Genomic DNA, 130,634 nt, shown 5'->3' on the forward strand with positions numbered 1-130,634 from the left:
TGTGTGTGTGTGTGTGTGTGTATCTCTAGCTGCCTGCTGGACATCCCTGCTTGGATACCTCATGGACACTTCCAGCTTGCTACATCCAAAATTAAGCTCCTGGTTCCCTGATGCAAGCCTCTCCCCTACCACAGCAAAACTACTTCTGCTAAGTCTTCCCCACCTCCATAAATGGCCTCCTCTGCTTTTCCAGTTCCATCAACCAAAAAGCTTAGATTCATCCCTGCCTGATTCCTTTCTCTCTCATGTCCTTCATCCCATCCATCAGGAAATCTTGTTGACTCCACTCAGCAGAGATCCCCAATCCAGCAACTTCTCACCCCTTCCGTTGCTGCCACCCTGGTGCAAGCCACCATCACTCTCTCACCTAGATGTTAGAGGGACTCTTAATGGATAAATCAGATCACACCACTCTCTGTACAAAAGCCTCCAGTGGCGTCCAGTCCTGTGTCGAGCAAACAAAGGCCTCTGTAATCACCCATGAGGCCCTGCACCGCACGTCCCTACTCCCTGTCCGGCCCACTTCCTCCCACACCCGCCTCATGCTCTGCCCCAGGCACACTGGCCACCAGCCAAGTTTCTGCCTCAGGACCTTTGCACTTGGTGTCCTTTCTGTCAGGAATGTGCTTCCTGAACCACAGAACTTGCTCCCTAACTTCCTGTAAATCTCCAACCACTCTGTGCTAAGGAACAAGCCCCCGCTGGTCTCCCTTACTGTACTCTAGTTTCTGCATAACACCTGCCAGTACGGACATCCTCTAGATTTACTTGTTTATTTGCTTATTTGTCCTGATGAAAACATGATTGACCATGAGCGGATACAGAGCAGAGGAGATCTCTGAAATGTGTCCTCTCCACCATAGAATGTAAGCTCCACGAAAGCAGGAATTTTGTTTTTTGATCACTGCTTTGTCCCCTCAAAGGAGATGAGAATCCTTAGCAAGCTTTAACTTCTCTCCAAAAGGCTCCCCAGCTACCATGCTGTTGTTGCTAGTATATTATTTCCAGCTTTCCTTGCGTACACATTTTAAGGGAGACCCTCCAGCATGCCATGTTGTTCTCCAGCTACACTCAGCTGCTCAACTGCCAGCATGGAGAAGGGGCAAGTTGCATTTAACCAGGGTTGGAGCTTGCTAGACAAATTTAATAAAGGGAGAGGGGAACGAGGCAAAGGTGGTACAGGTGGAGCATGAAATCTAAGCTAAGTCCAAGGTGGATGTGATGTGGGTGAAAGACATGGGAGGAAAGGACTTATTTTATTTTATTTTTATTTTTTTAGACGGAGTCTTGCTCTGTTACCCAGACTGCGGCACAATTTAAGCTCACTGTAACCTCCGCCTCCCAGGTTCAAGCGATTCTCCTGCCTCAGCCTCCTTAATAGCTGGGATTACAGGTGCCCAACACTACGCCCAGCTAATTTTTGTATTTTTAGTAAAGACAGGGTTTCTCCATGTTGGCCAGGCTGGTCTTGAACTCCTGATACCAGGTGATCCACCTGCCTGGGCCTCCCAAAGTGCTGGGATTACAGGCATGAGCCACTGCGCCCGGCTGGGAAGGACTTTTAAAATGTACTTTCACCTGGGTGTGGTGGTATGCACTTGTAGTCCCCCAGCTATTTGGAAGGCCAAGGTGGGAGGATCACTTGAGGCCAGGAGTTCAAGACTAGCCTGGACAACATAACAAGACCCCCATTTCTTTTTTTAAAAAAATGTGTTTTTATAGTCAGTGGAGAGAGACAGATGTACATACATATAGATGAAGTTTATGTATATATAGTTGTATAGTTTTATATACACAGTATGTATTACATAACCCCCCCCCTTTTTTTTTTTTTTTTTGTGAGGCGGAGTCTCGCTCTGTTGCCCAGGCTAGAGTGCAGTGGCTCAATCTTGGCTCACTGCAAACTCTGCCTCCTGGGTTCAAGAAATTCTGCCTCAGCCTCCCAAATAGCTGAGATTACAGGCCCCCGCCACCACTCACGGCTAATTTTTATATTCTTAGTAGAGACAGGGTTTCACCATGTTGGCCAGGCTGGTCTTGAACTCCTCATATCAGGTGATCTGCCCGCCTTGGCCTCCCAAAGTGCTGGGATTACAGGCGTGAGCCACCATTGCCACCATGCCCGGCTCGTAACACTTTTTAAAGTCACCCCGGTCTTGTGCATCTTCTGTTGCTGACAGGAAGTCTACTCTCAAGCTGGTCGTTGTTCCTTTGTAGGTTGTCTGGCTTTCCCTCTCATGGCTTTTAGGATTTTATTTTTTATCATTTATTGTCTATAGAGAATATATCAGGGCCTGAGTTTTAGTTTTGATTTCAAATCTTACTCAACACCTGGTAGGCCTTTGCAGTCTGAAGATGAATGTCTTTCCTCATTTCTGGAAAATTCTTCAAAGATTAACTGTACCCCTCTTCTCTCTTTTCTCTCTTTCTGGAAGCCGTGCTGGACATATGGTGGTCTTCATTGTATTATCTGTCTCTTATCCTCTCTTTCTTGCATTCCTTCTCTTTCTCTTTTTGTATTATTTCATTGGAGATTTCCTCCTCTCCTCATCTGCTCATGGCCAATCATGTTTCACCTGTATTCCCCCTCAGATTATGTTGAAGTCAATCCTAGACATCATATCATTTTATCTGTAAATATTTCAGTATTTGTCCCTAAAAAATAAGGATTATTTTTTAAAACATTGACAGTAGTTCCTTAGTATCTAGCCAGTATTCAGATATCCCTGAATGTCTTATAAATGTTTTTATATTATTGTTTTTCCAAATAAGGAACCAAGCAAGGTCAGTACTATGGATTTGATTGAAATATATAGCTCTCTTTTAATTTACAATTCCCTTCATCTTTTTAAACTTCAGTCTATTTATTGAATAACTGATGTTTGGTAGAAACCATGTTTATGGTGCTGTAGTATTTCCCACAGTCTGGGTTTTGCTGATTACATCCCCATTGCATTTAACATGCCCTTCTGTCCTCCAGTATTTTCTGTATACTGGTAGATCTGGGATGGCGCTGTCCATTAAGGCAGCCATTAGCCACATGCAACTGTTGGGCACTTAAAATGTGGCGAGTCAGAATTGAGAGGCACTGTAAGTGTAAGTCCACACCAGATTTCAAAAACCATGTACAGAAAAAAGGAATGTAACTATCTCATTAAAGTTAATTTCACCTTTTTCTTTTTACTTACTCCAAACTTTAAAGTCACTGTGACTTTTATTATGTTTCTACTGGGCTAAAGATTTGATCGGACTCTGGTTCAGTTTTTCCCTCTGGGGTATTATTACTTCTGATACTCCAATAGTAATAAGCATGCCTGGTGCTCCAGATTTGGGTTTCTGTATACCATTTCCCATAAAAGGAACTAGGGCTTCTTGGGAAAATTTCTCATTCTAGGACCCTAGGGCAAGGGCAGTACAAAATGAGTCTGGGACATTTTCTTAGCACAAAATGAAAGAGGACATGTCAAGAAGATATAAGTGCCAACTTGAAGGGCTTCCACTGGCCAAATTTGGAACATTTTGAGCGTTTGAGCCTCACAAAACATAACAGTAGTGGATGACAATGCATTTTGATTTCAAAAAGAATCCATGGGCCGGGTGCAGGGCTCACGCCTGCAATCCCAGCACTTTGGGAGGCCGAGGCGGGCAGATCACCTGAGGTCAGAAGTTCGAGACCAGCCTGGCCAACACGGTGAAACCCCATCTCTACTAAAATACAAAAAATCCGGGCGTGGTGGCATACGCCCGTAATCCCACCTACTTGTGAGACTGAGGCAGGAGAATTGCTTGAGCCTGGGAGGCGGAGGTTGCAGTGAGCCAAGGTCGTACCAGTGCACTCCAGTCTTGCCAACAGAGCAAGACAATGTCTCAAAAAAAATAAAATAAAAAAGAATCCACGGGTCTATAGAAATACTGAAAAGAACAGTTGGGATCAGGGAGAAGGGGAAGCTCTACAGAGGAATGCCAACTAATAACTATAAAGGCCATGAATTAAAAGGCTGGACGGCTAGACTTAGAATGTCACCTTTTTTTTTTTTTTTTTTTTTGAGACGGAGTCTCACTCTGTCGCCCAGGCTGGAGTGCAGTGGCAAGATCTCAGCTCACTGCAAGCTCCGCCTCCCGGGTTTACGCCATTCTCCTGCCTCAGCCTCCTGAGTAGCTGGGACTACAGGCACCCACCACCATGCCCGGCTAGTTTTTTGTTGTTTTGTTTTGTTTTTTTTTGTATTTTTTTTAGTAGAGACGGGGTTTCACCGTGTTAGCCAGGATGGTCTCGATCTCCTGACCTCGTGATCCGCCCGTCTCGGCCTCCCAGAGTGCTGGGATTACAGGCTTGAGCCACCGCGCCCGGCCAGAATGTCACCATTTTATACTCAGTATAATGATTATTGTTCCAGGCAAGGACTATCAATAAATAATGAGGTTAATTGGTAGAATTAACATGCTGCAGATTACTTATCAATGCAAGGGAAAAGGTACCTTTTCGATGGCTGGAATCTGTCAGCCATCGTCATCACCACGTGCTCCAACTTAATATCACCAAGAGTGGGACAAACTTCCACCTCCTGAGGTAATTCCCTGAGAAGGACACACCACCTCTGATGTGGTATTCTTACCAAAACCATTAAACCGGAATCTAATCTTGAGGAAACAGACTAATCCAAACTGAAGGACAGTCTATAAAATAACCAACCCGAACCCTTGAAAAATGGCAGCATTAAAATAAGACAGAAAAGATGGGAATTTGTTTCAGATTAAAAGAGATGGAAGAGACATGAGGACTAAATACTACATGTCATGCACAATTGGATCCTGGACCCCAAAAGGCTATAAAAGAGATTATTGGGACAATTGGGGGAATTTGAATACAGACTAATTATTGGATAAGAATATCATATCATGTTAAGTTTCTTGAGTGTGATCATTGTTTTATGGTTATTTAGGAGAATGCTTTTGTTCTTAGGAGATACCTGGTGAAGCGTTTAGAGGCAGCATGATGCCTGCAACTTACTTGACTCATTTCAAGAAAAATATATGATTGTGTGTATGTAGAGAGAGGGAATTGTGGCAAAATATTAATTGGCACATGTCATAATTGTCTTTTGGTGACAAGCATGAATCATACTTAGATCCTATTAATTAAGGTTTGACAAAATGGTGACATGCTATTAGTCTTCATTTAGTAGCTCTAATCTTTATACCTTATGCAGAATAAATATTTGGTTCTTTCCCTTTATTTACCAGTTTCAGAAAGAATTTTTATTCTTACTTGTGGTCAAGCTGTCCATTTTTTGCCCAGTGGGAACCTCTTCAGGTTGGCACTTGAGTGCTTTTAACATGACCCCAGTAGTATTAGCTAGCTAGCATCCTCACTCTCTGGTACAAGGTGTGCCTGGTTCATCTTGTGTATTTCCTGTCCCAGATCTGCAATCAGCCATTTCTCTCAGGAGCTCTTGTTCCTTTTAGCAGTAAATCAAACAGACCTGTTTTAAAAATCCCTTTCAGGTTGCCGTATCGTGTCTAGTTTCACAGGAAGGAATATGCCTGTTTATTGGCTATTTACTGTCTTTAATGGTGTGGAACTTTTTCATATGATGCATAATTTCTATCTGAGTTCACCTTCCTGGGGAGTTTTACCCGCTAGGTGCCTGCCCTGAACCACCCAAAAGGGTGTTGCCTCTGTGTGGATCCCACAGGCTTCTCATGCCCCAAACCCCTTTTAATTGGGGTCTAGTTAGTAGGGAGAAGGTGATTAAAGGGACAACTTGGTTTCCATCCCATGTACTTTAGTATCATTGATTCTTTTATGAGAATGTATTTCCATATTGATTATAGAATTATGAGACAAGGAACCTACAAGCCACAGGTTGGAGAGTGAAAACGTGGGAATGCCATTGACCTGTCCAAGCAGGAATGATTATTTTGTCTTTGTTTGCTTTTCCAGGATCTGTACCCAGCTCTGAAAGGTGTAAACACAGTTTTCCACTGTGCATCACCCCCAGCATCCAGTAACAACAAGGAACTCTTTTATAGAGTGAATTACTTTGGCACCAAGAATGTCATTGAAACTTGCAAAGAGGCTGGGGTTCAGGTAAGGGGAAAACGAGTGAGTGCTGTCAGGAGCGTGTGATAGCCCTTTCTAAGGGTGTAAGGTCGTAGTTATTGCAGTCTCCCTGGGCCTAGGCTGGGTTGCTTCTTCAAGTGTTGGGAAGATCTTAGAAATTACCTTGGAGTCACTGGGGATCATGAAGGTCTGCTTGCCAAGGCCGATTTGAGATGTAATATTCTAACTGCACACAAATAGAACATCTGAGGACCTCAAGGCTATTAGCCTTCAGTTAAAGAGCTGCAGAACTTAGACACTGCTTATATTTTTATTGTGATAAAATATATATCACATACAATTTACCATCCTAACCATTTTTAAGTGCAGAGTTCAATGGCATTAAGCATACTCACAATGTTGTACAGCCATTACCACCATCCATCTCTAAACCTTTTTGTTCTTCCCTAATAAAAACTCTATACCCATTAAACAGCAACTCCCCAATCTCCCTTCCCCACCCAGCCCCTGGCAACCACCCTTCTACTTTCTGTCTCTGTGGGTTTGACAACTATAGGGACCTCACAGAAGTGGACTCATAGTATTTGTCCTTTTGTGTCTGGCTTATTTCACCGAGCATGATGTCCTCAGGGGTCATCCATGTTGTAGCATGTGTTGGAATGTCCTTCCTTTTTAAGGCAGAATAATATTTCATTGTATGGATGGACCACATTTTGTTTATTCATTCAGCCATCAATGGATATCTGTGTTGTCTTCACCTTTTGGCAATTGTAAACATTAGTGCTGTGATCACAAGCGTACAAATATCTGTTCAAGTCCCTGTTTTCAATTCTTTTGAGCATATACCCAGAAGTAGGGTTGCTAGATCATATACTAGTTCTATGTTTAACCTTTTGAGGAACCACCACATTGTTTTCCAGACCTTACTTATATTTTAAAAGAAAAGCAAACTGTGTTTACCCTTAGCCAATGAAATCTGTTATAACTCAGGCCTGAGGGGATACAAATTTCTACCCATTGAAGCTTGCTGCATTGTTACCAATCCTGGTTCTTAGAATTGTCTTTATAGGACTCCAGCCACTGGCTAAAAGAGTTCCCTGTCAGCTCAGCATCCTGTCCTTCACAGGGACGCATGCCACAGGTACTGCATAAATTAAGAGAAAAGATTGAAGCAAGCCAGGGGGTTCCTCTCCCAGCAACCTCTCCTGGCACTGTTGGCTGGTCCCCAGCATCCCCAGCATCCTCAACCAGCCCAGCAGGGTTGGAGCTCTTCTGGGCTTGAACCCTGGAAAAGATCAGTTATAACTGACCCCTAGCAGTTGACAAGATGCTTTGCCCTGCTGCGGTTATCACCTAATTAGCTCCTCCGTAGGTAACCAGGGGCTAAACGATGTCTCTTTGCCAGTAAATGGGAGAGATGGGGTCAAAGTGGATTCTCCAAGTCCCAGACTCTGCACTCTGTCATGCTGATGTAACTGGAGCCCTGGGAGGGGCCCTGCTGCTCTTTGTTAAATGGAAGGTTCCTGGCATACAAAAAAGATTTGCGCCCCAGGTGTGGCAGCTCACACATGTAATCTCAGCGCTTTGGGAGGCCAAGGCAGGAAGATCACTTGAGCGCAGGAGTTCAAGAGCAGCCTGAGCAACATAGCAATGCCCCACCTCTCCAAAAAATTTTAAAAGCCAGGTGTGGTGGTATGCACCTGTAGCCTCAACTGTTTCGGGACGCTGAGGCAGGAGGATCACTTGAGCCCAGGATTTTCAGGCTGCAGTGAGCTATGATCCCAACACTACACCCCAGCCTAGGCAACAGAGCAAGACCTTGTCTCTTAAAAATAAATAAGTAAAATAAACAGGATTTGAGAATAAAGCAGCACCTGTCCACTCACCACAGTATTGAAGTAACAACATTACTGGTGTGTGTAATGTGTGCCCGTCCTCGATGCCATTGCTCTCCTCTTTTAGCCATGGGTAGCAATTCTGAATTTGGATTTATTTCCATTTGCTCCATGTGAAACCAATATAAGGTATTGGATTGCATGTTATAAGATTTTATAAAATGATATCTTATTGAACAGATCCTCCTGCAACTTGCTTTTTTCTCCAATGTTATGTTTTTCTTTATTCATCTTGGCATATGTAACTGGTTCATTTACTGAAGGGGCAGAGTGGCTTAGTATGTAAGAGTGCAGAAAGCGATTGCTGTGTTGTACTGAAGGAACATTTTCCAACACTGAGATCAAAAGATTATTTAACGTACTTTTTTCTCAAAGGTTTTAAGTGTTGCTTTCCACATTTAAGTCTTTAATCCACCAGGAATTTATGTTTGCATATGGTGTGAGATAGAGATCTAACTTTTTTCCATGTGTATAACCAGTTCAGTGCCATTTATTGCATAATCCGTCTTTCTGCATTGCTGCACACCATCTGCAGCATGTCTTAGGTGTTTGTGTCTTCCATGGGCCTGTTCCCAGGCTCTCCCCTCTGCCCCATTGATCTCCCTGTCTGCCCATGCAGAGAGGCTCTGCCTTTTTAGGATAAGTCTCAGTGTACGGTAGATAAATCACCCCCCCAACCAATTTCTTCAAACTTTACTTGGCTATTCTGAGCCCTTTGTTCTTCTACATATATTTGGCTTAACCAGTTCCTTGCTAAAGCCAGCTGAGACTGCTATTGTAATTGCATTGAACTTGTAGGTAATTTTGGAGAGAATTGACATCTTTCCCATATCGAGTGTTGCTGTCCATAAATATGGGATATTTTTCTGTTTATCTTGCTCTTTAATGTCTTCAATAGAGTTTTATACTTTACTTTGTAAAGATTTTGCATATCTCGTTAAATTTATTTGTATGTACTTCATTTTTTGTTATTTAATAACTTTATATTACATTTCCAATTACTGCTAATATATAAGACTAGTTAATTTTTGTATATTGATTTTTAATTCAGCAACTTTGCCGGACTCTAATATTTTCTACATATTTGCCTGTTTTCTGTGTAGATTTTTCTCTCATCTGCAAGTGATGGAAGTTCAGTTTCTTTTCAAATCATTATAAATTCTTGTTTATCTTACTCTACCACTCTGGCTAGAGCTTCCCATACAATGTTGAATAAGAGTGGGAACGATATGATTCATGCTAATGGTGTCCGCTGTTGGATGAACTGCTCTTAACCAGCAGGCTGGATGCTGGGGACCCTCATAAGAGAGCATCTTCCTTTAGAATAGCATTTCTTAAGAGGTCGTGTGGTGTGTGTATTCCTATGTGTGTTCACATGGCCAGGTCACTATCAGAGTAGCCAGTGATCTTTTTCAAAGAGACATCTTCCTAGAAGTTTGCGGGCTGCCCTTCACTTACAGAGAGTCACTGTCATAGTGAGGTACCACAAATGAAAGTCTGTTCTATCTCTCAGGTGTGATGGGATAGAAAAAAAATGTGTTCTCCCTTGTTTTGGAACCAAGATCTCTTGATTCTTGGTTAGAATGTAATACCATAGTGTGTCTGGAATCCGCATAGCTGCAGAAGATGGTGATCTTTGGATTATTTTAAGAAGGCCTGAAAAGCAAAGGCATTGCAGCAAATAATTTCTGCAGTGCCTCGAATGCGAGGGCAGCGAAGGGATGCCCCTTGATTCTCTTTCATATAGGATCATCGCACTGTTTGAATCATGATAATTTGTGACTTTTATTTTTTCTAACCTTCCTCTGTCAGAAACTCATTTTAACCAGCAGTGCCAGTGTCATCTTTGAGGGCGTCGATATCAAGAATGGAACTGAAGACCTTCCCTATGCCATGAAACCCATTGACTACTACACACAGACTAAGATCTTACAGGAGAAGGTATGTACCTTGGAACTGGTTGAGTGAGCAGACTGAAGGGTTTAGAATCCTAAGAAAAATGTTTATGAACTTATGAAGTTCATATTCTGAGGCCTACGTACCTGACTTGAGATGTAAAATTTGTGGATGAAATTAAATTTAAAAATACTGTGAGAGGCCGGGCATGGTGGCTCAAGCCTATAATCCCAGCACTTTGAGAGGCTGAGGTGGGCGGATCACCTGAGGTCAGGAGTTCGAGACCAGCCTGGCCAACATGGCAAAACCCCATGTCTACTAAAAATACAAAAATTAGCCCAGCATGGTGGCAGGCACCTGTAATCCCAGCCACGTGGGAGGCTGAGGTATGAGAATCGCTTGAACCTGGGAGGCAGAGGTTGCAGTGAGCCGAGATTGTGCCACTGCACTCCAGCCTGGGCGACAGAGAGAGACTCTGTCTCCAAAAAAAAAAAAATACTATGAGAACAGAAAACACTGTGTTCTGAGTGTTTTCCAGGAGTATTTTCCTTGTTTAAAGGTCACAGTTATCCCATCATCACCAGATTACAGATGAGGACTGTGGTGCACAGAGAGACTCAGAACCTTTCTAAAGCTGTGCAGCTAGGAGGTGGCTGACTCCAGGCAGTCTGTCTCCAGAGCCTGCACTCTACCCTCAATGCCATGGGAGCTTCCTCCCTTGCTATGGGAATTTACAGCAGTTGCAAGTGTGCAGACAGGAATCAGGCTGGAGGCACCTTCCTAGTGGCACTCTCGCCCCCTCCCTGACTTAGAAAAACAAACAACGGAAGGATCTTGCTTTATTTTAAGGAAAAGTACTTTTCCACTTGGCAAAACAGCTTCATCAAAGGGCACCTGATTTTAGTGTGGTTGGATTCAGCCGCAGTCGCTACCAAGCCTTCAGGCTGCCGGGGCGGTGGGGCTCCTGACAACTGCTAGCTACAGATGGGGATTGTTACCCTGAGGCCATCCTAAGCTGCAGGCCAGGAGTGCTCCTGAGCCTGGGATAGCTCACCTTAGCTGGGTAGCTGTGAGTATACCCCTCCCAGGTGTGTGTGCAGTGTATCACATCCACTGAGGATTTCTTTCAAAGCCAGTACATACTGAACTGGAGCTGAACACTGACCTGGCTACCTGAGAGCCAGCTGCTTCCCGGCTGTTTGCTGTATATATATATATATTTTTTTTTTTTTTGAGATGGAGTCTCACTCTGTCGCCCAGGCTGGAGTGCAGTGGCATGATCTTGGCTCACTGCAACCTCCACCTCCCAGGTTCAAGCAATTCTTCTGCCTCAGCCTCCTGAGTAGCCGGGATTACAGGCATGTGCCACCACGCTCAGCTAATTTTTGTATTTTTAGTAGAAACGGGGTTTCACCATGTTGGTCAAATGGTCTCGAACTCCTGACCTCATGATCTGCCCACCTTGGCCTCTCAAAGTGCTGGGATTACAGGCATGAGCCACTGTGCCCAACCTGTTTGCTGTTGCTTCAGCTCAGAAAGTCCTGGCAGAACTGGTCCACAGGGAGACACAAGGGCCACCCAGACCAGGGGTGGAGGCTTGACCTTTGGCAAGCCACAGTCCTGGCTCCAGACTATGCTATCTCGCTCCTTGGAGCACCCATGTGCTCGAACTTGGCCCGAGGAGTACTAAAGCCTCTCTGCGCCTTGCAGGCAGTTCAGTCACCATGGAGACCCTGTGCATTCTCAACCCAACATGCCGGATACTGACTGCCACCAGAGCTGAGCCCACCTAGGCTCAAGAGCTTCAAATGATGGCCTTGGCCCAGACCATCAGTGTCTCGCTTATATCAACTTTGGGGTTCTCAACTGGAAATAAGCAAAGCCTTCAGATGACTCTAGCAGTAACTCACCTGGAGCCTCCTTTCAGCCAAGGTTGACACCCACTGTTGGCTTTATAGCCTTCCTGCTGATCATAAATCAAATGTGATGGGGAGCTAGGACTCCTCCACCTCTCCTCCCTTTAGTAGTAGAGATGAGCCTTGGTGGAGGCCATTTGAGGGCTTATTTAGTCGTTTCCTCCATCACTGTGGAGACCAGAGGCCTGGCGGGAAGAGGAGGGCCAGCTCTGGGAATCTGTTGAAACGAGGCAGCTTTTCCATTGTTGAGTAGCTTAAGATCACTGGGGCCAAAACATAGACCAGCACTTTGCTACCATAGAGTAGAAATTTGAGGTGACATGACAGCAGGAACCATACTTACCAAGCATACAGACATGCACTGAAACAACTGACGTAGGCCATCTTATGTAATTCGCATGCAGCCCCATCAGGGTAGGTACCTTTATGATCACCACTTTTACCCGCAATAAAACAAATCCTTCGGGAAGTTTTGTTACTTTTGAGGCAAAACCCATTTCTCTGTACTTCAGGCTCTTGAGTTCTAGTTTGTCCATGAAGTCACACAGAAGACACCCTTTCCTCACAGTGGCAACAGGAGCACTGGCTCTGGACCAGGCACTGCTCTGAGGACTTTACATGTTTCGGCCTCCTTTGCCCCCCAGCTGCTGGCCTGTTTCTCTCCAGGCATGGTCTTCAGACCCTTCACCTTCTCTGACCTTCTTCTGGGCCCACTTGGGTTTCTCAGAGCCCTCCCCTCGGAGGTAGTACTCAGAATTGCCCGGAACAGACCTGGCCTGGTGGAAACGTGGGCGGCACGTGCAGTTCAAGGCACTGGAGGCTCATGGCTAACTTGTTCACCAGAACCTTCAGATCTTTTCCACAAACTGCTGCCAAGGCATGTCTTCTGGCAGTGTTGATGGATTTTAGCCTTTGAACCCAAACCGGGGCCTTCTGATTTGATCTTACCGGTTTTTGCCTGGCTGTCTGTCCTGCATTTTCAGATTTTGGTGTGAGGGTGGGTGGGGTGGAGAGGTAGCCCAGAATTATACCAGCCACTGATGTAGGGTGTCAGCTCAAGGCAGACCACTGCTCGGTGGCCATATGCCAGCAGAGTGTGTCATCTGTCTGTCCCCCACGAGTGGTGCTTCTCACCTGGTGAGGCACTCTCTTGGCTTGGGCCTAGGAATTTGCAATGAATGTGCTCCTTCTCCCACTCTCCTTCAGGCAGTCCTGGGCGCCAACGATCCTGAGAAGAATTTCTTAACCACAGCCATCCGCCCTCATGGCATTTTCGGCCCAAGGGACCCACAGTTGGTACCCACCCTAATCGAGACAGCCAGAAACGGCAAGATGAAGTTCGTGATTGGGTGAGTCAGCCCACAGCGGCTCTTCCCTAGTCCTTCCTGGTCCGTGCTCGCGTTCAGAGAGCACTTGGTAGGAGCCAGGTGGCATTGTAGCTCTTTTCTTATGTGACTGTCTTGGTCCATGCAGGCTGCTGTAACAAAATACCTAATACTGGGTAACAAACAACAGACAGGTTGGAGGCTGGGAAGTCCAAGATCAAGGCGTTCCCAGATTGGGTGTCCTGTGAGGCCCTGTTCCTCATGAGTGGCACCTTTTCACCATGTCATCACATGGTGGGAGGGGAAACAGGCTCCCTTGGGCCTCTTTTATGAGAACACTAATCCCATTCCTGAGGGCAGAGCCCCCGTGACCTAATCACCCCCTAAAGGTCCCTCTTCACAGTACCATTGCATTGGAGATGAAGTTTCAACATATGAATGAATGTTGCGGGGATACAAAGATTCAGGCCATAGCAGTGACCTTGTCTTCTGTCCTCTGTATTCATTTCTTGTAGTTGCCATGACAACTTGCCACACAGTGAGTGCTTAAAACAACAAATGGATTCTGTCACAGTTTGGGAGGCCAGAAGTCCACAGTTAAGATGTTGGCAGGGCTAGTGCCTTCTGGAGGTTCACAGGGAGCATCTGTTCCAGGCCTCCGCCCTAGCTTCTGCTGGCTTCTGGCCATCCTTAGAATTCTGTACTGGGAGAGGCATCACTCCTGCCTCTGCCTCTCTTTCACGTGGCTGTCTTCCTTGCTTTCTGTGTCCAAATTTCCTTCTTATAAGGACATCATTCCCTGGATTTAAAGCCCACCCCACTCCAGTATGAGCTCAGCTTAACTAATTGCATCTGCCGAGCCCTTATTTCCAAATAAGGTCACATTCACAAGGTCCAAGTGGACAGAAGCTTTGAGAGGATACTGTTCAATCCAATGGACCCTCTCAGGTAGGCTGGGAAGGTATTTGTGACCCTGTCTGGAAATTGAAGAAACCGAGGCTCAGAGGGGAAACAATGGGCCCAGGGTCAAGGGCCAGGGCTTGACTCTCCTTGCATCTCGGAAGGCAGGTGGGGGGGCATTACATTTCTCCTCGGGGAAAGCGTAGGTGGAGGGGCCTCCACAGGGGACAACAGTGTGGCTCTCTCCCAAGTAGGCCTTCTCTTCCTTCATTTCCTCCTTCTCTCCTCTCTTTCCTCCTTTTTCCCTCTGCCTTGCCTTCCTGTTTCTCACTCAGCCTCACTGCTACCCTGACTTGTCACCTTGAAGGATTACAAGGAGACTGGTCAGTAAGTGGGAGACCAGAGCAAGGCGTTGGCCCCATGTCTCCTGGGAAGGGGCTGAAAAACTGCGACCCAAATCGGGACAGGAGAGACAGCACCAGTGTTGGCCATGCTGGAATGGGTGGGCAGGTCCCCCAGCTTTCAGATTCCACTAACCCTGAAGACCCAGGAGTCCTGGCCCAGTGTACATCTTTAACCAGTACAGGCATCCATGAGTGCCTGGACTGGCCTTGCCAAGTGAGGTGGCAGCCATTCTGCAGGTCACAGTCTCTCAAATGCTGAGACTTGGGAGCAGCCCTGGCCTTTGTGCAGGGGCTCCCAGTACGTATTCCATCATCCCTTGTGCACCTGCAGAAATGGGAAGAACTTGGTGGACTTCACCTTTGTGGAGAACGTGGTCCATGGACACATCCTGGCTGCAGAGCAACTCTCCCGAGACTTGACACTGGGTGGGAAGGTAAGGCCTGCTGCACCCGTCTCTGCACGGGTGCCTTTCTGTGGGTTTCTTCTCCTTGCCACTGGATCTGCTGGCAAGTTGCTCTTGTGATCCTGTATTGTGGAGGATCTGTATTAGGACCCCCTGTGCCAAGGTCAAGCCCCTCTGATAGAGCATGTGGTGTCACTGCAGCATCACATCACCTGGGCAGCCAAAATTGGGGAGCTGATGAGCTGGGATTGTACAGACATTCAGGACACAGTCCTCTGTGGCCCCCTGACCTGGCTGCCCACCTGTTGGCATGGCTCCTCGTGGCAGGAGCCCATGTAGATTGGGCAGGGTGCTTGCTCCTCACCCTTTCTCCCACTCATTCCTCAGGTCTCTCCCTCCCTTGCTCTTTGGTCCTCTTTTATTCTCCTGAACCTCTACCATTTTCCCACTGATAACTTTCAAAGAAGTTGGGAGTAGGGTGGGTGTGGCTTTTTTTTTTTTTTTTTTTTTTTTTACAATCTCATTCTATCACCCAGGTTGGAGTGCAGTGGCGCGATCTCAGCTCACTGCAACCTTCGCCTTACTGATTCAAGCGATTCTCGTGCCTGAGCCTCCTGAGTAGCTGGGACTACAGGCCTGTGCCACCATGCTCAGCTAACTTTTTGTACTTTTAGTGGAGATGGGGTTTCACCATGTTGGCCAGGCTGGTCTCAAACTCCTGACCTCAGCTGATCTGCCCGCCTCTGCCTCCCAAAGTGCTGGGATTACAGGCGTGAGCCACCATGCCTGGCCCGGGTGTGGCTTTTGATTCAAAACAAGCACAACTCCGTCAAGAAATGTAATATGAGCAATTCATTGCATCCAAAGATATGTAGATGAGTTTTATGATGATTAACACTTATCGAATTAACAAATGTGCCTTTCCAAGTGCAATCTATGCTTCACTTAAAATCCTGGCTCATAGATAAAACTTTCATCATCTGCCCTTTCTACGCCTTAGCAGTTGTGCAATTGAGGGCAGGCCACATGGAACGCTGCAGCAGTTAGGCAGTGAGGATGCAATCTGCATGGGCTTAATAGATGCCTCAACTTTGGGCAGGTGGGGGTGGTGTTTCTAACTTCTTGTTCTTGTTCTCCCACCAGGCATTTCACATCACCAATGATGAGCCCATCCCTTTCTGGACATTCCTGTCTCGCATCCTGACAGGCCTCAATTATGAGGCCCCCAAGTATCACATCCCGTACTGGGTGGCCTACTACCTGGCCCTCCTGCTGTCCCTGCTGGTGATGGTGGTCAGTCCTGTCATCCAACTGCAGCCCACCTTCACACCCATGCGGGTCGCACTGGCTGGCACATTCCACTACTACAGCTGCGAGAGGGCCAAAAAGGCCATGGGCTACCAGCCACTAGTGACCATGGATGATGCTGTGGAGAGGACCGTGCAGAGCTTTCGCCACCTGCGGAGGGTCAAGTGAGGGACACTGGAGGCTGGGCTCTCTCGACACATTCCCCAGCCAGTCACTCCTTCCCCTGTGGAGTGAAGAAATAACATCCTTCGAATGAGTTTGCTCTGAGCCTGTGACTCCTCCTGCTAGGCAGAGAGCGCACCCTACTACTTCCATGACAACGAAGGCAGTAAAAGCAGATATTTCTTCCTTCATGGAATTGGATTTGGATTTCTTGAAGCAGGCAGCTTCATATTATACTGATTTGTTCTCTGTCTTTTTGTGTCTCTCTACATACCCCCTCCCTTGCCCCCTCTTCTGGGTTATACATTTCATTCCAGTGTCCTTATACATAATCAAGGAAGCTGTAGGAAGCTACAACGCATTTGTCAGTTGTGATGGAGAACCATTTCCATGCAGACCAATACTAGAGTGAAGCCTCTAGACTTTGTGCAAGATACTGCATCTTCAAAATATCCTGGAAGAAAAGCAGAAGTTGTTAACACACAGGTGAGACTTTACATATACATTTCATACCAACAGTAAGCTTAGAGCAAAAGCTGAAAGCTGAAATGACTAATTCAGTCTCTGTTGCTTGTTCAACTCCTTACATGCTTCCACATTCTCTTTCAGGTACATTGCTGTGCCTGCCTGCATTGTTTTTTGTTGTTGTCGTTGTAGAGACAGTCTGAGTGTGTCTCTGTTGCCCAGCCCAGAGTGCACTGGCTAATCACAGGCCCAGTCATAGAGCACTGCAGCCTTGAACTCCTGGGCTCAAGCAGTCCTCCCACCTCAGCCTCCTGAGAGCAGATGTGCGCCACCACACCAGGCTTGCACTGTTTTCACAAAACATTTATCAACAGAGTTCTGTTGTTTTTAGAGGCAAGGCAGTGATCCAGCCCAGTGGCACGCTGTTTGATCTGTTCAGCTCCTCTCCTAATGTGGGACACTGGGCTGGGTGATAGTAAGCCAGGGAAAAGGGGCTGCTTGCCTGCAGCTCACCCTCAGAGCCCTTCAGGCCTGTTTCCAAAGGGCGTAGCACAGAGGATAATTCCTCTGAATGAGGAGACACTGTGCTGCCCTCTGCTGATGGGACAGGGGGATAGAAACATAAATAAGACAGCCTTTGCCCCTGAGGCACTTAGAATCATGGACTTAAGATATGTTCACAAGCCGCTATAATGCCAGGCAGGACATGATACACACACTTAAGACGCGGTGGTACACATTCAGCTTCTGTTGGGGAGATGATGCCTTGAGTCGGACCCTGAAGAATGGATAAGCAATCAAACTTACTGTTGGAGCTGGCATTTCAGGCTAAAGATGTCAGAGTGTCACAGTCAGTGGCATGTCATAGTTTAATTAGCAGCACGTTGTGTTTCTTAGTGGTCCATGGGATATAATGGTGTCTTAGATTCAGTGAAGGACAGACATGCCAGCCTGGTTTGGGGTGGGAAGCCAGCCAGACTGATGGTGCAAAGCTGAAGGGGATGTACTTTTATCTCCTAGGCAGTGGGGGTCAAGAATCCAGGAAACCATCATGGCTCTTACGTGGAGCCTTCAGACAAGAGGCAACAAAGGCCCACGCAATGATGGAGTTGGGCAGGGGCAGTAGCGTCGGGGGTAGAAATGAAGCCTTACAAGAAATGGCCTGGAAGGAGTCTGAGCTCAGCACCTGATTTCCTGTGGGGAGTGAGAGGGAGGGAGGAGGCCACTCAGGCTGGAATGAAGCTGCAGAGCAGCTCTAAGCTGGTAGGAGGATGGTGTCGGGCCCGGAGTGGGTGAGGCCAGCAGACCTTGCTGATGAGCACCAAGGGCCAAACTGCCCTCGGCTTCGACCTAACCACTTGCTCAGGAAAATGCTAGCTGCCATCTAGACCAAAGATGTCCCTCATGGAACCTCTTCTCTGCCCTCTCTGTTCACTCATTCAGACCACACATATTCGTTGGGCCCTGCCCTGCCCTGCCCTGCCCTGCAGTGGTGAATAAGACACGCAGCCCACAGACCAATATATTATTCAAAACTGCTACAGGTTCCAAAAAAGAAAAGTGCAGGGTGCTATGAGAGGGACATAGGGCTGCAAGCAAGCCTAGCCGAGGTGGCGATCACGGCAGAACAGTTGCAGAAGCAGTGTCTGCTCAGATCCGAACGATGAGGCTGTGCACAGAGACCCTGAGCCCCCCGCTGGCCAAGCTAGCGCCCTCCCCACCGCTCCTTGTATTTCCCTGCATTCCTGACCCAGACCTATCTCGACCCACCCGTTTGGAGAAAGTCTAACCACCAGGAAACCACAATCTCAGTACCCCCTGAGAGCTTGTTGAAAACCATCGGGCCCCACCCCGGACCTACTGAACTGAGACCCTGGGCTTGGGCCAGCACTCTCTTCGTAAGCCCTGCGGATGGTTTCTGACCAGTGAAGGAGCCTTCCTACAGGTCACTGAGTCCAGCTAGAACCTCCCCTTGGCCGCAGCAAGACTGAACTTGCCCTACTCACAGGCCCAGGGCCTGGGGGCCCCCCCCCCCCCATTTCTTTCCTGAAAGCTGATGGCTTTGCAGCACACTGCCCTAAGATGGCATCCTGGAGTGTGGACCCAGGCCTGTGCCTGTCCCTCATGTCACATCCCATCTGGAGAATTGGGGCCAAGGGAAGGCAATTCTCTCCCAGACTGGAGACAGCTAAAAGCCCTATTGCCAAGTGCTGCGTGTCCTTTGGGATGATCTCATTCAGTCCCTCTTCCTTCCCTTCCCTATCAACACTGACCTAGTTCAGCACCTGACCCCATCTGCTCCTAGGTCAGGTGTCCTGGGACAACCGACCTGATCTGTCTGCTTACTCTCGCCCCTCCTCCCATCCAGCTGCTATGTGTACACCCAGGGTGTCCTGTCTCTCCTCTGCTAAAAACACTAAGGCGGGGCCCGATTTTCTCCCAGCCCACGTTTCCAGCTCCTTCCACTGGGCTTCACACCTGCTGTGTTGTAGCCAAATGGAATCATGGTTTCCTGTTCACACCCTGTCATGCATCCCCTGCTCAGGCTGTCATGACTGCATGCTGTGTCCTCCCCCCACTGTGTCCCAGGTCCAGAATGGCCCACTCCCTTCCCCTAAAAAGCCGAACCTAATCCTCCCAATTGGAAACCACCTATTTTCTCTGGATTCCCAGCCCTGGGGCTCCTGACCTGTGCCTAATTTTGTGTTTCCTATTTGTGCTTTTTCCCGCCCCCACCAGGCCAGGAGTTCTTAAGGACAGAGGCAACCACTGTCCCCACAGCATAGTGGGTGCTCAGGAAACCTCCCTGTCTTGTAATCCTGGAGTCACAGTGCAACAAAAGAAAATGGTCCCAGGAATGGGGAAAGGCACAGCCCATGAGACTGGGTTGAAGCAGAGAGAGGTTGCCAACCTGACATTCGGATGGGGACTTGGGAAGTCTGTGAACTCCATAAATTCAATGCAGCCTTTGGATTGTGTGTGTGTGTGTGTAGGTGTGTGTGTGTTGGCATGAGAGGGCACATGGCTTTCATCAGCTTCTGAAAGAGGACCGTGGCCTAATAAAAACTAGTGAGTGGAGGGGGACCAGTAGCTGTCGGGGAAGGGGCCAGGAGAGACATGCCAAGGGCAGAGTGGGGCTCCCAGGCCTCATCATCACGCCGTCTGTGTGTGTGACTGACTGTTCCATCATGGGGTCCGTGGCTTCAAAACAGGGAAGCACTGGAATCCACGAGGAGGAGGGCTCGCCAGACAGGACGGCAATGGTTGAGGCCTCTGGCCCCAGCCCTCTGGGCTGTGGTGCCCATTGCCCCTGGAAGATTCTTAGCTTTCTGGATGAGACAGCCCTTGCTGGTAGAAAGCTCTACCTTCTGCTGAACTGAAACACTATTGGATGTGACTTCACTTGTCCTCCCTCATCTCCTCCCTCACCAAACCCCAGCAAATGCAGCTTACACAGGTGCTGTTCCCTCCAGTATCCCGCAGCTCCTCAGCGGCACCATCCTCTGCTTGGCTCACCTGCCTCAGGGCACCTGCTCCTGCCGGGCCAGCCACTCTTCTTCAAACTCCATCTCCAACATCATTTATTCTTTGCAGTTGTCCCCCACAGGTCTTTCTGGCTTCATACAATGGCTGGCCTACATCTCCATCAAAGCACTTCCTCTGTCACAGGGCAACCATCTGCTTAGCTGCCCAGATAGAACTCTACAAACTGTTTTGCTCCTCAAGGACTTTTGATTCGTTACCTGTTCCAGGGAAGTAAGGGTGCCCAGTTCGTGTGCCAAGACTCCAAGGGCATTGACAGGAGAAAGCCACCAACTCATTGGCCAGCTGGGGGAGCCCCAGAGAAAAGAGGCCATGGCCAAGGGCACTCAAGGGCAGTTAGCAGAGCCAGGGCTGGACCACTAGCTCCTGATACCCTAGGCCAGCACACCCCAGGTCACCCATTCAGATCCAGGGAGCCTAATGCCACATAGGTGCCCATGCGGGAAGGAGGCAGTCAGGATATGGGCTCCAACCTGAGGTTCTCTTAACATGAAGGGCTGAAAAAGCACAAATGGATCATTAGGAAGTGTAAGAAAGAAGATATGTTGGCAGACACTAGAACCTTCCATTCCAGTATGTACCTATTTTCACCAGCACTGCCTAGTCATTGATCGTGGAAGGCTCCAAAGGATGGTGGACCCAAAGTCAAGACTCTTTGCCAGCTCTGCCTCTTACCGGCCCTAGGAGGTTTGTTCATATTAACTCATTCGACCCAGAGAATTTCCCAGAGAACTTTCTAGAGTGACTGGGGTAGGGGAGAAAAGGAGGGAAGAGGATGGAGGCCTCTCACCTTCTTTTGTCCTGTATCACAGCCTGGCTCCCAGCAACACTTTTGGGATGCCTCTTGGAGCAGGTACTGGGAGACATGCACACCACTGGCGTTGTTCTCCATGGTGGGCAGGGGGAACATCAATTCAAAAACTTTTAACTGGGCATCTGCTGTTTCCAAAGGGATGCAGAAGTGACCAAGATAGAGCCCTTGCCCTCAAAGAGCTCACAGTCCCATAGAAGAAATGAAATGCAGACATTAATAACCCAAGCGCTCCTTCCTTTAAGAGCGGAGGTCAGCAAACTATGAACTCAGGCTCCAATCTCACTTGCCACCTGCTTTTGTAAATACAGTTTCGCTGTCACACAATCACATCCATTTATTTATGTATTGTCTAAGACTGCCTTTTCACTACAATAGCAGAGTTGAGTAGTTATGACAGAGGCCATTTGACCTACAAAGCCAGTCAAAATATTGACTATCTTGCCCTTCATAGAAAAGGTTTTGTGATGGAAGAATGAGGTCAGAGAAAAAAAGAAGAAAAGGAAAGGTTTGTCAACCCCTGCTTAAGAGTGACTGAGAGGCCATGAGCACATGATGCTCAGCATCACTAATAATTAAGGACGTGCAAGTCAGTACCACAGTGCAACATCACCTCACCCCGTTAGGATGGCTACTATCAAAACAAAAAAACAGGCCGGGCACAGTGGCTCATGCCTATAATCCCAGCACTTTGGGAGGCTGAGATGGGCAGATCACTTGAGATCAGAAGTTCGAGACCAGCCTGGCCAACATGGTGAAACCCTGTCTCTACTAAAACTACAAAAAAATTAGCCGGGCATGGTGACAGGTGCTTGTAATCCCAGCTACTCGGGAGGCTGAGGCAGGAGAATTGCTTGAACCTGGGAGGCAGAGGTTGCAGTCAGCCAAGATCACACCACTGCATTACAGCCTGGGTGATAGAGCTTGGACTTGATCAATCCCTGGAGGGTGACAGGGTGATATTTGTGTTTGGATGGTGGGGAGAGGGCAGGGAGAGGGACCAGAGGTGGGGCACCAGTGGGGAACTACCTCTAGTCCAGGGGAGAGACGATAAGAGTGTGTCTGTCCTGAGGAACTGGCAGTGGGGCTATGGTGCAGACATAATGGAGAGATGCTTCTGTGCAAGAATGAACCATCCATGGTGACTGATTGGATGTGGGGCTAAGGGAGGGGAGGGGAAAAAGAGAATTAGGAGACTGAAGCTTAGAAGAATTGGTGGCCAACCATGCCTTCTGCTGAGCTAGGGACCCAGGAGAGGGCGAGATCTGGGCAGCAGCAAGGAAGAAGCCGAATTCCATTCTGGCCATAATGAGTTGAATGAACCTTGGCAGTTTCCAGGTAGAAAAGTCTAGAAAGCAAGAGATAGTTGCTTCAGACATCTTGGCTTATTGCTGCTACTGAAAGCCACAGGAAAAGCAGGAGGATGAAAAAATGGGACCCTGAGACTTAAGAAGTGAACCAAATACCCAGGTGTCAAGGAAAGCTAGGGAGGAGGGATCAAGCTTGAAAGGATGGTCAGCAGCGTGGGTGGTGCTGGGAAGTTAAAAGAGGCTGAAGACTGAACAAGGAAATGTCTCTGAAATCTAACACTGAACACCCACTTTATAATTGGCCTTGTGCTGGGGATAAGAGCCACCGTGGTAGACAGTCTATCCAAGAGCCTTTCCAGAGCTCCTGATCTAGCTAAGGGAAAGAACCACAATTGATTCCAGCTGAGCTAAGTGGCCCCAGGGAAGCTGGAGCACAGACTATTTGGCAGTACACTTGTGCCCAGCATGGATTTTCATACCCTGCTCATGGACTTGTGTCCTTCATCCTCCCTTCCATATTCTTCCTTGATGGTGCTCTTCTCAACTGTAGATTTTCTTAGACCTTTCAGGGGCCCATCCAGCTTCTGACCCAGACAGTGCTAGCCAGGCTGTGGGCACTCTAGGTTTGTTGAGTGGTTTTGACGGGAGGAGATTAGAGGAAAAGCCAAAGATGAATGCTGAGCAAAAATGATAGGAGCAGGGTTGTGGGAAGGAGAGTGCCTCCTCAGTCAGCCAACGCCTTCCCAGGTAGTCAAGCACTTTCTCCTTGGATCCTCATCAAGCCTGTTGAGTCCAGCAGGGTCTCCCATTATCCCCATTTTGTATAGGGAAGCCCAAAGCTTCAGACAGGGAAAAGGGCTTTCTGAAGATGCACAGTGAGTTAGGGACAGCATCCTTTTCCTCAATGGCCTTCTACTCTCTTGGGATAATGTTGAGTGGCCTGAACTCCTTGCCTATTCACTGGCTGGGAACACTGGATGTATTCCTTTCCTATGACTGCTGTGTCAGATTACCACCAGTTGAGTGGCTTAAAACAACGCAAATGTATTATCTTATAGTTCTGGGGGCCAGAAGCCCAAAATCAGCTTCACTGGGCTAAAGTCCAGGAGTTGGAAGCTCTGAGGCTTCTGGAGGCTCTGAGGGAGGAGTTCCATTTTCTTTCCTCTTTTGAGCTTCCGGTGGCTACTTGTTTTCCTTAGCTTGTGGCCCCTTCTTCCATCTTTGAAGCACATTACTCTAATCTCTGCTTCTATGGTCACATTTCCTGCTCTTCTGTAGTAAAATCTCCCTCTGACTTTCTGTTATGAGGACACTTGTGATTACACTTAGGGCCCACCCAGATAACCCGGGATAATCTCCCCATTTAAAGATCTTTAACTTAATCGCATTTGCAAAGTCGCATTTGCCATATAAGGTAAGAAGAGTAACAGGTCTCAGGGGACCTTCATGTGGACATGAAGCTGGCTAAGAGAGGCAAAGCCCTTGGGTAGAGTGCCGCCTCACAAAAGACCTTGCTTGGCTTCAATAGGCTGAGGACCTTGAGCAAACTCTGCTAGATCCCTACAGCCCTGTCTGCCAGAACTATCCAGATCACTCACTGGGCTGGTTTGGCACCAGCCAATGATTGTGAAAACTGTACAGAAGTCACCAATAGGATGGTGCCAACTTAGTGCTAGAAAATGTGGGAGGATCGGCAGGGCAGGTTCAAAAAGGCCCAAGAATCCAGCGGCCCAGGTGAGCAAGTGCCTGTACCAGCACTGCCTCCAGGCTCGGGACTGGGGCTTCCGATCCTGGGTCTGGACTTCAGGTCCTGCAGGGGAGGGACTCAGACTTACACATCCTCTTTGTACCTTGTTTGCTGCTGGGATTAGAATTTAGGGGAGTGAAGTTCAGGGACTAATCTAAGGCCTCCCAGCCAAAGGTCATCTAGCCACAGCCCAAACAAAGGGGCTTCTGACATGGTCCTAGGTGGTACTGAGACCAAGCCTGCAGAGACTGGACCCTGTGAGAGAGGCAAGGCAAGGCCCCAGGGCACTGCAGGCTGTTCAGGTGAGGGCATCTCATGCCACCGTGGAACCAGGAGCTCCCAAGGTCCCTGTTCTGTTATCAGTGTCTGATTGTTGAGTGTCTAATTGCTCCCTTCTCCAAAGCCAGCTCTGGCTCAGAACCCTGGGTGCTGAGACACTGCCTTTGGTGAGCATGAGCTGCTCAGGAGCTTTAGAGGGACTCCTGCTGAACTGGGGGGCCTCTCTCTGCAATGCCTTCTGCCCTGTCTGCCTGCCTGACTCCCACATGTATCTCTATGGGCTAGTAGCCTGGTCGAGTGAGGCTCCCCTCTGTGCCTGTCCAGCTTGGCACCAGCTAATGATTGTGTCCAGGAGCTCTGGACCTACCTCTTTCTAGACCAAGGAGTCCTCAAAGGCAGGGCCTGCTGGGAGCCTCCCTGTGACCCCTGCAGTACCAGCACAGGCATTCGTGCCATGAGTTGACTAGAACTGAAGAGAAGGGAGAAGCTTCCTGGGGGTGAGCAAGAGGAGGCCTGAGAGCCCAGGAATAATGGGAAAATAGTAATGGCCCAGGGCTAAAGGAATCCTCCAGAATCCGAGTTCTGTGGATCCAGGTTGGCCTGGGACTGCCTGAGGATGGGGCAGGCGCTGCCCAGAGGTCTCTTGGAGCCAGCCTCCAGCACCTCCTCAGCCTGACCTTCCTCCTTCAGTGTTTAGACCTGAGAGAGCAGGCTACGGGTCACGTAGGTCAGCCCTGGATTGCTTACACAAGTGGGCCAAGACTCCAAGAGGGGTTGAGATTTGGCCAAGGTCTTTGAAGAAGGAATGCCCATTCATGAAAGAAGAGCTATTACAACTTCTGTCTCCTTCTAGAGTCTTCTTTCCAGCTCTTCCTAGAAAAGCATGGCCCTCTTAGTCATTCTCAGGCTCCTGTGCTGAGAACAGGAGTGAGGAAGGGAAGCTCACAAGAATGAAGCACCCACTGGCCACTGGAGATCAGATGGGCACTATTATATATGTTGGATAGTATTCCTCCAAAAAATATGTTGAAGTCCCAACACCCAGTGCCTGTGAATGTGACCTTATTGGGAATGAGAATCTTTGTAGATATAATCAAGTTAATATGAGATCATTAGAGTGGGCACTAATCCAACATGATGGTGTCCTCATAAGGAGAGACAGAGACACAGACACATGTGGGAAGACAGTCACGTGGAGATGGAGGCAGAGACTGGAGTGATGCAGCCACAAGCCAAGAACACCTGGGGCTACCAGAAGCTGGAGGAGACAAGGATCCTCCTCTAGAGGCTCCTGAAGGAGCATGGCCCTAATGATACCTTATTCTTAGACTACCGGCCCCAGAACTGGGAGATAATTCATTTCTGTTGTTTCCAGCCCCCCAATTTGTGGTACTTTGTTCCAGCTACCCTAGCAAACTCATACAGACACTTTCACAAATGTCTCACAACAGCCTCGCAGCCAGGCAGAGGTGGCAGCATCAGCCCCGTCTTCTCATTCTAATGTCAGCTTCTTGTATTACCTCTCCAGGCTTGCCACCACCCCAACTGTGAATAAACAGTGCTCCTCATCTTCAAAGCCCTTTGGAAATACTAATTAACTCTCAGCTAATTAGATGAAAGAACGTGAAGCTCTAATGACATCATCTCCATTCTGTGCCCAGATCTAGCCACAGGCGAAATCTGGGACTGCTAGGCTATAAGCCTTGTCTTGTGGAAACATGTTGTGCCCACGAAACATGGCCAGGGATGGCTTTCCACTCACTTTAGCTCCATGGGCTTCAGAAAACAGTCAGCTGTGGGCACACTTGGCCAATCAAGCATGCATAACACAAACGGTTTCTGTGATTAAGAGTTTGTGTGGGTGTGTGTGTGCGTGTGTGTTAATCACATACCTTTGCACTCTGCACATCACCGAGATTGTCTTATTGGCCGTTCTAAACAGAAGCTTACAAAAACATGTGTACTTTCAAATATTCCTCAGAATGCCACCCTGTGATCCTGAGGGCCTGTGTACCCCCTGCCTTGTAGAACCAAGAAGAATCCCTCTGCGTCCAGGGCCCCAGGGGGTGAGCATCAGTTTTTCTGGGCAAGTAGCTGCGTGCGAGGCCTGGAGGCAGGAGCCTGCAAGTCAGAGGCCGTCTGAGCCAGGAGCCAGAGCTGAGAGAGATTCTGACCAAGGCCAGAGGGCGTGAGGAGGAGGCGCAGGGCTGGGGCTGTCCCCACCACAGCAGGGTCTTTGGTGGACAGACAGTAGGCATGCTGCAGTGGACAGAGGCAGGAGACGAGGGTTAGAATCCTGCCTTTGACTGTGCCACTCATTCACCTGGACGACAGTGACAGGCCCATTCCAGGTCTCCCTGACTCCATGCGGTCTCTCCATCCTCTACCCTATGGCCAGAAGCACCATCCATGCACCAGGCAGATCTGCTCCTGGCACTGAACACTAAAATCCTCACCCGTGTGTCCCAGGGGATGGACTTGAACATGACGGGTACTACAATGACCGTCTTTGTTCAATAACAAAGAAAGAAAGAAAGGCCATTCCTGCTCAGTTATCTTTCAATCCTTCAGATCCTGAAAAAAAATGAAAAAACTAGAAAAAAAAAAAAAAAACCAAAAACCTCAGAGTTCCATGCTCTTAAGGTTTTTGACTTTGTATTGAAGCATGATATACACTTTAAAAAGTGCATGTCATACATAAGTGTACGGCTTGATGACTGCTCACAAGGAGAACATATCCATGTCAAAGAACCCAGACCGAGAAACAAGATGGCCACTACCCTGACATCTAGCAGCAGAAATTAGTTTCACCCGTTTTTCTGTTTTATTTAAATGAAATCGGCCGGGCGCAGTGGCTCATGCCTGTAATCCCAGCACTTTGGGAGGCCGAGGAGGGTGGATCACCTGAGGTCAGGAGTTCAAGACCAGCCTGGCCAACATGGCGAAACCCTGTCTCTACTAAAAATACAAAAATTAGCTGGGTGTGGTGGTGTGTGCCTGTAATCCCAGCTACTTGGGAGGTCAAGGCACAAGAATCACTTGAGCCTGGGAGGCGGAGGTTGCAGTGAGCAGAGATCACGCCACTGCACTCCAACCTGGGCGCGACAGAGCGAAACTCTGTCTCAAAAAATAAAAACAAGAAATCACTCTATATGTGCTCTTAGGTGTTTGGCTTTCTTCTCTCAACATTATGTTTGTGAACTGCATCCATTTGTTTATACACTCATTGTCATTGCTGTAGAGCATTACATTGTGTGAAGATAGCACAAATTACTTGTTCCTTCTACCTTAATGGGCATTAGGGTTGCTTTTGGCTATAACAAATAGTTCTGCTCTGGATATTTCTTGGGTATATGTCTTTAAAAACATCCGTAGGCTGTTGAGTGGGAACCTGAAAGTGGGATTACAAAGTCAGAAAGTATGTGTGTATTTGGCTTCAGTGGGTAAGCTGAGTTTCCCAAGTGGTTGTACCAATGTACCCTCCCCACCAGTAAAATATGAGGATTCTAGTTGCCAACAGTTAATATTTTCTGTCTTCTTAATTTTATTTTATTATTTATTTTTTTATTTGTTTTTAGAGACAGGGTCTCACTCTGTTGCTCATGCTGCAGTGCAGTGGTGCGATCTCAGGTCACTGCAGCCTCCCACTCTTGGGCTCAAGTGATTCTCCCACCTTAGCCTCCCGAGTAACTGGGACAACAGGCGTGCATCACCGTGCCCGGCTACTTTTTTATTTTCTAGTTTTTTGTAGAGAAGAGGGTCTCACTCTGTTTCCCAGGCTGTTCTCAAACTCCTGAGCTCAAGCAATGCTCCCACCTCGGCCTCCCAAAATGCTGGGATTACAGGTGAGCACCACTGTGCTCAACCTGGAGTTGTTTATTTGTTTGATGTATTCTGGATGAGGGTTTTGTTGAAGATGTGTATTGTGAAGATCTGCCACATGTTGAGTATCCTTTCACTTTCTTAACAGTGTGTTTTGATGAACAGAAGTTTCTCACTTTAATATGGTTCAATTTGTCACATATTTGGTCACACTCAGCACTTTTTGTGTCACACTTAAGAAATCTTCGGCTGTTGCAAGTTCACAAAGACACTCTCCTATGTTTTTCTTGTAAAAGCTTTATTGTTTTACCTTTCACATTTAGGTCTGCAGTTTGTCTGGAACTGATCTTTTTAAATGATGTGTAGTAAGGAATCATAGACATTTTTTTTTTCCCATATGGGTACCCAATTAACCCAGCACTTTTTGTTGAAAGGCCAATCCTATTCCCACTGCCCTGCCCTGTGGTGCTAGTGTATCTTTAGCTTCTCAAACACTTGCTAACTCCCTGATTTGGTGTTGGAAGTGTTAATGGGTTAAAACAGTTCAGACCCCAGTTATCAATCGAACACTTATCTAGGTGTTGTTGTGAAGGTGTTTTGCAGATGCGATTAAAGTCCTTCATAATTGACTCTAAGTATGGAGATTGTCCTAGATCATCTGTGCAAGCCTCAACCAATCAGTTGGAAGGATTTAAGAGCAGAGCTGAGACTGCCCTGAAGAAGAAGAAATTCTGTCTGTGGATTGCAGTTTGGGCCCACATCCAAGAGTTCCTGCATGCCCTTCCTGATGACCTGCCTTATGGATTTTGGACCTCCCCAGTTAGCCCCCACCACCACATAAGCCAATTCCTTGCATAGATATCTTAATATGTATCTCCTACTGGTTTTCTTTCTCTGGTGGAACCCTGACTGATACATGCCTCCATCTCCCAAACAAGACCCAAATGGTTTTAATAGTAAATTCACTAGCCATTCACCACAGACTAGGCAAAGAGGGAACCCTGACTAATGGGAATGGAATGGAAGAGGAAAATGAGTCTAATCTCAGTCATGAACATAGATTTAAAAAAAAAAAACAAAAAACTCTACAAAATCTTAGCCAAGTGGCCATATTCAAAAGATCTTATGCCATGACCAAGTTCATGTTGGTATACACTGCAATTGCAAACCAAGTCTTGCCAGGCCAACTCATCTTAATGGAAATGAAGAAATTCAGTTGAGAACGGTGGCAGACCAACAGTCAAACTTTTGAATGAAATGCACTTTAATTCAATGTCCTCATCCTTGAATGTCTTCATATCTTTACTCTCCTTGGTACTTTCATGCCCCAGGACCCAAAGCTGAGAAACCAACTTGAGGAAGTATCCTGGGCCCACAACTGATTTGGTTCCACCCCTACGTCTCTTTCCTAAAACTCCCTGTCTCACTCACTGTGTCCACCTCACTCAGAAACAGTAGTCCTCAATCCTTGGAGCACACCTGAGTCTGCAGGGATACCTGTTAAAAATGTGAACTGTCTCCTGGGGCAGGCTAGTTGACCCAGTGGACTCACGTCTCTGAAAGGTTCCAGCTGACTTGCATTGGTGTCCAGGCTCACCCACTTTCCAGCTGTGTGGCTTTGGGCAAATGACCTCCCTGCTCTGAGGCTCAGCATCCTCCTGTGAACCACATAGCCTCCCTAGCCCAAAGGGGAGGGAAGAGTCACAGCTCCTTTGCCCACCAGGCAGGGTGCCGCATGGTGGTAAGGGCAGCAGCCAGTGGGGAGCAAGGGAAGATATCCTTTGGGCAGCCTGGGTCCAGGAAACACAGCTCTGCCTTGCCCAGCCCCAGGAGGAGCCGCACTTCTGTCAGGCTCTCAGCAGGGTCAACAGGAGCCGCTAGGCTAAGTTTACGTCCTCCTGAAAGAAAGACAGCCATGGGGCATTTCCTGCTGGGGACTGGTGAATTCCTTGCTCTCCTTGCAAGCAGCCAAACATTCAAAGTGAGGCTGCCAAGTTCAAGTCATCCTCTGATCCTTCTAGAAATATCCTACTAAAAGCCAATCACATGTTTTCTTTCAAATGTGTCATTTTGCACAGATGTTTAAACTCTGGCATAAGCAGCAGGTTGCATCAGCCTCTCTTATATCTAAGGCCTGCAGGATCCCAATAATTTAATGTTGACCAAAGGAAGAAAGCCTCCTTACAAAGTGGCAGAAAGAAGAGGATCTCGAGAGGATTTTCTCAGGACACCTACTAACAGAAGCACTGTGCATCATGCCCAGCATGTAGTAAGCCCTCAATAAATATTAGCTTTATTATTAGTATTGTTAGCACAGCTCCCATGAACAGTCCCTGATGCCGCATGTAAGTGGCTAATTGAGCAATTTGAACTCAGTGGGGTAATAATCTTGGAAGTTAAGAGTCCGGGCTCTAGAGTAAGACAGCCTAGGTCCAAATCCCAGCTCCACCACTCACTAGCCCTTCCGTGCCTCAGTCTCCTCATCTGTAAAATGGGGATAATAATAGTATTTATGTCATAGGGCTGTAGCAAGGATGGAATGAGATGTTTTCAGTAGAGTGCTTGGGACAGCACCTGACATAAAAAGCATTAAGTCAACATGGACCCTCAAATCACCCCCTTCAGCTGAACTTTGTCAAATCGGCCTTGCCCATCTATTAACAGAATCTTGAGCAAGTTTCGGAAGTTACTGGTGTCTTGCAGTTGTTAAAACTCAGACCAGGTTAAAATGCCAATCTCAGACTCAGTTTCATTCTTCCCTACCCAATGCAGTGCAGCTTCCCTGAGCCCCTGGCTGCTCTGAGACCCTCCTGCCACCCTACCCTGTTTGGGAAAATGAAAGGACACTGGCGCCGGGCGTGGTGGCTCACGCCTGGGATCCCAGCACTTTGGGAGGCTGAGGCGGGCGGATCACGAGGTCAGGAGTTCGAGACCAGACTGGCCAACATGGTAAAACCCCATCTCTACTAAAAATACAAAAATTAGCTGAGTGTGGTGGCACGTGCCTGTAATCCCAGCTACTCAGGAGGCTGAGGCAGGAGAACTGCTTGAACCGGGACCCGGGAGGCGGAGGTTGCGGTGAGCCGAAATCACGCCATTGCACTCCAGCCTGGGCAACAAGAGTGAAACTCTGTCTCAAAAAAAAAAAAAAAAAAAAAAAAAAAAAAAAAAAAAGACACTGGCTGTCTCATGGGAAAGAGGGAGGAGTGGGGGAAATATGTGAGCGCTTTTGAAGGCTCTTTGAGACTTGAGTAGGTTTCTGCTCCTTGCCTCAGAGGCATCTTAACAAAGGTGACTCCTGACACCTTCCTGTAGGCTCCTTTCACGTGGGGGATCTCTTTGAGGGGAGCTAGTTGAAGCTCCTTCCTGGCCTTCTCTGATCATCCAACACACACTCAACCATTCCCATACTGTCTAGGTGATATCATGCTCTCCCGTGGCCTCAAGGGGCCATCACTAGCTGCCTCTGCCCCCACGAGCTTGGCCTCTACCCTGGACGGTTCCTCTGAGCCCCCGCCCTGTGATGTCCTAGTGTCAGCTCATCTTATCCACTTGGTTGCCACACAGGCCCCACAGCCTCACTGTCTCCCAAGTGAAAATCAGATCTCTACCCTATTCCCTTCCCCCAACTGTTGCCAGTGGAGTCTCTAATTCCTGAATAAAAGATTTGTGCAAGTAACTAAGACCAGCAGGCCCCTCTGTCTCTCCTTCCCAGCCCAGGCTCCCGTTGGGCAAAGCTCATTCCTCGCTATTATGCATACCAAACACCTGTCCTTCAATTTGGGGCTGGGGCAAACAGTTTAACTCTCCAGTCTTAGGAGGAGAGGTCTCCCTTGTCGAAGATGGGAGTGGAGGCCAGGGAACAGGGAGATGAATGTATATCCCAGCTACGTAGGAACATTTTTGCTGGTGCAGGAAACCTACATCAAAGTGGCCACAAGATGAGCTAATAGAAGATGGATAAACATGAGTCCATATTTACTGCACTTTATGTGGAATCTTGACCGTGTAGGGAGGGAAGGGCCTGCCTGTGCCATTCTCCTGCTCCCACCCCTTTTTCCCAAGCTGAGCAGGAGCCCCCTTGGGTCATGGGATTGACTTTATAGCATTTGAGATTCTTATCTCTTCCTTCTATTCTTTTGAAGTACATGATGACACTCTCTCCTTCCTCTGCCTTTTCCTCTGGGGAAATATAAGAAAGGAATAAAGACTTATTTGTCTGGAAAAAAACTGAGTCCAACTTTTACAAGTAGAGAATAAACTACAAACAACTTCAATCTGATGGTCGACTTTCACTGACAAGGCATTTCCTCCTTTCCTCTCCATCTCCATCTCTCCCTCCTTCCCTCTTTTTCTAAACATCTAGCAGCCTCCTTAACTGCCCTGTAGGCATAGCCCTGGCTAATACCTGTGACTGGAGGAGCTCTCAGCCACCTAAGGTAGACATCATTCCACCATGCCAGGATGCAAGCTGTAGGCGAGGCCTGAAGCTCAACAGATCTTGGAATCCCCCTCTAAATGGGTATGGTCTCTGCAGAATTCATGCTCCCCTTCTAGTCTATTCTTCTGAGGACCATCTCTTTCTATTTTTTCCTCAACACCCTCTGCTCCTCCACTGACTCCCTCTCCCATCACTGCTACTCCTCCATCCTCTGGCTACCAGTTTTTGCCTCAGTACTAGACAGCTTTTTACCAGACTGAACTCCTCAGGGTCCAGGCCTGGCTCAAAGCAGGTGCTCAGGACACAAGTATGGGCCACTGGAAGCCCTGTATCATGGAGAGGGAGCAGGGAGTAGGGCTTCAGGAAGCGTCTGCAGGAGTGACGTCATGCAATCCACTACGATTCTGATATTTTAAAACAAATAATATGTATGACTTTTTAAAATGTCATGTAAAAACATGATTTAACCTGTCTTTAAAATATACCAGGTATTTACCAGGTTCGTATTTGTGAACAAATATTGTCTTCATCCAAACGTTAAGAATGGCTAAATGCCATCATGTTCCTTCCTCCAAAGCTACCCTCTTGGAAAAGACAAACTTGTCCAAAGAGGCTGCCTTAGCCTAGAACCCAAAGGACTTTGTCACCTCCATAATTTAGAGATACAGCACGAACAAGCTTTGCCTGCCACCTCACACCCCCGCCACGAGCCTGGCATACTGGGCCATTGCAGATTGGATGGCAATACCGGGAGACATCTAGGTGTGACTGTCTACCTTGAGTTTAGAAATAGGGGCATTTGCAAAATGGCATCTCTTGCTTCTTTCTGTTCTGGAAATGATCATCTTCTGTTCCCTCCAATGCTGACTGAGCATTTGGTGCGTGCCAGCCCCTATATCTGTTACCTAAGACTCAGGGAGGAATATAAGCTGGTTTCTGCCTTCCAGAGCTCATGGGCTGTCAGGTAGACAGAGGAAAACCCAGTCACCACCACATGATGTGCTCATGAAGGGACTGAGTCATGTGTGTTGGCTTGGCAGTCCCTGGTAGCTCAGAAGGGCTACCATGAGGAGGAAGCATTTTCTTCTGGTGGTCTCTGAGAAACAACCTCTCTACACTGTCACCAAGTATAGCAACACCTGCCCGTGTCCCTTCACCTGAGTGAAGTCTTTGTTTGTTTTAGATAATATTAATTCTTTCTCAGTTCAGAGTGGCCCCTGATTCTGCCATACAAGTGTGTAGTAGATAAGTTCACGTTCAGGGTCGCTACGCCTTTCTGATTTTGCAGTCTTTATTTCCTTCTATCTCTCACCTTTACAGACTTAAAAGTGCTCCACTGGAAACATAGGTTGTCTGTTATCGGAGTTTTTTGGCCTCTGACACCCCTTTGGCTCCTTAGTTGTGCTCCTCAATTTTCTCTGGGCCTTCTGGGGGGCTGGCTTCTCCTTCCCACATGCTTTATAGGAGTGACACATTGCTCTTGGCTCAAGGCACCACCCAGAAGCAGAAGGAACTCTCTCCTGGGCAGCACAGTGACTGGCACAGACTCAACAGCTTGAAAGCTCCCCAGCCAGAGGAGGTCTGGCACAGATTGAACGGGCTTGTTGGGAAGTACTTGGGGGCCTCAGAATGGCTGAGTGGGCTGGGCCCACAGCAGCAGGGGCTGGCAGGGCTGGCTTGAGTGTTAAGAATAACTCTTTTCTGTTGTTGTTTTTACTAGTGCTTTTTTATTACGAAAGTAATACACTGCCATAAAAATTCAAAGAGTACAGAAAGGAATAAAGAGAAAACTCAAAGCATCTTCCCACTCAGCCCACACAAACCCACTTCCTAGAGGCAGCAGCTATGATCAGTTTCATGTGAAACCTTTAAGATAATTTTATGCATATGCAAATGTAACAAATATAAGAATGCATTTTTTGCAAATTGCTTTTCTTTTCTTTTCTTTTCTTTTTTTGAGACGGAGTCTCGCTTTGTCGCCCAGGCTGGAGTGCAGTGGCACCATCTCGGCTCACTGCAAGCTCCGCCTCCCGGGTTCATGCCATTCTCCTGCCTCAGCCTCCGAGTAGCTGGGACTACAGGTACGCACCACCACGTGGGCCCAGCTAATTTTTTGTATTTTTAGTAGAGACAGGGTTTCACCGTGTTAGCCAGGATGGTCTCGATCTCCTGACCTCGTGATCCGCCTGCCTCGGCCTCCCAAAGTGCTGGGATTACAGGCGTGAGCCACCATGCCCGGCACAAATTGCTTTTCTTTAAAGGAAAAAAAAGATATGCCCATTTTTTAAAAAGTCAAACACTACAGAAAACACAAAATAAAACACAAAAAATAAAAACAAGGAAAAGACAACTCTCAAAATCCATGTCTTAGAAGATAGCAAGTGTTGACACTCTGGAAGTGTTTCTCAAAGCCTTTGGGCAATTTGACAGAAGTGAAATCACACTACGCTGCCTTGTAAATTGCTTTGATGCAAGCTGCTATTTCCCTCTTTCATTCAACAATATATTATTGGCATTTTTCATGCCCCTAACTAGAGATCTAAAATCATCACCTTGATTGATCACATAGTATCCTGTTATTACTTTGGAATGGATCTTCTGATAGAAACTTACCTTGTAACGAGTTTTTAAAAATATCATGAATAATGTTGCAATGAGCATACATGTACTTAGTTATCTCCCCCTGATGCAGTTACTACCTGAGGATAAATGCCTAGATGCCAGGGTACTGGCAATACAACCCCAAACCACAGTGAGCTGATACTTTCTATCCACTGCATTGAGAAAATAGAACACATCTGACAACACCAAGTGTTGGCAAGGATATGTAGCACTGGGAATTGTTTAGGCAGGAAAGTCAGTGTACTGTTGTCAGATTGAACATGAACATACCCTGTGACCCAGCAATTCTGCCCCAGGATATATTATGTAGATGGTTCATGACTTAACAATGGCCAGACTTACGATTTTTCCACTCTACTGTGATGTGAAAGCGATACACATTCAGTAGAAACCAAACTTGGAGTCCCATACAACTATTCTGTTTTTCACTTTCAGTGTAGTATTCAATAAGTTACATGAGTTATTCAACACTTTATTATAACATAGGTTTCGTGTTAAATGATTTTGCCCAACTGTAGGCTAATGTAAGCATTCTGAGCACATTTAAGGTAGGCCGGACAAAGCTATGATGTTTGGTAGGTTAAGTGTATTAAATGCATTTTCTACTTAGGGTATTCTGAACTTATGATGGAGTTACATCCCTATAAACTCACTCCACATCTGGGAATGTTAAATGCTGCTAACATGTCCAGTAAAATTCAAAGTGAAAACTGCTCATTGGATTTAGTAACATAGAGGGTGTTGATGACCTTGACAAGAGCCATTTCTGTGTAGTGATGGGAGTGAAAGAGAAGGGAGGAAGGGGACTCTGAGAAAGTGTAGAGAATTCTCTGAAGCATTGTTGCTGTAAGGGGAAGAAGGGGAATGAATGGACAGTAGCTAGAAAGGAGTATGGGGTCAAGAGAAAGGTTTTTTAAAATGGTGGGAAGAATTCCAGCTTGTGTACATGCTGAGCAGAATGATCCGGTCAAGAGGGAATAATTGATGGTGCAGGAGAAAGGGAGAAATGTTAGCAAGATGTTCCTGAGTAGGCGGCAAATGGGATTTAGGGCACAAGCAGAAAACTTGACCTTTCATCTGCTTCAGGACACATCGTTCTCTTGTACCAGGATGGGGCAGAATGTATAGATAATGGTGCTGTGGAGGTAGGGGATAAAGATGTTTATATGCATCTCGTTTAATATAATATACATATATACTAATTTTCTATGTCAGATAATAAAAAGAATTTTTAAATGTTAGCATTGTTGAGTCCAAGGGATACCTCATCATTCATTTTGTGACATATTTTTAGATCACCACCCAGAAGGTTGCCCTGACTTATCCTCCCACTCTTAGAGCCCCTGGGGCACGAGAGTGCCCATTTTCCCACACCCCAGGTAACCCAAGGTTTTGCAGATTTGTTTTAAGTTTTACATACTTGAGGCAGGGGTGGAAACAGTTGACTTTCTTTGCATTTCCTTCATATGCTAATTGGTGACCCGCAAACCTTCTTTTGTGATTATCTGTTCCCTTTCTGGGTCCTTTGCTGATTTTCCTACTGGGTTGCTTTAAAAGGAGTCCTTTTTTATTTTCAGAAGATTAAGCCTTTCGCTGTCATATGCAGTTCAAATAACTCTTCCTCATTTGTCATTTGTCTAATGACAGTTATGGTGGGTTTTGCCATACAGAAGTTTTTAATTTCTCCATCTTTTATGGTTTCTGGTTTTCATGACATACTTAGAAAGGCCGTCCCCACCCCAGGATTCTTTCTCATACTTCTATGGTTTCATTTTTTTTACATTAAATTTCTGAGCCATCTGGAGTTTATTGTGGTGTGGAGAGCGAGGTAGGAAATCTAGCTTGTTTTTCCAAATGGCCAGTTATTCCAACATCATCTCTTGAAGGATACACTTTTAATCCACTGATTCAAAATGCCACCTTGATCACACACGACATTTGAAACTACCCTCTAGCCCTCCCTTTATTAATTTGGCAGCTGCTTCCTGTGTGCCTACTCAGGCATCATACCAGCATAAGGTGTGTTTCCTACATCCAGGAGGAAGGGAGAGGAGACATAGGAGACAGCGACCCTGCAGGGTAATAGGTGCTAGGGCGGAATGAGGTGGAAGTGACACTTAGCTGGGTCTTGGTGGTTAGGGATGACTTCTTGTAAAGGAATGACCTCTAAGCAGACATGAGTATAGTAGCAGTTAACCAGCGCGAGTGACCTCAGTCAGCACTAAGTTCTAGAGACAGAATGGAAGCCTATGTGGGGAATCAGCAGGAAGTCCAGTATGGCTTCTATATGACAGGAGCTTGGAGCGTGAAGAGGCTTGAGCCATAGCAGGTACCAGACTTGGATGGCAGAGGGAATGAGGAGTCTCAGATGGTGCCCCTGTTTCTAGCCTGCACCGCCGGACATACAGTCACCCAAGCAGGGCACAGGGGAAGATGGCTCTGGCTGCTTTGCAGAAAGTAGATGCAGGAGTCAAGAGAGGAAGCCAGGAGACTGGGGAGGAGGTGATCAGGGACACTAGTGTGTCCCAGGATAGTGGCAGTGGAAGTGGATGTGTTTTGGAGTGCAATCAGGACTTGCTGCTGGATTGGACATGGGAGATGAGGGAAAGAAGAATATCAGTTAAACACCTGGGCCTTGGGAGGTGCCTTTGATGATGAAGAAAACTGAGGGAGGAGAGGTTTGGAAGGTGAAGGATGGTGGAACAAGAGTTTGTTTTGAACATGTTTCATTCGGATTGACTCAGACGTTCATGTGGTGATTTCAAGTAACAAAAGTAGCAATAGTAAACATTCATTGAGCACCACCATGTAACAAACTCTATTCCAAGCACTTTATGCACGCCATCCCATGTCATCTCACAACAACTTATGAAGGCAGATGCTGGCACTCTCATCTCTATTGTACAGGTAAGAAATGGAAACTCAGAGAGGGCAAGTAACTTGCCCAAGGTCACACAGCTGTTAATTGGCACAGCTGGGATTTGCACGCAGTCCAGTTCCAGAGTCTGTGCTCATAGCCTCCATGCCTCCAGATAAGTGGGGTGTCAGGGAAGCCAAGAGAAGCAAGTTTTTCCAGAAGGGGAAGGTGGAGTGATCAACTGTGACCACGGGGTAAGTGAAGGCAGAAATGTGAACACTGGGTTTAGCAACATGGAGATGAATGGTGACAAGAATGATGTGAAGGGAGTGGCAGGGTTGAAGTCCTGACCTGGGTGAGTTTATGAGCGAATGGGAGGAGAAGTAGAGACAGTGAGTCTACACAACTCTTTTGAGGAGTTTTGCTCAATAGCAAAGTGGAGAGATGGGGCAGTAACTGGAGGCGGGTGTGTGGTCAGGTGAGATTCTTTTTCTTTCTTTTCTTTTATGTTGATGGGAAAGCTCCAAATGAAATGGACATTTTTATAATGTAGAAGAGAAAGGGATAATTATAAAGAGGGAAGAACCTATGAAGGGGAGAAAGAGTGGAATACATAAGTTTATATTGGCACCATTCTGCACAGTTGTGTGACCTCTGCCAGCACGGTTCTTTGCCTTGGGATAGGCATGAAGAATATAGACATTTAGCTTTGTTCAGATTTGATGCCATTATCATCAGGTGGAGGTGATAAAGAGACAGTAGGGTGAGAAGATTAGGATGTTCATAAGACAGTGGTTGAGGTGAAGTGATGGGTTGAGGTGAAGCTGGATAGGGAGGGAAATGAAGAGAGGAAAGGACTAATGGATGGAAAGAAAGTGGAGCAGCCAACAGTTGGGAGCTTGAAAGATAGTTGTCACAGAAGTGGTTGAACAAGCCTGCTGGAAAGAGAGGAGGTTAGGGCAAGAAGTTGGAAAGCCTGCATTCTCGATTCTGGAGGTAGCAACAGTAGGCAGGCTGCACCTGTGGGAAGAGGTGGCTGTGGTAGAGCTGACAGGGTCTTTGGAGATGCCTGGGGAGCCTGAGGGTTGGGGATAGCTAAGTCACAAGCGTGGATGCTCAAGTCACACTCTTACTACCCCACCTCACTGCTCTCACCCTCACCCTCCTAGTCACTTTCTCACATCCAGGGCAAAAACCTGCCTGAATGTCAGGTGGGGGATGGTGTTGCCAGTTGGCCTGAGCCTCAAAGGAGGGGAGGATTTCGTCCAACAGCAAACTGGTCTATTCTGTGGTAGCTGGGGTGTGGGAGAAGGAAGAGCCTCCTCTGGATTGGGCTGCAGGGAGGGTGCCTGGCTTCAGTTAAGGAGGAGATGGATAGCTCCCTCCAAGAAGGGCAGCATACGGGGCGGTGCTATCCTAGAACTTTCTGTGGTGATGGACGTGTTCACTATCTGTGCTGTCCAACACAGTAGCCACTGGCCACATGGGGTTATTGAGTACTTGGAATGTGGCCAGTGTGACTGAGGAACAGAATTTCCTATTTTATTCCTTTATAATTCACTGAAATTTAAATAGCCACATGTGGCCAGTAGCACCTGTAGTAACCAGTGGATTTCTAGAGACATGTGCTAGTTACAGAGCTGCAGTCTCCAAGGCCTGGGATGGGACAGGTGGGGGAAGAAGGAGAGGAGGAACAGATGGCACAATGCCAGGAAGGCTAGAGTTATTTGGTAGAGTTCAAGGTCTCCAAGTACAGGTTACTTGGGCCAAGTGCAATCAACAGGAGCCAAATGCATCCCCCAGCCAGGCTGGTCCAATCCTTTTTGACGAGAGCCAGCCCCTTCCCCTATGCTGAAAAAATTAGAGTTTTCACCAAGTGAGGCTTTGGCCAGCAGCAATGTCGGCAGAAGAAGGAGAAAAGCAGCAAGTCTGACTCCAAAGGTCAAAGGTTATGGACCACAGTCCTGCTCAGTTGAACAAAAGGGCACCCTCTCAAATGTTCTCCACTCTAATCTCTCAAAGGCTGCTCTCCGTGAGGAAATCAAGGCAGCAAAGCACCCAGGGAAGTTTCTGGGAAAAACTAATAAGAAGTATACAACCTTTAAGAGGTGAAACCCAGTAACCTTCCCTCTCCTGTGTGAAGAGGACTTGGATTTGCAATGGCGTTTTAGGGATCCACTGCATTTCCCCTTCCCAGGAGAGCATTTCCCAAGCCAAGGGCAGTACCCAAACGAAAGGAACAAGGCTGGGCATGGTGGCTCATGCCTGTAATCCCAGCACTTTGGGGGGCCAAGTCAGATGAATTGATTGAGACCAGGAGTTCAAGATCAGCCTTGGCAAGATGGTGAAACCCCATCTCTACAAAAAATTAGCCAGGCATGATGGTGCGTGCCTGTAGTCCCAGCTACTAGGCAGGCTGAGGTGGGAGGATTGCTTGAGCCCAGGATGTTGAGGCTGCAGTGTGCCTTAATTGTGCCACTGCACTCCAGCCCGGGTGACAGATTGAAAAAAAAAAACAAAGAAAGACAGAAAGAAACAAATCCACAACTCTCGGAGCCAGACATTCCCTCTGGTTGCTGTGGTTTCCGCACCCTCAACCACTGGTTTAGCCAGGCCAGGCTTAGCAGGGCCCCAGAGTTGGAGCTCCCTCCCTCACAGGACAGATGCAGCTGCTCAAAAGTTAGCGTTCACCTGCAGCCTGCATCTCTCTGCCAGACCTCCCAGCCTGGGGCCCCAGAGAGGTCTGGGGGATGCTCACAGACCCCAACACTGACTCTGACCTTCCCATTTCTTGAGCATGTGGCAGCTTCCACACCTTTCCTCTTCCAGGCCCATACTCACAATTCCCACTGAGCATCAGCCCTGCCAGAGGATCCTAGGAGCCTGGGCTGCTTCTGGGGCAGCAGCAGGGCCTCTGGGGGGCGGGGTTGGGCCCAGCTGGGGGTGGGGAGTGGGGGTGGGCAGGGAGCTCCCAGCTGAGGCCAGACAGCCTCCAGAGTCTCCAGGCTGAGGACCACGGGGGCCCTCAGCACGGCCCCTTGCCGGCAGTGGCTGAGCTGAGCTTCGGGGGATGAGGGGGCGCTGGGCAGGGAGCCCACTGTCTCCTTCTCATGGCTTCCCTTCCTCCTTATCCCAGGAGCCTCCCTGCCGGCCAACTGTACTAAAACTCCGGAAAACCATGGCGGGGAGGTTTTCCAATTAGAACATTCTTTTTCCGATCTGTGGATGATTCTTAAAGCAGCAAAAAGCCATTCTTCAGGGCATGCGGGGATTATCTGCCAGCGAGGCCTTGGCTCCACTCGCGCACTCGTGCTCAGGAGGCCTGGCCTGGGGCTGCTTCAGAGCCAGAGACAAAAGGCAGAGCCTGTGTTGTGGGGCATCAGGTCACACAGACCAAGACTGATGGCTGAGTGTTTCTTGGGCTCATTCGAAGCAGTAGACTCAAATGGCAGTGGGGATCCAGGCTACAGGAGTGGCAGATGTCAGACCACCTCTCTCCTTCCTTTGTGACAAGGCCACTGCTCCCAATGAGGCCACTGTTCACACAGCAAACAATTCCCGGGCACGGCTGCCATCCCTTGGAGTAGAACTGGGCTGCCTCCTCTCCCAAAATGGAAGCCACAACAGGCCAGGGCAGGGTCTGACTGGTCTCTGGCCAGGGTTGGGGTGGCAGTACAGTAGGGTAAGTAAGAATGTGTGTGTATTCCAGAGAGGGGGACCACAACTCTTTAGCTTGGAGTGCAGTCTGAGAACTGGGGGAGAGGGGCAGCCACTCCATATGCTGAGAGGCTGGACCAGCAGGAGAGCTGATTACAAACACAAGGGGCCTGGCCTCACAGGTTCGGGACTCAAAGGACCCATCCTACCTGCAGTCACACCTGGAGACCCCTGCTTCCAGGGCATCCACCCTGCTTGGAGTCGGCAGAGTCACCTAGCAAGTGTAAACCGGTTGAAGAGCTTAGGAGGATGAGGTGGCAGGGCGGGCCCCGGGAAGGAGGGGATTAGGGCCCAAGCAGGAGCCCAGCCCTCCCCACGCATGAACCTGAGCACCCCAGCTTCTCTCCAGCTGGGCAGGGGCTCCTTCCAGAGCAACTGGAACCCCAGGTTCTAAGCCCAGCTCTGCCTCAGACTAGCTGTGTAATCCTGGCAACATCCTGTCTCTGTGGGCCTCTGTTTCCCCATTTGTACAACTGAAGGGTTGAGGTTGGTTGCCGGTCTTCAGTCCCCTCTAGTTGAGGACACTGCCTGGGTCAACTTTGGGGCCTGACAGCTTTCAGGGCCCACCCCCTCTTTCCCCCGTCTAGCCAGGTAACTCTTTTTGTTTTCTGTGTTTTTGTTTTCTGTGTTTTCTTTCTCTTTTTGTTTTTTGTAGAGATGGGGTCTTGACATACTGCCCAGGCTGGTCCTGAACTCCTGAGTTCAAGTGGTCCTCTCTCCTTGGCCTCCCAAAATGCTGAGATTACAGGCGTGAGCCACTGTGCCCAGCTCCTAGCCTGGGAACTCTGGGGCTAGATCACCTTGCTTGAGTTCTGTTCTCAGCCCTGGAGATCAGAATAGGGCCTTGCCTGGAGGTTAGGAGTGCTGCTGGCCAGTTCTTTCCCAGCAGACACCTGTCCTGCTACTCATCTCATTGCTTAGATGCAGCCTCCCAGAGAAGCTGCCTCCACTGCCTGCTTGTGAGCTGTGGCTTCCCCAGTACAGGGCTCACCACCTGCCACTCCCTGCCTCTAACTTTCAGCCTCTTGCCTGCCCAGAGAGCCCAGCCTGGCCTCACCCTCAAGCCCCCCATCTCCCACTTAGTGCCTTGCTGAGGGCCTGCTTGTTGGTGGGAAGAGACTGTCCCATCCCCTGGAGGTGGCACTGCTGCCTAAGCTGGAGGGACTTCAGGAGAACTCTGCCAGAGCCAGCGAGTGGGAGCTGGCCTGTCTTGGAGCAGGAGATGGGTGGTAAGGTGCAAGAGGAGATGTGAATAGGAAAGGATAGGGCCAAGCTCAGGTCAGGTAGGGACAGAGCCCAGCCTGGAGGCAGCCAGCAGCCACCACAGCCTTGGCCTAGAACTTGAGGGAGGTCTAAGGGAAGGTTCATGAAGAAGGTAATGTTACAGCTGAGAGTAAGTGGAGGCCACCTGGTGTCCCTGGGGAGGAAATGTCATTCCAAACAAAGGGAGTATCTCGTGCAGAGTCCTGGTGGTATTTGAGCACTTGGTCTATCTGGGTACATGTCATTTGGGCATGTCTGGTGCTTGAGGAGGCTGAAGAAGCCAGCAGGCGCCTGAAGCCTGGCTGAGGTGACTAGAGGTGCCCTGGCAGGCGTGGAAGTGGAAGACTGTTGGGGCAGTGGACAGGTGGGCAGGGCAGGGCAGGGCAGTTACCATTCGAGTCAAACCCGTTTGCAGGCAAGATCAGCTGCAGGGCCTGGCAGCCTGGCAGGGAGGGAGGGGTTCAGGGAAGGCTGATCTTTTTGGCTGGAGCAGTCATGACAGATCTGGCCTGGGCAGAGACTGAGTCACCTGGGACATGGGAAGAGCTTGAGGCCCTGGGGCGGCCCAGCCTGGGGCAGTCCTCACTTGTTGGCCGTGCCCTTGGACACCACGTTTGCTCATGCTCTCCAGCTGGGCCCCCCACCCCTGACTCGGGGCTCTGGAGTGAGTTTGCCTTTTCCCTCTTCCTTGCCCTACATCTCACCCATCACGATGTCTTCTACCTTCTACCCTTTCAAGCGAGGGGCTCTTGAAAGGGTAGACTGGGGCCCAGGCAAAGAGTATGACAAGGCCTAAGTCATACAGTGAACATGTTTAGGAGGTAAGATGCCAAGCCAAATCCATGGCCACCAGTAGCCACAGTGGAGGAGGGGAGATGTTAGTTGCTGGTCACCAGACAGGGGCATACAATATTGGAAGCAGAAAAATGCTTGTTGGCAAGAGACAGACATGAACAGAAGTGACTTTATATACAACCCCCCAAGCACACACAGGGTCGCCTTCTCCCTATCTGATGAACCCCAAGAAGAAAAGGATGAGGACAGCTTCCACAGCCTCACTCACCCCTCCATCACTTCCTTCTGCAAATTCTTCAGATGCCCTGTGCTGGTCTCCGTGACCCAGTGATGAATCAGAAGGGGCCCTGCCCTCCCAGAGCTCAGGATCTAGAACAATAGAGGGTGACAGCTACTATGCTGGATTGATGTCATCTGAGGGAACTAAGGGGTGCACAGAAGGAAGTGATCAGCTTGACTGGGTGGCAGGCAGGGGAGGCTTTCCGGACACTGGGTGGAGGCTTGAAGAATGACTAAGAGCTCACTAGCCCAACAGAGATGAAGAGCATTCTAGGGAGTCCAAGGAGCAGAAGCAAACACCCCAAGGTGAAGGCCATGTGATGTATTCAGAAGACAATGGACAAAGGCCAGCGTGGCTGTAATGTATCGAACAAAGGGAAGAGTGGCTGGACCCGCAGGGATAGGTCATCTCAGGCTTTTACCCTGAGAGCAGTGGGAAGCCATGGAGGAGTTGCAAGCAGCAGAGCACCTGATCATACAGACACATGTGAACTTTTAACCTGACCTCTGTGTAGAGACTGAGGGGAAGGAAGGCAAGACCAGAGGCAGGGGGACACCAGCAAGGAGGCTGGTCTTCGGGGCCAGGTCTGGACTAGGGTGGTGGCAGCAGACACAGGGAGAAGTGGGTGGACTGGAGGGCCATGGAAACATTACATTGGCAGGCCCTGATGAAGGAGAAGCAGCTGGTCCATTCTTTCGAACCTATCATCCTGGTAAGCCAACTCCTGGCCAAGTCCATGCCATTCCTTGGGCTGGCTTAATTATCTCCCTATCTAGGAGGCCGCAGGGTGAGGGGTCTTTCCTCCATGCTCTCTCCATCCCAGCCCCAGCCCAGGGTCTTGCACACAATAAGCACTCGGTGAGCAACAACGCGTGACGCAGGTACATCAAACCGCATTGGCTCTGGGAGTCTGGCTGTATCTCCAGCCAGATGTCGTCCAGTCTGGGAGATAGCCCCGTTTGCTGTGCCTTGTGAGCCCCGGGTCCCTTCCGCGGTGAGCGGCTCCCTCACTCTTCTCCTCCTTTCCTGCCTGCAGGACTTCCTGGATGATCTCAGCCGCCAGCCCCCCGCCCCCTCCTCGCCCCTGTCTGGGATCTCCATCTGTAAAATGGATCTAGGAACAGTAGTTCTCGACTGAATTAACCCGACAGCATCTGTGGAAGTCGTTGGCCCTGTGCCGGGGCCAGATCGCGCAACTAAGAGCGGGGGCCCTTCACGTGGCGGAGGCTTCCCGGCCTGGGGCCAAGGGCCCGGAGGAATTTGCCTGGAAGTTTTCCATCACGGCAGAGCCTTCTGGAGCTCGCCCCGTGCTCGGCGAGGGGAGCCCCAGACTTGATTTCTCCAGCAGCCCCGCGAGGCGGGGCCGAGAAGGGGCGGGCGAACGGGCGGAGGACGCTGGCGGGAGAATGTGCGGAATGTGCCAGGCGTCTCTACCTACCCCAGGAGGGGCAGAGGAAGGGGCCGGCCGAGGGGAGGGGCGAGGGGCGAGGCTCCGGGCGGCCGGAGAAAACCTGTTTGTTCTCCTGCGGGCGGAGCCCAGTCCGCGCCTCCTCGCCTCCCCGCGCGCTCCCCGCTGCGCCCCGCGCCCCGCGCCCCGCGCCCCGCGCCTGCCTCCCCGGCCCGGCCCGGCCGGGCGCTGTCCACCCGAGGGAGCCCGCGCCCCGCGACCGCCCGACCCTCCACCCGCCCACGAACCGGGCACCTGTGCCAGGTAGGGCTGTCGAGTCGCCATCGGACGCGGCCCTGCGGGGAGGCAGTGGGGGGCACCCAGTCCGTGCGCAGCTAGGGACAAGTCAGGGCCTCAGTTTCCCCATCCATAACCCTTACCGGCTCCAAGCATCTCTCTTCGGGTTTCCCCCTGGGAGTCAGTGGATTTCTGGTTTTCGCTGTGAGTGAAAAGATTGACAGAGGAGGCCAGCGTCCCCTACTGAGGCAAGTGTCCCCCTCGCCGGCCTGATCCCTCTGTCTTGCCCTTTAGGAAAGACACGGTTTGATTGCTAGTAAATGGCGAGGGGCCAGGATGCTCTGAGAGTTGACTGCAGGTCTTTAAGAATCAGGGAATCTCATATCCCTCCGTCCCCCTGTGTCCATTTTATAGATGAGGAAACTGAGACCCAGAGGCTGGCTCGCCCAGAGGATCCCCTCGATCGCCCTGGGGCCTGTGATGGGCATGTGCTGGGTACAGGGCAATCTTGGGGAGGGCCATGCGGATGGTGGCTGCTCATACTCAGACAGAAGGCGCCGAATCAGGTGTCACTGGGTGTTATCAACTGGATCGGCAGTGCACCAGCTCTGTGACTGGATTGTTCTGATGGGGGCAGGGGGACCCAAGAGTCTGTCCTCGCCTTACGAAAAGGCTGAAAGCTCAGGTGCTCCTGCCTGATCTGCCACTTCTGAGCTGGGGGCACCTGGGTACTCTATCGGTTTAAGGGGGTGACACGTCAAGCTACCTCCCACCCAGGGCTGCTGGGGACTCAGATAAGGTAGGTGGTGGGTGTGTTTGGGCTTTGGGACAGCTGAGGCATGGCAGGAGTTGTGTTCTTGCTGAGCCATCCGCACGGAGCCTTGACATCGTGGAAGGCTGTGCAGCATCATCTCAGGACTCAAAGCTGTGAGCCCCGAGAGCGAACCTCTCACACTCACCCTGTCCAGCAGTGCTTGAGGCCTCAGTACCTGGACTAAGTCCTGCCTTGGTCTCATGGCTCTTCAGACTTCTGGTTGTCGTATCCGGCTGGGGACGGGAGGCAGGGGCGCACAGGTGGATAGGCCTGAACAGAGCTGCAGAGGTAGGCTGTGGGAGGTCCTGCTTTGCCAGGGCCTCCGCTCCTCATCTGAAAAACAAGGGGCAGTTCAGAGGCCAGCAAGTGGCCAGGACACAGATGCACAGACGAGGGGCCAACCTTCTGGCAGGTCTTGGTGCCTTCCCCTCATCACTCCCGGGCCACTTCAGGAAGGGAAGGAACAGATCCCTCTCACCTGCCCCTCCTTCCAGCAATTCCCAGCCCCTGGCTGGCCGCTGTACATTCAGCCGTGTGGAGCTGGCGGAAGGCACTCAGTGCAGGGCCAGGCACGTGGCAGGTGCTCAAGATCTGTTCATTTCCATCCTCCGGACACTCATGAGTCAAGCAACAGAGGTGGCCCAGGACCACTTAGGGTGTTGCAGCTCTGAGTAGCATGAAAATATTAGGGGCTCCTCAGTCCTGGAGCAACGAGGCACCCCTGGCTGGGAAGATCAGGGAAGGCTTCCTGGAGGAGAAGGGCTTGGAAGCAGGAGGAGGAGCTCAACTGCCACCAGGTCAAGGCCCGCACGTCCTTTGGAGCTGCTCAAGTCTAACCTCCCCCTTACTCCTGGAAGATCATAAACCACTTCTTGCTGAGCTCCTGCATATGGGGGCCCACAGAGAAATCAGCTCCATGCCTTGCCCAGAGGAGTGACAGAGAGGCCATCTGTCAGTAAGAAATTGCCATCTGAATGCAAATGGCAGCAGTGATTGTCCACCTCACTTCCCGCTCAGCTCGAGTCCAGACTCCAGAAAAAGCCTTTCCCACATAAGGGCAGTGATGCCAGGGGCAGCCAGCACCTCAGCTCAGCCTCCCTTAGCCTGACTTGTGCTCCTTGTCTTCCTGCCCAGTGTCCCCAAGGCCTCCTGAGATCTGGCAGGGCAGGGACTCTGGGTCCCCAGCACTGGGTCTGGGACCTGGCCATAGTAGGCATCGGCACCTGTTCCCTGAACTGTCTTCCGTTGCATGCCAAGCAAACTCCCCTAATTCTAGCTCAGTGCATTCTAGAAGCCGGAAGCCTGCCTTCCTCCTTCCCCACTCGAGCCTCCACAGGTGACTGACCCTTTTGGTGTGGGTTTTGCTTCAAGCCACAACTTATAAGGTGCCAGGTCACATGTAACACAAGCTTTGCTTGTGTTGGTGAGCCCTGAGGCTGCCCCCACTGCCAGTCCCTAGCAGCATGGGACAGGACCAGTGCCAGAGAGGAGAGCTGCCTTCCAGTGCTCTGGAGCCCTGAGTGGCAACCCCTTGCAGTCCGGGCCTTTGGGCTCTCATGTTTAGGGTCAGTCCAGGGGCTTTGCCTTCGTTACCGCTGTGCCTATAGTGAACCGAATGATGCCAAGACAAGGGCAGTGCCATCAGGGACTGGTCCCTGAGAGATGCTCGGGAGAGGTTGCCATCATTGCTTCCAAAGACCCGGGCGGGGCGGGAGTTGAACTGTCCCACACCTGGTCAGGTGTGTGGTAGGGGAGGGTGGCATCTTTATAGCCTAGTGGTTAAGAGAATGGCTCAGAGGTCAGACTGGGTTCAAACCCCAGCTCAGCCACCGTCCAGTTGTGCAAAGTTGGGCCCTTCATGCAACCCCTTGAGGCCTCTGTTTTCTCACCAGTACAGAAGGGCGGCTAAAGCCAGGAGTACCTGCTGCACTGGGTGCCTGGCTCAGAGGTGGTGCTCTGTCACGGAAGGTAGCTGAGCCAGGACTATGGTGCCCTCCTTCAGGGCTGTGGTGGCAAGGAGTGAGGTGGGACTAGGTGGAGAGAGAGATGCTGCCTGGGATGTGGGCTCCTACCTGAGGAAAACAGTTTAGAAATTACTGCTGATGATTGGCCGGGCGCGGTGGCTCAAGCCTGTAATCCCAGCACTTTGGGAGGCTGAGACGGGTGGATCACAAGGTCAGGAGATCGAGACCATCCTGGCTAACACAGTGAAAGCCCGTCTCTACTAAAAAATACAAAAAACTAGCCGGGCGAGGTGGCGGGCGCCTGTAATCCCAGCTACCACTCAGAGGCTGAGGCAGGAGAATGCTGTAAACCTGGGAGGCGGAGCTTGCAGTGAGCTGAGATCTGGCCACTGCACTCCAGCCTGGGCGACAGAGCGAGACTCCGTCTCAAAAAAAAAAAAAAAAAAAAAAGAAATTACTGCTGATGATGCAAACAGTATCTACCCACATTTCAAATGACTCACTAAAGAACACTTAATTCTTAGGGTGATTTCTCATGCGTACTAAAGTCTGACTCGCTTTCTTTTTTGTTTTCACTTTTTTTGTTGTTGTTAGAGCTGGGGTCTCGCCTTGTCACCCAGGCTGGTATACAGTGGCTAGTCACAGGCACGATCATAGCACACCGCAGCCTCCAACTCTTGGGCTCAAGCGATCCTCGTGCCTCAGTCTCCCGAGTAGCTGGCACTACAGGCGAGTGCCACCATGCCAGCACTGTTGTTACTTTTTATCTTTAAGTTTTTTATTTATTATTTACCTTGAATTGATTTAAAACTCATAGAAAATTTGTAAGAATCGTGCAGAGAACTCCTGAAGCCTTATCTGAATTCCCACTGTTAACATTTTGCCACATTTCTCATTAGTTTACTTCACTTGTAGCCTTTGGACGGGTCAGAGGGTGGGCAGGACTGATGTCAGTTCATTTTTCCAGTTCCCTTTTCCAAAGGGAAACTGAGGCACAGAGAGGGACTTGCTCAAGTGCCATTGATTAGAAACTGAGCCAGATTAACTTCTCTCAGGGACACACATTGATGCATTTGGCAGGTATTTTCTTGATCACTTTCTGTGTTGGGCGCTGGGGCACAGAAATGACTGAGAACTGACAGCAAAGTGGGAGGCACAGGCCTGGGTGGAGAAGAGACTGGAAAAGGAGAAGACAAGAGGCCCTGTGGGTATCATTCTCAATGTCGGAGGTGGAATGCAGGAAGGAATCTGCAGCTTGAGCACGTGTCCCAGGGAATTTGACTGACTGCGGAAGGGTCTTAGAGGCCACTTTCAGAAACACTGTCTAGGCTTTTCCTGTTGGGAGTGTGCTCATTTCTCATCTCAAAAGGAAGCTGGGAACTGGGAGGGTGCCTGCCTGGAGCGGGGAGGTGGGTCCCGGCCAGCCAAGAGAGCAATTCCTCACCCACTCGTTAATGCCCGCTGAGCCATCTGTCTTCCCGCAGAGCTGCCCTTGGGGCTGTTGCTGCTGAGATGGCCACAGAGCTCTGAAGCCACCCCCTGGGTCAGAGAGGAGTCATAGCCTCTGGGGCCAGTGGGCAAGCTCTAGGCTGCTGGTGGTTGCTGGCGGTGGTCCCTGGCCTTGGCCCCATCTGTGGGCCCAGCTCGGGCACCCAGTCCGGGCCCTTTGGTGTAGTCCCTGTGATCTTTGGCTCAGCACGCCACTTTCTGATGACTAGGTCAGTTTCTCAGAGAGCTTGATGTGGCAAAGAGTTGCTATGAAGAGAGCAAGCACAAGGATTTTAATCACAAGAACCGGCATCCCTGGTGAAAATGCTTACATCAGGCACTGCCTGCTTTAAACTGAAAAAAAAAAAACCCAAAACCCAAAACCAGGACTTGCTTCACCACTTGTGCCAGCGATCCCTTACTCATGCTTTCATTCCTCCGGGCCTGAGCCTAGGCACCTCCTTGGGAAATGCAGTGCTCTGGCTACACCCCACTAGGCCGATTCCCCCCAGCACCCAGCCTGGTGGTTAGCGCTCTGAAAATGCTTGTTGCATACACGGCAATGTGATCTTGGGCAAGTGCGTCCTTCTCTCTGGACTTCCTTATTCTTATCCAAAAATAAGGGCAGTGTTAGAGGTAAGGGTGGAGTTGAGGGGACTCTGGGTCTAGAGTGGGCAGGAAGATGAGAAAGAGGGTTGTTGGAGGGGAGAAGGAGGATGGGGAGTCAGAGCTTCGGGGAAGGTGGGGAGGCAGCGGGCTCGTTCTGTTCCTTTTGCTCCTCACTAGTGATCACCTGCACCTAGGACAGAAGGAATTAGCTTTGGCTGATGTTAGTCAAGGGCAAGTAGGAGTGACTTCCTGTCACTGGCCCTGCTCTGGCAAAGACTGAATGGATGGCAGCAATGGTGTGTGTGTGTAAGGGGGATGTTCCTAGGGGAAAGCGAAAGAGGGTAAAAGAAAGTGACCAGGTGCAGTGGCTCATGCCTGTAATCCCAGCACTTTGGGAGGCTGAGGCGGGTGGATCACTTGAGGTCACGAGTTAGAGACCAGCCTGGCCAACATGGTGAAACCCCGTCTCTATCAAAAATACAAAAATTAGCCGGGTGTGGTAGCAGGCATCTGTAATCCCAGATACTAGGGAGGCTGAGGCAGGAGAATTGCTTGAACCTGGGAGGTGGAGGTTGCAGTGAGCCGAGACTATGCCACTGCACTCCAGCCTAGGTGACAGAGAGAGACTCCATCTCAAAAAAAATTAAAAAAAAAAAAAAAGAAAAAAAAAAAAAGAAAGGGAGTAGAGGGGAGAGAGGTGCTGTGGAGGTGGAATTGTGGGCTCCATGACCTCTGAGCCTCCTCTGATCCCACTGGCTGCCTTGTCTGCAAATGGGACTAGCATCTCTGCATGACTGGGATTGGCTTAAGACCACACTGGTTCCCCGGCTGCAGAGACAACTGCAGGACGAGGGGTGCAGAAGCAGCCAGGGCCCTGCAAGAGGGTCCCTGCCTAGTCCTCTGTTCTCCGCAGAGACATCTCAGAGGGCCCTTGAAGCCAAGCCAGCCCTGAAATGGCCCAGTTCCCTGAACAGTCACTCGTATCTGGCTCACTGAGAACTAGAAAATGGGTGCATGGAAGCCAGGAGGAATCCCGAGGCCCCAAAGAGTGGTGGGTGGCCGGGGCTGCCTTCTCCCCTCCTCCTCACCCCCAGCTCCCCACCACCTTGGGAAGGAGCTGGCCTGACTTAGATGTCTGCCTCCCAGGGCCCCTCCAGCGCAGACGCCAAAAAGTCTAGCTGCTGGGGTGTTAGGGGTGGGATGGGGAGAGGTGAAATTCCAGACTTTCATGCAGAAGTCATTTACCTGTAAAGCACATTTACAAATACCACCCCCCCATGCGTTCTTTTTCCATATTATATTTTTCCCTCTGCAACCCAAGTCTTTTTCAGCTCTTTTTTTTCCACTTGCTGCTCCTTTTTCCTGCCACCCTGTTGGCCTCCAGGCAAGAGCCCCTGGGACTGGAGCATCCCAGGCAGATCGTGCATTCTGGCTCTGGCAAGAGAGGCCCAGCCTAGGCCTCCTTGGAGCTGCACGCTGAGCAGCAGACTAGGAGGCTCAGACGGGATCCAGCTGCTCAGCCCTGCCCATGATCCCTAAATCACCTTTGAAGGGCCCCACCCCCCTGGATCTCAGCAACTCCTGGAACAGCAGCTACAGACGCTGCAGCGGTGCCTGTGGTGGTGCCTGCTCCATCCCCTTCCCAGAGGAAAGCAGGAAAGCAACCTGTCTGCTGACTGTTGCCTTGCCAGCTGCTGAGACTCCAGTGCAGGAGACCGGGAATCAGAATGTCCTGATTCACCAGACCTGGCCACAGGAGGCTGCTTCATCAAATGTAACGTTTCATCATTCCAACCCTTTTGGTCCAGAAAATCAGCACCCGCACCGGCTTAAATCAGCCTGGGTCCAAACTGAGTCAGCCAAGTGCGTGCCTTGAGAAAGGACGGGGTGAGGGCATCTGAGCAGGGGTGGAGGTCGTGCTTCCTGACTTTATAATTCCTCAGCCCCCTCACACTCCTTGCCGTGACTGGCACTTGGAGCGTGCAGGCTTGTCCCTGCACTTCCCAAGGCAGCCTCCAGGAGGAGTCTGTGCCACAGCCAAGGCTCTCCCCACTGTGCTAGCCTTTGACCTCAGCCCCCTCCCCGGGAAGTATCATTGCTTGGGGGCCTGTGGCCTTGGTGATGACCCGAGGGGCTGCACTGAAGCCTACACCTTCCTCACACTACCAGGTGCAGGGGCCAGGGAGCATTTTGAGAATGGGGCTTCCTTAAGCCCCATTCCACCTCCCGTGGGCACAACAGAGTATTCTCTTTTACCTCAGAGTTTAGAAGTGAAGGTCAGGAAGGGTGAGTGATGTGTCCAGTGACTAAAACCCAGGCCCTTGGACTCCTTGTCAATACTCCTTCCTTCGCTCCAGAGTTGGAAGAGCCAGCATGGGTGTGTGGCTTTGTGGCCTTGACCAAGCCCTCCACAGCTCTGACGGCACCACTGCGCCCGTCTCATGACATGACAGATGATAAGGCATGGCTGGCTCTGCGCTGAGGCCTTCTGAATATGTTGTGCCCCAACTACCCTCTCAGCATCTGTTTCTTCTGCCCCATCTGGCTCAGGGCTGCAGTCTGGCCACAGAGAGGGAAGCTCTCTAAGGAAGGAGAATGGGCTAGGAGAAGCCATCTGCTGCCCCTTGTTTAGCAGGCTGCATTCTCCAGCAAGCCAGCTCTGACTATCTCAGTGGTGCCCTTCTCCTGGTCACCCAGACTGCTCTGTTCCTGGGGCAGCTCATGACACTGCGAGGGGTTTGTGAAGGGTCTTTCATGGGAGGGCCCTTACTCTGAGCTCACAGACATTTGCTTGAAAGACAGCAAAAGAGGACCTAAGACATGGGGACTTTTCTTTGAATCCTTTTCCTGACACTAGGGCCACTGGAGGCTCTTTGCCCAAAGGGAACATTTACAGTGAGAAATGGACAGGAGCCTCGACACCCCCACCCTATGCAGAATTCGACCTCCACCCCTGTTTTACCAAGGCATGTCCTCCAGCAAATGAAGCTGTCAGACAGGTTCAGGGAAGGGGGGCGGTCACAGCCTGGGAGGGAGCTGCCTCCTTCTCACCCTTGGTGCTGTGGTGGTGGTCCCCAGGTTGAGTTGGACCAGAATGGAGAGGTGGAGGGACTCTGGCCAGGGGAGCTACCTAGGCTGGCTGGGCTCTGGGACTTGGGCAGCTGGGAGCCTTGGGTTTGTAAAGCCCAACTCTGGCTCTTATAGGAGGACTGGGGGAAAGGTGTAAGAGCTGGGGTCACCCTTACACATGTGTTTCTCCATGGTTTGGTCATTGCCACCCTTTTCGAATGGTGGGGAGCCAAGACACCATAAGGGGAGGAAGGATTTGCCCAGGGTGGCAAAGCTGGGATGAGTCTCCTTCCCAGAGACCAGCCATCTTCTCTGAGGGTCCCAGCAGGGATCAGCCCTGGCAGGCATCTAAGCTAAGAGATCAGCACTGTCTGGGTCCACCCATCTCTAGGAACAAGTTCTTGGGAGACAAGGGACTTATCCCTCTACCACTTACCTCATGACCGGATAGGAGTACTTACATTTCTGCTATGGGGGCAGGCCTAAGTGCTGGTCCCCAGCTATATTCTGGGCCTCTGCCTCCATTAAAGCTCCTTGTCCCAGAGCCACATGAAAGTGCTTGCAGACAGAGCTTTCCTAAAACATAGCCGAGGTTTCCTAAAACACAGCAATCAGCCTCTGCAGTGGGCAGCCCAAGTCTTGATGGCTTCATCCACTTATACTTGACAGATCCATATTTGGTCCCTGTACTTGAGGGGCAGCACTCCGGGCTGTGCCCCCTTTCTTGTCCCGTCCAGGTGTTTCCTTATGCTGACTCCTGACCCACCCCAAAGGGGTCCGCACAGATCTGAGCTGTGAGTGATCTCTGTGAGCCTAGCTGAGGTTGGCACGTGTGGGGTGGCAGAGCTGGGTGTCTGCTCAGCTCCTGGGTGCAAAGCATCCCAATTTACCTTTGGGAACGAAGCCCTTCTGCTTGCACCTCTGCCTGTGGCACACTTGCTCCTGTTTGTGCACGGCACCCGGTGCCCAGCACCCATGAACTGAGACAAGCCCTGACACCCGTGCCCTCTGGCTGCATCTCCTCCATGCGCCGCAGCAATATTCAATGCTCCGGGAAGGGAAGGCTGAAGGCGTTTTGCTCCTTTGCCCTCCCAGTTTGCTTAGGAGGCCCCTGCCTGGCATCCTACTTCCCTTCTGCACAATTTGGGAGCCATCCTAATCCCCTGCAAGCCAGATTCTCTGGGGAGCCAGGCAGCGGGGAAGTTCTACAAAACTTTCTCTGAGTTAGTCCTCTCATCTTGGAGGCTGAGCACATCCTGTGGTGTGACAGGGAGCCTTTTCTCCTGCCGCTCCCGTCTGTGTCCATCTCCTCATGCTCCAGCACCTGCGTCATTGCCTGCTGCCGCCCCCACTCCTCCAGCGCACGGGAATCTGCATACATTAGCCCCCTGCGTCAGCTCCCCCTCACTCCACTCACTGATGACACCAGGCTTGCTGTGGTTGGAATAACAGGCTTCCTTCAGCCACCTCATTGGCTCCTCGCTCCTATCCATCCAATCAGGGCCAGGGGCCCCTTCCTTTGAGGTTGCTGGGCAGCCTTCAGAGGCTGCAGTAGCAGGGAGAAAGGTGGGGCAGGAACATGCCCATGGGCATTTGGAGGCCATCTGAATTCAGGGAAGACCTGTCCCCATCTCCCCCACCCTACTCTGCCACGGACACTTCCCCTGATTGCCATCTCTCAGCCCACTTGGCCTGAGACAGGAAGAGGGAGAAAGAAGGGGATGAGAGGTGGGCTGGGACATCTGCCTGCTGTCTGAGGTGGCCCGGCTTGTGCAAGAGGAGTTGGACTTGGCCCTGAACTGCCCTAACAGTCTAGTGTTGTCTGAGTACAGGGCTTTGCTCAGAGTCAGCACAGAGAGGGGTACTGTGGAGTGTGGCCACATCTAGTGGGGCTCCAGGGGTGCACCACGAGGGACAGTCCATGCAGAAGGTATCAGATAAGCCAGCCATTCCTTTGGTGGCCCAGGCCAGGTCCTAAGCAGGATGATATGAAGATTTCCAAAAAAACCAGAAGTCTTCTCCCAATCAAGGTAGAAATGAGAGCCATGGTACTGAAAAGACCTAGAGTGGCTGTCCAGACCAGAAATGTGCCCATACAGGCCATCAAGACACCCGCGTGATGGCATGAGAAATTCAGAGAGGCACATGCTTTAGCTTGGGGTGTCCCGTCAGGAAGAGACCCAGTGAGCAGGCCCACAGATGCCACCTTCCAGATGAGGAGACCTAGACTTGGAGAGTGGGATGTCACAGTCATGTGAGGCCACTTAGGAAAGAGGAGCAGAGATGTAAGCACAGGCCACAGCTCATGGGGACAGTGTTTGCTTTCGGGCTGTGTGGCCTCTCTGGGTGTCAGGGCTAATGGACTTTGAAAGAAGCCTGAGTTCCCAGAGGAAAAGAAATACTGGAAGACTTGGGCAGGTAGCAGGCCCCTGGTGCCACTTTCAAAGGTGGCTAAGGAAGGAACATTTGCTCTCCATCTTCATGGCAGGGTAAATGGGAAGGTGCAGGGACCCCAGTTACAGCGGTTTCTTTTTCTTCAGGAACTTTTTCTGAATGTTTCTCAGACACAAGCCCAGAGGCATGAGAAAGCTTGACATACTGAACCCAGATGGAGAGTGTAGGGCTGTGGGAGTGGGTGGGCTGCTCCATGGGGTCGTGGAGTCACATGTGGCAGGCCTCTGTGGCTACATCAGGCCGAGCAGCATAGGCAGGCACGGCGCGGCTGGCCTGAGTCTGAAGAGTCTCCTCCCTCCAGCAGGTGAGCATTGCTGCATGTGCCCAGTGGTTTGGAGGAAGCCATACAGGCGACTGGTAGTGGGTGTGCCCCAGGAGCCCTCGAGGTCATCGTGCGTGGGCTTACCTGGGCCACTGCGTGGCTGGGGCTCAGAGCCCTGGGAGCGTGGCCAGGGCCAGACACGGGCCCACTCCTGGCTGACTGTGCTGAAGGTGAAGCAGGAGCATTGGCACAGTTCTTGTGCACGAGCTGCACATGGTGCTGCTGGCCTTCGGGGACCTGATCCCAGGAGTGTGTGTGCAGGGTGCCCGCCTGACACAGGTGTCGTGCTCCAGCAAGGGAAGCCAGTGCTGTTATTGCTTCCCAGAGGAAGGCATGGTTCTCATCGCAGAGCAGAGCCCAGGCCACCGTCCCAGTGGCCAGGTCTTCCGGCCGCTTTGCTGGGACCTGGGTGCAGCCCTGGGGAGGGCAGGAGTCTTGCACACAGGCTCTGGAGGCTTCACTGGCTCCCCAAATGGAGTTCACATCCACTAGTGACTGTCCCAAGAGAGTGGAGAGCTGAGGGTGACCCTGGGGCAGCAGCCATGGTGGCCAGAGGGTTTATCTGCCAAGCCTCTCTGGTGGGCGCTCTCTCCCTGGGCAGACTGGGTCTGTCCCCCCACCCCCTGCTGCCACCCACATGAGAGCAGACATAGGCATCCCACGTCCACACCTGAGCCATAACCAGTTCCTGTGCCCAGCTTTTCAGACCTTCTGGACGTGAGCCTCATGAGCAGGGAGTTGTCCTTGCCCCCTGGAGTACTCTGCTGTCTGTGCAGGTCCCTCTGGCTGACTTGCCATGGGCTGGGGAGCCAGGGCGGGATTGCGTGGGGTGGGAGAGGAGCCATCAGTGGGCCTCATGCACCCTCCTGTCCTGTCATCTCTCCCCTGGGCCCCATACATGTGTGAACGGAGAAGCTGGCCTCCTGCTTCCAGGGGTGCCACCGCCACTGCCACTGTCACTGCTGCAACCTCTGCCTGGCATCCGGCCCGAAACACCCCTGCCTGCTCTCTGCTTCCTTCTCCACCCCAGCTTGCGGGAAAAGAGGAGACCCCGGGAAGAGGCCGAGGCTGCAGCACCACATGGCCCAAAGCGGTGCACAGCACAGCTGGGCCCCAGAGACTGACGGCCTCTTGCTACTGTGGGGATTTCCTCCTCAGAGTGAACAAGCAAGAGAAGTCCCTGCATCCGTTCACTCTCCTCACCTCCCATCCTTCCTGGGCACTGCCCGCCTGGCATCAACTCTTTTTTTTTTGAGATGGAGTCTCTGCTGCCCAGGCTGGAGCGTAGTGATGCGATCTCAGCTCACTGCAACCTCTGCCTCCCAGGTTCAAGTGATTCTCCTACCTCAGCCTCCTGAGTAGCTGGGATTATAGGCACGTGCCACCATGCCTGGTTAATTTTTGTATTTTTAGTAGAGATGAGGTTTCCCCATGTTGGCTAGGCTGGTCTTGAACTCCTGATCTCAGGTGATCCACCCACCTTGGCCTCCCACAATGCTGAGATTACAGGCGTGAGCCACCACGTCCAGCCCTGGCATCAACTCTTGAGACCAATCCCTTGGCTGCCCAAGCATACCCCACTCCCACTTCATTTGGGTAAACCACTGTTGGTCTCATCTTTAGTACACAGAAGATACACGTTCATGACAGGAAAATTAGAAATATACGAAAGAGCAAAATATTTTGGTGTATATCTTTGCAAATTTTTCCCCTGTACATTTTTATGTAAATATAATTTGAGTTAGATGACACCATCATACACATCCTGCTTTACAGGCTGCTTTTCACTGAGTGATGTATAGAAGCTGTACACAGTACAGGTTTACAAAGCATGTTAAATACTACATGTCTCAGTATGATTTGTAATAACTGCATAGTATTTACTTGAATGGATAGACTATAATATGTTTAACTATGACTGATGGGCATGTAGATTATTGCCACATTTTCACCATCATACTCAACACTGTGATGACACCTGTCTCATATACCTCTTTGTTGTACTCGTGCAATTTCTTCCTCAGGCTACTTGGCGGTGGGGGGAATTGCTGGACCAGCGGGCCTGCCCTTAAGCCTTTTGATACATACAGAAACTCAACCTGTCGAAAGATTCCTGCTTTCCCTTCCCACAAGAGCCACCAGGAAGCCACTTCTGGAGGGGTCCACATTCCATCCTCCAAGGCTGCTTACATCTGTAGCAAGGGTCTTCCTGGCTGTCACTGAGTGCAGGGCCACTCTGCCCTGCTGTCTGTAAGGGCTGGACAAAGGGAGGGGGCGGTGGGTCTGGGAGGAGACCTAGGTCCCAGCAGGGGTCGGTGGCTTCAGGCAGTCACTCCCTGGTGGGGTGTGCTGGGCTGTCACAGGGTGCCTGGGCCTGATCCTTGTTGAGGATGGGGGAGGAGCAGGGCTTGTCTGGGAAGACTTGGGCCTGCAGGTCTGTGCCTGGCTGTTGGAGTTAGGGGAGGGGAGCGCCCAGTAGGAGCAGGGCTGGCCTCGACATGCTGGGCCCTGAGGGAGAAGCAGAGCTTAGGCTGGCAGGAGTTGGAAGGGCATTTCAGCTGGGTGGACCAGCATGAGCCAAGGCACAGGCATTCACCTGGCAGGGCTACCTTCCAGGGACTCCAAGGCACATGGTCTGCTTGGAGCACAGTGTCGGCATTGGGGGGGAAAGAGGCTGACTCAGGGGACTGGTGATTTTGCTCCCAGTCTGAGAAACAGTGGGGAACCATCCGGTGCTGACTGGGAATTGAAGGCTGGTGTGGGCCAAGTGGGATTAGAGACCAATGAGTGTTGCCTGGAAGAGGCGCAGATAAAGGCAGCAGGCCAGGGACCAGGGAGGAGGTCACAAGGGATTGTGGCCTAGACCAGGGCAAATTGGAGGGAGAAGCCAGCTCAGGAGATGGGATGTATATTCCAAACTCATTTGGAGTATAACTCATTTGGGGTGCCCACCCCACCCCATCCCATCCCATCCCATCCCATCCATCCCATCCCATCCATCCCATTCCATCCATCCCATTCATCCCATCCCATCCATCCCATCCCATCCCATACATCCCATCCCATCCATCCCATTCCCCATCCCATCCCATCCCATTCATCCCATCCCATCCATCCCATTCCATCCATCCCATCCATCCCATCCCATCCCATACATCCCATCCCATCCATCCCATTCCATCCATCCCATCCCATCCCATTCATCCCATCCCATCCATCCCATTCCATCCATCCCATTCATCCCATTCCATCCCATCCCATCCACCCCATCCATCACATCCCATTCTATCCATCCCATCCCATCCATCCCATCCCATCCCATCCCATCCATCCCATTCCATCCCATCCCATCCATCCCATCCCATCCCTCCCATCCCATCCCACCACATCCCATCCCATCCCATCTATCCCATTCCATCCCATCCCATCCCATCCATCCCATCCATCCCATCCCCTCCCAACCATCCCATCCCATCCATCCCATCCATCCCATCCAACATATCCCATCCCATCCATCCCATCCATCCCATCCAACACATCCCATCCCATCCCACTGCCTGACACTCATCACTTTGAAGACTCCTTGTCCCAAAGAACTGCCTTACACTTCATCGTATGGAAAGACTCTACTTTGGCAGAGATTTTTCTAACTCTTTCATATTTATTGTCTCATCAAAAAGGAAATTTCACTTGTGAGACTCAGCCAGGTATGAGGGAAAGGAGCCCATGAAGAAGCACCAGCCCAGGTCTTTGCCTGGCAATAAACCTGGAGTCTTCTGAATGGAGTCTCAGCTATAAAGACGGGACTGAAGGCAGCATGGCACCCTCTGCAGGGGACCGATGGTGTTCCCACCCAGCCCTGTCCTCGCTTGCCATGGGACCCTTTGCCTCTGTCATTCTGCATGTGCAATAGTGTCTGTCTTGACTTTGGAAGTGGCTTATTTGGTCCTGATTTGTCAGGAAACTTCTAGGCAATGTGGCCATCAGGTTTGACAAAGGGTAACTGATGAGTCCTTGTGCCTAGTACTGGGCCTGGGATGGAGTCCACTCCCCAAACTGTGGATGACTGTCACCTGCTTGCCACATTCATATGTGGAAGCTGGTGGCTGCAATCCCTGAGGCCTTAGAAGGGAGTATGTCTTTGAGGTGCCCGGCGCAAAATAAGTCATACTAGCTGGTACAGCCTAGCAAGGTTAGAAGGAACCTAAAGACGAAAGACTAGGAGGTCCTCCTGCACGTGAAAAGCTGAGGCCCAGATGAAATGAGGAACTCTCCCAAGGTCTGTAGTCAGTCAGTGGCACCCAGAGACTCTGCCCATGTGCCCTGCCCATGGGGCCACTCCACAGATTACTGGGATGGGGACAGTTGGGCCTGTATGGCCCTAGGATCACCTGTGGAGTGAGCTCCACTCAACAGAAGTCTAACGTGGCAGCTTTGGTTCAGGGCTGGGCACGTGGGGCTCCCATTTGCAGTGATGAGGTGCCATTCCTGGCACACAGCAGGCTCGGGCTGTCTGGGCTGCTCATTCAGTGCAGTTTATGGAAGAGCCGGCTCCTGCTGATGTGGCGAATTTGGTTTGCTCTCATCCCCCTGCCCTGCCCATTCGACTGTTCCCCTGACCTCTACAGAAACACGTCCAGGCCCTGCCAGCTGGCAGCAATGCTGAGCTGGTCAGACCCTAGCCCTGGAGGGGTCCAGGGGATGGAAGACCCTGGAGAGAAAGGCTCTTCTGCTTTGTCACTATGCCAGCACAGCCAGGGCCCTACTTCCTGTCATGTCCACAAGCCTGAGTCCCCAGTCTCTCTTTTGAGGCTCAAGGGGTCGGCTGTGGCCACTCAGGGCTCCCAGCCTGGAGAGCCAGCTTCATCACCCTGGACCCTCCTCCGGAGCAAATGGCCCTTGAGACCACCACAGCTAACCCTTCATGGGCATGAGAGGGCAGCACTTGGCTCAAGGGCAGAGAGGCTGAAGGCAGTGTGGCACATTCTGGGCAGCATGAGCAGCATCGGGCTCAGGGGGCAGAGCAGGGCGAGAATACACAGAGGAAGAGGAAGCAGAGCTCGAGGCAGCTGTGGGCGAGGGGCGTAAGGAAGCCCTTACCACAATGCCACACTCGCCTGGTCCCTGAGGGCCACTAGGATTTGGCAGTGGGGCCCTGGGCTTCCCCACTGAAGGTGGAGCCAACCCCTGAAGGAAACAGGGCTGCACACCCCAGACCATTCTTGTGCTGTTTGAGGACCACCCACCGCGCCTCTCCTAGCAGATGACTTGAGAGCTACTGCTGCTTGGCTCCTGTTCAGGTGGTGCCAGGTACTTACAGGAACGTTGGCGCATTCCATCCTCACAGCAGTCCTGAAAGGTAGAATTTTTTTTTAACTATCATTTTACAAATGATGAAACTGAGGCAGCTCAGAGAGGTTAGCTGAGCTGCCCAAGGTCTGTCAGAAAACTCCTAAGGGGTGAGAGGCAAGGTCCAACCCCAAAGCAGCTGGTCCCCTTGCCCCTCCCTCCCAACAGGCCATCTGCCTGCCCTGAAGCTGTTCGGCTTTAGATGCACTCTGTCCCACCCTCTTGAGTCCACCGGTGCCAGCTGTCTCCCCGACACTCCCCAGCCTGAGCCAGGCCGTTAGCACTCTGTAGGAGGGCTCATGTTCTCCTGTTATCAGTGATCGCTTTGAACAGACAGTCCCTGGCAGCCCCTGAGCTCCACATTCTCTACGTGAGCAGCCCTGGGCAGGCAGGTGGGTGTGCTGCTGGGCAGCAGCAGGTACAGTGAGTGCTTGCCCCTGGCTTCTGCCCATACTTAGCACTCCACCAACGCTTGCCACCCCCAATGTGCAGAGGGCAGTCTGGATGATCTTGGTGTACCAGGACACATATGGTCACCTGCAAGACACTACAAATGAATGAAGTGACAGCATTTGCTTGCCTTTATCCCCAGAAGCCCTGCTGAATCAACTGAGAAGAGACCTGCGGAGCAATCACCATGAGTATCTCAGCTCTTGGAGGCAGCACCAAAGGTGAGGCCTGGGCTCCCTGGTGTCCCGGGCTCTGCTTGGGGCTGTTTTCTTCCAAGCCTGCCCCTACAGGCCGCAAGGACTGTCCCAGCAGCAAAGGGAGAGCAGCATACTGGGAGGACTGGAACGGAGGCCGAGGGTCCTGGGGCTGCGTTCCTCTTTTGAGGCTGTTGGCTTTTCCTACCACAGGGAAGCCTCTGCCATCAGGTGAGGAGGAGCGCAATAACGTCCTCAAGCAGATGAAAGTGCGAACCACGCTGAAGGGGGACAAGAGCTGGATCACCAAGCAGGATGAATCGGAGGGTCGCACCATGTAAGGCAAGGAGGCCGGGAGGGACCGCAGCAATGTGGGGGCGTGCAATCCGTGGGGGCCTGACCATACCTGGGGATGCAAAGGGGCTTCCACCGTTCAGAGCTCCACCAGGCCATGTAGAGGGCAGAGCATGGGAAAGGCTATCCAGCAATGTCACAGGGTGGGAGGGCCCCTGGTTGCCTGGGAAGGAGAATATGAGGCACAAATGGCAAGACTAGCTGGGCAGCCTCTAGGATGGAGGCCACAGGGTGGCAGGTGGCAGGGAGTCTTGGAGCCACTCTTTCAGGATGCCTCTTTCCCCCAGAGAGCTGCCCTCAGGTCGGAGTCGTGCCACATCCTTTTCCTCAGCTGGGGAGGTTCCGAAGCCCAGGTAAGAGGTGGTACTCAGGTGGCTGGTGGGTCAGCCCCAGGGACTCTCCTAAGGCTTGGGGTCAGCCCTCAACAGGGAGGGGTGGGCAGTCCACAGGGGACAGGGATGCAGCCCCAGCCAAGGGTCTGCAATGAGTAATTTGAAATCTGCAGGAAGGGGAGTGTAGGAGTCACTTGGTCCAGGCCCTTGGCCTTGCTGTGTGGCTGTGGGGCAGCTGACTTCCCTGCTGGGCCTCCATGGCTCCAGCTGTTAACTGGGATTGAAGTTGTCTTTAAGAAGACGATTATTCTGACCTCCCACCCATTCCCTGCAGGGAGTGAGACTGCCTCTGAGATGCTTTGAGCAGCTTCCAGAGTCACAGTGACTCACTCCTGCAGGTCGCCCTGACTGCTTGAGTGTGCTTGGGACTTGGCATGCCTGTAGAGAGGCATGAGTTTGCTCTGACTGTCTCCCAAGTTTATCGTGACATATTTTGTCAGCTGACCAAGGAGAACTGGCTTCTGTCTCTTTTGGGGACTTTTCCATAACAGTGTTCAGAGGGGCTCTGAAGCGTAGGCACACCCTGCTGGCATCTGGAGGAACTGCTCCTGACAGAGAAAGGGAACTGAAATTCAGGCTTGCTTCTTGCTCCAAACAGCTGACAGGTGGCTTCTCGGGGTGGTAGAGGCAGTGGCAGCCTCTGGAAGGGAGGGCCTCAAGTTTACAGCCAGCACACAGGGCTGCCTTTAGTAACTACGGTCTCTCTGTCACCGCTCGATGACTCGGCTCCCACTACCTGCCAGGTCCCATGCTGGGCACAGAGGATGCAGTAGTGGCCAAGACAAAGGCCCTGTCTTCGGGAAACTGACATCCCAGCAGGGGGCTCAGGCAGGACCCTAATAAACAGTTGAATACAAGAGCGAGAACCCCCACGTGTGCCTGCAACATGGCCACCTCTGGGAGGCTGTCTCCTGTTAGGGGTGGAGATTGTGGGGATGGAGACTACTGGGGCTCTGTTGCCCTTGACCCAAACCCTGATGCTCCAGCCCAGATCCCATCCATTGCAGGACAGAAGGGTCTACCCTGACCCCTTGACTCCTCCCCTAACTCTGAGGAGGACTCTTTGCAGGGGCCCTTAACTCCTGCCCGAGACCAGAACTTACAGGCCGACCACACCCGGCTGTCAGCTCCCTGCCTGCTCACCTTAGCTGCCCCCTGAGTTATCTGAGCCCCCTCAGTTGCTGCCAAGCAGAAGGTCTCAAACACCTGGAGCCTAATGTTTCCCAGCCACTGAACAAGCCCTGGCCATGCCCTCTCCTCTCAAACTTCCACCAAGACTTGGAGTGTGGGCATGCAAGGAGCTGGAGCAAAGAGGGCCCTGAGGGACAGGAAGGGGGACAACTGGCTTTGGTTGGCTGCTGCCTGGGCTCTCACCCTCAGGTCCTCATGCACCTTCCTGGTGGAGGCTGTTGAGGGAGATCAGGTCAGGCCCCGGGCTGAGGGGAAGCCTCTGGCTCTGACTGGGGAGCCTCCAGCCTGCACTGGTTCAGCCCCAAGCACAGAGGATGGGATGGCTGTTAGCTGAGAGGAGCGCTCCCTCGGCGCAGCACTGGGGCCCGGCTGGCCAAGGAGAAGCTGGACTTTGGAGAGGCCATCAACCTGCCATGAGGAGTCACCTTGGGCTCTTTTCCTGGGGGAGTATGAAGGAAACAGGCAGAGTGGAGCAGGCACCTGACTGGGGTCACAGGGGGCTGGCACCCCTCGTTTCTGCTGTACTGGGACACCTGGAGCACTTGCCAGCCAACCTTATTTGCTATAGTTAAGGGCAGGATAAAGTAGGATGACCTGAGCCCTCCAGCAAACCTCGCTTCACTCCACCCCTCCTTCCCTTTGGCAGGCCTCCGAGCACAAGGGCTCCGACTGGCTACATCATCCGGTAAGTGACCGCAGGACTCTGCCGGCTTTCCTGTGCCCACTCGTACCACCCCTTGACTTCTTACCCCTCCAGCCCCTCCAGGGAGCTCACCAGCATCTCCTGGGCTCTCTTTTAGGGGAGTGTTCACCAAGCCCATAGACAGCTCTTCCCAGCCCCAGCAGCAGTTCCCCAAGGCCAACGGGACTCCAAAAAGGTGTGTCCATGGGGTGTTGGCCAGTCGGCCAGTGGGGAGGTGTGAGGGCCTGGTCTGGGCTCGTGGCAGAGAGAGCGCTCTGCCTGTCAGGAGTGTGGGGCCTTGGAGGTGCCAGTTCTCATCCTGTGTAGGGCAGGATCCTGGAGAGCAGGGTGGGGTGGCCAGAGGAGATGGGTTGGGGTGGGACTGGCAGTCCCAAGTGGATGTGTGGGTCTCTGGGAGGTCCTGGGCCACTAACAGTGTCCTTGTCCTGGGGTCAGTCCTGGCTACTGGGACAGAGAGGTGCAGGAGTTTGGGAGGGGCTGGGTGTAGAGTCCCCCTAGCCTGGCAGTGGGCACCCTTGACTTGACTTGCTGATGGCATTGAGAAGGCTGAAGTTGCATGCAATTCAAGCACCTTGGCATCAGACATTGCCTGGGGCTCCATCAGACTGGAAAGGCCAAAGGGATCAGGAAACAGGAAGCAAAGACATAGGCAAGAGCCCTCTAGGCTGTTCCCTGAAGCTCGGTGGGATTTGCCTATGCAGCAGGGGCTGCCCTGTTCTGAGCAGCACAGTTCTGGGTGTCTGTCAGGGCCAAAAGCAGAGAGGAAAGGCTCCCAGGCAGCTCCTGGCCCACCTATCACGTGTCCACTGGGCTGTACGGCCAAATCTGGAGGCAGGACGGAGCCTGCAGGTAGACACATGGAACATTCTCCTCTCTAGTGCTGCCAGTCTGGTGAGAACAGCTAACGCTGGTCCTCCCCGCCCCTCCTCCTCTGGCTACAAGATGACCACTGAGGATTACAAGAAGCTGTGAGTATGCAACACCAGGCTCACCGTGGTTCCCTCCTCCAAGGAACAAGTCCAAACTCTGGGTCCGCTGAAGGCAGCTGGCTACTTGCCTCCGAGCGCAGCCCGGGAAGTCCCGCCTGCCTGACACTCCCTGCCAGTTGCAGCTGTGGCCTGGAGCCACCAGAGGGTAACAAGTCCCAGAAAACTGGATGGCAGTGCACATTGCACGTCTAATCTGAGGCAGAGGAGGGACTGCAGGAAGCTTGTAGGAGGGGCCCCACGGATCTGGGGAAAGGATCATGGGTCGTGAGGCTGCTGCTGGCTGGTTGTGCTTCCTGGGCTTGGCCCTGCACCCTGCCGAGCCTCAGGTGCTCTGCCTGGCTGCGCTGGGCTGGGGGCCTGGGGATCCTCAGGGTGCTGCTGTCAGTCTGAGCATCGTGTGCCTAAATCTGAGCTGCTTCTTGGAAGAAACCTTTGGGGTTCCCCTTCGTGCTCCCCTTGGGGTCCCTTTCAAAGCCCCCCACCCCCCACTGTATGCTCAGGGAGGGGGGTTCTCTGGACAGAGGTGTGAATTGTGCCTCTAGTTCCCAGGGGGCCACATCTTTCTGTTGTTTGTCCCTTGCCTCCACCATCCAGGGATGGGGAGCATCTGGGTAACCTTTCTAGGGAAGGAGAGAGGCTCAAACAGGGAGGGAGGGGAGAGCTGGCTCTCAAGGAGGAACAAGTGGCATGAACTAAGGCCCAAAGGCAGAGATACTGACTTGCCTTGTCACTGTTGTTGAAAGCCAGGAAGCCAAGCTGCTGAGGGTGGCAGCCTATGACAGAAAAGTCCCTCTCCCCTCTCTTAGGGCACCCTACAATGTCAGGCGCAGCTCTACATCAGGGGACACCGAGGAGGAGGAGGAGGTGCCTTTCTCCTCAGATGAACAGAAGCGGAGGTAACGGAATGGTGCCTTTTGGGCATCCCAGGGGGCAGGGCAGGAGCCTGAGTCTTCGAAGACTGCTGGAATGAATTGAACTGGTTGGGGTGACAAAATGCACAACACGTAGGCCATCAGCGGTAGCCCATGGAGCATGAGAATAGGGGTCATTCTTTGAGTGCCAGAACCACCCACTCAGTGTTGGGCCAGCTGAGGGGCCCTTGAGAACCTTCTGTGGGGTAGAACCTACGTACTGTGCGTCCAGGGAAAAACCTCATTTGGAGGCTCTTCAGGGCTCTAAATCGGTTTGTTAGAAAGGGCCCTGAGACAGTTGGACAAAAATATTCAAGGAGAAGCCAGTACCCTCTATCTGCATGATCTGCATGATCTGCATGCCTTGGGGGCAGGGGTTGACTCCACAGTTCTGAATGCCCCTGGACCCCAAACTGAGCCCCAAGCACGCGCAGCAGTGGGAGTGTGCCCCATGCTGCTGAAATTCTACCCCAGTCTCTGCACCAAGTTGCCCTCATCCACGCAGGCCAGCAAAGTTCCATGGACCCTTGCCCCTCCTCAGTCCTTTGTCCATGGGGACTGACCACACACCACCCAGTACTGGTGAACTGTGACAGGGTTTTTTAAGCACCTTTTGTATGCCTTCGGCTTGGGGCCTGTACAGCAGTTGGGCCCTGAGGAAGTAAAGCCCTCCCCTCTCTGGGCTCAGCCAGCCACCAGTTCCGTATCTGCTGACCCATCTGTGGCACAGGAATCACAGCAAAGCCCCACTGCCAAAGGCCCTGGCAGATTGGCTATCCTCAGGGGATAGTTCACAGTGGCAGGGGCCCCCAGGCCTGGGTGGAGCAAGGAAAAGAGCCAGAAGCTAAGAGTGGCCTAGCATTGAATGCCAGCTCTGCCACCTGCTAGGTGAGTGCTCTTGGGCAAATAATGAAAGCTTCTTGGACTCAGTTTCCTCATCTGTAAATTGCAGAGGATACTAGCACCTACTTTCCTGGATTGAGAAGAGCAATAAACCAATGCGAGGACATTGGCATCTGGCGCAGAGCCGGGCACATGCCACACACTTGATAAACGTGGGCTGCCCTTCCTTCAGTTTCTACATTTCCTTTGAATAGTCCTTGGAGCAGGTGCAAATCTGGTTTCTCCCATACCTTGCCTCCCTGGGCTGGCCCTAAGTCATCCCGAGTCCATCCCAGGCTAGGCTGGCAGAGCATGTCCAGCTTGGCACCCATCAGATGCTCCCCCACCCCGTGTCACCCCAGGTCAGAGGCTGCAAGCAGTGTTCTGAGGAGAACAGCTCCCCGGGAGCACTCCTACGTCCTGTCGGCAGTCAAGAAGAGCACTGGGTGAGTTGCCACCAACTGGCTCCAGGCTCTAGGACAGCTCTCCTCTCCTCAGAGCTCCAGCCTTCTCTGGCTGATGAAAGGGTGGGTGGAGAGATCACCCCCAAGGGCCTTCCTAGCTGAGCCTTCTCAGATTCTCAGATGTACTTTCTAGAAAATGGAGAGGTCTGGCGGTTACCACCAGGGAAGGTGAAGTGCCGGGAATGGGAGAGGACCCAGGACCCCCTGGGATAAAGCAGTCTTGATGTCACCTGCCCACGGGCTCTGCCCAAAGCTTTGCCTTTCTCTTTTGTTTCAAGCAGTCCTACCCAGGAGACACAGGCGCCGTTTATTGCGAAGAGGTAAGTGTCATCAAGGGACATCTTGGAAGCCTGTTACTGGCCACAGGAAGGCCTTCCGTCAGCTGGGGTGTAATGTGGGAGCTGTGCAGAGGGGATGTGGATGTGGGGGCTACTGTCCCTGAGCAGGGGAAGTTGTGAGGGGCTGCGGGCTTCTGTCTGGAGGCTGTGGTAGCATATGTGGTAGCATATGTGGTCAAGCTCTTCCATTTGCCAATGGCTAATGGGGCTGGGTACCTGACCCAAGATGGAGCATTTCCAAGGCCCTCTGGGAGTTGTTCCCCTGCCCCTGTTGCTTGCCTCTTGCCTTGCCTTCTGCTGTCACGCAGGATCAAAACCTGGGCCATCAAGAGAACTTCCCCTGGGAGGTGACTGTGACATTGGAGATGGGCCCTAAAGGGTGAACAGGGCTTAATAGGGAATGATCAGAACGTCAGGACACTCCAGCTGACTGAGGGAGGGGTGTCACCATTAGTTGAGACAGGGCATCTTCTGGAGGAGGAAAATATTCGGGGGAAAGCAGGAAAGAAAATTCTGGAAAGTTGAATTTGAGGGACTTCCAGTTGAGTGGACAGGGAAGGCCTCTCTCCATGCTGAGGTGGCTAGCTGGGGACTGAAAACCCAAGAGAAGACAGCATGCCAATTGCCCCAGGCAGAGGCCCCATGGTGCCCAGGCCCGGGGTGGGACTAGCTTGCTGTGTTGGAAGACCGGAAGGTTGGCAGGAATACAGAGAGCAGGGATGGGGGCAGCATAAAGGAAGTGACAGAGAATGGCGGGGGGTCTTCCTGGTTCCATTTGGTTCCTGTGGTTTCTGTAACGCAGTACCACAAACTGAGCAGCTTAAAAAACCAGAAAAGACTTATCTCCCGGTTCTGGAGACCAGAAGTCCAGATCAAGGTGTTAGCAGGGTGGGTTCCTTCTGGAGGCTCTGAGGGAGAAACCGTCCCAGGCCACTCTCCTGGCTTCTGGTGGTGGTTGGCGTTCCTTGGCTTGTACCTGCATCACTCCAGTCTGTGCCTCTGTCTTCACATGGCCTTCTCTTCCCTGTGTGTCTGTGTCCAGATTTCCCTCTTCTTACAAGGACAGCGGTCATTGGATTTAGGACCCATCCTATTCCAGTATGACCTCATCTTACCTGATTACATCTGCAAACACCCTATTTCCAAATAAAGTTACAGTCACAGGTTCCAGGGGACACGAATTTTGGGGGGACACTATTCAAGCCAGTATGCTGTCCTTATCCTGAGCTGGAATCACTGAACCCCCAGCCCGGGCCACCTCTTGGCCGTGATCCTGAAGGGTTGGGCCAGTTAGACACCACTGGAAGCATGTCCTTCAAGACCTGCAAGCTCCAGGGCAGCCAAGAAGACCACGAGCACCATTTCTCTTCTTGCTCAAAGGGTGGAGGTGGTGGAAGAGGACGGGCCTTCTGAGAAGAGCCAGGACCCATCTGCTCTGGCAAGATCCACTCCCGGCCCAAACAGGTAATCCATTGCGCTCATCTCTGCCTAGGGCTGGTGGCTGCTACACCTGCCACTCAGTCACTAAGGAACCTCAATCAGGGCACCTCCATGCTGGGCTTAGAGATCAGTGTCTCTATGTGCCCAGTGACAAGATGGGACAAAGAAATCTGTAAGGGCCCATCTGGCTGGATGTCCCAGGGCTGAAAGGAGCAAAACAGTCCAGCCTCCCAGGAGAGAGCACCTGGCTCTGGTCTGTTGAGTATGTATCTGTGTCACCTTAACCCTTGCACCACTGAGCCTGGTGGCAACTTGAACACCCCAAGAAAAAGTACCATCCTTGGGGTTTGAGAGGGCCAGCCACCATGGCAGTAGCCTGCCATTGTCAGACTTGCTCCTTGCACTCCAATAAGTTAGCCATGTTCAGCATGCCCAGGGAGGAGGCTCTGACATCTCCAGAGCCTCTCACAGCCACCTTCTTTGCCAGTGCGGATGAAGGCAGGACCAAAGCGTCTCAGGCAATTTGGATCGGGTGCCTGCCGAGTATGCCTAGCCCCGGTGGGAGCCAGGAGCTCAGGTGGGTGCCGAGAGCTGACTCTGGCTTGTGAGTGGGTGTGATGGCTTCCCGCCAGCCTGGCTGGCTGGTTCTGCCAGCTGGAGAGGGTGTGGCAGTGGGATGACGGGGCAAGGACAGGCTGAGTGCTGGTGATCTCACTCCAGGAAGGGCCGTGATTTGTCCTGATTTCTGATCCCTGAGAATCTGGGCAGATAATGGTGCTCTCTTGTCTGTGGACAACTAATACCTTCCTGTACTTTGTGCAGAATGGTGCCACCAGTCCTGTAGGGAGAGCCACCACTCTGTTGTCGCTGCTGTTTAAAGTGCCTGCTGGATTGAGACCTTTGCTCAAATCTAGGTCTCCTAAGAGCTGCATCTCTGTAGCACCCTTGGAAGACCCCTGCATCCAGAAGGGGAGAGGGCCTGTCCCTACAGGTCACTTCCCAGGCCCCCAAGGGCTGTTCAGGCTCTCCTAATACCATAGCAATCTCCCAATTTGAGCTCCACAGCCATTTATAGACAGGTGACCAATGTCCTCAGGGTTACTTCCTCGGTGCTGCAAGGGAGACAGAAACACTGACAGAGGGAGCCAGGAGCACGAGGCCAGGTCTCTCCATGGCCCCAGGCAGCAGACTGCCAGGGTGCTCCTCCTTTTCACTCTCTCCGTCTCTTGATTTTCTCAGTTGTCTGACTCTCCCCATAAGAACTTTGGTCCATAAGAACCTTAGAAAATGTGGAAAAGAAGATTTGAGATTTCTTTACAAGGCAATATCTAGGGCAGAGGTCCCCAGTCTTTTTGGCACCAGGGATTGGTTTCGTGAAAGACAATTTTTCCACGGGACGGGGCAGGGGATGGTTTCAGGATGAAACTGTTCCACCTCAGAATCCACCTTCATCATCATCAGGCATTGGATTCTCATAAGGAGTGCACAATCTAGATCTCTTACATGTGTAGTTCACAATACGGTTCGTGCTCTTATGAGAATCTGCTGATCTGACAGCAGGCGGAGCTAAGGCAGTAATGATCGCTAACTTACCTCCTACTGTGCAGCCTGGTTCCCAGCAGGCCACGGACTGGTACTGGTTCTCAGGCCGGGGTTGGGGACCCCTGATCTAGGGAACTTGGCAATTGAGGGATATGGGGGCAAAGGCTGCCACAGCAAAGTATTATACCACACACTGGGGGGCTTAAACCACAGAAATTTATCATCTCCCACTTCTGGAGGCTAGAAGTCTGAGATCAAGGTGATGGCAAGATTGGTTCCTCTTGAGTCTCTCTCCTTGACTGGTAGACTCCATCTTCTCCCTGGGTCCTTATGTGCTCATCCCTGTCTGTGTATGCCTGCATCCTAATTACTTCTCGTTTTTTGAGACAGAGTCTCACTCTGTCACCCAGGCTGGAGTGCAGTGGCACAGTCACCACTCACTGCAGCCTCGACCTCCCAGGCTCAAGAGATCCTCCAGCCTTAGCCTCCTGAGTAGCTGGGGCTATAGGCACATGCCACCATAACCAGCTAGTTTTTTTTTGTTTGTTTTTTTAAAATTTTTTTATTTTTTGTAGAGACAGGGTTTCACCATGTTGCCCAGACTGGTCTGGAACTCTAGGACTCAAATCATCCTGTCTTGGCCTCCCAAAGTGCTGGGATTGCAGGCATGAGCCACCGCGCCCAGACCCTAATCACTTCTTTTAAGGACATTGGTCCAATTGGATTAGGGCCCACCCACTTCTTTAAAGGCCCCGTCTCCAAATGCAGTAACATTCTGAGGTCCTGGGGGTTAAGACCTCAACATATGAATTTTGGGTGGCACAAGTCAGCCCATAACAGTATACAGTTCTCGTTTCTCCTTATTTCTCTGTTAAAGAAAGGCAATAAATGGATTCAGGTGCCTTTTTGTTTGTTTGTTTTGTTTGTTTTTGAGATGGAGTCTCGCTCTGTTGCCCAGGCTCAAGTACAGTGGCGTGATCTCTGCTCACTGCAACCTCCGCCTCCCGGGTTCAAGCGATTCTTCTGCCTCAGCCTCCTGAGTAGCTGGGACTACAGGTGTATGCCACCATGCCTGGCTAATTTTTGCATTTTTAGTAGAGACGGGGTTTCACCATATTGGCCAGGCTAGTCTCAAACTCCTGACCTCGTGATCTGCCCCCCTTGGCCTCCCAAAGTGCTGGGATTACAAGTGTGAGCCACCACGCTCGGCCTCAGGTGCCTGTTAGAAGATAATATAGGAGGCTGGGCATGGTGGCTCATGCCTGTAATCCCAGCACTTTGGGAGGCCAAGGCAGGAGGATGGCTTGAAGCCAGGAGTTTGAGACCAGCCTAGGTAGCCTAGCAAGACCCCATCTCTACCAAAAAAAAAAAAAAAAATTACAAATTAGTTGGGAGCATTGATGTACACCTGTAGTCCCAGCTACTTGGGAGGCTGAGGTGGGAGGACTGCCTGAGCCCAGGAGTTTGAGGCTGCAATGAGCTGTGACTGCACCCTTACATTCTAGCCTGGGTGACAGAGCAAGACCCTGTCTGTAAAACAAGAAGAAAAAAAGAGAGATAATGGAGGAGAATTAGACTGTGCTGTATTATAGATTTAAGAGGCACTTTGACATTTATTCCAAAAAATTCCTTTGGATGTTTAATACTCATCATATGGTTGTCATTGCAAGGTGGCTTTTTAAGTTTGCTCAGGCTGCCATAACAAATAAAGGCTAGAGATTCAGGGTCCGGAGCAAGCTCCCAACAGGAGGCTCAGCTTGACGCTTCTGATAGTTCTTTCCTCCAATTCTGGTCTCTCAATATTTGGAGCTCACCCAGGCAGCTTCCAGGAAAGCTGCTGGCTGATCCTGACCCTGGAGGGCCGTCTTCTCTGACCCTACCCCATTAGGTGCTGCACTGGACCAGGCAGCCATCATCAGTACTCCCAGGCCCAGCTCCTATCTGCCTGGTGTCTGAGAAGCCCAGCCCGTGAGGAGCAATGACTCAACCAAACTCAGGGTCCTGCAGCATCTCAGAAAAGGCTGGTTTGTGGCAGAGTGGAAGAGGAGAATGTCACAGCCTTGTCCCAGGCACAGACCCATCGAGGCTATCCTCTCCCCACTCCCTGCCCTGCCCTGTCTCCCTTAACTACAGTGCAAAGGTCAGCTCCTCATAACTCTTGCCCCCCTTGCAACCTACACCCAGTTTAGGGACCCTCTCTTGGAGCACCCCTTCTCGACACCCCCAGACCTGGCTGCTTTACCCGCAGCTCTGGTCAAGCTTGCCTCACCTGACCAGCGCAGGGCCTTCTGGGTCCTGGTCCTAGGCTCTGCCCAGCATGCTGCCTGGCAGAGCGTCTGGGGAGCAGGGAGTAGGAGCACAGCTTCTGGCACGGGACAAAACCCTGGCTTTGCATCGAACTGACTGTGTGACCTTGAACAAGTCCCTTCATCTCTCCGTGCGTCAGTTTTCCCGTGAGTAAAATAGGGAGAGCAGTAATAGCTACTTCCCAAGGCTGTCTCAAATACTAAATGAGATAATGCACCTGAAGTACTTACCACAGTGTCTGGGTGCTGGTATCCTCTGGGGCGTGCTCTGGGGCGTGCTGAACTGCAGGACCCTTATTCAAATACAGGAAGAGATCAATATCTCCACCTGCCGGCATTTGAGGGAAATGCGGCCAAAGGCAGTGAAAACGTAGTATCCCTCCGCCCCACATCCCCGCCTCCTCACTCTTTGGCAGGATGAGTCACACACTGTTTGGCACAGGCCACAGTTGCTCACATTCCCACAGGTGGCTGTGATCCGTTTTGGGCCTCAGGCTTCAGCAGATGCCTGCCTCTCTTTCTTGAGTGCCTTCCAAGGGTGTGCAGCCTTCCAGCATGGTCCTGGACTTCAGATTGGACTAGAGATGTCTGTGGTTGGGAGTCTGGGGAGGTGGTGGGGTAGCGAGTTGCAGGGGAGGAGAGACCCCTGTATTAGTTTACTGGAGCTGCTGTAACAAGGTACTAGAAACCGAGTGGCTTAAAACCACAGGCGTTTATCCTCTCACAATTCTGGAAAGGCCATGTTTCCTCCAAAGGCTCTGGGGCAAAATCTGTTCCATGCCTCTCTCTTACCTTTTGTTGCCCGCAATCCTTGGTGTTTCCTGGCTTGCGCCCACCTCACTCCCATCTCGGCCTCTGTCTTCGCACAGCCATCTTCCCTCTGTGTCTGTCCAAATTCCCCTAGTCTGACACCAGTCACTGGAGCAGGCTGGGGTGACACTTTGTTCCCATTTCCTCTCTGACAGAGCCAGAAACGCCAGTGAGAAAATATGTTGTGCTTACCTGTGACATCCCGGTTCCCTGGCACCACCTGCTTTAAATGAGGCAGCCAGGGGTTTTATACTGTCATCATAAATGACATCATTCTCAACAACGATGTCATCATCGTTATCACGAGAGGAGATGGGGAGAAGTCAGAGCTGTCTGTGTGTGTAGGGCCCCTCCTGGCTTTCCTGATGGGAGAGGCCTTGTCCTTGGTAGCCCTTCCATTTCCGTCTGGTCACTTTGAGCGCTCCAGGCCCTGACCAGGGTGGAAGTGGAGGGACAGAGATGAGCAGCCCACTGACCCAGCCCTCCATGGGCCATTCCTCACTTTCACCTTGGCCACTCCAAACCCTACCCCTCCTGGGACCCCTGACTGGCTTCTTTAAAGTTCCAGTCTGATCCTATAAACCCCCCACTCCACTTCAAGCCCATCCTGCATCTTCCCTTTGCCATACCAGATCTAGTCTGTACATTCAGGACCTCTGCCAGCCTCTACCTCCTCCTCTTCCCCTGATCTCGCTTCAGCTGGCCTGGGTCAGGCTATGCCTCCATAAAGCTTGTCCACTGCTTCCATGGCGAAACCTGTTCTGGGCCCTACAGCACAGCAAGGTCAGTTTCCATGCCTCTCTGCCCCCGTCTGACTTTGCTGGGCCCAGAGCTTCACCAGGGCAGGCCTGGGACTCAAGCTTGTCTGCACTTCCAGTGCCCAGGGACAGTCAAAGGCAGGAGTGACTGCAATGTGGCTTGGAATTAGGCTTTGCTTCATGGACCTGAGGAGGTCTAGTTTGGGGTAAAGGGTCCACCCCCACAAAGCCTGAGAGCTCTATATTCTCTCTGGCCCTGGCCACACCATGGCCAAACCTGCTGGGCGTCATGCCTTGCAGTACAGCCAGAGAATGCATCAGATTTGGAGGGATGTGTGTCTGGGGTGGCCTGTGGTCACCTGGGGGAGGGCTCTGAGCATGGCTGGCAAGAGGAAAGCTCAAAGGGGCCCTTTGTCCTCACCCCTGAGTCTGCGACATCCCCTCCCACTGGTTTTCATTCCAAATTTGGTCTGTGGGTTTTCTCAGTCTCTCATACCCCTCAGTCTCTACCAGCCCATGAATGCAGAATTACCCCTGGCCTCACAAACGGCCACTTTGGATGCCCTGGTGGGGCCACAGGCTGGGGCTGCCTCTGCAAATGGTTGGTAGAAACACGGGTTGGGAGGTTTCATTTCTACCCAGAAGGGCCCTTGCTGTGGTCAGAGTCCACAGCTCTCCAGGCCACTAGGCTCTGTGCTGGGGAGGGGTGGGTCAAGGAGGCCACAACCAGCAGGGAGCACGAGGGGCTCAGCCCCTGCCCTGGGGTGGAGGACAGACAGCCAGGTGACATGCAGGCAGGATTCAGGGGCTGGGGTGGAGGCTAGGAGAGATCCAAGCAGGGAGACTGGGCCCCTTACCTTGTGAAGGCCAGAGACTGGGGAGAGAAGCGGGAGTGTACACTGAAGGTCATCCCTTCATCCCTGGGGTGGCAGGAACTTTGAGCAGAGGCCTCTCAACAGTGTCGTGGGTGGGAGTGCTTGAGGAGAGCTTCCCAGAGGAAGTGACACCCAAGATGAGTCCTGAGCGATCTCTAAGTCCCTTTACTCTCCTCCTTGGCTCCTCCCACTTTTAATTCTGCCCCCAAGGCACCAAGTCCTGCCCATTTTATTTTAGAGATGTTTCCATCCCTATTGCTCTGCCCCTGGCTCAGGCCTCCACTGCCACTCACCCAGTTGTCTGCAGCCGTTTCCTACTATCCCATCCCTGGACTCCCTTCCACATCTACCTGGGTGATGTTTTCAAAGGGCAGAAGTAGTTATGCCAGCTCTCTGCACAAAGCCCTGCAAAGCCCCTCCCACTATGCTCTGCAGCCTGAACTCAGTACCTGGCCCCACCTGCAGGCTCCTCCCTCCCTGGGCCTTTCTCTGTGCAGGCTGGAGGCTCTGCCTGAGATGCCCTTTCCCCTCTTCATTTTTCTGTTCCACCTGAAATGTCCTCTCTTCTGGGTCACCTCGTTCTCCTGAGTTTCTTTCCCAGGCAGCTTCTGAGGGGCTTGTTGATTCTGCATGGCAGCATCCATTCTGCATGGATGTAGATACAATCACTATGCTCATTTTACAGATTAAGAAACTGAGACCCTGAATGGTTAAGTAACTTGCTCAAGGTTACATGGTCCAGAGCACGCAGATCCGCCCAGCCTGCCCTACTCCCAACTTCCACCTTCTGCACCATAGCTCATTGTACTAGTCGGGGCAGGGAGCAGGGGGACGGAGAGGGGTGATTGAAAGAGTTGGCATTTGCTGAGTGAACTCATTTGATGAGTATATTTGTAGGCATTGAAGTCAAAATTTCCAGGAGGGAGGTATTTGAAGGTTTGTGATTGAGGTTTGAGAGAGTGATCAGGGCTCAAGAGCTTTCCACGTTATATGCAGACAGAATAGAGCTGAAATCATGACCGTAAACTAGCTTCACATGGGGCTCGTGGCGAGCCAGCGGAAGCTGGGCACTGACGTCACTATGCAAGTGGCAGCCACTTGGCCAACCCTCCTGGGGACAGCTGGGTGAGGACAGTCACTTCTCACCATGTTGAGAGTGAGCCTCCTGAGGGCCAGTTGGGAGGTAGTGGGTGTGCAGGCCAGTACAGAGGAGAGGCGGGAACAAGTGGAGATCACTGCTTCAAGGGTGGCAGTTGACGCTTTGGGAGGGGAGGAGACAGCCCAGCAGGTGGTGGAGCACGTGAAGGGGAGGAGAAAAAGGCAGAGACCAGGAAGGTGTGTGGCCAGGGAGGTAGGCAGGTCGTGTTGACAGGGTCAAGGGAGGAGGGGTGGCGAGAAGGCTGGAGTGGCCCACTGGGTCAGCAGTACTGAATGGTGGTTTGAAATAATGATGGGACTGTCTCTCCTGGAGTTGACAACATGGGGCTCCCTGATGACCTGAAGGAGAACAGAAGGGGGCTTAAATTAGGAGATTAGGATCAGTCTTACACCATAAAGGGATATAGTCCAGAACTCTGAAGTCTGACTGCCTGGATTCGAATCTGAGCTACTCCTCTTATTACCTGTGAAATTTGGGGCAAATCACATGGGCTTTGTGTGCCTCTGTTTGCTCATCTGAAAGATGGGCATGGGTGATAACAGTGCCCATATCCTGGGGTTGATTTGCAGAGTTAATGTATATAAAGTCATGAGAACAGGCTCAAATGCTCAATCAACAGTAGCTATTGCCAGGCGCAGTGGCTCACGCCTGTAATCCCAGCACAGTAGCTATAAAACAATAACAACGACAACAACAACAACAAAAACAAACCCAAAACACAGTAGCTATTACTAATGAAGTTTTGAGAATTGGCCAATCTGTCAATCAGCAGGGTTTGTTTGTTTGTGGTTTTGTTTTTTAACAAACGTTTCAGGTTCAACCTCCCAAGTAGCTGGGGCCACAGGCACACACCACCACTCCTGACTTTCAAAAATATTTTTGTGGAGATGGAGTCTAGCTATGTTTCTCAGGCTGGTCTTGAACTCCTTGGCTCAAGTGATCCTCTTGCCTCGGCCTCTGAAAATGCTGGGTTATAGGCGTGAGCCATTGCACCCAGCCCAGTAGCAGGTTCTAAGCTCCGTGGAGACAGCTGGCATTTGAGGATGAGGTAACAGCCCACACCTTAGTGTGAATGGCTGCTGCATCGTTAACTTCCATTTATTTCCTCCATAGGTCTTCCCCAGGCCACAAAGACAAGGAGGCCCCCTGCTCCAGAGAGCTCCAGAGGGACTTGGCTGGCGAGGAGGCTTTCAGGGGCCCCAACACAGACACTGCAAGGTAACTCAGTGCAGGAAGCAGACACTTCATTCCCAGAACATGGAGCCCACATACACCCAGCTGAAGGACTTCCATGGCCTCTGGTGCAATGTCAATGGATGCAGCTGGGGCCAGGATGGTCCTGTTCCCGCTGTTCCCCCAGTGCCTAGGGCAGTGCAGGTCTTTAATGAATATCTGTTGAAAGAAAGAATGAACAAATGAATGAGGCCTGGAGTGGGGTAGGCCCCTGCCATGATTCCTCAGGGAGCCAGTTGGAGAGCAGGACCAAACTCCAGGGCAGGCTATCCCCAGCTCCTGGCCTGTGCTGGGTTCCTTCCATTCCCCTGAAGATTCCACACTCACTATGCTTTTACTGCAGGACAAAGCAGCCCTGCCAATGGCCAGGGCAAAGCAAGGCCACCAAGCTGGCAGTCTGGGAGAGTCAGTGACCAAAGTATGTGGGCCCCCATACAGCATGTAGCTGAGACTTTCAGGATGACCTGTGGACTACGGGAGACATTGTGGCAAGGGGTCAGGGGTCCAGGATGGGAAGTTGGAGCCATAGTGGTGGATGATGAGTCCAGATGGGATGATTGTCCCCGGTCGCTCTACAGCCAGCCCACTGACCTGTCTTCCAAGCCAGACCAGTGCCAAATGTGTCTGGTGAGCAGTGGCTGCAGGCTGGGCATTTCCTCAGTGAGAACCTGGTAGCCAGTTACAGCTAAGAACCCACACACCCGTCTTCTCAGTGTGGATCCCTGGCGCCTCTAGCTGGGACCCTGAGCCCTGGGAATGAGGAAAGGAATCCCTCTATAGCTTATTACCAGCCCCACGTCTTGCCCCTTGCTCTGTTGGCAATAAGCCCCCACAACGAACTGACCTCCTCCTGACTTTCCACCTTGCTCCCAACCAACTCATCAGGTTTGGAAAAAATACAGAAATGCTTCCTGTTAGAGTTAACTTGGGCTTGGCTCAGCTCTGGTCAGAGCAGCACAGAGTAGCAGCTAAAGGCCTGTGCTTCTGGACTTGAGGCCCACTCTCATGGCATCTGGGTTAGATGAGATCAAAACACAACCAGAGTCAGCAAATACTCACTTCTCATAACAGGTCAAGTGAACAGTTGAGTGATGGCAACGTGGGATCCGGAGCCACGGGCTCCTGGCCTGAAGGCTTGGCTGCAGTAGACATCGGCTCTGAGAGAGGAAGGTAAGCTGCCCGGGGGAGGCAGGTTCTCTCATGCTCCTGGTGACAGAACAGGGTCAAGCTGCCAGGCTGCTTGGACTGCTGGGGGTGGGGCACTGGTCACTTCCTATGACTCCTGTCTATTGCTTCTCCCACACGCCCACCTTCCACCACATCCTGTGTCCTTGGGCTTTCCACTTCTTGGAATCTTGTTCATTCTTTCTGACCCCTGCCACTGGCCCTCAAGCTCCTCCAGAGTAGGCACTAGGCCCACTCACAGCTGGAGGCCCAGCCCCCACATGGTGCTGGTCCTGGGCTGGTCAAATGAACGTGTGGGGAATACACGAAGGGACAAACTAATGAGTGAATGACTGAATGATGGAAGAGTCGGCACCTTCTTACTTTTCGGTTAAGCTCTGAGGACCAGCTAGGAGGCCCTTTGCTCCTGCTTTCTCCCTTCTCTCCTTTTCCTGCCCCACCCCTACCCCGGCCAGCTCTGCTGTGAGGTTCAGGGAGAGGAAAAGCAGTAGCCCTGGAAAGACCAGTGTGTCCAGCTGGGCTCTGGCTTCTTGGACCTGGATCAAGTCAGGGGCCACTTTCTCAGGTGATTTGGGGAGTGGCAAGGTCCCACTTGTCCCTAAGTGGTTCCAAACCAAGCCTGAATCATCCTTGGGGCAAAGGCTAGGTATGCAGATGATGGCATAAATAGTTTAGCTCCAAATTGTGCTGGAGCCCTTCTTCAGAGCAGATAGCTAGGGAAGAGTGGCAAAGCCAGTGTCTGCAAAGAGCTACAACCGCAAGATATCATCTGCCTCCTGCATCCTACTGCAGTCTGGCCAAGGAGGGAATCCTGTAGGGAAGGCCCTGCTGATGCTTTCCTACTTCCCTCAGCATACCCAGGGCCCCTTTCCCTCACTAACTTCAATAGTTTGCAATTCATGCCTGGAACCAGAGCCTGACTTCTAAATCCAGGCCCACAAGTCAACACAGGAAGGGGACAGCAGGTCCTGGCCTCTGAAACCACTGTCTCTGAGCAGGTCCAAGGAGAGGCCACCAGAGACTCTGTTCTTTGAGCTGCCACTAATGGGGAGGACTCCGCTAGAGCCCTGTCCACGCAGCCTGCATCTTTTTGCCATCTGCAGAGGTGTTGGAGGGATCTTTCTAAAAATAAGCTAGATCACATTTCTCCCCTGCTAAAACCTTCTAGTGGCTCTCCATTTTCCTTAGAATGAAGTCCCAACCCTTTCCCATGACCCACTGGATCCTGCATGGCAGAACCTTTGGCCTTCTATCCAGTTGGGGCTCCCGCTACTCTCCCCATGGTAGTGCAGCTTGACTGGCTCTGCTGATGGCTGTCGCGAAGAGACTTCTGGTCTACTGTGATTGGGTGGCTCTTGTCTCCTCCGTGTCGCCCCGCCTGCTTATACACCCTCATAACACGAAGGCTGTGCTGTCCTCTGTTTCCTTAAAGTGAAACCAGGCCTCAAAGTTACTTGTAAAGTCATCTGAAGAATCTTCTAGATTTTCACAAATTTTAACCCAGTCTTTTACAGTTGTCTTACCTATATAGTCGTCCCTAGGTATCTGTGGGGGATTGGTTCCAGAACCTCGCTCATATACCAAAATCCATGCATGTTCAAGTCCCTGATATAAAATGGTGTAGCATTTGCATGTAACCTATGCACATCCTCCTGTACCCTTTAAAGCATCTCTAGATTATTGTAATACCTCATACAATGTAAGTGGTATATAAATAGTTGTTATACTGTATTGTTTAGGGAATGATGACAGAAAAAAGCCTGCACATGGTCAGTATGGATGCAACCATCCTATTTTAATTATTTTTTCCAAGTCCCTCCCCTCCCCTCCCCTTCCCCCTTCTCTCCCTCCCTCCCTCCCTCCCCTCCTCTCCTGTCTTCCTTTTTTAGACAGGGCCTTGCTCTGTCACCCAGGCTGGAGTGCAGTGGTGTGATCACAGTTCACAGCAGCCTCAACCTCTTGGGCTCAAGGGATCCTCTCACATCAGCCTCCCGGGTAGCTGGGACTATAGGTGTGTACCACCGCACCTGGCTAATTTTTGTATTTTTGGTAGATATAAGGTTTTACCATGTTGCCCAGGCTGGTTTGGAACTCCTGGGCTCAAGCAGTCCACCCACCTCAGCCCCACAAAGTACTGGGATAACAGGCATGAGACACGGTACCTGGTCCCAAATATTTTCAATCTGAACTTGGTTGAATCCACAGATGTGGAACCCACAACATAGAGGGCTGACCACACACTTAGTTTGACTATGATTTTCAACAAACTCCTTTATTGTTTTTCCAAAGGCAAGGTTGTTTCTCATGGAAACAACCACTCTCCTTTTCCATTCATTTTCATGGATTTACTTAATCGTTGAACTTAGTGATTCTTCCCCATTAGAGGCAGCTCAAATAACTAAGTTACTGCCCCAGGGGCCTTTCCTTGGACCTGCTCAGAGACACTGGTTTCAGAGGCCAGGACCTGCTGTCCCCTTCTTGTGCAAATACAACTGGCATAAAGAGGTTTGGGACCAAACAAGAGCGCCCCTTAGTGAGTGTGCTGGTTAGTGGAGGACACAGACTTGTATAGGCAGTGATTGTTCAGCATGCCGTGAGCATCAGTCTGCCTGGCTTACAGAGACACAGAGAATGTGACTCAACCCTGTGAAGGGTGGGTAAGACATTCGCCACAAAATCCATATTGAGTGGGTGAATACAGGTGGACTGGGAAGGAGCACTGCTTCTACAAACAGCCACAGGGCCCAGTAGTAACAGGAACACATTAGCACATGTTATGGCCCAGGTATTATTCAAAGTACTTGGCATCTATGAACTCATTTACTTTTCTCAGAATACTTACGAGACAGACATGATTGGCATCCCTATTTCATTGATGGTAAAATTGAGGCCCAGAAAGAAAGGTCAGGTAACATGCCCAATGTCACACAGCTGGGTGACAGCAAAGCCATGATTTGCTTGCTAAACTTGGCTGTAGTCCCTACAGCAGAGGTTCTCTGAGACCTCCTAGCAGGATCTCTTCCTAGGCTCTGCCTTCCAATGCCCTCCTCTCTGCCACCTCAGCTTGGGTCCATGTAGGTTGGTGCTGGGCTCTCTGGGTGGGCATGGTCACTTTGCTGTGGGTGTGAGGAGCATTTGGCAAGTGCTAGTAAGGAACAATCTTTCTTGACTCCCACAAACCCTAAGGAGGTGTAGGTCAGGTAAGGATACGTCATGCTCAGGGTCAGGTACCAGCCGCAGCTCAGGGCTGAGGGGAATGGTTGGACATGGGGCAGGGAGCTGGAAGAACACTCGAGAGATAGTGGGTAAATGAGACATGACTTTACTCAGCAGCAGCTCTCTTACACAGCTTTCTCAAACTAGCTTTCAAATCATTAGCAGCTTACTCTCACACTGTCTGCCCTGTCTTGGCTGCTTAGTCCGATGGCCCCCATGCACAGCTGTGTGGCCAGCTCTCCCTTGCCTTCAGGGTCAGCCGCTTAATTCTTTCTCTCCCTGGGCATGGGCAAACCAAGCTGTGTCCTGGTTCCCCTCTGTCCATCTGCAAAGACAGACAGCTCTTGCGCTGTCTCTTTCTCTGGGTTCCCACGCACCCGCCATGTCAAGCCATGATGAGCTGAGCCAAGCCCCAAGAGACATGTTCCCTGTACACAGCGTCAACAGGGCAGTTATACCTTTTACAGACAATAGTGGTTTAGAGCCAAGTATGAACTTACACAAACAGGTTATATAAGAAGTGGAGGTGTGCACTTGTGCACCAGACTCACTGAGTCATGCAGGCCTGGATATCCCCCTCTGCCTATTCCTTGACCAAAGCACATCCATGTACCTTACAGGATACTAGAACCCAAAACCAGGAGGGGACTTCCCCAGGGAACCCAAATTGGTCAGGGGCAGTGCTTGCTCTTGAACTCAGGTGCTAAGGCCATGTCCAAAGCTGACACGAGGTTGTCACACACAGTGGCATCGGTGCCACACTAATGCCAAGACTGAGACACCAGCCTTTACTGGAAGACACAGTTTCCCCCTTTCTGGTGAGAAGGCAGCCTGGAGGGAGAAGACCTGGGACCCAGCCTTCTTTGGCCTGAGATCTCAGCAGGCCTGTGTTTCCTTCCTCAGCTCCAGTGCCACTTCAGTCTCTGATGTCCCTGCTGATAGGAAGAGCGACAGCACAGCAGCCCGGGAGGATGCAAAGGCAGACCCAAAGAGGTAAGGTATGAGGAGACAGTGCTGAACGAGAGACGCAGCTTGGGCTGTGTGTCCATTGGCCTTTGGCTAGGAAGGCCAGCAAGGTTTGTGAGCTGGCCTGAGGCACATAGCAAGGGCAGAAGCCCCAACGGGAACCCTCTGGCTTCTGGGGCCAGGGAGCTTTCTACTAAACTCTGTTGCCTTGGCCAGGAAGTACACCACACTCAGAAAGGGTCTTTCAGTCAACAACCACTCTGACAGCACCTGCCTTTTGCTGGAGGCTGGAGCACACAGACAAATCAGAAACACAGCTGCCTTCCAGGAGCTCCCAGGCCGGGGGGTGGGCAAAGGCTGGTTCCGATTAGAGCAATACATCAGCGCTAGAGGAGGGGAAGGGGGCTTCATGGGAAGGTGGCCTTTGAATGGAATGTTGACAGGTGAGGAGGAGTCTTTCAAGCAGAGGGAACAGGATACGTAAAGGGCCCAAGAAAACCTGGTGTTTCCTGGGCACTGTATGTTGCTGGGTGTGGTCAGCGATGAGTGTCCTTGTCAGGGAGTGCTGGAAGAGGAGGCTCAGTGAACTAGGTAGGGCTTGATTGGCCTCTTGTACTGTGATATTGGAGCCTACTGTGTGCACAGCCCTCTACTCACAGCGTCTCATATGGTTCTCCTCACAGTCTCTCAAAGGTTTATGCCTAATTACAACAAAATCCAAAAGCCTGGAGCCTAGGTCTCTGTGCCTCCTGAGAAGGATAGTGCTCTAAAGAAAACAGCCACAGCTGAGATAGAGTGATGACGGTGAGGAGGGTACGACTTAGGTGGGTGGAAAAGGCAACTCAGGCGAGCTCCTCTAAAGATGAGAAGGAGCCAACTCTAGAAAGAATACGGTGAAGAGAGCTGTAGATAAGGAACCACAAACCAAATAACCCTGAGATGGGAACATGCTTAACACGTTCCAAAGGACAGAGTGGCTGGAGCTTGTCCAGTGAGGAGGGCCATAGATGGAGCAGGGCCTTGGTAAGCCATGATTAAGAGATTGGATCTTGTTTCAAGTTTTAAGCCAAAGGGGAGTCTGATGTGATTTAGGTGTTTAAAAGGTGAATGCATGTTTGCATTTTCATACCACATTGCTGTTGCTTTTTTACTTAAACCAAGATGCTGGGGGCTGGAGTGGGCAATGGATATCTAAGGTATGAGGCCTTAACATATTTCTTTTCTCATTCAAATTGCACTGACAATTAACAATCAGAGTGAAAACAATAGCTGACACCAATACTGTGCTGTGCCAGGTGCCTTACAGCCTTGCCAGCAACCCTGTGAGATGGGTAAGGTGGGAAACTGAAGCACAGAAAGATTACGTGACTTAGCCAAGGCCTTACAAGTGGCAGAGCTGAGTTCCAAGGGAAGAGGCTCTAAGAAAATCCTCAGGAGAAACTACGAAAAATTAGTTTATGAAATCTTGTCTTTGGAGCCTAGTCTCAAGACCCAGAATCAGTAACTTACAGCTGGTTAACATGGTTAACATGCTGTGTAATCTCACCTTAGTTCTCCCCAAACGTGGAAAAGGATAAGGCTTCTTATGCAACCTGACAGAGGAGAAAATTGAGGGACTCACTCCTGTGATGAACACACCTAGGAACAGAGCCCAGATCCAGCTAACTCGAGAGCCAGGCTCACACTACTTTCCTCTGATGTTTAAATGTCTGCAAAATCAGAGGTTTTTTTTTTTTTTTGAGACGGAGTTTCACTCTGTCGCCCCAGCTGGGGTGCAGTGGCGTGATCTCGGCTCACTGCAACCTCTGCCTCCCGGGTTCAAACGATTCTCCTGCCTCAGCCTCCTGAGTAGCTGGGATTACAGGCTCATGCCACCACGCCCAGCTAATTTTTATATTTTTACTAGGGATGGGGTTTCACTATGTTGGCCAGGCTGGTCTCAAACTCCTGACATCAAGCGATCCACCCATCTTGGCCTCCCAAATTGCTGGGATTACGGACGTGAGCCACTATGCCTGGCCAGTACAGACTTTCTTGATTACAGTGTTTCACAACTCTGGCTGTATTTGAGAATCACCTAGGAAGTACTGAAACACACTGTTGATGAAAAAGGCCGTACTCTGTAACATATTTGAAGAAATTCTGAGCCAAATGTTAGGACTATGACCCGTGACACAGCCTCAGGAGATCCTGAGAGCATGTGCCCAGGATGGTTCAGTTACAGCTTGGTTTTATATGTTCTAGGGAGACATAAGACATCAATCAATATATGTGAGGTATACATTAGTTAGGTCCAGAAAGGCCGGACACCTCAAAGCTGGGAGTGTGGTGGGGGTGGGGGTGAGGGTGGGGTTCCAGGTCATAGGTGGATTCAGAGATTTTCTGATTGGCAATTGGCTGAAAGAGTTGTTATTCTCTAAAGACCTGCAATCAATAGAAAGGAGTGCCTGGGTTAAGATAAGGGGTTGTGGAGACCAAAGTTCTTATATAGATGAAGTCTCATAAGTGGCCGCCCTTAGAAGCAATAGATGACCAATGTTTCTTATTCAGACCTTTAAAAGGTGCTAGACTCTCAGCTAAACTCTTCAGATCAGAAAAAGCCCTGGAAAGGGAAGAAGATTCTCTACAGAATGTAAATTTCCCCCAGGAGAGACAGCTTTGCAGGGTTATTTCAAAATATGTCAAAAAATATATTTTGGTGTAAAATACTTCAATTTCTTTCATTACCTGCTCTTTGTCATGTGATGCTATACTAGAGTCAGGTTGGAATTTGGCATATTATTGCTTCAAAGAGTCTGTTTTGTCAGTCTGAATATCTCTCTCAATGTTAATACTGGTCAGTTGGGTGTGAATTCCAAATGGAGAATATATTGAGGCATGTCCGACCTTCCCCTTTCTCATCATGACCTGAACTAGTTTTTCACATTGTGTCCCCTTGGCTGAGAGAAGTGTCCATTCATTTGGCTGGGGAGCTTAGAATTTTATTTTTGGTTTACAACACAACAAAAACTTTCCGAAGTCCCAGGTAGAGATTTGGATTTTATTTTTCTGGGGCGGGTCTCCATCATCTGTGTCTTTTTCAAAGCTCCCCAGTTTATTCTCTTTCCAGGCTAGGTTGAGAACCATTGTTCTCAGGTAGTGGTTCTGAACCAGGGGCATCTCCCAAACCTTCCAGCCTGCTACGATACAATGTCTGGAGCCATTTTTGGTTGTAAAAACTGGGAGTGGGAGATACTACTGGCTTCTTAAATGCAGAGATCTGGGATGCTACTAAATACCCTACAGTGAACAGGATAGCACCCACCCCACACCCCCCAGCACACACCATAGAATTATGGGGTTCAAAATGGCAATAGTGCTAAGGTTGACAAATCCTGCTCTAGAGCTTTGACGAGCTATTTGGGAAGACAGAAGGGGCGGAAAAGAAAAACGGATGGAAGAGAACCGCAGCACTCGCCTTACCGGGAGTCTGGGTAGCAGGGACTGCGCCTGTGCGAATGCGCACTAGCCACCAGCGTACGCGACGCGTGCGCGCCTGTGCACCTCGGCTAGCACCCGCCCGTAGTGAGTACGCCTGCGCACGCCGCCATTTCTTGAAGCCCCGAACTCGGTCGCAGTGCCCGCCGGGAAAATGCGACTGTCCACAAAGTGAAATGGCCGCCTGGGGCGAGCTCGGCCTCCGCGGGGATTCTCCTGAGGCCATGCCCGCGCCGGCCGCCAGAGGTCGCCCGAGGATCGCGAATGGGCCCGAGGCGCTGGCTGCCCCTTCCCCCGCATAAGGTCTGAAGCCGCGGCCAGACTGGCCTTGGGGTGACCGCGCGTGGACCGTCCCCGGCGGGAGGAAGCGCGGTCCCGCGAGGGACCGAACGGGGCTGCTGCGACTTGAGCTTGTTCCGCGGGGAGCCCTGGCGGCCATGGCCTCCGGTACACCGGACATGGGTCGTCAGGGCTGCCAAGGGGGAGGGGATGTGGACCCTCCAACCACGCTGGGCCCTTGGGCTGACCGGGGTGGTCTGTGGGGCTCAGTGAGGAGGGACTTTATTCCTAGGAGTTTGATGAGGGAGCGCCTTGGGGGTGGCGTCGTCCTAACATCCTGCAGGGCAGTGGAGCCTTACTTTCCCTAGGTTACAACACAATTTTAACTGTCCCAAACTGTGGGGACTCTGCCCTATTCCACCTTGGGCCGTTCCATCACACTACAGGGAGAGGCGGTATAGTATAGTGGTTGAGAGCCTGAACTCTGGTGCTTTGAGTTCCAATCCAAGCTCTGTCACTTACAAGCTCCGTGACCTTGGGCATGTTACTCATCTCCTCTGTGCCTCAGGTTCTTCACGTGTAGAATAGTAGTAATCATACCTCCTACCATATAGGGTTGTTGAAACGGCCAAATCGGTTTGTATATGCAAAGCGTGTAGGACATTTAAACCTGCAAGCTAAGTGAAGCAGCACCAGAGGAATATCTCCTGCCCTCAGAGGTGTTCAGGGACACTCGGAAGGCTGACTTTACCAGCTTTATTGGCTTGATTTCATTTGACATGACACGATATCTCATCTCCTTCCTACTAAACTTTTGTCATCAAATTTTACATATAGAACATGCTGTTTTCTTCATTATGTTGCAAGCATGGGCTTCTCAAGTTTATATTTTTTCTTCATGCGGATCAGGTGAAGTTTAGGCCCCACATTTCCTCACCACTGGCAACCGTTGTTGGCCAGTGGAGGAGTCTAGTGGAGGTAGTACAAGAGTGGAAGTGTCATCTGGGTGCAGTGGCTCACGCCCACCTGTAATCCTATACTTTGAGAGGCCGAGGCAGGAAGACCACTTGAGTTCCGGGGATTGAGACCAGCGTGGGCAACGTAGTGAGACCTCATCTCTACAAATTTTTTTTATATATATATGTGGTATATATATGATATCTATCCATATATGTATATCATATATATGATATATATCTTATATATGTATATCATATACATATGTTTTTGAAACAGTGTTTCTCTTCTGTCACCCCAGACTGGAGTGCAATGGGGTGATCTCGGCTTACTGCAACCTCTGCCTCCTGTGCTCCAGTGATTCTCCTGCCTTAACCTCCCAAGTAGCTGGTACTACAGGCACATACCACTGACCTGGCTTATTTTTGTATTTTTTTGTAGAGATGGGTTTTTGCCATGTTGCCTAGGCTGGTCTCAAACTCTGACCTCAACTGATCCACCCACTTCTGCCTCCCAAAGTACTGAGATTACAGGCGTGAACCACTACGCCGGGACTACAATTTTTTTTTTTTTTTAAAGAATGGAAGTGTGTAGAGTATGGTTGTGTCAGGAATTGACAATGGCTGTACTAGGCTACTGGATCTTTGGTCCAATTACATTCAGAAGGAAAGGCTTCAGAGAAATCAATCCCAAATCCAAAGTCCCATTGGTCACCATCCCCTGTGTTACCTTGCCTATCTCTAACCACTTGACTTCCAGGCAGTTCATGAGGGACTCAGACAGGATAGCTGGGAAGTAATTCCCCTGGATGCTACATTGTCCAGCAGAGCTTCCTGTGAGTGTTTGCCTAAGATTTCCTTTTTATGACCCACATAGGTCATACCTACTAAAATCACAGTGGCCCTGCCACAGGCCTAGGAACAAAGAAGCCTTGTTCATCCATTTGTCCCTGTGTCACAGTAGAGCCCAAGTTTCTCTTTGTGGAGAATTCTGGCTCTATCCACAAACTTGGTGAGGGCAACCTCTACTAGTGTATTTCTGCAGAGGACATGGGACAGGACGGGACTCTGATTGAATCCATAGTAAAGCTAAGTCAGGGCTACCACAGTAGGGATGCAAGCTCTTCAGGCCTTGTATGTTTGTCTTTGACTCAAGCAAGCATGTCACTGACAGAGATTGAGCGGGTGTGTCAGGGCACCCTGCTGGCAACCCTGGGACTGGTGTTACCTGTGCAGACAGACCACTTTTGGATCTGCATAGCGGGCCCTAAGGGTGGAAGCAGCACAGAGAAGCACAGGCCCAGTGGGATGGTTTCCCACAGTTACTGTGTGGCGTCATACTCACTTGCCTGCAGTTCTGCCTGGTGCAGCTGGAGGTGGCAATTAGCTTGTTGTCCCTGCTGGAGAATTTTAGTCCCCCCCACCTCCACCTGAGGCTGAAGAATCATATTGCTTTCAGGGCATACTTTCCAAAAAGTGTGGCCTCTGTTGGCCTTGTTATTCCAGCTTGAAGGCAGGAAGCCTGCCTAGACAAAGTTAACTCCTATATACAAAGAGTCCCAGGGTAGTCTGTAGTGTGTTCTTGTCTCGGGGTAGCCCCCACTAGCTATTGAAGGCAGGCTGGTGATGTTGGGAAGGTTATATTCAGAGTGAGCTAGGATTGAAGTGACGGTGAAGTCGATTTTCATTCTGAAATGCTGGGCTCACTCTCTTAGTAGCCCAACTTGGTGTTTGCACCTGGCCTAGTAGACTCTGGAAGCAGTACCTTGCATCTCAAGGTGGGGCTGGTGATGGGAGGGGTGTGGAAATGGAGGATCAGCTAGCAGCCTCTTTCCCATGGTACCCAGACTGGAGGGTACAGTGCAAGCATGGGGTGAGGCCAGAGAAGACCCCTGAAGAGCTTGATGCCTGAGACATCTGGGGGAAGCCCCGTCCTTCTTGCTGGATTCAGGGGTGGCAAAAGCCAAAAATTGGAGGGCTGGGTGCAGTGGCACATGCCTGTAATCCCTACACTTGGGGAGGCCAAGGCAGGAGGATCGCTTGAGATCAGCCTGGGCAACATGGCGAAATCCCGTCTCTACAGAAAAAAAAATACAAAAATTAGCTGGGCGTGGTAGTGTGGACCTGTAGTCTCTGCTACTTGGGAGGCTGAGACGGGAGGATGACTTGAGCCCAGGAGGCAGAGGTTGCAGTGAGCCGAGATGGCGCCGCTGCACTCCAGCCTGGGCAACAGAGTGAGATCCTGCCTCCAAACAACAATAACAAAAACATCGGAGGCTTCGGCTTTGGCTTTGGCTTTGGCTTCGGCTTCGGCTTCATCTATTACACAGGGACGCCTTTTCAGTGGGAAGGGAGCAGCGGTGCTGGGCTCCTACCAAGGAGACTGTCTGCTCCCTGGACTTGGGGCTGTGCCTGGCTCCTTTCTGCCCCACTCTCAGGGATATGAGTGCCTCCAAGTCCACAGGAGGTGACAGCCAGCTTGCGTGCTGGGACTGAGGCAGGGTTAGTTTCAGAGCACTTTTTTCATAAGGGTGCTTATTCTTCCTCAGGGCCTTGGCGGATTATGAGGGGAAGAATGTGGCCACCAAGGTCAGAGAGGCGTGGCAGGAGAGGCCTGGAGCCCCAGGAGGTGGCCAAGGAGACCCAGCTGTACCCACTCAGCAACCTGCAGATCCCAGCACCCCAGAGCGGCAGAACAGCCCCAGCGGATATGAGCAACTTGTCAGACGAGAGAGCTGTGGCAGCAGGTAAGGGCTGAGCTGCAGCGGACTCTGCCTCTAGAGCCCGTGTTTTTGTTGGGGTCTGCGACCCAGGTAGGAACCACTTGCCCACACCCTGTGCCAATACCCAACACATTGCACACCCAGGTGCCTGTTCTGTAAGTGGGTCATGGTGGTGATTCCCTGGTCCTAGAGCAGTGTCATCAGGCTTCTTGTGGCTCAAGGGGCCGGGAGGGGACTGTGATAGGAGGATGTGTCTGTCCCCAGGTGTGAGAAGCCCTGGCTAATTCCCAATGCATGGGGCAGGAAGGAAGGCTGTCTCTCAGAGTACAGGTGCTCTACAGGTGGGGGTCCTGGGCAGAGTGAGGGCAATTTGTGTGGTGTGCATAAAATGCCATTGTCAGAGAAGGACAGAGTGTGAAAGAGCAAAAAAGAAAGAGGGTACAAGTGCAAAAGAGTGACGGAGTGAAGCAGAGAGAGAGAGAGGCCAGAGGGAGAGAAAGGGAGCATGGGTAAGCAGGCATGAGAGAGTGACACAGGATGTGACTGGCCATGTGTTGATGTGTGCCAGCGTGCATGAGCAGGAGGACAAGCATGCCTGTTACTGGAGCTGACCACGTGGCATTGGTGTGAGAATTTCAAGTCAGGCTCTCTTGAAGGCATCTCGCCTGCCAGCGCAAACACTGCATGTCCATGCAGCTCTGGACACGTCAATAGACCAGTGATTCCAGGGGTGCAAAGCGAACAGTTTCTTAAACAAGACAGAAATGTAGAAGGAGAGAGCTAAGACTCATATTGCCCCAAGAGAGGAGCTGGTGGAGTCCAGCAGGGTATTTGCTGTGGGGAGCAGGTGGGGCCTGGGGCTCCTTTTGCAGGGATGAAAGAAACACAGTTATCTGCCTTCTTTGTTCTGGGGCTTCTTGTACCACAGAGGTTCCATAATTATTAATAGTTAGATAGGGAGGTTATTTTTAGGGCCTGGCTCAACTGTTAGATAACAAGTTTTACCTTCTAAGAATATCTAGCCCATCTTTGACTCCTTGGCCCCAGGCCCTGGAAAGGCCCAGTCCAAAAACAGAGTGAACAACCTTGCACTTCCTGTCACATCGTGTGGCTTCTGGAACTAGTCAGTGTTCCATGCAGTGAAGGGATATAAAAAGTGGGCTTGTGGATGAAGGAGGACGTGAGTGGTTCTGGGCTTTGTTTTTGTTTTGCAGGGGGAGTGTCAAGAAAGGCTTTCTTTACAGGGAGAGTGATGTTGGAGCTGGGTCTGGAAGGCTGAGGGAGATTTTGCCAGATGGATGTGCTTGGGAAGGCATTCCAAGTAGAGGCTCACAAAGTGTATAGGGAACATCCAGTCAGTAGCCATCACAAAGGAGGGTTAATCCAGCCTGGCTTGGCAGGAAGCACTGAGTAGGGGCTGGGCAGGCACCTGCTCCTAGGCTGAGGAGTGTGACCCACGTCCTGAGGGCCCTGGGAGCCACTGATGGTTTTCCTGCAGGAGAGTGCCACAGCCAGACTTGAGTCCAAAAAAGATCCCTCCATTGCCCTGTGGAGGACCAGGCCAGAGGCCTTATTGGAGGCTGTTTGTTTACACCAGGGCTGAGGTGATAAGGCTGCAAGTATTTTTGACTTATTAAAGGTAAAAGTGGGCTTGGCGTGGTGGCTCATGCCTGTAATCCCAGCACTTTGGGAGGCCGAGGTGGCAGTATTGCTTGAGCCCAGGAGTTTGAGACTAGCCTGGGCAATATAGCGAGACCCCGTTTCTACAAAAAATTTAAGAACATTAGCCAGGTGCGGTGGCACATGCCTGTAGTATCAGCTACTTGGGAGGCTGAGGTGGGAGGATTGTTTGAGCCTGGGATGTCAAGGATACAGGAAGCCATGTTCCTGCCACTGCACTCCAGCCAGGGTAACAAAACAAGATCCTGTCTCCAAAATAAAAATTAAAAAAATAAAGTAACAGTGAGGGAAAAGCCAAGGTTTCTTCCCAGATTTCAGGGCTAGGCAACTAGATGGGTGGTGACAGGAACTAGCGGGGGGTAAGGAGTTTGGGGGCAGGCCTGCTGAGAGATGCAGAGAGATGATAAGGTCATTGGGCCATGCCGAATGAGAAGTGCCTGTAGGGGGCTCCAGCCAATGATGTCCAGTAGATTACTGAGTAAACAAATCTGGAGTTGAGCAAAGATCTGACCTGGGGCTAGAGAGCTGGGAGTTGTCAGCTCATAGGAAGTCGCTGAAGGGAATGGATGAGGTTGCCTGGAGAATGCCTTTGGAAGGCAGTGTGTACAAAGCATGTATTCTCGACTTTTCTCTGCAAGCTTCCAGGGCCACTTGTCCAGCTAGGCCCTTGGCTGGGTGGGTAAGTCCACGTGGTTCACGGGTGCTGAGGGAGCCTTCTTTTTGGGGTGTACGTCTAAAGCCACCTGCTTCATCAGCTGACATTTATCTCCATTTTCTGCTCTTCTTTTGTCTCAAAAAGAAAAAGAGGGGATATTAATTATTGATCCCCTAAAACCCTAGCTGAATATATAAAATGAAAAGAAGTAACAATATGAGAGAAGCAAAGGCAGATGGACCATAATTCTGAAAAGTAATACCAAAAGGTCTTAAGGAGGAAGAGGAGCTACAGAGAGGTATTGAGAAGGACAATTTTGAATAAATGGAAGAATTAGGAAAGACGACCGTCATGGAAACCAAGCCATGCTGAGCTAACTTTCCAGTGTGCTGTGTATCCTGAAGTAGGCCCATCAGATCTGGCTATGTAGAACTCATGACTACTTTGAGGGGAGTAGGTTGGGGCAGTGGGAAAGGCTGTAGTTGGATTATAATGGATTGAGGAGGGAGCGAAGGATAAGCAGGTGCAGTTGGTGGGGTACACATTCTGAAACTGGCCATGACGTGATGGATGTGGGAGGGGTGAGCAGATAACTACAGCTACAAGATAACGGGGAAGGTTTCCTATAGGTGAAAGCAACGTGTGCCTGTTAGGTAAAGGCTAGGCAGAGGGTGCCTACATGACCAGTACCCAGTAAAATCCTTGGACTCTGAGTCTCTAATGAATTGCCCTGGTTGACAGCATTTCACACTTGTTGTCACAACGCACTGCTGAGGGGAACTGAGTGAATCCTGTGTGACCCACTGGAAGAGGACTCTGGAAGCTTGTGCCCGGGTTTCCTCAGAAATTTGCCTTGTGTGCTTTTCTCTTTGCTGATTTTGCTTTGTATCTTTTCACTCTAATAAACCATAGCCTTGAGTGTGATGATGTGCTGTGTCCTGTGAGTTCTTCTTGTGAATCACCAAACCCAGGGATGGTCTTGGGGACCCCTGACGCAGATGGGCAGGATCAGAACTTTATGCCATAACAAGGACTTTAGATTTTCTTTCAAGGGCAAAGAGGAGTCAGGAAGGTTTGAAGCAGGGGAATGATACGGCGAGAGTATTGCTTTGCAGTGGGCTCTCCAGTGGCAGGGAGAAGAGTGGACTGAAGTGGGCAGAGTGGAGCAGGGAGAAGAGGAAGTGCTTACAGAATCCTCCCTGTAAGAAATGATAGGGCCTGGACTAGGGGACTAGCTGTGGAGATGGAGACAGACAGAACTGTAAAACAAGTAGAATAGATCCCAAATTGGATGACAGGTAAGACTTGGGAGAGCAGTGAGGGAGAGGGAGTGACAATTTAGAAAGCCACATTTCTGGTCGAGTGACTGAGTGGAGTATGTGACCCCTCCTGGCTTAGGTGGTGGCCAAAGTATCTCTAACCTGCCACTATACTGCCTGCAGCTGATTGAGCAAATGCCTGGTCCATAGAGATCCCAAGCTGACAAGGGCACCTGAGGCAAGCCTCTGGCTTTCAGGTGGAGGCCCTGCCTAGGCTGGCCTGGCCGGATTGCCCTGGCACACTGTGCTGTTTTGCTGAGGCAGACAGCAGCACTCTGCAAGTGCTCTTCTCCTGTTCCTCTTAGTGGTCTAAATCCTGTAGCATGCTGGGGTGCGACTATAGACAAATACCCTTTGCGGGCCACCTGGGTTCTCTATTTGCAGTCTTTGGGTCTGGTCACTGGCATGGCATCTCAGTAGGCTAGGTTCATCAGGAAGGGTCAACTATGTCATGGCACCTCATGGGAAGCATTTAGAGTCAGTGGGCCAGGGGCTTAAGGGCTGCTTACTGCTAATAGTTCTAAGTAGCAAGCATTCCCTCAGTCCTAGTCTGGGCACACGCCAGGAAGAAAGCCACTAGATGCACTCTCCTAGTGGATAACTAGCCTGGGGTTCCAAGAAGGGCAGAGACAGGCAGAGTGAGAGCCTTCAGAGATGTAGGCAACGATAGTAGTAGAACTTCCAGGGAGAGTAGATGGAAAAATGGAAAAAAATCCTTGTCATTATTTTTAAATGTCTGAATTGACCAGATTAGAATCTTTGAGAGTCTAGACACTAGGGAATTCTCATGGGTGGGCCAGTTATCTCCTCCCTCACATGGGCGGAGAGTAGATAGGACCCAGCATGAGAGGACCAGAGGGCAGTCAGTGCTAAGGGTAATACCTTAGGCCATGGGAGATTGAGTTTTTCTTCAGTTTGCAAGTTTTCACTTTAATATTCCACTGTTTCCATCATTTCAGATGACTGGGGATGATAAGGACAATGTAATTTGGGGGATAAAGGAAGAACTCATTATATATCTTGGGTGACTTTACTGGGGAAATGGATTCCTTAGTCATTTGAAAGAAGTGGTAGAATTCCACATGTGGGGAATACTTGTTCTAACAAAAGCTTAATAACATTAGTGGCAATGATCCTTTTATATAAGGGAAAGCTTCAAGCCAGTGAGAAAAACATAAATAAACTAGTAAGAACATATTTATAACCATGAGATTTGGATGCAGAATAAAATCAAATTGGCAGTTAAGGAAAGGTCCTAAACATCTGTATATTAACAATATTTCATCGGTGGGCAATGTGAATTTCCCATGGAAACCACTGGCCTAGAATACACTGGATACAAATCAGAGAAGCAAAATTGCAACCAAGTTAATATTTTAAAAAATAATTGAAATGATGACTGATAACCTTGTATTGTTCTTATCTAATATAAGGCAAAGCAGCACTGGGGCTTTGATAGAGAACAATATCTCATGTGCACTGAGGACACTGAAAACCTGCTAGGAATTCTATGGAATTTCTAAAATATTTATATTAAGGATATTTTACCCATTATAGACTAATTTAGGGAAGGTTCTGCATTTTTTTTTGATTTGACAATGCTGCCAATGCAATTTATACAATATTAAATAAGACTAATTAATTTTTGCACCTTTCTTGTTACAAGGTGAAAGAGTTAATCCTTTGAGATTTTCCAGAAGGTCCCTGGCAAATCCCAAAGTCAGTTTTAGGTATGAAATATATTTAAGGTTTGATTGTGGGAAGGCAAATGTTAAGAGTTGTCAGGGGTTCTTAAACATTGGATTGAATAGCATTATGGGTTAGTGAGAAATACTACTTGGTTAGCTAGTGAATCAGAGTTATACAAATTTTAAAGTAAACATATGAGGTAACATGATTGTAAAGAATCTTCAGTTCCTTTAAAATTGAAAAGACTTTCAAAAAATAAGGACATAATAAAGTCAACATACAGATAGGGCATTACAGTATTTTGATAAGACATAAAATCTTTGCCCCTTAGGCAGATTACTCAGAAGAAAAACAGACCATTTATAACTTTTTATTAGGGACAGACCAATGATCAAGATTTTTATTTTTTTTTTGTTTTGAGATGGAGTCTTGCTCTGTTGCCCAGGCGGGAGTGGCGCGATCACCATGTGGGCCAGGCTGGTCTTGAACTCCTGACCTCAGGTGAACTGACTCAGCCTCCCAAAGTGCTGGGATTACAGGTGTGAGCCACTGCACCTAGCCTAAGAAAATTTTGTTATTTTAACAGAGAAACCAATATTTTAATTTTATACAATTATAATATTTGATATTCTTTTTTGAAAATCTTATAAATACACTTAATAAATATTAGTTTTAGCCATGACAAATAAAATTCCTTTTCTGTGAACATTTTCTAATTTTAAAGATATGTGTTTACATTTTGTCTCACACATTTTTAAATTATTTGTCATTTTAATTGAGGACAAAGCTATTTTCTTTTTCCTTAGGAAAAGCATATTTGCATACCTTACATACAAAGTTGTTTCCCTTTGCCATTTCTGTCATTATTACTTTTAGTAGTCTCATATATATATATATACACACACATATATATATATATACACACACTTATTTGCTTATTATAATTTTAACCATTAATAACTTCTCTTTTACAGAGCAAACAGGAGGTAGGTAATTTTGAAATATCATATACCAGCATTTTGTAGCAGACTAGTAAAGCTTATGAATATACATCTCATAACTTTTTATAGTTATATACTTTATACTACCATTTTGCAGTGTGGACAAATGAACACATTTAACAGATCCAAATATAGTCACACTGTACCATAAAAAAAAAAGCAAAAAGTATATAAACCTAAAATTAGGTCTAGTGACTAAGTATTTTATCTTCTTTATAAATGATATTTAATGAATTTAGTTAACTTAATTCAGCATCAGTCTAAGGTTTTAAGTTGCCAAAAAGATTTTAGAAACTGTCTTTAAGCTTACATATTATAAAACATAATTACTGCTGAGATAAAGTTTGCCAGAATAATGACTCAGTTTGGTTAAAAGCAAATTTAAATTTTTATAATCTTAAACATGTAGTAGATATAATACTAGCTTATTCAACATGTAAACCTGTTTAAGTTTAGGAGAAATATACCCAAGTAGAGTAAAAATATATGCTTGTATTCTGTTGTATTATAGGTAATGCTCATGACTCAGACACATAGCTGTCTATTAAACTAACAATATCAAACTAGTCTTGTTTGCCAAAAGTTTACGTAAATTCTGTGAACTTGAATTTTAAAAGCATTTGGGTTAGTTTTTATAAGAATACCTTTTTTGTTGTTTACATTGAAAGTATTAGAAGTTGGTTCTTTAATTTATGAGAGTTTTATAATGATTTAATTTATATAAGTACTTATTTATCTCTAAGTCAATTAGAATAGAGGATAAGGGATTTTGTAAATTAATTTGGTAGTGCCATCTGGAGGTACTGAAATATTACACATATACAAGATACATGTATACTAAACATACAGACAGACACAAATAGAGATCTAATGGCGAGCCCTCAATGGGGGCAGGGGACCTGAAGCTCTACTGGCTCTAGGCAGTTGAGAGGCCTGAGTGGGAAGGGGAAAGCCTGCGGAAGGGTAGATAGGGGTATGTAGGAGGTAGAGGCGTGGAAGGGGACAGATGAAAAGATTCAGGGAGCTGAAGGGAAGGTCTAAAGTGGTGAAAAGAAGGGAGGAGGGATGCGGTAGGAAGATGGGAAGGGAGAATCTTAGATGAGCAAGTTTGGGGAGACCCCAGGTTCCCTAGTAAGGTCACTGAAGTTCCAAATTACCCTTCATGATTACTTTTTTTTTTTTTTTTGCCGGTTTTGGAAATACTGGACAGAATGAGTGCCATAGGGGCAGAGCATGTAGTCTGCAAGGGAGGAGGAGGAAGAGGAGGAAGGGCACCCAGTAGATTGAGAGTTACCTGTGGGAAGAGGCAGATCAAATAGAGAAAGGAGCCAGGCTGGACAGTCTTATTAGAAAGTTCTGCATACAGTCCTCATCTGGGAGCCAAAGTTTCTCTTCAGTCCTTACTGAGGAGCGGAAGGGCTTTCCTTATGCAATCTCTAGACAAGGTGTCAAGGGAAACAATGAGCTCTCACAAAAGAGCCAGGAATTTCCCACTCGAGAGTCAGGGAGTAAATCTCCACTCAAAAGGAACCAAGAAAACTTCTATCCAGGACAATTCTGGCTAAAATTGAAAAGAACCAGGAAGAGTCCTGCTCAACAGAATCAGCCCCACTCAAAAAGAGCTAGGAAGACTTCTGTCTGGGAAGATTCTTGCTCAAACAGAAAAGAACTGGGAAGAGGTCATTTAACAGAATCAAAGTAACTGAATCACAGAACCGTAAAAAGTGTCCAATAAAAACAAATACTGACTCCGGGCAGGGTGCAATAGCTCACACCTGTAATCCCAGCACTCGAGAAGCTGAGGGAGGAAGATTGCTTGAGCCCAAGAGTTAGAGACCAGCCTGGGTAACATAGTGAGACCCCTGTATCTATAAAAATTTTTAAAATTAGCCAGGCATGGTGGTGTGTGCCTGTAGTCCCAGCTACCTGGGAGGCTAGAGTGGTGGAGGATTGCTTGAGCCCAGGAGTTTGAGGCTGCAGTGAACTATTATTGCACCACTGCACTCCAGCCTGGGTGACAGAGTGAGACCCTGTGTCAAAAACAAAAAACAAATATGGATTTAGATAAAGAGAGGCTTTTATTTTATTTTATTTTTGAGACAAGTCTCGCTGTGTCACCCAGGCTGGAATGTAGGTGCCATCTCAGCTCACTGCAACCACCACCACCTGGGCTCAAGCAATTCTCCCGCCTCAGCCTCCTGAATGGTTGGAATTACAGGCATGCGCCACCATGCCCAGCTAATTTTTGAATTTTTAATAGAGATAGAGTTTCACCATGTTGCCCAGGCTGGTCTTGAACTCCTGACCCCAAGTGATTCACCCATCTTGGCCTCCCAGAGGGCTGGGATTACACACGTGAGCCACTGTGCCCGGCCAATAATTTGTTTAAAAAGACCACTGCAATAGGGATGATGCTGCAATCTTAGGACTTGCAAACATCACAAAATAATACAGAAAAAGGAGGGAGGGAGTAGTAAGTAGAGCTAGAAGCTCAGCTACTTTCAAGGGCCAGTGGGCAAGCAAAGGAGAACCTATTTGGCATGATTTGGCCAGAAATGTGTTTCCCTGCAGTCAGCTGATTCCCAGGAGAAGCTGCTAAGTGGGGCATGTTCTGCAGTTTAGCACTTACCTAGCCAGGAGCAAGCAAAGTTCAGACCCTGTGGGGAGGAGAGAAGACTGCCTAACATTCTGTCAAGGCAAAGGAGAGGGTAAAAAGCAGACAACTGTGAACACTTGATCATCCTTCAGGCAATAATCCATTCTGGGTTTCTGGCTTAAGACTCTTGAGAAACAAGGGGAAACAGCTGGTAGGAGCAGCAGGCTCACCTATATGTAGTTCCATGAGGTAGCCTTATGGACTTCTGCCACCTTCTAAAACTCAGCATGTCCCAAACCATCTTTATCAACACAGCGTCTCACCAAAAACAACCAAATAAAACAAATTAACTAATGTACTAATTCTGCATCTCCCCCTGTGTTCCTCATCTCAAAAAACTGTTATCACCTCATTGACTCAGACTCTCAACCAGGGAGATAGAAGAAATGTTTGGGGGCATGTTAAATGTGATACCTATGAGACATGTAAGAGGTGAGGTGCAGGAGGCAGGTACATGGTGATAAAAGAAAAACTTCAGCCAAATTAAATTTAAAGGAGTTTCATTGAGCAATGAACTATTTGTGAATTGGGCAGCCCCCAGAACCACAGTAGATTCACAGAGACTCCAGCGCAGCTGCATGGTAGAAGAAGATTGATAGATTAAAAAAAAGGTGGCGGGGGCGGGGGGGAATGACGTACAGAAATTGGAAGTGAGGTACAGAATGGCTGGATTGGTTACAGCTTGGGCGTATGCCTTATTTGAACACAGTTTGAACACTCAGCAGTGTATGAATGGTTGAAGTATGGCCGCTGGGATTGGCCAAGACTTAGCTATTGTTACGCGTGCATACTACTAAATTACGTTTTCAATTTTATCTCCCTATTAAGCTAGGTTACTTTTCATCCACAAGGACTCAAATATGGAAGTACGGAGTCCTTCTCAGGTCATATTTAGTTTGCTTTAACAATGGACAAATGGGACTGGAACTTTGGGGTGAGGTCTGGACTGAAAATAGGTATTTGAGAGTCTTCCATACGTCAGTGCAACTGAAGCCAGGGGGATGGGTGATATTGTTGTAGGGGCATGCATAACGTGAGAAGAAAAGACATATAGGAGCAGCACCCCATATTAAGAAGTAAGATAGAACAGGAGGAGCTTGTGAAAGAGATGAGTGAGCAGTGGCCAGTGAGGTAGGAAACCAACCAGTGTGCTGCTGTGGAAGAAAAATGTAAAAGGGAGAGTCACCAACTCTGCCAGTTAACTGGACTTAGCTGCAAGAATGTCTAGAGTAGTGTGATCTGCACAGTGATCCTGTGATTAAAGCATCCTAACCCCCCCCCAACAATTTGTTACCACCTTAGACAAGTACAGAAATTGAGAATATTTATATTTTTGTAGCACTTTGACATTGCCAGGACATGTAAGCTTGTGATCAGTAGACTTTCTGGTTGAACAGGGTAGAGAGACCAGTTCAGGTGTTGTGGTGAGTCCCATGGTGTCGAGGGCTGCACCTTAAGACCGCATGTCAGTCCCAGACAGATGGGAAAGGGAGGTCATTCAGTGCAGATAGTTTGAGAAGCAATTAATAGGTTCCATGGAATGTTGATGGTAAGAAGGGAAAGAAAAGGTGACAAGAGTGAGTGTAGACAGCTCTTTCTAAGGAGTTTGGCTGCTGGAAGGGGAAGAGAAGCAGCTGGGGTTAGGTGGGGGGAACTAAGTTTAGAGATGCTAAAAGTGTAGCAGGGGTCATGTGATCAGGTTGAGCTGCAGCACAATGAAATTCCATTTTGACTACCATTTATTAGTTGCAATTGGACTCTTACCTCAACTTTCTCATCTGTAAAAAAAGGGATGGCCGGGCACGGTGGCTCATGCCTGTAATCCCAGCACTTTGGGAGGTCGAGGCAGGCGAATTGCCTGAGCTCAGGAGTTCACGACCAACCTAGCCAACAAGGTGAAGCCCTGTCTCTACTGAAATACAAAGAATTAGCGGGGCGTGGAAGTGGGTGCCTGTAGTCCTAGTCCCAACTACTCGGGAGGCTGAGGCAGGAGAATCGCCTGAACCTGGGAGGTGGAGGTTGCAGTGAGCCGAGATCACACCACTGCACTCCAGCCTGGGCGACAGGGGAAACTCCATCTCAAAAACAAAACAAAACAAAAAAAAGATGAAAATGCGATTGCTTTCTAGTAATACTTATGACTACTTCACAATAAAGAAGACAAGAAGGTTCCAGCTGTGAAAACTACGCGGTCACAACAATAAGTGAGCGAGAGCACGCACGCGCGCTGAGATTGTACGTGCACAGGCTGGGGTGCGGTCGGCGTGAGTACGCCTGCGCGTGCCGCCATTTCCTGCAGCCGCAGACTCGGCCCGCGGTGCCCGCCGGGAAATGAGATGATCAACAAAGAAAATGGTAGTTTTGGGCAAGATCGACCTTGGAGAGGCTTTTGCTGCATCAGTCCCGGATCCTGCCGCCAGATGGCGCTAGAGGATCACAAATGGGTCTAGGGTTGTCATAACGGGCCCCACCTGAGAAATTTTGGATTCTTCTGGCCCTTCCTCCTTTTGTGGGGTCAACAGTGGATTTGGGAATCTGGCGACCAACACGTGCCCACTCCCCTACTCTTGCCCCTACCGAGCCCTCCAGGGTAGCTTGGGGGACAAGCCCCTCCCTAGATTGCCGGGTTCTTGATGAGCCTGGCCAGCGCACAGGTCTTGAGCACCATAGTCAGGGAAGAAGGCTGAATGGCTTAGGTCTTCCTAGAGAGGCCGGAGGCAGGAAAGAACTGGAGAAAGGAGAGATGGCAGTGGGAGGACGGGGACAGGAATACCAGTGTGTTTCCAACCAGAAGACTATGTCTTTTAATACCTCATTGAAGTCATCAGGTGACTTTGCCCTTGTCAGAAAGGAGCAGCACTGCTGGGGTCTTACTGAGGAGGAGACTGCCTGCTGCTTGGAGTGGCGGTTATGCCTCCTTCCTGTCTGCCCTACCCTTGGGGAGATGAGTCCCTCCAAGTCCATGAGACATGACAGCCAGCCTACCTACCATTGGAGAACAATGTCTAGTCTCGGGCACTCACTTCATAAGGGTCTTATTCTTCCTCAGCATGTTGGCTGATTCTGAGGGGAAGAATGTGGCCACCAAGGTCGGAGAGGCCTGGCAGGACAGGCCTGGAGCCCCAAGAGGTGACCAAGGAGACCCAGCTGTACCCACTCAGCAACCTGCAGATCCCAGCACCCCAGAGCAGCAGAACAGCCCCAGCGGATCTGAGCAGTTTGTTGGACGAGAGAACTGTGGCAGCAGGTAAGAGCCGAACTGCACTGGGACCTTGCCTGCTAGAGCCAGTGTTTTTGTCCAGGGCAGCAACCCAGGACAAACCCCTACACACTAGGCATGCCTGTTACCCTCTGCAGGCGAGTGTGGTTAGGAGCCAGACGGAAGCAGAGAAACCAGCATGTCAGGGGTAGATATTCATGGATTTCAGCTTGGAGCCATCGAATCTGTTAGACTAAGTCTGGCACAGAGAGGATGCACAGAGAACCATGTTGTCTGGCAGCCAGTTCAAACCTGGAAACCTGGGTCAGGGGAGGGATATAGGTTACTTTTTCCATTAACGGAGATAGAGGCTCTCTGAGCAAGGTGTGCCATGGTGTGGATGGGATTCACTGCCAGAAATAACAGCTGTACCAGTTGGATGAGCTCTTCCACTGCCATCAGCACTGGGATGGCCATGGATTTGGGCAGTAATGTAGCTCCACAGTGCTGACTCAGGGTTGCTCATTGATTGCAAGAAGTTGGCAGCAGTAGCCTGAGGAAACAGGGGCTCTGAATTTTCTGAGAGAGATCAATAACCAAGGAACAGCCAGGTACTAGAGAACAGACAGCACTAGACGCTTGTGCTTTTCTGTGAGCAGCTCAGGTCTCCCAAAGTGGTAGTTTCCTGGCTTCTGGCCTTTGTCTAGCAGTGTGGGTCCACTCCAAATTATGACGTTTGTGGTAGCTGTAAGAACTTTCGCAATTTTGAAATCCTAGGTGACTTGTAGCATATTTTTTCACATTTGAAAATAATTGAGTTTTGAAAATGTTTTTACAGGCAATCTAGTGTCAGATTTTATACATCCTGAAACATTCTGTCAATTCCCATTTCCAAAAATCCATGAAAGCTGGAGTTGTTGAACTGGAAACAGTGTGGTCTCAGGACGGGCTTCACAGCCATTGCAACATGGGCAGGGCCTAGAGGGCAGGAGAGAATGCCATGATTTGATGACATTTTACCCAATCCTGCCAGGTGAACTTCATCTTCTTCTCTATGACAGAATTTTCTGGCTCTCACATCCAGCTTTGGTCACTAGGAACCTACCTGTTGGCTCTTGCACTGGCAGGACATGTGGTAGAGGCTTCCAGTCTGAGGCAGGACTGGCTGCATTCTCAAGATGTCCTTATTTCTGGTGTTTTGTGGCTATTGTCCTGTCCACTTAACTGATTTTGACCAACTGCCTTGCTGTGACCTCTGTCCTCTCTCTGTCTCTCAGTTCCAGGTCATTCCCTTGACCAGCTTCCAGTCTTTCCTAATCTTATCCCTGCCAATGAAGTATTTTGGCTCTGCCTTCACTCTCCTGCCATGATCCATCGCTTTGATAGGGTGGCTTCGGGAACAGGGTAAGGAGAGGGCTGTGCTAGCTTCATCTTGCCGAGGAACTCAGTAAAGAAAATGTTTGCTGACCTCTTGCATTCCTCAGCTTGGCTCTGGTCTCTCAAACCTAATACATGGGATGCATGCCAGCAGTCAGCCTCAGTTTCCCTCTGGTCCTTTTCTGTGTGAGTCCTTCCTTTATCACTGCCTGGAGCTGCAGTTGATGATGGTGAAAGAAGATGTACATGTCTGTTGAGAGCTCCCTTTGTTCCCCAGATATTTTTTTCCCAAAGTGGCCATGAGTTCAGGAATAATCAGGAGCCATGGGCCGCCAGCTAGAGATGCTGCATACTAAGAGCCTCCCATGAGCAGCCATGTACACAGTGAACACGATGGCTAAGGCCCCATGCAGCCGCTCTCAGAGAGCACACGGTCTGCTAAGGAATAAGCACGATCGTAATAATCGTTAGCACCCGCTGTGTGCTGACAATGTGCAGGCACTGTTCTCCATGCCTTATGTGGACTCACTCATTTAATTCTCACACCAACTCTAGGAAGGAGGTGCTTTTATTATGGAGAAACTGAGGCAGATGGAGGTTAAGTAATTTGCCGGCAGTTTTGCAGCCAGGAAGTGGCCTAACGGAGATTAGAATCCAGAGAGAGCTCAGAGCCTATACTGTTCATCGCTATGGCATCCATACTGCCCCTCCGTTTGTTATAAGCCCAGAAAGGAAAGAAACCAGGTGCTCTGATGAAGAGGGGTTAGGGCAGGGTGTGGTAGCAAGGATGGTTAGGGAAAGCTTTTCTATCGAGGAGGAGACAGTTCAGCTGAGACCTGAAACATCTGGAGGAGCCTGCCTTCCAAAGAACCTGGGGAGAGGCATCGTGTACAAAGAAGATAGAGAGGAGGGCCTGAACGATGAGCCCTGTGCTTGGAGGGTACAGGGTGAGGTGAGCGAGGGACAGGAGCTGGGCCCTGTAGTGTCTTGTAGGTGAGGGAGAGGAGGCTATTGGGAGGGCTCCTATTGCTCACGTTGCAGTCCTGGGGGGATGCCCAGGGGATTTTTTTTTTTTTAAAGAGGTGATGTTTCACTGTGTTACCCAGGTTGTTTTTGAACTCCTAGCCTCAAGTGATCTTCCTGCCTCAGCTTCCCTAGTAGCTCCAGGGAATTTCTGTTTTACCTTGCCCCTTCAGTTCTGCTGTCCCCTTCAGTATTCTGCTGACATGGATCACAGGATACCAGACACCTGGTAGTTGTTCAGTCAGTAGGAGGTCTTCCTTCCTTTCTCTTAGAATCGATCCTTTTCTCACTCTTCGGCTCTGCATTTTATCCCCCATGTGTCTTTTCAGATTTTTGTGGGGCATCCTCTCCTATCTGGTCCACCTCCTCCAGTCTCTATGGTATATTTCTTTGTCATAGGGTGAAGCAGGAACAGGCACAGGATGGTTGGGTACACTGGGGTGAGGTAGGAGGGAAGGCCCTCAGGAAGGGCTTCCCAGAGGAGGAGGTGATGTTGTCTGCAAAGGCATATGAGAGCTTGGCAAGTCCCGGGGAACTGCAGGCTGGTCTGTATGGCTTGAGCTTGGGTGGCAAGTGATAGTTTGAGACTATGAGGCGAAAGAGCTAGGCAGATGCTAGATCATGATTGTTCTTCCCTTTGCCTACTCTTCAACTAGTTGTAATCTTGGGCATTACATTCTCTGGCAAGGGGACAATACCCCATAGCCTGGGCCAGATGCAGGCAGCCATATCTGGAGTATGATCTGAGCCGCAGCATGTTGGAGAAAACCAGAATCAGCCCAGGGCAGTGTGCACCCATAGTGCTGGCCTCAGGCCATTGGAGGGTGGGCAGACTTAAGTTGGAAGGTGCAAACAAGTGGTCAATGGTGCTGCCCAACACCATGCCCTGAACTGCAGTAGACAGCTATGGCAGCTTTGGTAATGAGGCTCATAGCCTGGAGGCAGGCAGAGTGAGAGCCAGTATGGGCTTCGCCAGAGAAAAGCTCTTTTGGGCTGCTGAGGAGGTTGGATTCCAGGCCAAGGGCTGTATCTGGCAGCTGAAGTGTGGAGGTTCAGAAAAACTTCCACACCGGTCAGTCTCCCGCCTCTGCTGGGAATGAGGTGCATCTGACTTTCCTCCTCAATGATGCCTACTTTCATTTGGTCCTCTGCCCCTTGGCCTTGTGTTCTCTAGAGAGTTCCCTGCAGGGTGGCAAAAGGAGCTGATCCTAGTAAGGGACTGTCCCATCCAGTGAGGAGGTGAGCTGGGCTGTGTCTTCCCCTTCTGTGCCCTCCTGACTGTCACATCCCTGGTGCCCCATGATTCTACTCTAACTGAGTGAGTCACAGAGGCCAAGGCCCTTGGCTGCAGTCAGGAGTTCTGCGTGGACACTGGAAGATTGGGGTCTTGCTACCGACTCACAATGTGACCTGGGACATGTCTCAACTTGCCTAGCCTGGGTTTGCTTGTCTGTAAAGTGAGGAGAAGTTCCATTTGTTGGTCTCGGAGGAACCTTCAAGAGCAGTGCTCAAGGGTTAGGCTCAGAAAAGTCTGTTTGACCCTGGAAGGTGTTAGCTCTCAGGTTGACATGCCCACCCCTCCCTTTATTTCTTTCAGGGTGAGGAGCCCCTCGAGCTGCATGGTCACCGTTACTGTCACTGCCACTTCTGAGCAGCCTCACATTTATATTCCAGCCCCCACAAGTGAATTGGACTCCAGCTCTACCACGTAAGAAGGACTATCTAGCAACCTGGGAGATGTTCCTCTGCCACTTCCTCCTTGGCAGTAAAGGACTTGGCTTTTGTTCCATGTTGCTTCCCCTTTAGTGCCTTCCCCAATTTCCAGCAGGCCGTTAGCCAAGGGGCCACACAGGACAGTGTTAGTCCCATAATATAAACTCCCATCTACAGGCCTAGACGTTCCCACACCTCCTTTTTCCTATCTCTGTAAGAGGCTGCAGTGGTACTTCCTAGTGTGCTAGTGGATGTGGCTCTGCCATCCATGATTCCTTGCTGATGTCCCTGTGGAACATGCCCGGGAAGCCAGCTCAAGTCTGTGAAGGCCAGGCGTGTGAGGAATACCTGAGGCTGGGTAATTTATAAAGAAAAGAGGTTTAATTGGCTCACAGTTTGGCAAGCTGCACAAGCATGGCACCAACAACTGCTTGGCTTCTGGTGAAGGCCTCAGGAAGCTTATAATCATGGTGGAAGCTGAAGTGGGAGCAGGACCATCACATGGCACGAGCAGGAACAAGAGTGAGGAAGGGGAGGGCCCGGACTTTGAAACAACCAGATCTTGTGTCAACTAACTGAATGAGAACTCACTTTTCACTAAGGGGATGGTGCCAGCTGTTCATACGGGATCCCCCCATGATCCCGTCACCTCCCTCCAAGCCCCATCTTCAACACTGGGAATCACATTTCAACTTGAGGTTTGTCTGTGTCTCTCACATGCCCACTGCTTCACCGGCATTCCTGGCCACCTGTCAGGGTGCAGGAAGGGATGTCACTGCAGGAAGGCTGCTCAGTGAGGTGTGTGTGTTGGGGGTGGGAGGGGGGCATATCCAAGGGGGCCTCTGCAGACATCAGGTCAGCAAGCTGGAGTGTGCAGCATGGAAATGGGGGCAAATTTGGGGCCATGCTGAGCCCAGCATGACGCAGACCTTGTTTCCAGTCATGCAGACACCAGTCCAGGATGAGGCAACCTCTAGGCCTCTGGACCCTAGGAGTGAGAATGGAGAGGTTAGATGTGAGGTGGAAATTGCGCAGTAGCTGAGTACCTTCTGAGAGGTGCTGAGTGGTAAAGACTGACAGTGTAGGATTAAAGCTTGGAGGATATCTTGGTTGTGGGTAGAGGGGAAAGATGACACAGCCCTAAAGTAGGAGTGGAAAGCCAACAGGACTGAAGTGTAGAAGTATAGAAGCCTGGGGAGAAGATGGGGGCACCGAGGTCTGCATGGAGGAAGACAGCACATTGTTATTGGTTGCAGGAAACCCCTTTCTGGGGCCCTCAGTCCAAACACAACAAGAGATGCTCATGGCCTGGGATTGTAGCCCGAGTCCACAGCAGTGCCAGTGCCTTTATCCTGGGCCTTCCCATAAGCTGTTCACTTCCTTCAAAGCAGGCTGGGTCTCCCCAGCCCTGAACCACTCCTGTGGACCAGGCCTGGTTCCCTGGAATCTTCTGGTGTACCTCTGACTTCTGCTGTGCTCCTTCTACAGCAAAGGGATTCTCTTCGTGAAGGAGTACGTGAATGCTAGTGAAGTGTCTTCTGGGAAGCCAGTATCTGCACGCTATAGCAGGTAAGAGCAGGTCCCAAACCCTTCCATGTCGGCCTTCTCCTGCCGGCTCCCATATTCTCATCCCTGCATTTCCGGTTCCTTGTCCAGGGCTTGGCTCAGAGTAGCTTCTGGGTAATTGTTGAGTGGATGAGTGATGTAGTTGCTCTGTGATGGGATTGATGCATTTTCAGGCGTTCTACTTAACTGGGCACCTTTGGGTTCTCCCTTCTGGTGAATTCATCCTGTACACCATTTTCACTGCCATTTTGTTCTGCTTGTCTTTGTTATTTTATTTTGTAGAATGCTGAGAGCACCCCTCTTGACAGAGCTGGCAGAGCCCTGGGGACAAACTAGCCCATCCTATTTCCTTTAGATTGCAGAGCTCTTCTCTTCTGCCCCCATGTTCTTTTCTGTCATGCCAGGCTGCCTCATTTGAACACACATGTGACTGCAGTTCCTGATACATGTGTGACTTTGCTGTTTAATTTTAATTAATTAATTAATTATAATTAATTTTTTTGAGATGGAGTCTTGCTCTGTTGCCCAGGCTGGAGTGCAGTGGCACCATCTCAGCTCACTGCAACCTCTGCCTCCTGGGTTCAAGTAATTCTCCTGTCTCAGCCTCCCTAGTAGCTGGGATTACAGGCACCCACCACAATGCCCAGCCAATTTTTGTATTTTAGTAGAGATGGGGTTTCACCGTGTTGGCCAGGCTGGTCTTGAATTCCTGACCTCAAGCAATCCATCTGCTGCGGCCTCCCCTTTTCATTGATCATCTTTTCATTTTCTTGCTTCGTGATGCCATGTGGAGGGGGTACTTCCATGTCACCTCAGTGTATTGCCGCCTACCACACTGAGATGAAGTCCCTTGGAATGTTTCTTATGACATGTCATCCCACTGGAGGATTTTAGTAACAGAGAGGAGCGTCCTGGCCTTATTTCAGGATTGGGCCTCTGGGGCTTCTGGACTGGCTTTCATTGGTGCTATGGAATGATGAGCATGGCTGTGGGGGTCAAGTTCAAGCCCCAGCTCAGGCCCCCCTGTTAGGATCATTTTGGACAAGATGTTCAACCTCTCTGAGCTTTGGTTTCACCATCTGTAGGCCCTTAGGGTGGTTTTTCTCAACAGCTTATTGAGTTATAATTCACCTTTTAAAGTGTACAGTCCTGAGGTTTTGGTACATTCACAGAGTTATGCAAACATCACTATCCAATTCTAGAACACCTTTGTCACCCCGAAAAGAAACCCCAAACCCATCTGCACCCCCTAATTCTGCCCCATAACTCAAGTATAGGTATTATACCAGAATGATCCCTTCTTTTTTCTCATTCCCAGTGTCTGATTTCTACTGAGTGGGCTCCTGGTGACTGTCACATTATATTATAGGCGGGGAGGAAAGCTCTGCTCTTTTCCCACTGGTCAGTGGGGTTCTCTTGGCGTATACAACCTCAGGAATCCTAGCCACCCAGCCCCGATCATCTCCCTCATTGTGAAAGGTCTCCTTTGCCCCCCCATAGAAGGGCCCTATGGCACCAAGTGATGGATGACGACTGGCATCGTAGTTATGTCTCAGCTTGTGGCCAAAGGTTAATTAGAAAATGAACTATGATAGTGATTTGGCTCTCATCTCTGCCCTCCTCTCCCCCATCACACTCCCTGCAGTGTCAGCAGCATTGAGGACTCATTCGCCATGGAGAAGAAGCCTCCATGCGGCAGCACTCCATACTCTGAGAGGTATGTTGACTTTCTTAGCATGGAGCTTGCACTTCTACAGAGGAGAAACAGGGAAGGGAGAGTTCCTGCTGAGCCTGTTTGCTTTTATCTTCTGCTTTGCAGCCTCCAATCCATTTGCAGAAAGGCGAAGGACACTACCGAAGGGTGGTGCTTCCCTTTTTGGGATATCACACTTATGACAACTAAAGCCTTTGAATTGAGCTGAGACTAGAGGGTAGATATCAACGGTGACTGAGATGGGAAGTGGTGGTGTCTGACAGCCCAGAGGACTCATGTCAGCAGGAGGGGCCCTTCAGATTAGAACCTAATCAATCACTTAATTAACTTACAAATCTGGCCAGAAGTAAAAATAAAATAACTACAAAAGAGAGGAGTGGGCAGAGAATGAGGAAAAATGGGCTGCTGGCATCAAGAAACCAGAAAGACACACAGAGCTAAGAATGCACAGTGCTATGGAGCCACGAAATTGAAAGCAGGGACAGAAAACACCTCGTTCAGCAGTTTTGAGAGCTGTCACTAGATGATGGCACAGTCACCAGACCATCTTAATGACAAAGAAATCTTGTGTTAAAATTCTTGGATTGAGGAGAAGAGAGTCTCAGAGATTGAGTTCACTCAGGCTGCTATGAAGAAAATAGATCTGGTAGAATAAGTAGCCTTCAGACCACAGTGAGCGAATATGGCAGACCCAGGACTAAACTCCAGGGCCCTGACTCCTCCCAGGTTAGGGATGTTTCTACTCTGCCATCTGGCTTCTCATTGATAGGCAGACCTAAATTCCTGTGGATGACATTCAGAGGCGAAAGCTAAATTGGGGAGGAAAAGGAAGGAAGTAAGAGAGTTAAGATAAAAAGAATCCTACCGGGCCCCAAGGGCAAACATATAGGAGCAGGCAAGACACATCAGCAGATGAAGTCTTAGCAGAGAAGGGCAGGTTGGTCAGAAACCCGAGAGTTAACCACCTACATAGGGGCAAATGGAATGAGGCTTCCACTTCTAATGGAGTGACAAATCAGATACTCTAGGGACCCCCCCTTTCCATTGCACAACTACTAAATCCAGAATCGGACATTACTGATCCATCGCTAGGCTTGGAGGAAGGAAGGGGACTCTCTAGGGACAATCTCAGTCACTTGCACACATGCATATGCACAGACACACATGCACACGCACAAAGAACAGCTGTGAGCTGGTGCTACTGGTGGTGAAAGAAGCAGGAGGAGCAGGGCTGCACTGAGGGCAAGGGTTGCCAGCAGCACTGCTGTCCAGAGTGAACCCTGGGCCAGCAGCAGGATGGTGGGCCACACTCAAGCTGCCCGTGGCACTTCTGGGTCCTCTGACAGAGCTAACGTGGATCTAGATTGGTAATGTCTCCCCGCCCCTGGGCTCCTGTCAGAAGCAGACCCAAATCTCTGGAAGAAAGTACCCTGAATTTTGGCCTGTGGCATCAGATCAAGCAGTCACTTTCAGAAAGTCCAGTCTGAGGAAGAAAAGCAGAGGTGACTCTCAGAAACAGGCATCCTGGAACTGGAAAGATGCTCAACCCTGGAGTCAGTGTCTAGAACTTGAGCACTGGATCTGAGTAGGCTGTATAGACAGAGCACGGAGAGTGGATCCAGGAGTATAGGCGGGGGCAGGGCTCCGCTGACCCAGGCATGAAGAGAAGGGCCATCAAGCCAGGGGGCCAGGCAGGGCACACAATGACATGTCTCCTGTAGCAGAAGGCATTGGTCTTCCTGCTCTAGAAGGTAGCAGGCCCCAGTGGATATTCTAAGCAGAAGGTCGGGGGAGGCAAACTGTCTGGAATAAGCGTCACATCAGGACACCTACAGGAGACATTGTCATTGTGAGCTGGAAAAAGATGCATGACTAGTTTTTAGAAATGATGCAGAGGTCTACAGCAGGCTGAGAACTGATCTGCACACCACAGAAAACGATGGCAGCCTGGAGATCCTGACAGCAAACCTGGGCCTGGCTGCACCAAACCAGAAGGTCTGGCTGTGTCACATCAGAGGTCTGTACACCAGCCTGACCACCGGGTTATTGTTCTTCATCTCACAGGACAACTGGAGGGATCTGTACTTACTGCAACCATGAGATCCGAGACTGTCCAAAGATTACCCTAGAACATCTTGGCATCTGCTGCCATGAATATTGCTTTAAGGTAAGAAAGAGGTGGAAGACACCTTGAGCTAGGCAGTAACGTCCTGATCATGTGCTGCTAAGGACGTTTTCTAGAGTGCAGGAGTGTTACAGGTTCAGAGAATGCAGAGAAGGCTTGATCTCCATATACAATTGCAGATAGTCACAGAAGCTTTGCACACCTAGGAGCTGAATGAGCTTCCAAGTCTAAGAGAGTAGATGAATGTTGGTGATTCCGCATACTTAGTACTGTAGGGGAGACAAAAGTGGTCTTTTCAGGAAAGACTATTCCTGGCAGAGGGCCAGCAAGTGCAAAGGCCCTGGGGCAGAAGCACTAGAGTGTTCTAGCTTTCATGGGAGAATGGCATGAGTGACAGGGTGGCTAGATCATGTAGGCCTTGGCGGGCACAGAGTTTGAATTTTATTCTGAATGCCATTGGGGTCCCCATTCTCTATGATGTATGGCACTTTGTAACCCCAGGTTGTTGGTTCCAGTCCATTTAGGGGGTCACCTCTAGGTGCAGTGAAAAAAAACAACCCTCTCCTTTGCCTTGACAGAATGTTAGGCAGTCTTCTCTCCTCCCCAGAGGGCCTGAACTTTGCTTGCTCCTGGCTAAGTAAGTGCTAAAATGCAGAACATGCCCCACTTCGCAGCTTCTCCTGGGAATCGGCTGACTGCAGGGAAACACATTTCTGGTCAAATCATGCCAAATAGGTTCCCCTTTGCTTGCCCACTGGCCCTTGAAAGTAGCTGAGCTTCTAGCTCTACTTACTACTCCCTCCCTCCTTTTTCTGTATTATTTTGTGATGTTTGCAAGTCGTGAGGTCCAGGATGTGCCATAGGCTCACAGCATCTGCTCACCCACCTTGTTCAGGCATCTCCTTCCCACTTCACTCATTTCTCTTGCTTTGCTTTGTGTGTTGACCTCCAGCTTGCTTTTTCTTTCAGTGTGGGATTTGCAGTAAACCGATGGGCGATCTCCTGGATCAGATCTTCATTCACCGTGACACCATTCACTGTGGGAAATGCTATGAGAAGCTCTTCTAGGTGGGTGCTGGCACTGCAAAGGACAAGTGGCCACAAGAGACTCATTAAGGAGTAGAGATGTGCCCCAGTCTCTCCTGGAGTCAGCCTCAGACACAGCTATCTTTCTTGGCTCTCCCTTATGTTTGGGGGCCCTATGTCTTCATGTCCTTATGCCTTGTGATATTTTGAGATCTTAGGTGGCATGGACAAAGGCCCTCTATGAGGACACTTCCAAATCACACCTTCCATCCAGCACCTGAGCCAAGCCCTCTAGCTGCCCTGGGATGCTCGCTGGGCCGCTGTTGTTAGCCCCATTTTGCAACAAGGAAATAAAGATGTAGAACGGGAGGGGACCTGGAGAAACCAAGGTAGAATCAGGATCTCACCCCAGGTCTTTGGATTCTTGTCCAGGGCTCTCAGTTCACTGTTGCTTGCATAGCTTCAGATCAGTACTGCATAGCCACGGTGCTCAGTGAAGCAAGCCTCTGGGTCACATTATGAGAACTGCCTGAAGACGTGTGTTTGCATGCTCATAGCCAGTGGAATTTATCACAGTGTCTGAGCACAGAGCAGAATATATCCCTTGAAGGCAGTCGGGATCAATAGCAAACAGGCTTTCCACTAGCTCCATGCTGATGGTCTTCTCTCCAGAAGACACCTTGAGCTAGGTGGTAACTCCTGATCACTGGAGCAGTCACCCACCCTGAGGGCCTCTGGCTGATGTGTTTCTAGTCTCATGGCTACTTCTGTTTTCTTTTAGCCCCCCCCCGATCCCTGGGCTGATCAGAAGCTGATGACTCTGGACAAGTTTGGCTGTCCCCAGTTTTGCCCCAAGTTGCTGTCTCCCCTTCCCTCACCTCCTCCCACCCTGTTTGATTTCTTCATGCTTTTGCCCTTCTTAAGTTGAAGTTGCATACATCCAATATCGTATCTTAATGATGCTATGGTAATTGCTTGTGTGTATAGCTTCTCATAGCTTAGAAAGCACTTTACATCCATGATCTCATTTCAGGCTCAACCAAACAGGATCAAACAAGAATTCCATCTTCGCTTCCCTAAGACAGATTAGCTTTCTAATGAGTTTAGGTGGGTGGAAGTGTAGGGTTCAGTGTGTCCTGACTCCCTTCAGGCTTATGATGGGCCAAGTTGAAGACTGTTGATGATCCCTGATGGGTAAATTGCAGACATTGAATGCTAGGGATTGGTATAGGCTAGTGTTTAGCTTGTCTATTTGCCATATCTATTTTTTTTTAAATTTCCATACACTTGTAAAAGTAGTTAGTTGCTTTTGATTGACTTATATAGCAGTTTTTCATTTTGTCTTCTACCTACCTTTCACTATATTTGAGTGTTCCCTTACAGGTATGTTGGCATGTGTTGGAAAATTTACACAATTAGGTTTAAATTCAGTAGGATATGATTTTAGGATGCTACTGATCAAAGTGATATCTGTGTCTGTTGGAATCTTGATAGTTGATTAATTTGCCCTCAATTCTTCTCCCTGAACTTTACACATAAATCTTCCCAAGTGGGTGTTAGGGTGTGTAGATCCCAGCAGGATTAAGGAGGGGGAAAAGCAACTAACATTTCTTGAGCCTGTACCGCATACCAGGCACTGTCACAAAGTGATGGCATTAATCCCCATGATAATCCTGTGAAGGCGATATTCTCATCCCATCTTAGAGATGAGGATATTGGAACTCGGAGAGGTGGCCATTGCATTGTGCAGAACTCTACAGAGCCTGTGCTCTTCCCAGAGCAGCAGCCACAAAAGCAAGCATTGATTTTGTGCTCAGTGTGTGCCAAGCACTGTGCAGAGGGTACATAGTTCCTGCCAGGTTAACACCCTCCCTTCAGGCCTCCTGAAAACATAGGCTTGCAAAGAGCAGAAGGTGTGAAATCATACTCTTCCTCTGGGCATCCTGGATCCCTGAATTATCCCCACCTCTCAAGAAGTACTTCAAGGGTCAAGCTGCCCCTTTCCCTCCCCTCCACCCATGAAAATGCCTCCAAACTGAGATGCTTTCAGCTGAGAACAGATTTGACTCATAGACATTACCAAAGAGGAGCTTGTGAATCCAGGAAAAGCTCCAGGGGGCTAGCTTATCTGAGCAGAGAGCTTTCAGTGACCCATTTTCCTGTCTAGACTCTGCCTCAAGCTAGTGGCAGCTGCTGGGGCCCCAGGTACTTGGGACATGGAAACTCGTTGGATGGCTGGGCAGATGCAAGCCTGTTCATGCAGTCAGCCAACCCTCTGCTCAGGTGCAGCTGGACTCTGCCATCTGTGGGCCCAGCATCACTCTGTAAGTTCCTTGAAAGGAAGAACAACCTTAGAGTATTTCTGATATAAAATGAGGGCCTGTTCTCTTGATTTAATTATAAAATGTCTACGTCTTTCTCCAGTTTCTAAGCCTTATGCACATTGGCTTGTGGACTTGTTCTTCCTGCCAAATGATCAGAGAGAAACATTCCATTTATTTGTATCAGATTTCCTCTGGAGGGCGTGTACCCACACTAAATAGCAACTGCTCTTCCTCAACTGTAGTCCCCAACATCAGACTTGGCACGTGGTGGACACTAACACACAGTTACTAAATGAATGAGTGAAGGGAAGAAAAGTCACCCTGTCGGTGAGAGGTGCTATCCCTGAGTCTCAGTGCAGGCCCAGTGGATGAAAGGCAAGATAAAGAGGCCCAAGATAGGCTGGCTTCCCCCATTCAAGGTATAGTCTGCCTTTAAGGGAGTTTTAGAACCAACATGCAAGATATGCAAAGAAATCTTGCAAGAGCATTATTGACTTAGACCCAAAACAGCCTCTCTCATGTCTAAAAAGGCACAGCATTTTGCAAATCTGAGGAAGAGGGATGGTTGCATTACATTTTTGCTTCTTTTTAATTGCTTAGTGTTTCTAATCATACTTAATCCGTATTAATGTGCACAATTATAATAAATGGTAAGATATTACATGTGTCAAAGTTTTCTTTTTAAGTGTAATAACTTGGTGTATTCAGCTGTGTGATTTCTTTATTCCTATTTCCTGAAGCCATTCTCTGTACAAAAGTAAACAAGTACTTAATAGCAAGATCTGTACACTAGGCATGCGCAGGAACTGTGGAATTCTAGACTCATGAAATATTAATGAAGAATATTGTATTGTGGCGGGGGCGGGGGGGCATCTATCCTCCTCATCGTTACCACTGCAGACAGCCAGCCACCTAGTTGTTAGTGCCCACTTCCAGTGACCAGGAGCTCAGTTCCTTACAAACCCCTGCTGTCTGTGGACAGCCTTGGTTTTAGGAGATGCATTCTTCAGTTGAGTTAAAGTCCATTTCTGTATGTCACCCACTGGTGGTCTTTAATCCCTCTGCTAGATGCCAGCCCTTAAAATAGATGAAAATGCTTCTCAGATTCTGTCTTGGTCAACTCTTCTCACATTTAAACACCCCTGGTCCCTCCAACTCTTCCTTGACAGTAATTCTGAATACACATCTCTCAAAGGTCCTCCTCAAAGGTGACCCCAACACACACTCCAACTCATTCCTCTAGATGTGTACCAATGTAATCTGCATGCGATCCAAGTCTTGATTCAACCCAGGGACAGGAAAGGGTGATCAGGAAGCCCAAAGATAGACATAATACCGAGAACTCCTACCACTGAGTAGGGGCCTTGGGGCCATTGGACTAGTGTTCCTCTAGCTATTTTCTCACCCCAACCTTCGCCTTCATCTTGTTACAATGGGAAGGAAGGAAGAGCTTTTACTAATTCAAAAGACAAGGACTGCAACAGTAGCTCCTAACTAGGTATTTGTAGGACTCTTAATTGGTGACAGTGTGTGACACAAAGACCTAAAGGAAAAATAGGGAGTGTCATTGTGAAACAGCAAGTCGATCCTAGTGTTGTGCCTCCTCTGTTACCACGACGACTCCTTCCTGTCCCGAGTTTGTATCTGTGATGGTCCCCTGCCCATGCATCTCTATGTCCTCTAGGGACTGCTCCTTGCTTATGGTTGTGTTCAGCCTGTGAATTTTTCTCCCCAGAATGTATTCCTCTTGTGAAACTTCTGTGCACAGTATCTTCTGCCTGTGAAGGTCCCACACCTGCCTCTGAATGCCTTCTTCCCACTGTCCTCTGCCTCCTAATATCTTGTGCTCCTAGCTCCTTGCACAGTGCATTCTACCTGCAGATGCCTTCTGCTCTCTGATCTCTGCTGCTGAGTTCGTTCGTCACCTAGGGCTCAGCCAGTGAGGCCTATCTGCACAAGGGCTTTTGCCTTTAACTGCCCTTGCCATAGTGTGCTTTGCTTCGTTAGTCTTACTTAAGGTCTGTTGATTTTGTTGTTTCTAAAGAACCACATTGACTTTTTAAAAAAATCATTTTATTGATACCTTTAGATTATTTTCTACTCTCTGTTTCATTAATGTTGCCTTTAATCTTTGTCATTTCTTCCCTTCTACTTGGTTTGAATTTACTTTGCTCTTCTTTTTCTAGTTCCTTTAAGGTATAAAGTTAGGTTGAGATCCTTCTTTCTTTCATTTTTTTTTTTTGGGGACAGGGTAAGACCCTGTTCCCAGGCTGGTGTGCAGTGGCACAATCATGGCTCACTGCAGCCTTGACCTCCTGGGCACAGGTAATCCTGCCACTTAAGCCTCCTGAGTAGCTGGGACTACAGGCACGTGCCACCATGCCTGGCTAATTTTTTCCTTTGAATTTTTTTTAGAGGTGGAGTTTGGCCATGTTGCCCAGGCCAGTCTACAACTCCTGGACTCAAGCAATCTTCCCATCTTGACCTCCCAAAGTGCTAGGATTACAGGTGTGAGCCACCATGCCCGGCCAAGATCTTTCTTCTTGAATGTATGCATTTATAGCTAGAAATTGTTCTCTGAGCACTTCTCTAGCTACATGTTGTGTTTTCCTTTTCATTCATCTCAAAGGTTTTCTAATTCTCCTTATCGCTTCTTATTTGATCCACTGGTTATTTTGGAGTTTGTTGTTTAATGTGGGTTCCCCAGATTTCCTTCAGTTATCAGTTTCTAATTTCATTCCATTATGGTAGGTTAACACACTTTGCATAACTTCAACATTTTAAAATTTGTGGAGGCTTGTTTTATAGCCTAGTGTTTTGCTGTGAATGTGTTCTTCATGGGGTTCTTCCTGCACAGCTGTGGTCACTGCCTGTGACTACTCTGCACTCTGCCCTCTGCCTTCACAGCCTCTCTGAATAATGCACCCTGCTTGAGAATTGCCTCTCCCTCTCTCTGAAAGCCTGCTGCACATTGCTTTTCATTTCTGAGGCCCACCGTACACTGTGCTCCACATCGTGCAAGCTGTCCAGTTGTGAGCTTGGTGTGACCTGGCATGCATAATGCTTGGCTGCCAGATCACCTCCTTCTCATGTCCTCTGCCTGAAGTGCCCTTGGCAGATCCCCCTGCTTCAGTATCTCCTCCCACAAATGTCTTCTGCCCATTGATGCCTTCTTCTGTTCAGCACCTTGATGTGCCAGTTGGTCACTTAATCACGCAACAAGCATTGATTGGATATCTACCTGTGTGCCAGACGTGGGAGCCCCAGTAAAGTAGACTCAGTTTGTATTTCTGTGGAGCTCACAGTGTAAGAGGACAGAAGAGTAAACCAAACATCCCACAACAAAATACTGTTGTGATAAGTGCTCTGAGCAAAACATACAGGGTATATTTTGGAGACAGGGTCAAGGCCCTCACTGCAGCCTTGACCTATAAGCTATAATATAGTGACCTACTCTGGGCTGCTTGGTTATTGGGGGAACCCACCCCCAATATTTCAACATAGGTTCTTTCTATTTTCCGTAAGTGTCGGCCAGCTGATAAATAAAGAGAAAGAATACAAGGAGAGGAATTTTACAGCTGGGCTTCTGGGGGTGACATGAGGTGGGCACTGTGATGCCTACCTGAGCCACAAAACCAGCAAGTTTTTATTAAGAATTTCAAAAAAGGAGGGGGTGTATGAACAGGGAGTAGGTCACATGCTTTAAGGGGCAAAAAACAGAGCAAAGATCACATGCTTCTGAGCAAACAGGGCAAGGACAAAATCAGAATTCCTGATAAGGGTCTGTGTTCAGCAGTGCATGTATTGTCTTGATAAACATCTTAACAGAAAACAGGGTTCGAGAGCAGAGAACTGGTCTGACCTCAAATTTACCAGGGCTGGGGTTTCCCAATCCTAGTAAGCCTGAGGGTACTGCAGGAGACCAGGGTGTATTTCAGTCCTTATCTCAACTGCATAAGACAGACACTCCCAGAGTGGCAGTTTATAGACCTCCCCCCAGGAATGCATTCCTTTCCCAGGGTCTTAATTATTAATATTCCTTGCTAGGAAAATAATTTAGCAATATCTTCCCTACTTGCACGTCCATTTATAGGCTCTCTGCAAGAAGAAAAATATGGCTCTATTCTGCCCGACCCCGCAGGCAGTCAGACCTTATGGTTGTCTTCCCGTGTTCCCTAAAAATCACTGTTATTCTGTTCTTTTTCAAGATGCACTGATTTCATATTGTTCAAACACACGTTTTACAATCAGTTTGTACAGTTAACACAATAGTGGTCCTGAGGTGATGTACATTCTCAGCTTACAAAGATAACAGGATTAAGAGATTAAAGTAAAAACAGGCATAAGAAATTATAAAAGTATTAATTTTGGGAGCTGATAAATGTCCATATTAAAATGAAATCTTCACAATTTATGTTCCTCTGCTGCGACTCCAGCCGGTCCCTCTGTTCAGGGTCCCTGACTTCCCATAACATCTCTCCCTTTCTTTTTGAAGATAACAAGATTAAGAGATTAAAGTAAAGACAGGCTTAAGAAATTATAGAAATATTTATTTTGGGAACTGATAAATGTCCATATTAAAATGAAATCTTCACAATTTATGTTCCTCTGCCGTGGCTCCAGCCAGTCCCTCCATTCAGGGTCCCTGACTTCCTGCAACACTTGGTCAGGGAAGCTTTTTTGCATTTTTGGTTTCAGAGACAGACTCTTACTCTGTTACCCAGTCTGGAGAGCAGTGGCATGATCGTAGCTCACTACAACCTCAAACTCCTGGGCTCAAGGCTCAACCACCGGAGTTGCTGAGACTACAGATGCACATGCCACCACATCTAACAGAGAAGCTTTTCACAAGGACATGATATTTGGCTTTAGTATGAATTTGCTATACAAAAGGAGGCTATCTTTCAGCCCCTCTTTAATGTTCCCCTACACTCAGCTCCGCCCCTCAAGGCTACTCGCTCTCCTTGTATGGTGTGTCAAGCCTTCTGTGGGGCACTGGGGATACATCAGTGAGCAAGACAGACAATCTGTGAATTTGTGGAGTGACCATCTCATGGGGAGAAAGACAAAGCAACAATCCTATTTCAGTAGCAATAGCTAAAGGAGCACAGAGGTGTGTCACCTGGATTTCTGGGGCTAAAGATGGTATTCTAGGGGAGGTGACCTCTGAACTGAAACTTGAAGGATGAGGAAGAATCATTCGTTCATTCATTCATTCATTTAATAATTTAAATATTTCCTGAGCACCCACTGTGGGCCACACACTATAGTAGGCACTGAGGACACACCAGTGACAAATCAGACAAGGACCCTGTCCTTCTGGTCAATGATGGGAGGCAGGTGCTAAATAAACATGAAAGCCTTTACTCTCTTCATTTTCTTTTGAACCCATTTCTTTCAGGCTCTCACCTCCACCATGGTACTAAAAATGCTGGTGCTAAGGTCCCCAATGACCTCCACATTGCTAGACCCTATGCACACTTCTCAGGCCTCATCAACTGAGCAGCAGCATTTGGTCCAGTGGGCATGTATTAGTTTGTTCTCACACTGCTATAAAGAAATACCCGAGACTGGGTAATTAATAAAGGAAAGAGGTTTAATTGACTCACAGTTCCACGTGGCTGGGGAGGCCTCAGGAAACTTACAATCATGGCAGAAGGCAATGGGGATGCAGGCACCTTCTTCACAAGGCTGCAGGAGAGAGAAGTGCAAGCAGGGGAAATGCCAACACTTATAAAGCCATCAGATCTCTGAGAACTCACTATCACGAGAACAGCATGGAGGGAACTGCCCCCATTATCCAGTCACCTCCCTCCCTCAACATGTGGGGATTATGGGTCCTTCCCTTGACATGTGGGGATTATAATTCGAGATTAGAATTGGATGGGGACCATATCAGGTCTATTCCCTTTGCTAGGCCTCTCAGTCCATTCTGCCTTTCCTTCCACCTCACTGGTCACTCCTTTTCTATCTCCATTACTGGTTGTTTCTCATCACCCCATTCTCTCAACTTTGGAGTACTCCAAGACTTTGTTCTTGGACCCCTTCGCTTTTCTATCTGCACTCACTGCGTTGTACCACTGGGGTCCAGGCTTCAACATAGTATACACTGCCTCTTTCTGGAATTGCAGCTGCTCCAGCCCATGTCATCTTCCTGAACTTCAGACTTGTGTTTCAACTTTCCACAGCTCATTTCCACCTGGGGGGTCTAATCGTCATCTCATACTCAACCATGGAAGCCATGCTCTATGCATTGCCATCCACAGCTCCATAAATGACAGTCCCATTCTTCAGCTTGCATAGGCCAAAACCTACACATCACCTACTGCTCTCCCACTGCAGCCCATCAGCCTAGCCTGTTAACTCTCCCTGCCAAAGAGATCCAGAGGGAAACCATTTCTCCCCACCTTCACCATAAACACATTGCCCCCTAATCCTCCATGTGAATAATTGCAGTAACCTAAGCAATCATCTTTCCTTCCTTCCCACCCTGAAGTGTACTCCAGCACGACTGCAAGAGTGAAGAGTTTGAAACTTCAATCAGATCATCTCCCTCTTCTGCTCCATACCTTCCCCAGACCTTGTTTTACTTGGACTAAAAGCCTGAGTCCTCAAGGTGGCTGGCCAAGCAGGTGCTGCTTTATCCAGCCCCCACCACCTTTCCTCCTTACACCATTCCAGGCATTCTCTGGCCTTGAACTGTGTGCTGGTTGTCTCTTCTGCCCGGAATGCTCATCTCCCAGATGCCCACGTGGCCATCTCCCTTGCGTCCTTCACATCTCTGCTCAGCTGCTACCTTCTCCCTGATACCTTCATGGATCATCCAATTTAAAATTCTGTGCACACCTCTAACACTCCTTATATCTGCTTCCTTGCTTTTTCTCTGTAGCACTTATCACAATCTAACATACTATATATTTTCTACTTATTTTATTGTTTGTATTTCCTTACTTAAATGAAATTTCTATGAGACATTTTTGTTCTTTTGCTCCACTGCTGAATTCCCAGTGCCTATAATAGTGCCCTGTACATAGTAGGTGCTCAATAAATGTTGACTAAATGAATGCATAAAATAGATGATTTCAGACAAGTTCTGTAAAATTATAAAGCAGAACGAGCTAGAGCTCTGGTCTCCACATGCTAAATATGGTCTCCACATCCCACGTTAGGTTACTTGTGTTTAAATAGAAATCAACTAAAATACATTTTATAAATCCAGTTCCTCAGTCACACTAGATCCATTTCAAGTGCTTAGTAACCACACATGGCTAGAGACTACCCTATTGGGCAGCACAGTCCTAGAATATCCCATTCCCGCAAGTTTTCCAGATCGAGGGACCAATAAAGGCAGAGGCCCTGAGATGATTTAAGAGTCAGGTGTGTTTGAGGGACTAGCCAGTGGGGCTAGAGGGTGGTAAACACACAGAAGAGTGGAGGCCAGATCATGTAGGGTTTGTAGGCCGTGGTTAGGAGTTTGAGTTTTAGTCTAAGTGATATGGGAAGCCATCCATGGCTTCTGAGCAAATAAATGATGTCATTTGATTTCTGATTTTTAAAAATCACTATGAGTTATATTTGGAGAATGGACTATAGAGGAGCAAGAGGAGAGAGAGAGGAGGCTATTATACTGCAAGTATCAGTGATGGTGGCCTGGGCAATGATGGCAGTGGTAGAGATAGAGAGAAGTGGATGGAGTTTACATGTATTTGGAAGTAGAACTGCAGTACTTGCTGATAATGGAATATGAATCTATGAGGGAAAGAGAAGTAGACAAACTGAGTCTAGGTTTGGAATCAGAGCGTCTGGGTAGATGGTGATGCCAGTATCTTGAGTGAGCTTATGAGCAGTTTGGCACTGATTGAATGGTGCAGCTTGGGAGCCAGAGTTTTGTGTTAGGAAAGTTGGTATTGAGATGTTCTGTTGCCCAAGTGGAGATGTGGGTTAGGCACTTTGACATATAAGTCTAGAGCTTAAGAGGGAACTGGGCTTAGAAGCAGCCTGTCAATGAAAGCATGGACAGGCTGAGATCACCAAGGAAGTGATGTAGATAGCAAGAGAAGAGGACCCAGGACACTGAGTCCTGGAGAGAATCAAGCAGAGAAGGAGGAACCAGAAAACTCTATTAGGAGAGGCCAGTGAAGTAGGAGGAAACCCGAAGCATGTAGTATCCCAGGAGCCAAGGGAAAAAGTGCTTCATGAAGGAAGAATAGTCACCTGGGTCAAATTCTACTGAGATGTTGGTGTAAGTAAGATGAGGACAGAGAATTGGATTCATCAAGATTCAGGTTGTTTGGTCACTTTGTTAAGAGTCCTTTCAGTAGCAGAATGGGTGAAACCAGTGTTACAGAGAATTAAGGAGAGCATGGGAGCTGAGAAAGTGTGCGTGGTAGGCGTAGACAAGTCTTCTGAGGAGCTTTCCCATGTAGTGGAACAGAAGAACAGAGTGAGAGGTAGAGGGATGTGCTAGTTAATTGCATGTGTCAACTTGACTGGGCTAAGGGATGCTCAGATAGCTGGTAAAAACATTATTTCTGGGTGTGTCTGTGAGGGTGTTTGCAGGAGAGATTAGCATTTCTATCAGTACAATGAATAAAGATCACCCTCACCAATGTAGGAAGGCATCATCCAATTGTTTGAGGGGCCAAACAGAACAAAAATATGGAGGAAGAGCAAATTCTCTTTCTCTCTCTCTCTCTCTCTCTCTCTCTCTCTAGCTCTCTCTCTCATTCTCTCGCTTTCTCTCTCTTCTTAAGCTGAAACATCTACCTTCTCTTGTCCTCAGACATCAGAGCTCCTGGATCTGAGGCTTTCAGACTCCAAGATGTACACCAATGGGCCCCACTCCCCACTCCTTCAGCTTTAGATTAGAAGTAACACCATAAACTTCCCTGGATCTCAGGCCTTTGAACTTGGACTGAATTATACCACCATCTTTCTCTATTCTACAGCTTGCAGATGGCATATCATAGAATTTGTTGGCCTCCATAATCATGTGTGCCAATTCCCAAAATAATATATCTATCATCTCCTACTGGTTTTGCTTTTCTGGAGTACTCTGATTAATGCAAATGGGAATTTGGAGGATTTGTGTCTGTCCATGTCATAGGTAAACAAGGAGAGCATTCCTGAGCCCTAACTAAGTCTTACGGGGAAGGGGTATTGTGTTAGTTTCCCAGGCCTGTCATAACAAAGTACTACAAACCGAAAGGCTTAAACAACAGAAATTGATTCTCTCACAGTTTTAGATGCCGGGAGTCCAAGACCAAGGTGTCGGCAGGCTTAGTTCTTTCTGAGGGCTGTGAGGGAAGAATCTGTTCCAGGCCTCTCTTTTTTGCTTGTAGATGGCAATCTTCTTCCTGCTTCACTTCACATTATCTTCCTTGTTTGTCTGTGTGTCCAAATTTCTTCTTCTTGTAGGAACACCTGTCATATTGGATTGGGGCCCACCATAATGCCTTCATTTAACTTTAATTACCTTTTTAAAGACTCTATCTCGAAATAAGGCCACATTCTGAGGTGCTGGAGTTAGGACTTCAACATATGGATTTTGGGTAAAATAAAATTCAGCCCACCCATAACAGTGTTTTTGTTGTTGTTGTTTTGTTTGTTTGTTGGCAATAAGTCATTTTCTGGAACACTAAAGGATGGGGGGATTTTGTAACCATTGCTGTTTTCAAGGATTACAGGGCTTGAGTAAAGTTCAACATTGTCAGCAGGCACCTGGGGCCAGGAGCAGGGCAGCCAGAGGTGCTGGAGGCCAAAGTGCTCAGGGGACTGACTACTGTGTGCAGGGACTACAGGCCTGGGAGGCAGGCTCCGCTCTGGGCTCCCTGAGGAGGGGATAGGGTCTGGAGGAATATGGTAGCCTTGAGAGTGGCTGCCTCCAAATGCCAGCTGTCTTTGGGTGGGGAAAAGCTCAAAGGGCAGAGTGTAATCCCAGGCCTAGAGCCAGCCAAGCCCCTGGGGCCCATGGCTCAGGGGACCACAGCAGCAAGGGACCAGGGTCTGCCCTGCAGGCCCAGGGAAGCAGCCAGCAGGTGCCTCTGCTTTGGCCTTTGCACAACCCACTGTGGGTGAAGGAGTCGGGGCCTGAGTGGTGGTCCAGTTTGAACAGGCAAAGAGAAAGGGGAGAGAGAAAAGGTCACATTCGACTCTTTCCAAATTATCTTGACCAGTGGGAGAGGACTTGTTCCCTGACAAAACTGAGGGTCGGGCTGCTATTTCTTGCGGTCCAATAATGAGATGCAGATGAACTGGGGAGGAAGAGAGTTTTTATTTCTGTAACTGGTTACAGAGAGAAAGCCTGGAAAATATTGCCAGACCAACTCAAAATTACAAAGTTTTCCAGAGCTTATATCCCTTCTAAGCTATATGTCTACATGTAAGTGTGCACTCATCTAAAAAGACATAAGTGATTAACTTCTTTTCATCTATAGGTAAGATTTGAGTCCTGAAGACCTCCCTCTGGAGCCTCAGTAAATTGACTTAATCTAAATGGGTCCAGGTGCTGGGGTGATGACCCTTATCTTATCTCCTGCTAAATCATGGAGGTTTGGGGAGTTCCTTTAATCTCCAATAAAGCTTGTTTGTGGAGGCCTGGTAAGTTTCTTCAGACCTTCAATAAAACGTGTTTAATCCTAAACGGGTCCTGTGAAGAATTCTTTCATCATTTTGTCATGTTTCAAGGCCCAGGAAAGGCCTAGGCAAAACTCTTGGTGGGCTTTTGTTACATTCAAGCCTTTATATAAGGGTGTTGGCTCTTTCAGCTTTTAATATTTAATTTCACCACTTGGTTAGTGCTGAAACAGTTGTTGTGGAGGCCTGTGTTAGTGATACCCGACCTGCCACAGACTGAGGGCTGGGAAAAAGGCAGCCCCCAGGGGTCTCACTCTTCTGTGCCAGGTCCTGTTCTTGTGTCTGGCAGCCAGAGGGCCCATTCCCAGAGCCCACCTAGGGCCAGCCTGCCCAGGGCATGGCCTTCTTCCTGGCATCCTGCCATGGGAGGGGCCAGGAAAGTGACTGCTCTGTGGCATCTTCATCTTCAGAAAAATGAAGATGCCACACGGCTCACTAAGAGGAGGTGATCCCAGGCCAGGAACAGGTGGAGGCCGGGAGTCCAGAAAGGCCACAGAGAGTGCTGCAGCCTGCAGGAGAAGCAGCAGGGGGTCCCAGCCGTGTTCCTAGGTTAGCCTTGTCATTCCCAATCAACTGCAATGGGACATAGACTTACGAGGCAGTGAATCGACAGGTTCTCAGATGAGCCTAAAATTAAATACAAAACATGCTGGCCCTCTACAGACCCCGGGTGCCTATCCACAGAAGGACAGGGCACAGGCCCGAGGATGGCACGTCTCTCAATCCACTGTGCTGAGGAAACAGACCTGAAGACAGGGCTTAACTCAGTCCCCACTGCTAAGGGAAAGAGCTAAGGCCACAACTCTCCCAGTCTTCTCTGATCAAAGCCGATGAGGGAGCAGGAGTTTTCTCAGTCCTCTCTGCTCGGGGGACAGACCTTAGGACATGACCTCACTCAGTACTCTCTACTCAGGAGCAATTCATAAAGGGACACCTCTCTACATACATGTCACTCAGCAAACAGGAGAACAGGAACTCTGGGTCCTCTCAGCTCAGGTGACAGGCCTGAGGATGGGACTCCTGTTGGGCCATCTTCTAAGGGGATAGATAAGAGAACAGGACCTCTCTCAATCCCATCAACTCAGGGGACAGGCCTGAGGGTGGGACCCCCCTCGGCCCATCTTCTAAGAGGATAGATATGAGGACAGGACCTCTCTAGGTCCCCTCAGCCCAGGGGACAAGCCTGAGCATGGGATTCCTGTCAGTCCATCTTCTAAGGGGATAGAGGGGTTGATATGAGGACAGGACCTCTCTCGGTCCAGTCAGATCAGGAGACAAGCCTGAGGATGGGACCCCTGTCGGTCCATCTTCTGACGGGGTAAATATGAGGATAGGAACGCTCACAGTCCCCTCAGCTCAGGGGACAGGCCTGAGGATGGGACCCCTGTTGGTTCACCTTTTAAGGGGATAGATATGAGGACAGGACCTCTCTCTGTCCTCTCTGCTCAAGGGAGAGATCTGAGGATGGGACCCCTTCCGTTCCATCTTCTAAGGGGATAGATATGAGGAGAGGAATCCTCTCAGTCCCCTCAGCTCAGGGGCCAGGCCTGAAGATGGGACCCCTGTCGGTCCATCTTCTAAGGGGATAGATGTGAGGACAGGACGTCACTGAGTCCTCTCTGCTATAGGCAGAGACCTGAGGATGGGACCACTGTCGGTCCATCTCCTGAGGGGATAGATATGAGGACAGGACCTCTTTCGTGCCCCTCAGCTCAGGGGACAGGCCTGAGGATGGGACCCCTGACGGTCCATCTTCCAAGGTGATAGATATAAAGACAGGACCTCTCGATCCCGTCAGCTCAGGTAACAGGCCTGAGGGTGTGACCAATATCGCTCCATCTTGTAAGCGATTAGATATGAGGACAGGACCTCTCTTGGTCCCCCAGCTCAGGGTACGGGCCTGAGGATGGGACCCCTGTCGATTCATATTCTAAGGGGATAGATGTGAGGACAGAACTCTCTGTCCCCTCAGCTCAGGGGACAGGTCTGAGGATGGGACCCCTGTCGGTTCATATTCTAAGGGGATAGATATGAGGACAGGACCTCTCTCAATCCTCTCTGCTCCATACACAGACCTGAGTTTGGGACCCCAGTCAGTCCAACTTCTGAGGGGATAGATATGAGGACAGGAACTCTGTCAGACCCTCAGCTCAGGGGACAGGTCTGAGGATAGGACCCCTGTCAGTCCATCTTCTAAGGTGATAGATATGAGAACAGGACCTCTCTCATCCCCTCAGCTCAGGGGACAGGTGTGAGGATGGGACCCCTGTCGGTCCATTTTCCTAGGGGATAGATATGAGGACAGGGCGTCTCTCAGTCCTCTCTGCTCCAGGCACAGACCTGAGGATGGGACCCCTATCGGTCCATCTCCTGAGGGGATAGCTATGAGGACAGGACCGAGTCTCTCCATCCCCTCAGCTCAGGGGACAGGGCTGAGGATGGGACCCCTGTCGGTCCATCTCCTGAGGGGATAGATAGGAGGACAGGATCTCTCTCCGTCTCCCCTCAGCTCAGGGGACAAATCTGAGGATGGAATCCCAGTCCGTCCGTCTTCTAAGGGCATAGATATGAAAACAGTACCTCTCTGAGTCCCCTCAGCAGAGGGGATAGGCCTGAGGACAGGTCCCCTGTCCGTCCATCTTTTAAGGGGACTGATATGAGGACAGGACATCTCTCAGTTCTCTCTGCTCAGGGGACAGGTCTGAGGATGGAACCCCTGTCAGTCCATCTTCTAAGGGGATAGATATGAGGACAGGAACTCTCAGTCCCCTCACCTAAGGGGATTGCCCTAAGGATGGCATTCCTGTCGGTCCATCTTCTAAGCAGATAGATATGAGGTCAGGACCTCTTTCGGTCCTCTCAGCTCAGTGGACAGAACTGAGGATGGGACTTTTGCAGTTTATCTTCTAAGGGGATAGATATGAGGACAGGAACTGTCCCGGGCCCCTCAGCTCATGGGACAGGCCAGAGGATGGGACCCCTGACGGTCTATTTCCAAGGTGATACATATAAAGACAGGACCTCTGTGGGTCCCCTCAGCTCAGGGGACAGGTCTGAGGGTGGGACCCCTGTCGGTTCATATTCTAAGGGGATAGGTATGAGGACAGGAACTCTCTCAGTCCCCTCAGCTCAGGGGACAGGCCAGAGGATGGGACCCCTG

The 130,634-nt window shown here is 49.9% G+C and overlaps 2 protein-coding genes across 5 annotated transcripts in view; both read left to right on the forward strand.

The window, feature by feature from the left end:
• Window positions 1-16,527, forward strand: part of NSDHL (NAD(P) dependent steroid dehydrogenase-like) — a 41,784-nt gene extending 25,257 nt beyond the window's left edge. For both annotated transcript variants that reach the window (XM_011974846.1, XM_011974845.1), the window contains 5 exons: window positions 5,945-6,091; window positions 9,772-9,900; window positions 12,978-13,120; window positions 14,732-14,834; window positions 15,948-16,527. In XM_011974846.1, the coding sequence (XP_011830236.1) occupies window positions 5,945-6,091; window positions 9,772-9,900; window positions 12,978-13,120; window positions 14,732-14,834; window positions 15,948-16,280 (855 nt within the window). In that variant the 3' untranslated portion in view covers window positions 16,281-16,527. The remainder of the gene's footprint in view (window positions 1-5,944; window positions 6,092-9,771; window positions 9,901-12,977; window positions 13,121-14,731; window positions 14,835-15,947) is intronic.
• A 29,304-nt stretch (window positions 16,528-45,831) lies between these two features.
• On the forward strand, window positions 45,832-117,511 carry ZNF185 (zinc finger protein 185 (LIM domain)). 3 transcript variants are annotated; one of them, XM_011974848.1, is made up of 23 exons: window positions 45,832-45,937; window positions 62,572-62,650; window positions 62,837-62,960; window positions 63,265-63,330; window positions 65,207-65,245; window positions 65,361-65,438; window positions 66,142-66,231; window positions 67,059-67,148; window positions 68,408-68,491; window positions 68,788-68,829; window positions 70,228-70,311; window positions 70,775-70,864; window positions 78,851-78,955; window positions 80,042-80,140; window positions 84,275-84,364; window positions 91,599-91,796; window positions 103,822-104,019; window positions 107,969-108,079; window positions 109,573-109,653; window positions 111,296-111,367; window positions 113,429-113,531; window positions 114,459-114,557; window positions 115,297-117,504. In XM_011974848.1, exons 2-22 carry the CDS (start codon window positions 62,617-62,619, stop codon window positions 114,555-114,557), a joined length of 1,977 nt encoding a protein of 658 aa, XP_011830238.1. In that variant the 5' UTR covers window positions 45,832-45,937; window positions 62,572-62,616; the 3' UTR covers window positions 115,297-117,504. The 3 variants fall into 3 exon arrangements, with proteins under 3 accessions (XP_011830238.1, XP_011830239.1, XP_011830240.1); XM_011974849.1 differs by lacking the exon at window positions 45,832-45,937 and having other exon boundaries at window positions 62,430-62,650; window positions 68,791-68,829; window positions 115,297-117,511; XM_011974850.1 differs by lacking the exons at window positions 45,832-45,937; window positions 70,775-70,864 and having other exon boundaries at window positions 62,430-62,650; window positions 68,791-68,829; window positions 115,297-117,511.
• The last annotated feature ends 13,123 nt before the right edge of the window (window positions 117,512-130,634 follow it).

This window comes from Mandrillus leucophaeus, unplaced genomic scaffold (genome assembly GCF_000951045.1).
Source record: "Mandrillus leucophaeus isolate KB7577 unplaced genomic scaffold, Mleu.le_1.0 Scaffold1495, whole genome shotgun sequence".
In the NCBI taxonomy this organism is placed as follows: domain Eukaryota; kingdom Metazoa; phylum Chordata; class Mammalia; order Primates; family Cercopithecidae; genus Mandrillus; species Mandrillus leucophaeus.

Bases quoted from the DNA above. Each gene is read 5' to 3' on its own strand.
- ZNF185 (XM_011974848.1), top strand. From the start codon at position 62,617: ATGAGTATCTCAGCTCTTGGAGGCAGCACCAAAG. The intron at 62,651-62,836 runs GTGAGGCCTGGG...TTCCTACCACAG, and splicing joins TCTTGGAGGCAGCACCAAAG to GGAAGCCTCTGCCATCAGGT. The intron at 111,368-113,428 runs GTATGTTGACTT...TTCATCTCACAG, and splicing joins AGCACTCCATACTCTGAGAG to GACAACTGGAGGGATCTGTA.